Below are 144,179 nucleotides of genomic sequence, written 5' to 3'. Positions count from 1 at the left end.
CAGACAACAGCAATAGGATTGAGTTCGTTGAACTGTTGGTAAACAAACATTCACCCTAATAATCTTTATTTATGTTTATATCTTTGAATTGAGCCAGTTTATTACAAGTCTTCGTGTGAACAGTTTTGTGACTCGGGTTACTTCATTGCAAATTTCGCAAAAACCATTCAGTAATTCGTCTCAAATTTGTTATCAGGTATCATCAATTTAGTTATTTTTCTTACATATTGAAAATATTTCCTTTCCTTAATGGTTATGATCTATTCCGTTTAATTACAGTATGAAGCCATTTTCAACATTTTTGAAAGATCAAATAATAAAATCTCTACAAGAAGGACTTCCTTATCGTGAAATTTCAAAAAAAAAATTGGGGTAATAACAAAACCTAAAAGATCTTCCGGAATTTACGATAGTTGTTTTAAAAAGAAGAGGAGTGGTCATAAAACAAAATTTTCCGAGGCCAAAAGGCGTTGTATCTACGATCCGTTCGATCAGGACAGGTTGACAATGCTGTCCAAATTCAGTCCAAATGTGTGGATAATATGGATGTCAGTGCTGAAACAAACGGAGATGTTTACGTGAAGCCAGATTAAGAGCCACGGAAAAAGTGAAGAAACCCTAGCTGACCAAACAGTCGCTTGCTGATCGTGGTTTTAATATCATGGAATGGCCCTCACAGTCACCTAACCTTAATCCAATTGAGCACTTGTGGGGAAAACTAAAAAATCTTTAGCCGATGCTACAGGAGACGCTTCAAACTTCGATCAAATTTGGGGGAAAAAAAGTTGAATGGGACCTAATTGTCCAGAACAGTACAGAAATCTCGTGAGAAGTATGCCCAGACAGACTGTGTAGTTTTGAAAGCCAAAGGAGAACATACAAAATATTAAAGGACTTTCTATGACACAATCATATTATCGTTCGCACACGGTAATTTCTTTATATTATTTTAATAATCATGATAAAGGAATAATTTAATTTTTTGGGTGTTTTTTTGTGTTAAGATAAATAAAATTATTTAAAAAACTACGTTTATTTGATGTCCTACAATTGTTTTGTAAAGTAAAAATGATATAACCCAATTTGCATTCAGCTGTGAACGAATCTGTGAGTCACTGTATACTGTAATGAAAGAAGTATTAGAAAGTATTAACATTATATACAAAATATTCGGTGAATGCACCCAAAACCTCCAGATTTTAATTTCGGGGCATAAAAGAATTTTGTAAGATGAATAAGAGGCGAACTGTTTGGATGACAAGATCAGACGCCATCGCAGTATGGATCCACAACACTGGACACAGTAAAGTTATGATTAATGAACCCTCACCAAAACTGGTAAACATATTGCTATAGTTAAAGAAAACCACTGGGGACTGATAAGACGATATCCCGGACACTAGCATCTGAGAAAATATTTATAAAAAATATTATATTCAATGATGGCCCCATGTCTAGGTTAACCAATGAAGAGGAAAAAATTGCCATATTCGAATGTGATGCTCAAAGGAGACATAACATAGGGTACCAAGACAACCTACAGTTAAAGAAAACCTCAGGGCACTCTCAAGGTGCAAGGTGCGCATTGACGAGTCTGACGGCGTTGGAGAGAGCTCGTCGAGCAAACGAGTGTGAAGCCAGTTAAGCTGTGCCCCTGGCTTATATACGAAATGGTTCTAAACTGACTGGCTGCAGAGTGGACGGCGAGACCATTCCAGAATTGGTAGTGACACCTAGCGGGTACCGTGGTGCCAGCTGATACTGTATAATCCTTTTGCTAACTTTCCATCCTTGCGCTTAATACACTTACGCGTACGCTTACATTGTGATTACAAAGAGGTTTCAGCTTATGCTATAACTTCCTCACTAACGCATCCTCTTTTTAATTTGAAAATTATAATAACCTACTTCTCAGGATTCTGGTTTATTGACTTAAAATATGCTTAAACTATGCCTGCACTGATCGTTCAGTGACCCCTCCATCATCAAGTTGACCTACCCAGAAAAAATCTCACTTAAAGAACAGATATCCTAGTACAGCGTGGGAAGTTTGTAAAGAGGCGCAAGAATTTCTTCTTCATAAGCTGTAGTATCTCGACATATCCTAACTGCTGAACTCGGCTACCTGCTGCACCAGAGTCCATTCAACCGCTGCAGAGTCAACCTACTCACCTCAGCCAACGGTTCTCTCGGTCATGGACCATAACCAACGGCACACACACACACACACACACACACACACACACACACACACACACACACACACACACACACACACACGCACGCACGGTCCGGGCCTCGATTCTTCGTCTCAACACTACAAAACACCCCGGCCGTTGTCAGATCCACCAAAATTCCCAGTCACTAAAGGATGGTTCTCTGGTGGAAGGTAAGGCTGGGTTTACGACTCAGTACGGAGGAAAAATAAAACGTTTTCTCTCCCTGCAAATAGCTCCATCTTCTCTGCCGAATCTATGGCTATTCTAAAGGCATTAGGGTATGTAAAGAAAATAGATGTTAAGAAAATTGCTATCGTGTCTGATTCAAAAAGTATTGTCTCGCACATAGAGAAAATAAATACCAATTCGAAACTGGACATGTAACAGTAAATATTTTGCTAGTGTGTAGGGAACTGGTCAACAGCGGAAAAAATATAACTCTATGCTGGATTAGAGGGCATTCAGGGATCCGTAGATGTGAAGGCGAAACAGGCTATCGATACAGGGGAATTCTGCGAATATACCTAAATATACAAAAAGCGATTGAAGACGTTTACTCAATGCGAGTTGGCTATCTGAGAGGCAGGAAATTCATAATGGCTCCGCAGGCGGATCACTGTATCGGTCCAGGTTCCCCGTGGTACCCAAGGCTCCGTGGTTTCAAGGATGCAGGGCAACTCGCGACTTCAATACAGTAATCACGCGGATCAGAAGCAACCATGGCTTATGGGGAGCTCATAAGTATAAGATTGGCCTGAGAGAATCTGCCAATTGTGCTTCCTGTGATTGTACATAGGACATGAACCATATAATTATGGAATGCCCAGGATACGAGGATATGAGACAGAATCTCATCAGTGGCATCGAATCCTTGGTTGGAGTGGCCAGACCTTTTTCATTGGAAACTTTAATTACATCTGGGAGAAGAGACATATACCATCTAATTTATTGTTTCATAAGGGAAAGTTGCATTGAGGTGTAATACAAAGGTAGACATGTAACATGGGGCGCGTGCTTCGGCTCGGGTCTCTTGTCACCTGCCTCGATAAGTGGTGGTATACATGGGTAATATAATATCATAAACCCACAAAAAACTGCTGCACATAAACCCAGTAACTGCTGAACCATTTTGAAGGAGAGTTGGTACACATGTTTCTCTGTTATTACACTCAAGTTTAACACGAGGTTTTTGGAAACTTTTCGTCTGAAAAAATGTACAAGAAAACTTCCGAACGCTTTTTTTCTAATATTTAAGAATTTATTTTTCCAAATTTAATTGTTATTTTCGGAAAAACTGTCATAGAAGTGTTTAAAAACCTTTTATGTTACTGCATAAAAAATTTGAAACGCACATTTTAAACGGGTTGGCAGATTTTGTACCTTTTGTATCAAAAATCGTACTTTTCAGGGCGGCTGTTTTTCTGACGTAGTTCCCCCTAAAGTGTTATTTAATTGTTATTTCGCATTTCCTATCGATTCTTCTACGATGAATCTTTCGGAAAGACAACTTCCTAGTTGTGAAGCTGTTTGCATGATTTTGGGGTCTTTTGGGGCAATTTTCCCTAGTTTGGTATTGTGAAAATACGCCACGTAAAGAGGTTGTAGCCGTTTAATAATTTTTTAAATTATCTTCTAGTGATCCTATTTTTAAATTTTTATGGATCACATTATCCAGGAAAGGTATAGTTTTTTAAACCAATAAAGAAATTGGTTAGATTGACCCGCAACACTTTGCTTATTGAACAGTTTTCGACATTTGAAAATAAAGTAAGGAAAGTTCTGTAAAGTATGGTAATAATGTTATCAAACACTTATTTATTTTATTTTTTTTTTAGAAGAATTTAATGTAGTTTTGTGCAACACTTTATGCGGATATTCATGAAATTCAGACCTGACGCTTGTACCAAGACGATTGATTTTCTTAACGAGTGCCCGATAAATAATTAGGCCGGTTGGAAAAAATTAAAGCCGGAGTCGGGAGACATGAGGGAGCCGTTCGATTCCAGGTCCCATCAATATTTAACAGCCTCTGCCGTCCGGGCTAAAAGGGTTGCGCACGGCATTTAAATTATGACGGCCCGAGAGCTAACCGCGAGCCGGGTGGAAAGGCCATTAAAATTCCAGAATTTATTTAGGGGTGGTCGACTAATTTGACTTTTTTAAAAAGTGCATGACATGGAGAAAAACTTACGGAACATGTTCGAAGGGTGGTATGGTATGGGGGAAAGGATACTAGGAAGCGGGGTTTGTATTCCCCAGCCTTCTGGCTTATTGTACCTTCCTAGTTCCTTAGTTCAGTCAATAGACTCAATCCTTCTTCTCAGAAGTATCAGGTCATTGACTGTCGCTGCTGCAATTTGATACCCTAAGTTTTTTCCGTACGTCAGGTTAAATCTCCATTGAGCTGTTGCTTCGCCTTCGAAGATGATATGAGTGGCTGTTTCCTCCTCCTCATTACATAATCTGCAAATGGGGTCATCGCTGTATATACCCATGTTGTGTAGATGTTTTCTCAGATACCAGTGACCGGTTAACAGTCCTACCACTCCTCTGAGTTTGGCCATCCTAATTGCAGCAGTGTTTTTGCCAGTCTCGGTGAGGGAACATCATACGTTTACTATGTCTAGCACCGCTAGAGTTTATCCACTTCACCTTTTGTTTTGCTTGGATCCATTCTGCGATGGAGGATTCTAAATTTGTTTTTGTTATCCCAAGGACAGGTTCGGGGCCTATGTATGGTCTTGCAGATCCTCCTCTGGCCAGTCTGTCTGCTTTCTCGTTACCCAAAATTCCCCTGTGCCCTGGCACCCAAGATATCAGGTTGCTGTGTTTCCGCAGGTTTTTGGAGATTTTGGATGGATTCACTGACTAGTTTTGATGTGATTCTTTTACATGCTAATGCTTTAATAGCTGCTTGGCTGTCTGATCTTATAAGGATTTTTTGTCAGTGTAACCTCTTTTAAGATTTTCCAGGACACAAGTATTGATGGCATGTATTTCCGCTTGAAAGACCGAAGTGTACTTCCCTAATGAGTTTGATTGCTAATGTTTTGGGCTTGTACAGAAAACGCCTGATTGTTCCTTCGTTTGTTCTGGAGCGAAGGGTGGAGAATATAAAAGGTGTCATGGGAAGCTTTATAACGCTGCCAGGTTGGACATCGGGGAGGGTGGTAAAAAATTTTGAATTTTTTTTGTCAAAGGCACAGGGGATCAAAAAATATGCAAAAGGGGAGAAAACTACACATCGTTTTTCGCCCCGACGCAATACTTTCTCCTCATTCAAAGGGAAAAACTGAAAAAAATAACTTGATTTAAAAGTTTCAATACTTTAATTTCAAAAAGGAACATAATTTTCACATATTTCCAAAATGTTTTTCCGTCAACTACATTAAGGAATATAAAAACTTAATTACCGACTTGGGGGTTATCACATCGAGAGATCGAATAAGAAGATCAGAAGCAGAAATCAGAAAATCACCAGAAGGACATGTCTAATCACGAAAAAAATCATGGTCCGCAATGTAATTTTTTAGCCCAAAACATAAACAAACAAAAAAAACCCTCACGGCAATAAGGAGTGAGAGGTAGATTTCTTTCTTTTGCCGGATCAATCCAGCGATGCTAAAACTTTGATACTTTAAAAATTATACAATAATTTGACATGGATATATATTATTATTTGTTTTATACAAAACGTAACATCATAAACAGATTGCAATTCTATAAAAAAATTAATCAAACGTTTTTGTTTCTTATGGCGTTAAATTAAATTACATTTGGGTCATTTTTTCCTAGACCACTGAATAAAATAATGGTTTACTAGTTAACTACTATTTGAAATTTTATTTAAGCTATTTAATTAATTATTTTATCGCGTTACGTCACTATTTGTTTTTGGTAACAATAATTATTCAGAAATCGTGAGATGCGGTCTGGTGTGATGTAGGTTTCAGAAAAACGTTTTCTTTATCTTTGGTAACAATGTGAAATTTACGGAAAAAGGCCTGTGACGACCACACCATATTTTTTAATAATAAACACAATTTTAAAGACTAGCTTTTTACCGTGATTTATCAATTTAAAAGAAATCTTGGCAAATTTGGTAACCAAAAATTAAGAAACGCCTACGGTTTCATTTTATTATAAAAAAGATATTAATTTGATCTTTTAAACGAAAGAAATTAGGTTTGAAAGTGTCGTATTTGAGAAAAATTCTGATTTTTGGGATTTTTTGAAATTATGATAACTTTTAAAATACTGCTTGGATTTAAGCCAAACCGGACTTAAAAGTTACAGGAAGAATCCAGCTTAAAAACCGTACGAAAAATTTGAAAATACAATAATGAGGGGCGTAGCTAGGAGAGAGTGAATTTAAACAAACCGAGATGTGCTGGAGAAAACGCAAAAATGGCAAAAATTTTGGTTGAATGTTTTATGTTAATCTCCTATAACTCTACGACCCCCAGTCGATTTGGCTGAAAAACAATCCCAACCGTCATCTATAGGATTCTTTACCACCCTGCTAAATTTCATTGCAATGCGATCAAAAATGCGACCACAAGAGAGCGCTAAATTTTTGAAAGAAATCTACCTAAAATTAAACATCAACTTACAGGTTTCTTGATATCAAATCGAGTGATCGAAGTGTGGCTCCAGTGGGGGGGGGTAATTCCCCTTTTACACCCCCCTTGGATGTGCCATTGTACCGCTGGGTTCAACAAGAGAAAATATTGTGGCTGCTCAAAACATGCAACGATACATAAAAATGATAGTTTACAAGGGTTGTAGCCTTATTTTACGATGTATTGTGTAAGCACAATCAGGATTATATTTGCCTTGAATCTGTCCTGAGTGCGGCCTGCGGGGGAAGCAGACGCCCGACCGAGGGGCAAGGCAGCACGGGGGGACACAGGGGGCATATGGGAAGCATTCTCTTGTATTGGGGCTTGCATTGTCGCCCAGAAGTCCCCACACACACATACACACACACACACACACACCCGAGCGCCCGCCGCCAGCCACAGGTCCCATCTCTTTATTTCACCTCACAAATCAAATTTTACCAAACAATTCTGTTTCCCTTAAAAATTTAAATAATCTTGATACTGTTGTTTCTCTGTCATTTAGCAATTCGGGTAGAGAGGCGGGCAACTCACTGCCCATGCGTGCCCTTCTGTACATCTTACATTCTAACAGTATGTGCTTGACTGTGGTTAAAACTCCACATGCCACGCACATAGGTGGAGGTTCGCGTGCCATTAAATACCCGTGTGTTATTCGTGTATGCCCTATCCTGAGTCTCGCAAGTACACATTCTTCTTTTCTAGACAGTCTAGCTGAGGTGGTCCATAGTCTTATATCCGCTTTAACGACTCTAAGTTTGTTTTCCCTAGTATTGAACCATTCTAGTTGCCATTTTTCTTTGGTTTTGGCTTCACATGTGTAACGAAGTCTTCTTGCGGCACTTCACTTATTTTATGACCTTCTCTCTGGGCACTTCTTGCCGCTATGTCTGCCTCAACATTTCCGGTTATCCCGCAGTGTCCTGGTATCCACATGACAGTGACTTGTAAATTTTTGCGGTAAAAGTCCTTTATGGCAGAGTGAATTTCATGTACGAGGGGGTTCAGGCTGAAAATATCTTTTAAGGCATATACTGCTGAAAGGGAATCAGTTCAAAGGATCAGATGATTTCTTGTCAAAGCTATTATGTTTAGACATTTGTCGATCGCTAAGAGTTCTGCACTATAGTTGCTACATAGTGGTGGGAGTGCGAAAGAATGTCTCCTACCGCCTGACACGAATGCGGCACCAACCCCTTCTGTGCTCTTGGATCCGTCCGTGTAAGCGAATGTAGCATTTTTGAAATCGTTTTTGATTTTGAGGAACTCTTGCTTATAAGTGTAAGGATGGGTGTTCGCCTTTAGGGATTTCGAGAGCTTGAGATAAAAGTTTGGGTTCTGTAACGGCCAGGGAGGGAGTGGCGAGACGCATGTGTGTTGTATTTTTGGGACCTGTCCCCAAAGATTGCAGAGCTAGTGTTACTCGCACAAAATAGTGTTTTCGCTTCTGAGTATGTAGAACTTCATTTGACAATATATTATCCAAGGGACCTTTACCCTAACAACATCAATAAGGACAAAAAGCAAAACGCACCTTTCAAAACTTCAAATTTATGTTCTTCTTTTATCCAGGAAGCAAAATTGATCATTAAATTATACTTTAATAAAGGTGGGAACCAATATCTATTGATTCTAAAGAACGAGGGTGGCAATAAATGAGGAAGGCGTTGCTCCTGACACCACCACCGGTGTGCGCCTAGGTGGTAATAAAGGTGAACTGTCGGCGGTTAGCCGCAAGAATGAAAAGCCGTGTTCTAAGTATTTTTTTCGGCCAAGCTGGTGAGAGAAAAAAAGTAAGTTTTCCATTTTCAGCCCATTATTTTGACGAGGGTCTGCGCCTTAATAATTAAATCGCACTCGATAAGCACAACAATATTGATGCAATGGTGTAGTACAAACTACCAAAGATTTAATCATTCAAGTTCATATATATATATATCCATTTCTGGCTAATTAAGTCTAAACCTAAATTAGCCTACCTAAATTACACCTAACACGGCTGAGGAAAATGAAAATATATGATCAACGGGAAGTGACTTTTAAACTGTAAAACTTTGATTACTTATTGATTTTGCTGTAACGAAAGAATTGGCAATCGCACTACACAAAAACCCGGCTCAAACTTAAATGGATTTCACCAGAGCTCAGAGAATGGTCAAACGCGAGCTAAAACGCGCAGACACCAGCTGGATTGCCAAATTAGGGTGTAGCAGCGAAGGTCGATATTTAGAAAACATCGAAGGTAGGCCAATGTTTGAAGTTTTCGACATCGTTGTTACTGTGTCGAGTGTTTTGACCACCGATGGTGTCGATGTTTTATAAACTTAATTGTTTTCCAAAATAACGACGGGCGAAGAAAAACAGGGATGTATTATGAATAAAATTCACAGACATATAATTCTTTAACACTCACGGCACCAAAACCGACAATGACACGAGAGCTGGAGCCTTCCGGATGAACCCAAAGACGGAACTAACGTTAAACCTAGGTAAATATTCTACAGTTTTCCAGTCTGAAAAAATAGCAATTGAACCAGCCAGGGAAATAAAAAGGCCACATTTCCGGAAGATAGCCATCTTCTCTGACAGTCAGACGGCACTAAAGGCCCTAGTGACATGCGAGATGAAGGCGAAGAGTGTTTGGAAGTTGGAACTGCATGGAGGCCCTGACGGAAGTCAGTGACACTAATGTCCTCTGGCATGGATCTAGTCAACGAAAAAGAGTGGGCCAACATGGACGCTCTGGGCCCTGAACCGAACTGTGGCTTAGCATCCTGCCTCACACATTTTAAAATGGAACCTTAATGAATCCAAAACCTCGTGGAATAATACCACAGTTATGAGGCACGCGAAGAGATTCATAGAAGGACCATCCGCAAAACTTGCAAAAGAATTACTGGAAGGCAATCGCAACTGAAGCAGGTTTCTGGTTGAACTCCTGAGAGGACATTGCCACTTAAGAAAGCACATGCACTGGAAAGGAGTTCAGACAGAAGAAGATTTGAGCAATGAGTACTAAAATTCAGGGACGTGTAGGGTCGATGGTTGTACCACCATCGATGTGAGGTTGTGATGATTAATTGATGGTTACCATCGATGTTTTTCTAGTGATGGTCATCTATATGTCAAATCGCGTCAAATCGTAAGAGCCTATTTATAAGAGGCGCGAGGACGAACATCATGAAGTCACCTTGCATCGCAGTTCCATTCTGCACTCGAACAGTTACCACCTGTTTATTTATTTTTATGTCCGATTAGGTTATAATTTTTAATTTGATTGTTTTTTTCATTAAACGTGAAATGTTAATAATACTATAATAAAACTGAAGTTCGGACTGCTTAAAAATCTCATCACTGATTTGCTCTCGTATCCATTCTCTTTTACATCCATGTTCTTTTTTTCCTACTCTAACTCGCTGTATATAACTGATCGTAAATATTTAAAATTCTGAATATCATGAATTCCAAAATACGATCGCACAAAAAATAAAACAGAAAGTCCATCTTGGAAAAGAATGTAATGTACGACAAGTCTCAGACACGAGGCGAGAACTCTGTGCCAATGACTGTTAGCTATGCTGCGTCACGTCGCATCGCTGATCCATTCATGTCACTATGGTACAAAAGGACCGCGCATCATCGCGTCACGCCGCACTCGCTGTCGCGCCTCAATACGAGCCGTGCGATGTAGTGAATTCTTGTGATTCACGCGATCTGGACCAGATTTTTTAGACAATGGATGTACTTTCTTGACTTAAACTTTTACGTTTTAAGGCAATTGAATTCTTTTTTGTAGCCCAACGCAGGTTTACGCAGTAATATTTTAAAACATCATCATTCATGTCCCTATGCTACAAAAGGACGCGCAACATCGCGTCACGCCGCACTCGCTGTCGCGCTTCAATATGCGCCGTGCGATGTGGTGAATTCTTGTGATTCAAGCGATCTGGTCCAGGTTTTTTGATTTTCTGGACAACAATGGATGTACTTTCTTGACTTAAACTTTTAAGTTTTAAGATATTGTTCGACCAAGTCTCGAACTTGGCTCATTCGGCGATTGAACCTTTTTTGTGGCCCAACACAATTTTTCTCTGAAATTTTTTAAAACATCATCCTTTCTAATTATGAGGCACCTTTGCAAGTTGCTTTTTATCAGAGTAGATCAAAAGGTTTAACTGAAAGGATCAGACGTTTCGCCATGGAAGTTTTTGTTCGTTTAAAGGTTTTCTAATTATAACGTCCTTCCTCCAAAAGCTGTAGAAAGGCTTTTAAAGGTTTCGAAGCTGCCGCCGGCAACCCACGAGTTATCCCGTGATTATTAAACGGGAGTTTCCCCCCATAGAAAACTCACAAAGCTCGAAACTTCCCTTTTGTAACGTATATTCCAAAAGCTGTTTCCAGGAATTGTTAATTAACAAACGCGCTGGCGGGTTGTTGCAGTCGTTTATTCCGTCTCCAACCGTCGTGAAACTAAACCCAGTGTTGTATGGTTTCTCATAAAGGTATTTAATCCCTTCAACGGTGTTTTGTCCCAACGATTGCTCGTTAAACTTAACTATTATTAACAATATTCAAGCAGAGTGAATGTGTTGTAATGTATTAATGCAATTATTAATGTTATGAAGGGGGAGAGCCGTGCATTGAATTCATCAAGTTAATAACTAATTAATTCTAACTAGTATTGTTTTGTAAATAAAGGATGATTGTATTCAATAGATTCAACTATAAACTTCTCACATACGGTGAAAGTTACAAAAACCAGCAGTCAAATAAATAATAGGCCTTTATACTGACCATTGCAGAGCTTTTTTTTTTTGAACCATCGAATGAATTGATACACCCCCTCCACCATAACTATATACCTTAAAATGCGCTAAAACTGAGACAGAAACTACCCAGTCCGTCATGGAACACACAGAAACATGGAACCTGTATGTGACTGCAAAGCATTAGCTAAAAAGGAAACACGCCAAGAGTTAACAAAGATGAACCCTGGAAAGTGCTCATTTGTCCTAAAGTAGTGCACTTTTCCTCAAGGTCCTCTACATCCCAGCCAGGAAAACAAATCTTTATCAGGAGCCAAGGTTAAGGAAAATAATAGGCCTTTATACCGGTCTTAGCCATACATTTTTTTAAAATAAATTGTGTGAGTAAAACCATCGTTTTCAACTAATGAATTGTGAGGCAGAATCTTGCCGAGTTTATCATGAAAAACCCAGTGACATCGAACATGTCCTATGTGACTGCAAAGAGCATTAGCCTAAAAAAGGGCCACGCCAAGAGTTAACAAAGAGGTACCCTGGAAAGTGCTCATTTGTCCTAAAGTAGTGCACTTTTCCTCAAGATCCTCAATATCCCAGCCAGGAAAACCAATCTTTATCAGGAGACAAGGATTAAGGAAAATAATATGCCTTTGTACCGGCCTTAACTATACATTTCTTAAAAATAAATTGTGTGAATAAAAATATCGTTTTCAACTAATGAATTGTGTCGCAGAATCCTGCCGAGTTTATCATGAAAAACCCAGTAACATCTAACAAGACTGCATAACATTATTCCGTAAAGAAGACATGCCAAGAAAAATGAGCAAAGTGGAACCCCGGAAAGTGCTTTCTTTTCTTAAAATAGTGCACTTTTCGGGGTATGAAAATAAAGTAGGGTCAATTTCGCATAGGTTGCAGTGGAAGAAAAGAAGACCATAGTGACTCGGAAATTAACAGCTATTCGTCCTAATGGCACTGACTTGTGTGAACTAAAAAATCTGAAATCTTATTATAAAGTAGATTGACGTTGAACCCGTACAGGGAGGAGTTCCTCACTGAAGATGGCACAATGCCGAAACGTATTTGAATAACTAAAAAAAACCGCGAGTGGAGATAGACCCAGTAAGCGACCCTGTGTCTGTTGAAGTTCACCGATTCGCTGACCAAACCCATCATCATAAAGAAAATTGTATTCTACAACGATCATTAAAATTTTTTCTTTCGACCTAATTACTAATATTCTTCACTCCCCCCCCCACAAAAACGAAGTGAATTTCAATGGTATTATGATCGTATTACATAAACAATTTCTTTTCTCTGATGTGATTTCCAGTCGTAATGGTGTCTTGTTTCACGTCTTAACGCGAATTTCTATACTTTCCATCCTTACGAATCAATACTTAAAACGATTGAGCAACTATAAATAACTGCTAGGTTGCCATATTTCAAAACGTTGTTAGATAAATAAATCTGTACAACAGTCGAGGGCGAAATCATGCATTATAATTCGATGGAAATGCTTTTAGACAAGTGCCGGAACGATTTGACCATAGCCGAACGGAGATACGTCAGAGGCGTGAAAGCTTCCTAGAATGGGATAATGAATTAAAACCACGATAAAGTTCCGTTAAATTGGATAAGTGGGGAACTGTGTGGACACATCCTAGTTAGACCCAATTGTGAACCCCATTTTATGAATGGGTCTTCCATGAAGGTTCAACTGGATGTAATTTGCCACTTTTTCGCCTTCATTGACTATCGCGTTCATTGAAGCGAAATGCTTCCGTCTCGGGGGACGAGACCTTCCGTCCTTCCAGACGCGATTCTCGCCGAAAACGTTAGAGGAGGAAGTAAGAAAGTGCAGCGATTTCCGTTTCCACTAACCAATTGGATTGGCAAAAAGTATTGATTTAGCACTAATAGCTACATAACACCTTAATACGATGAAAAATATCTTGACCACTATGACCCTTTAAAGAGTCAGTTGAAGATTTTGTCTACAACTAGACGTTCACATACAGGTGCAGAGAAACCGAAACGCATCTGACAAACCGAAGCACTTAAACTCCTCAGACCCCCCAAGAGAAATTTTCAACAATTACATTTTGGACAAGAAACACGAGTTTTTTGTGAGTTTAAACTTCACTGAAAGTGTCTAAGTTCTCTTACACAATCCTCCATTATCTTACAATAATATTCGTTCCGTTTTAAAGGATTAGAGGTAAATAGGTGGGTTGGAGAAGAACAGGACATCCCTCGCAACATCCTCCGGAGAAGCAGGCAGAAGGTCGCATAAACCTCATCTTCATCATTGGGTTGTCTAACAGGTCCGCGATACGTTGAAGATGAACAGAAAACGTTTCTGCTGCGACGGTTTTATTTTTATGCGTGGCAATGCAAGACCCAGCATATCTAGGATAGGTGACTACTTGGAACCGGATTCAATTCAATGTTTGTAGTGGCCAGCATGTAGTCCCGACTTAAACCCTATCGAACACCTTTGGGACGAGTTGTCAATGGGGGTAAAAGTTGCCCAGATGCCAGAGAATTTGCAGGACTTAAGAATAGCGCTGTTGCAGGAGTATGAAAATATTCCACAGCACTACATTCAAAGCCTCATAAAATCGATGCCAAGTCGAATGTAAAGGTGAAGCAAGCGGAGGAAATTGAACTGAATTGAATGTTTTCTGACTGAAAATAGTCACGTAGAATATAATCGGGTGACCGAGGAGGCCGACAGACCGGGCCATGAGGTCCTACCTATCCCGGAAGTGACGATTCAAATAACGTAATTTTAATTATTTTCGTAGAAATAAGACCCAATTAATTTATTTCCGGGCAGTCCACACTAAACGTTGATACTGTGAACCACCTTGATGACAAGAGTATGAACTGTCGGATCTTCCTCTGCCCACGCAAATGCCAACGGTTTAGTATGCCTTTAAAGCCTAGAGGTAAACTTTGATTCATCAGTCCATAGGATGTATGGAAACGTTTTCTTAAGCCTTCCAAGTCGACATTTGTGCAAGGAACGTTAATCCTAGTACGCACTGGAATTCTTTGTTCGGACTGTCTTTCGCAGACTCTCGGATACATGTCGCAGACTCTTTGCCCCGCAATATTGTTGCTCCGGAAATTGTGTCCGCATCTAGTTTAAGTTTGAGCCATGTCGAACGAGGCCGCGCTCTCGGGGATTGCAGTACCACTGTACAATTTGTAGCTCTTCTGAGTAAAAAATGAACTAACAAAAAACCACCACGTTGGTGGATTCAGATATTCGAGGATCGCCTAATAAGCATGGCACGATCTTCTTGACACTGAGATAGGAAGACGGAATGAGAGATTCTAAAATTTTGTTCGGATGAGTCCAGTCGACTTCGAATGTCATTTGGAAATAGTCGGACCACACATTTCGAATGTAACTAATTCGTACTATTGCAAAATTTATTTACTTCCAGCAATTCAGACTTGCTCTCATAATGCGAGTTTGACAAACAATGACAAAATGTAAACAATAAAGTCAATTAAGGATTACTTTAGTGAATAAGAAAATTATTTGAATGAACGACGAAACCGACGAATGTATTTTTTCAAACTTTTTGCCATAACTTTGTCATTTTTTGAACAATTTAAAATCCGATTGCACCATTGTTTTCAGCGCAAACAATGTCAACAATATGTCAGGAAGTATAGGGTTGAATTTGAAATTTTAAAGTTGAACTGGGCCTGAGGTACCCTGCATAATTTTTCTCCCAAAAAGTAAAAATTTGCAACTAGAATAAAATATTAAACATGTAGTTTTTTTTCATAACGTCGATTCAAGAAATTCAAGAAAAATTCTATCAAATTCAATAAATCTAAAAAGAACGCCTGTAGTCTTGGAGTAGCAGAAAAAAGACGGTGCAGATATTGGTACGACCATGTCCCCTGTTGGTGCGAAGGCTCATGAGTTCCTTAGGTCTTAAGAGCTGACTCCTTTTAACTTTTAGCCTTTCCATTGTCGGACCAGAATTTGTATTTCCATTATTTTACTCGAATTCTCGAGCTGGCGCATTTGGAAATAAGCTAAAAACAGCCAGTGGTATCAGTTTGCTTCTGCCTATAGGCAGACGAATTTTTCTTATATTTTCAATTAATTCTTCCCTATTTACATGTTAATAGATCGATACACAAATGAAATTATTTGCAAATTGACAGGAAGATATAACGGATTGTTTTATTCCCGTGGTTGGGGGTTCTTCGTGGGTGGAATGCAGTTTCTTAATGCGGAATCGTAATTTGTCCGGTCGAACAGAATCGTGTAAAAATCGGACCTTTCCCATTTCATTATTCAATAGTCAATTACGGTCAATTTTCTGTGCAGGGGCTCGTCTCCATACAATTCCCTATGGTAATTGTCTTATTGTGATTTCAGAAGCTACACTCGATTATTTCAAGTCCAGGAAATTGGGACGTTTTCCTGCCGGTTCTTTCAAGAAATAAAGACAGAAAGGGCTTTACCAAGAGAAAACAAACATAATAGTTTGTTTCCCTTTTTATTCAAACTTAGAATATACATAGCACACCGAACCCTGGAAACCTGTGTATGTTCATTTTCTTGAATAATGTTTCAAAAAAATGGCGAGTCAAACTCAACATAACAAAATCCCAAACCATAACCTTCACCCACTGTCGCAAAAGCAGTCATAGCATCAAAATACATATTTAAAAAATATGTAACTTATTCTGATGTCACGGAGTCTGCCATAAGTACTGGAACGAGCCGGCACGCTTTTGTATTGCTCTGTTTTAAAGTCTTGTAAAAGTGGTCACAAGCACGTGGCGGAGATTGCTTTTTGCATATACATGTAAATCAGTGTCAGTGCGTTATTTTTCGGTAAAAATTTGGTGGTCAAAACAAAAGATGTTTGAATAATTAACAGTTTTACTAGTGAACATTCAGCCGTTCTCAGGCAGGATTTAAAGATAAGGAACGAACAATCGGATAGTGGGAGGCCCAGCGAGCTATCGTTATCAACTATAACAGGTGCCACGCCTAACCTGTTAACAGGTTACAAATATTACACATCCTACCCAACGATCTTTACTTCTGTCTTTTCGTGCCGAGTTCTCTTTGCGATTAATCTGCTCATTAAAAAATATAAATCCATTTAACTTGCTTTGGCGTAATATACAGAGAACAGAAATGGATCAAGGTCAATTAATGGAACTTTTAATTCAATTTAAGGAAGAATTAAAAACTGACATGGAACGAAATCGTAACTTGACAGTTATGGAAATTAAAGAGTCAATTACTGATGTCCAGAATAAATACGAGAATGTAAGCGCAAAAGTGAGATACTTGGAAAGGGAGGATAGAAAGAGAAATTTAATAATTTTTGGAGTGCAGGATGAATTCAGTGATTATTGGGAACAAGAAACCTTTGTTCATGACTTTGTAAATAAGAAGCTGGAGTTAAATCTAACACTCTCTGATTATGACTTTGTGAGAAGAATTGGTAAGAGCAAGAAGGACATAGCCAGGCCAATTTTAATTGGTCTCACACAATTCCGCACTAAATTACTTATTCTAAAAAATAGTTCCAAGTTAAAAGGAACGAATATTTCGATAGGTGAAGACTTCCCAAAAGAAGTAGCTGAAACACGCAAAACGCTACGTCCGGCATTGAATGCTGCGCGAAAAGAAGGAAAGTTTGCAATTTTAAAATATGATAAGTTGATAATTAGAGAGTCCCCCACTAAAGAAGGCAACAAAACGTTCGATCAACTTAAAAAAAGGCCATTAACTATTTCACCCCCATCTGGTAATGAATCAAACGCAAAAATCATTAAGGAACATAAAAGAACCAAATCAGATGTTACATGGAATCAAAAAATTAATCTAACGTCAAAGCCGCCTAGTACCTCGGGAGACAGTGCTGGGGATGCCAGCGAAAACACAAACACAGCAGGGAAAAATTCATCTAAAAAGAAATAGCAATCATCAGTTGACACGGATTTGGATATATTGGCGTACAACATTCATGGCTTGAAAAATAAAAAAAAACGAACAGAATTTCTTCAACTACCTCAAGAATTTCGACATTATTCTCCTCTTTGAGACCTTCATAGAGGCTAAGGATCAAGAGGAATATACATCAACTTTTCAAGATTTCCAGCTATTATGGACCCCCGCAACAAAAGAGGCTAAATTTGGGAGAGCGTCGGGAGGCTGTCTATACGGCATTAATATAAGAAGTGTGGCAGCAAGGTATATTTCTTTTTGTAAAATTAAAAACATAGATATGTTAAATGTTAAAACAAATAATTTCTGTATGTACATCTACCCAGTATACTTAAACTGTAATAAATGGAGTACGCATTTCAACAGACTGTTTAACTTAGTATCAGATGGTAATGATTTAAACGTGGTTATGATTGGAGATTTTAATGCTAGAATCGGTACCTGGCAGCAAATCCCAGAAAAATACTTTACTAGTAATGATAAATTGATTAACTCAAGCAGAAATTCCAAAGATGTAACGGTAAATGCAAATGGAAAGAAGATATTGGAAATACTTGATAATTTTGGTTATGTAATATTAAATGGCAGAATGGAGGGTGATATTGATGGCGAATTCACTTATGTAGGGGGTGCAGGTAGTTCGGTGATAGATTTAGCGTGTATTGATTTAGATTTACTACCCTATGTTAGTGACTTCAAAGTAGATGTTCAAATTCATTCTGATCATATGCCGATCATCGCTTCTTTTAAATTGCAGGATATGCCACCCCCTGACAAGTTTGTTCTTCCCCTTCTTCCAAAAATGAATTGGCACAAACAAAACGTTTACACTTATAAACAGAAATTGGAGAAAATTGTAAACTACACCTGTTATAATCCTGATGATGTAAATAGTCATGTCAATTTTATAACAAAAGCGGTCATTAGTGCATCAAATTATAATAAGAACTGTAGACCTACTTATCATACAAAAAGACAGTGGTTTGATAAAGAATGTCGTTTAGCCAGAGATAAATCCTTCGATTTGCTTAAAGTGTATAGAAAGTCTGGCGAAGCAGAGGATAAACTATTATACTTAATATGTAATGATGCCTATAAAAATACTTGTAAAAATAAAAGAAAACAGTTTTATATTAATTGTGCTAAACGTTTAAATGGAGCGAGGCGGAGTAGGGAATTTTGGGAGGCCGCGCGGACATTGAAAAAGTACAACAGTTGGATTGTAGGTGAGATCTCTGTGAGACAGTGGTACGACTATTTTTGCAATTTATATAATCCCCCGAACTTGGTAAAAAGGCTGTCCTTTGTTGAACCACTGTATGAAGATGAAAGTTTAGATAGACCTTTCACAATAGAGGAGCTTCAATCGGTATTAAACAAAGTTAAAGACAATAAGGCACCGGGTAAAGATCGAATACCATTTGAATTCTTTAAACATGCTCCACCCAATTTTCTCTGCATGCTGTTATCCACCTTTAACGAAATATTTAATGGAGGGGATATACCTTGTAGTTTTAAGGAAAGTATAGTCTTTCCACTGTATAAAAAAGGAAATAGAAACGAAGTCTCAAACTACAGAGGGATCTCCTTCATTAACACAGTTGGCAAGTTGTATTCGGGTTTGCTTTTAAACAGGATTAATGAATGGATAAATAATGATAACATAATTACAGAATCGCAAGCTGGGTTCCGTCAGAACTACTCAGCCGTGGACAATTTTTTTAATCTAGTGAATTTAGTGAAATTGAAGCTTAGAATAAAGAGGTAAAAAGTATTCGCATTTTTTGTCGATTTCACGTCTGCATTCGACAGTGTTGACCGACATTCTCTTATCTGTAAATTATACGATCTTGGTCTTACTTCTAAATTAATAAAGTCAATTAAAAATTTGTTATGCAATACATCTGCCAATGTGTGGTGTATGGATGGGATCTCTCGAAAATTTTATACCGAAATGGGAGTGAGGCAGGGCTGTTTGCTCAGCCCAACACTTTTTTCATTATATATTAATGATTTGGAGACATACTTAGATGGTGGTGTGTGTGTGGAGGGTAGTGGCAGAATCAAGCTGTTAGCGTATGCAGATGACATAGTTTTACTCGCCTCTCACCCTGCCTCTTTACAGGGAATGATCAGGTCTTTACAGCAGTACTGCCTCAGATGGAATTTAAGAATAAATCTGAATAAATCTAAGATTATGGTGTTCAGAAATGGGGGTAGACCTGCGAAAAGTGAGAGGTGGTATTTAGAAACTGAGGAGATAGAGGTGGTGAATGAATATAGGTATCTGGGAATCCGACTCACGCCGGCTCTGTCAATGAACAAACATGTTGCGGATGCTGTGGATAGAGCAAGGATGGGATTAAATTCTATCTGGAGACCTCTTATAGACAACGGCGATACTGCGTACCCGACTAAGCTAAAAATATTTAACACAGTCAGCAGGTCTATTTTATGCTACGGCGCTCAGGTTTGGGGAGGAGAGATGCTTGGACAGGTAGAAGGGTTTCTGCGGTCTTTCATCAGGAGACTGTTCAGGCTGCCTCAGTACGCCCCCACAGCTTTTCTCTATGCTGAGACGGGTCTCCTGCCAATTTTTCTCTACACTGTGAAACTACACTTCGACTATATAATAAGAATTTTATCCCTACCAGATAATAGACTCCCGAAGATCCTAGCCAAGCAGATTGTAAATAAGGAAATATATTGGTTTAAGGAAATAAAAAGGCATATCTTGCAATTTAATTTAGACCTGTCCTTAAATCGGAACAATATCGACAGAGTTGAACTGTGGAGGGATGGTTTGAGACTAGTTAGACGGTCCATTTGTGACAATATAAAGAGGCAATATTACACAACTTTGGCCAATTCGGACAGTTTCCCACTCCATAGAGAGCTTCTTTTCAAATCCCCAAATTATCTAATGGATCTCTCGCTACCCTTAGATAGCATGCGGTGGATAATTAAATGTCGAGGGGATCTGTTTAACTTAAACTACAAACACTTCAAGCAGCAGGATATTAACTGTGAACTTTGTAGTGGTACAGAGCCGGAGGATTTGTTCCATTTCTTGGCAACTTGCCCAGCACTGAACGCTGTCAGGAAACACTATTTTGATAGGGAAACCCTGCCTAGTGAGATGCTGCTAGAATATATTAATGGCAAGGATTGGGCTGTATTGGTAAATTTCTGCAAAGAAGCTTATTCTCTTAGAGCTAGAATCAGAGGCACCTGGTGAGGGTGGAGGCGGCTTCTTTTGTTGGATTCCCCTGAATAGGTGAAAAGCTCATCTTCGACCTTAATATTACATTTTAAACACTTATTATTAGTTTTGTTTTTTACTATTACCTCTTGTGGTAGATAATATACTTCATTATTATTTATTTTTACTTTTATTATTTCCATTTACTTTACTTTAGTGTATTTTATTATTGAGTTATGTATGTTATAGGTAAAAAAAAAAAAAGATGTATTTATTTGAAATCATGTTTCAGCTATTATTTTACAATTATGTTGTATTATTACATTACTGAAATTTTGAAGAAAGTTTGTATTCCTTTTGTAAATACTAATTATGATTATTGTAAATAAGAGAGATTTTAGTTATATAAGTTTATGTGCTAGACTCCCTCAGACGGTTTTAAACCATGAGGAATGTCTTTTTTGCTTTGTAATATATAATGCCGATCCGTAAACTTTGTATATATATTAAACAATAAAGACTTATAGTAGTAGTAGTAGTATTCTGATGTCACGTTGAACCGGCACAGGGTCACTTCTGGGTATGTCTCCACTCGCGTTTTTTTTTAGTTATTCAAACTTCAACAATCAACACAAAAGTGGGGAACTTCACTGATGATGGCGCAATGCCGAAACGCTTTTGAATAGCTAAAAAAAACCCTGTACCGGTTCAACATGAGTTCATCGACTCTCAGACCCATCATCAGCTTATTCTGATGTGATCAATGTGATGTATTTATTTAGAAATCGTGAGATGCGGTCTGGTGTGATGTAAGTTTCAGAAAAACATTTTCTTTATCGTGCCAACGTTTCGATCTTTATTGATATCATCTTCAGGGCTCAAAGTATTTGTCTTCTGTGTAATTGTGCCATTCTTGCGTGACGTGTCGAGAGTGCGTGATGGCATCTCACGATTTCTAAATAAATATCGATTAACGGTCACTAATCACCACACAGATGTGATGTATATCAATTGTCGACATTTTATGCCTATGATCGACGACAGTTTTTATTGGTCAATTGATTCATTTCAAGAGTTTTAAACGAATAAATGTATAATCCATGATGACAGAACGAAGAGGAAATGTCTCATTTTCGTCCCTTGAATTTAAATTATTCCCACCGAGAAAAACGTTGTGATAAAAAAATAATGATTATTTCGAGATTGTGAGATGCGGTCTGATGTGATGTATGTTTGGAAAAACAATTTATTCTTTTTATGTAAGGCTTTGGTTGAGTTGAAAAGTTAGTGTCAAGAACAGGATTCGAACCCACGACCTACGGCTAAATACACCGTTGCTCTAATCACTTGACTCGATCCACTCGGACTCTAACTCCTTACCTCAACCCATAACCCTTTTAAATTTTCCCTCTTCTTGCCATTTTTCAAAGCCGAAGGTCGTGGGTTCGAATCCCGTTTTTGACACTAACTTTTTAATCTCAACCAAGGCCTTACGTAAAAATAACAATTAATTGAAATAATTCAAATTGTCAATTAGACCATTAAACATAAATGATTTAGAAAAACATTTCCTTTATCGTGCCAACGTTTCGATCTTTATTGAGATCATCTTTAGGGCCAAGAATTTATAAACATTGTTTAAATTGTACAAACGCAATGTAAGATGTCAAAATGAATACAATGTATGTAATACAGAAAGTTTATGTTTAATCAAGGTGTTTGTACTCACTCAAAGGGTTTGTTTTCTGTTTTGACGTGTCACGGTTGTGTGTCGTGTTGTGGTTGTGAAATATGAATGTTTTCTTGTGCATATGTGTTTGATTTTGAAGGAGAGAGAGACATATACATAGGTTTTTAGGGTTCGGTGAGTTATGTAATATTCTATGTTTGAATAAAAAGGTAAACAAACAATTATGTTTATGTTTTCTCTTGGTAAAGCCCTTTCTGTCAGTCGAATTTCTTAAAGAGCCGGCAGGAAAACGTCCCAATGGTTATTTCCTGGACTTGAAATAATGATTTTAGCTTCTGAAATCATGTTGTGTAAATTCATAGACATTTTTTTACATCTATTTGTATAATATAAACAATGTTTATAAATCCCAGGCACTGAAGATGATCTGGATAAAGATCGAAACGTTAGGAGGATAAAGGAAATGTGTTTCTAAACCTACATCACACCAGACCGCATCTCACGATCTCTAAATAATCATTAATTAACGGTCACTAAATACTACACGTAAAAAAATAATGCTGATAAATTGGAACTGGCTTTAATGGGTTCCTGTAATTCGTTCCACCCCGGCGTTCGTTATTGATTTTTTTTTGCAAGAAACAACTGTATTAATTCCAGCGCAGCGAATCCCACCGGGAGAAAATTGCCCATTCCTGGAAATAAACCATTAACCCAACCATCATCGGTCCCATTAATATCCGGTCGATGAAAACGCCCTCAAATAATTTGTGGAATTAGAATTCATATCGATTTCTCATGGATGTCCTACACAGACTTTCTAGGTACCGAATGGAAATCCTTTTTGGTTACCGGAGGGCTTCATGTGTCAATCGCGTTAGTGGTATTTACCATTTCTACGGTTTAATTTCATACAAAATCCTTCAAAGTTGCCTTGTTTGTCACAAATATATCAAATACAATTTTAAATTTTAATAAAAAATAAAGCTTCTCTTATCAACTCTCGCTCTGCGCCGTGTATCGCGAGAGTGAAATTATAGGCGATTTGGCGCTCATTTGGGGTGATTCGAGATGGTGGTTGCGTCTGCCTAGTCTATACCTTCTCCCTTCAGTTTTGGTTGTGACAGGTTTTCCGTCGAGCTTGATTTTAGTCTGTCTGTCTACATGCTGCCATTTTGTGTCGCTGGGGGTAGTTTGAGTCGGCTTGTTGTCAGTTGGTGTCTGTTTTCTGCCAAATTTTAGTCTGTCGTCTGTTTTTGTGACTGTTAAGCCTGGTAAGTTTATGTGCAATTGTGCCTGGTGTTTATGCTTTTGTTGCTTACTATTACGTGTATATCGACTATGTATATGTATATGCGTGTGATATGTTTTGCTTAATTTCGAAGAAGTCTATTGCTTACTTGGTCATCAAAATGTTTACTTCTGCATGTATGGCTGAACCCATCCCTAGTCTGTTTGTTGGTGTGTATACTTGTCCGTTGAATTTAAAGTAGTTTTGTTGTGTCGTCGTTTGTCGTTGTTTGCATGTTGCGCGTATTCTTTGTCACAGTTTTCGTGTAGTGTATTTGGTGCTATGACCATCGTTTCCTTTACTAGAATTGATGGATTCTATACTGTTCAAAGTTCAATAGGGATGTTTGTAATTTATTGTTATTCAAACTTCAAAAACAAAATAGAAAACACAAACCAAAAATAAACAAATGTTAATCTTCATTTTTAATAACGGATTTACTTAAGTAGAGTAAACATGAAAAACACTGAGATTACTCATTTTGTAAACAAACACCTTTTCTAATCTTTTCTCCATTTTAATCCAATTGTATTCTCTTTAACCATGGAAAGACATCATATTTAACCAGAAGTTCGCAGTAGTACTGTGAGAATGAGTCATCGAAGTAACCGGCAAGTGGATATCGCAGAGGCAGTTGACGTTTCTCAGAGCTTGGTCTCGTGTGCTTTAGGAAGAGGCAAGAGGAGGCCTGGTAGTGAATCTCAGCTTATTTCGACGCTAAGGGAGGACAAAAATATTGTCGTTGCTGCAAGACGGAACCTTTTCCATAACGCCCGCCAGATCCTAAATGAAGTACAAGATATTTTGGCAAGGCTAGGCTGAGAAGTTTGTATCATATCGTATGGCCCTTTGAGACGACCTACAGCAACAGCCCGTCACCAGCCTCAGGAGAATATGGTGCAGCGAGCGCCTAGAACACAACACCAATTGGAATGCTGTTATGCCTACTGGTGAGTCGCGTTTGTACCAGTATAGTGTTATTAGGCGTCGAAGAGTCTACCGAGAACTGGGGTTGCGTACCCCGTTCGTGCTCCCTTCATCTTCAAGAGGCAGGGTGATGGCCTGGGCTGGGATTTACACTGGAGAACGAACTGTACTCCATATTGTTGAAGGCAACCACACCGCAGTCCGTACGCATGTCTAAGTATCGAGGAATACATCCCTCAAACCAGGGATCTCATTGGTCGGTATTTTGGATTTCTGAAGGACAATGCCAGATCTCATACAGGCAGAGTTGTTCATTGATGTTTAGAAAACCTGGGAATATACCATCTGCCCTTTCCCCCATTGCATCCAGACCTCAATCCCATAGAGAAGATGTGGGATGCGTTGCAGAGAAGGCTTTTCGATCACCGGATGGTGTCACTGAGTGCAGCTGCAGAGTTCCTTATGAAATTAGTGACTTTATTAACAGTATGCCTAACATTTGCACAGATGTGTTAGTTAACAGAGAACATTATAAACAGCGTGTGATGATTAGTGACCGTTAATCGATATTTATTTAGAAATCGTGAGATGCGGTCTGGTGTGATGTACGTTTCAGAAAAACATTTTCTTTATCGTGCCAACGTTTCGATCTTTATTGAGATCATCTTCAGGCCTGGGATTTACGAACATTGTTTACATATTACAATTACATTTTGGATGTGGAAAAGTGAATTTATACAATGCAAAATATATTTTTTATATATTCAATCAAAGTATTTCTACTCACTCAAAGTGTTTGTCTTCTGTGTAATTTTGCCATTCTTGCGTGTCGTGTCGAGAGTGCCAGTGAGATTTTGAAGGGGTGGGCAAGGATGTCGGTATAGAAAAGACATTTTTGTAAAAGGCAGCTCAAAGAAGCCGACGAAGGGAAAAAATGTGTTGGTAATGGTTCGGCCAGATTAACCTTTCAGGATTATATAGAAAGGGATAAATAGGAAAAGGAAAACTGAATTGTTGGGAAATTAGACTATGTGAAAAATATTTGATGTGTGGAATGTAATGTGATGTCTATACCGACATCCTTCTCCACCCCTTCAAAATCCAACGTATATAAACACAAAATAGCAAAATATCACTGGCACTCTCGACACGACACGCAAGAATGGCACAATTACACAGAAGAAAAACACTTTGAGTGAGTAGAAATACTTTGATTGAATATATAAAATATAAATTCACTTTTCCACATCCAAAATGTAATTGCAATATGTAAACAATGTTTGTAAATCCCAGGCCCTGAAGATGATCTCAATAAAGATCGAAACGTTGGCACGATAAAGAAAATGTTTTTCTGAAACCTACATCACACCAGACCGCATCTCACGATTTCTAAATGTTAAAAAAAATATTATAAACAGTATTAATTGTTTTAAAAAAAAATTCTGTCCAATAGGCAGTGTGATGGTTTGGGCTGGGATTTACTCTGGAGGACGAACTGGACTCCTTTTGATGAAGGCAACCTCACTGCAGGCCGTTACGTGCAAGTATCGAAGAATACATCCCTCAAACTAGGGATCTCATTAGCAGGGATTTTCGATTTCTGGATGACAATGCCAGGCATAGAGGTAGAGCCATTCAACCTTTACCTATTCTCTCCAGACCTCAATCCCATTGAGCTCATGTAGGATGCGGTGCAGAGAAAGCTTTTCGATCACCATCCGCAGCCAGGTGACCCGCAGCAGCTGAGTGCAGCGTTGCAAATCTATGGAGTGAAATTGTTTTTGAAATTAGTGACAACCTTGTCAACAGTATGCCTAACAGGTGTTCAGAGGTTTTAGCTAACACATGACATTATACACGGTGTTAATTGTTTAAAAAAATTATTGGGTCCAATAAACAAAATTATAGAATTAAAACCTTTTATTTTGTTATTTTTCAAAATCTCTTAATTAAATATTCTTTCAGTAAAAAACATAATAATTTCTAATAAATTTTAATGCAATTTATGATTAAAAAAATAAAAATGCTAGGGAAAGTAAATACTACAAAATTGGCAATATCCCTATTCATTTTTGAGCAGTTTAGATTTGTTATGTCAAATGATGTTAGTTTATTTTATAATAATAGTTGCAATTCGTACTTCTTTGATTTTATTAATTATGTCCCTTGAGTTTTCTAATTAGTATTGTATTATAGCTTGTAGTTTATTATAAGTTAGTTGAATGACAAAATCTAGGAAGAAAGGCGGACTGAGATGATAGGTAACTATCAAACTGTAGGTTCATCACCCCGAAGACCACAAGAGGAAATCTCAAAATGTTGATTTATTTTCAGCCGAGGATATAAATCGATTATAATCCACGTTGAACAGTACAAATCGTCTAAAATCTTCTCAATTTTCAAATTATACAAAGAACTGCGAATAAACCACATTTCAAATCAACAGTTGACGTTAATTGGAATGGAAAGCCGAGTGATATTAAATAAGGCGAAAAAATAAAATTCAATTTCAGAAATTCACCTCTTTCCGTGAACTTTTATTAAACCAAGATCGGGGAGGTGGGTTTCATTTTCCCAACGGGCGTTCTACCAGGAACATGTCATACAATATGGCACACTCTCAAAACGAGTTTGTCGTTCCTGTAAAGAATCACCACCCGCAAGAGGAGGAATAACTTTTTTGTGGCTTCTTCGTTTTAATAACAAGCCCCTATTGATGTCGCACGGATTGAAGCCCCAATAATATAGGCTGGATCGAATGTACACAAAACATAAGTGATTTGGATTTCCCACTTCATCATCAAGTACTCATATACAAAGCCCGTGGCTGATTTCAACGCACGATCAATCTCTGCGGTCTAAGGCCAAATCAATTGACGGACAAGTGGTTGGAATCTAGATAGAGCATTATACTATTGGGCATTAATTTTTCTAGCACTTCGCCTGCCAAAAGGTGCAAGTTTATAGGCCTAAACCGAGTGAGGTCACAGTTAAGAGATACAAATGTGCAGGCGCACTACATGCATTTCAAAGACAATGGCGAACACACAGATAATCTTGAAACTATACTGATAGTCCATTGGTTCTTAAGATTGAATATGGAGGCGGAAATGCAGACCTAAGACGACGTCTTATTCCCGGGGGATGAAATTGACAGAGCGAATTTTAAGACCCATCAGTATCTTTGAAGATACGGCTGTACCTTTGCAGATTAGCGAAAAGCAAGTTTTTAGAAAGAAAAACTAATTTCAAGTTAAATTATGTAAAGAAAGAGTCCCATGTCTCCTAGAGGTTCTAGGGATCTAACTGCGAATCTGGCTATAACGACAGGAAAAAGTCCTAACGTACTCTTCTATATAACTAATCTAACTATTCACCAAGACTTAGAAATCGCATTCAGGGAGGATCCGAACACGTTTCCACAATTTCCAGTCCGAGTTATTCCTACACCATAGAATAGATTAGATTATGTAAGAGCCGGCCTCTTTACGACCAGCGCACCGCGCCTATTACTGGTCTAATGTGCATCTCCAATCTTTTTTTTATCTGGAGCTCCCCGTTAAGCTTAAGGCTTTTTACAAGACTCCAAAGCTTTTTCAAGGGACGTGTGTATCGTACAGGCCTTGGCTTTCCCAGGATAAGACTTTCTCACAAACAGAGGACATCGCTGTTTCTTCTTCTTCTTGGCAATATCTGCAAAGACTTGTTTCTGCCACTCCGAGTCTAGACACATGCCTCCGGAGTCTACAGTTTTCAGTCAGCAGTCCAACTATTATTCTGAGTCCTAGCACGTTCTAGATTTAGTAGTTCTGCCGTTAATTTCTACGATGGTCCTTTGATAAACTTTTCGGCATGCGTCTGACCCGGGCTACATTCCCGTTAAACGGAGAACTTATTCCTAATCCATTGTCTGATGGATGCGCGTTTTTGGCAGCTTGGTAAGCCACAAAAGAGTTCAGGGCCAGTAGGTGTACTCGTCGAACTTTCTTTGCCCCCTGCCCTGTGTGCCCTGGTACACAGACAAGGGTTTGTTATTTTCCCAATGTTTGACAGGGCTTTAATGCATTCCAAAAGACTCTGGACTTACCACCGATGCGGCACTTGCTTTCCAAGTTGATTCCATGAAAGTCTCTGATCAAAGATGACTCCCAAAGATGATATTCGACCTGTTTAGAGAAAGGGATTCAACTCCATTTAGCATAAGGGGCTTATCAAGTCCTCCTAGTACCACCATAACCTACTAGCCCATCCTCTGTCCTCAACGTCTCACTCTTATAATCCTCCAATGGCCTCGTAACCTTCCTGAGTCTGTCCTAGTCAACTAAATAACTGGCTGGCTCCACTCTTCAAAGTCTCATGGTCTGACAGATCTGTCAGATTTTTATACATTATTTTATATATTGAATTGGTATGTGTCCCTGGACAAACTGAGAGCGTACGGCGAAAAATTGCAATCCGGAGTACATTTTAATTTTTTTTTAAACCTAAAACCATTGCAACATTTCGGAGAAAGGAAGGAAGTTTAGCGAACATACAGTAAACTATTCAGTTCCTAGTAGAAATTATGCTGCCGGTTTCTTTTTGCCACAACTTCGTCATTTTTGGATTGATTGTTGTCCATTGTTTTCAGCGTAAAAATCCTTTAAAACGATATGTCAGGATGTATAGGGTCAGGGGGTTGAAATTTTGAAGTTGAACTGGTCCTAATGTACCCTATATAATTTTTCTCTGATGAAAGGTAAAAATTTGAAACTAGCCTAAAAAATATTAAACCCGTTTTTTTATTGCCTCATTGGTTCACGAGAAATTGAGCAGGGACATCTGAAAAGGACATCCTGTGCATGCTCCTATCTAGGAATAGCAACGTACTTTCAAAATAATGTGTTAAATAACACTTTCTTTTCCCTCTGGGCAACGCCGAGTTATAAAGCTAGCTATAAATAAATATACCAAAAAATTACTCGGTCAGCTGGTCAAATAGATGTGATAGGAAGAGTTGTGTATATTGATAGCATGGATGTTTTCCATTGGCGTGCATCACACCGGTCTGTTATTTATGTTGTGCCAAGAATAAAGTCATTTTATTCTTGTTTAAAGGTCTCTACTGCGATTCAATGTCGGCCAGAAGCATGAAACCGGGATGCACCCGAGAATAAACGGGCAAGTTCACCCCTTAGCCACCCTCTCTATAATTGGATCGGAGAATAAATCGACGCCGACCGTTTCAGGAGTATTAAAAACCTCAGCCGGCACGCTATTTCACGTGCACCACTCCATTTACTTGCCTATTTTACCGAGAATACGGTTTTCATTCCGGGAAGACTTTTCCGGAACCGGCAGATCGTGGCATATGGCGATCCGTCTCGCGAAATCCCCCTTCGGCTCGTGCCATAGCGACGGATCACGCGACTTTCGAATACATTCAATCCCACTCCATCAACGGGTCGAACCAGACTCTAAACTGTTTCGAAGACGGAAACTAAAAATGGTTAGGTAGGTAAACAGGTTTGGGACTATATCTCGGCAGCAGACTGGCGTGGAATCGCCGCAACACTTAAAAAACAACTTAACTTGGACTACTACGAAGACTTCTCAGAGCGAAATCGATTTTGGCCATAAGACAAAGCTAACACTGTACAGGACTTTACTAAGACCAATATGGACATACGGAGTGGAACTGGGGTATTGCCAAGCCATCCAATATCCAGCGCATTCAGTCCTTCCAACCGAAGGGATAGGTATAGAAATAAAAAGGACGGCCACAAGGCCTTCTGCACTTCGGCCTGAATAGATCCATTGTGCTCCCCTATTTTTTTATGACTCACTCAAATACACCAGACTTTGAACAAGAGGTAGGAGAAAATCCCAATACTTTTTGTAGTTGAGGATCGTCAGATCTTAAGAAGATATTGATCTTTTTTTACTTTGAGTTGTGACGGAAGTGAGGTTGTTTATTGACCGTTTTTGATTCACAGCTAAAGTATAGGTTTTTATCGCATCATCATGGAACAAATAACTAGCAAATGCCATATTTACAGCGGTATATTCATGTGTGCAACAGACTAAATTCTCCTCGGGTAAAACCTTAAGCAGTTCAGCAGAGTGATACATTTGTTCAGCTTTTTCTCCAAAAATACGTCCACAATCACCAGAAAATATATCACCACAAAATAAATATGGTTTTTGATGGAAAGCGACGTGACCGTAATATACGACCTGGTACGGCAAAAGTTTGCAATGAATATCCGGCAAAATTTAGATGATCTCTTCCTTTCATGGCATATGTCGTTCCTTTTATACGGGTTTCCATGGAACCATAAATCGCTAATTCTGGGAGGTTGTTCCTCAACCTCCATAGCCTTACCAGCGTCTCCTTAGTGTAGGATCTTGCATGTAGTTTTTCCTGTCCTAGTAGAACCTGGACCTAAGTACCTTCATCTTATAGACCTTTGCAGGAATATAAAATGTGTTCTGCGGTGTCCAATCGAAAGTCCTTAGACAAATTATCAAAGCGGTTATGTCACCTCTTTATTCACAAAAACCTCAACATTCCTTATGTCAACGAACTGATCCGGTCCAGATTCCAAACCCTCTACACCTTTTGAACCATCCTAACCTCTCTGCTTGAACCCTCTCGACTCATTCCCTCCTGACAACCCGCTACACCGCCTCAACCGACGGTGGCCTCGGGACCTCCTTGAAATCTAATCATACACATTGAGTGCTAGCAAAGCCTGAGCTGGCTCCTCAAAGCATAAGTTCTACTGGTGCAGTACAGCATTAGTGCTACTGTTGTGCTGTGCAAAACGATAATGTGTAGGTAACGAATAAATTTTTAAAAAAATCTTTAATTCAAGTTTTCTAGCTCGACTCATTGACTCAGAACCCGAGGACAATAAACCAACAAATATAAACCAGACAGAAATAAAATTTCTTAAACTACAAAGGCCAAATATTTCAACAATCAGTAGCAGGTTTCAATGTCTCATATTAAATAGTGACAGGACGAATTTAAAATCGATTAGGTAATAAAAGACTAATTAAATAATTACTATTTAAAAAAGGACGAGGTAGTTATAAAAGCAGATGATACGGTCATTAAAACAGATGTCTGTGACGACAGATGAGAACAATGACAAACCGAAAGACCTCATTATTTTCCGAAGTGGGCGGTTTGATGAAACGTTTACGTTATAATCACGTCTGACCTGGTGCCAGTAAATTTAATATTTAAATACAAGGAATATTTATGTCTGTATGGATAAAAAGACCATTCGGACTATTGTATAAAAAAAACTACTACTACTAATGAAAAACTATAGTAAGGCACTTCTGAAACCGTTTTGGACATGTGGATTAGAACTGCGGGGCACTGCTCAACCTTCTAATATCTAAAGAGTATAGTCCTCCCAATCCAGGGCTTCTCAAACCTTTTAGCCAGCGGACCCCTTTCTCAGAACAAAATCCAGGGCGCACCCCTCACATTCAAGTATTTAAAATTATATACTCATAGTTTTATGTAATAAATTAAAGTTTTATAAATCAGCATTAGCCAGTCCAACTGATGGCTCCAATATCGACAAGGATACCGGAGCCGGAGTCTTCGGGATTAACTCCAAGATCGAACTGACGGTAAACCTAGGTAAATATGCTACAGTTTTCCAGTCTGAAATCATAGCGATTGAACAATGCGACAGAAAATTAAAAGGCGAATACGTTCCAGGAAGACAGCCATCTTCTCTGACAGCAAGGCGAAGGCAAAGAGTGTTTGGAACTGCATGGAAGCCCTGACGGAAGTCAGTGACACTAATGACCTGACCCTGGCATTCGGGGCATAGGTTGACATGTTGGCCAAAAAGGGGGCCAACATGGATTCTCTGGGTCCTGAACCCTTCTGTGGCTTAACAGCCTGCGACAAAAGAGGATACATCTTAAAATCGATCCTTAACGACCAAAACCTGTGGGAATAATACCACAGTTATGAGGCACACGAAGACATTCATAGAAGGACCATCCGCAAAACTTACAAAAGAATTATTGGATTGCAACCGATCCAACCAGGATTCTGGTTGGACTCCTGACAGGGCACTGCCATTTAAGAAAACCACCAGATAGAAGTAAAGTCAGAATAAACACTGTGCAGATACTGCCAGGAAGAAGAGGAGACAGCAGAAGCAGCTTCTATGTTTCTGTGAAGGTCTATGTAGGTGCAGGTTCTTGATACTAGGGCAAGAAAAACCACAAGCAAGATCCTTGCTTCGACGACATACTCGAGAAGAAAGAATATTTTCACCCTGAAGAAAGAGTACTTTCCTTTATCCCGTATTCCATTTTCTACGAGAGGACGTTATATTAAATTTCTCTCCTTTGGTATTTTGAAGGGAGCTCCATATTCGAGGAAGATTTATGAAAGAGGAAATGCTTAATCATTCCACTTTTCTGTCTTGTCTAAAAAGTAAACTCCTTTATTAACAATTAAATTACAAACTATAATGATATACCTCTTAGGAAGCAATATGGCTTGGTTGAGATGAAAAAGTTAGCATCACGAGGGATTCGAACCCACGACCTTCGGATAATACGCCGCTCCTTTAACCTATTGAGCTATCGTGACTTCGAAGGTCGTGGGTTCGAATCCCGCTCGTGACGCTAACTTTTTCATCTCAACCAAGACCTTAAATAAAAAAATAATAATTAATTAATTCGATATTGCTTCCTACGAGGTATATCATTATAGTTTGTAATTTAATTGTTCATAAAGGAGTTTACTTTTTAGCAAGATATAAAAGTGGAAAGATTACGCATTTCTCTCTCAAAATTCTCCCTCGTTTTGTAAGAACGACCTTCGAAGTCACGATAGCTCAATAGGTTAAATTAAGGCGAATTATCCGAAGGTCGTGAGTTCGAATCCCTCTCATGACGCTAACTTTTTCGTCTCACAAGACCTTAGATAAAAAGAACAATTAATTGAAATAATTAATACGGTCAATTTATGACCGCTAAACACATATGGATTTCAAATCATACTTCAAAAAACAAGACAAGCATAGAAAATTCCCTTTTATTTCTAACTTTTAGAACAATTCAAAAGTTGTTTCAGCTCACATTTTTGTAAATTAAAGTAGGTTTGTTTTCTTAGGATCCTAGATAAGAATATTTAAAGATTGCTAAGATGTTTGAAGTGTCCACTTGAGGCTTTATTTACACAAGTGCACATGTGGCCGATTATAAAATACCAAAACAAACTAATAAAATATGAAAAATGATGAGAGCTTTCCTGGTTTTTATTTGAAAGCAGATGGACCTTCGAAATTATCTGCCAAGAGATATTAGTATTGATTTATAATGTATAATAAGATTTTATAGATTTTTTCCTTATTACATTGCTAATTAAAATTCTATGCTAGGGCCTGTGGTCGAAATACATATTTTTGAGTTTATTCATCAAACCCTTATATTTTGTTGTAATGCTATGTCATAATCGCTTTGTAATAATACTTATTAAAAACAATTTATGTAGCATGTAATGATAGTGAATCGCACCACTTTTTTATCCAGAAAGCTGCGATCGTCATAAGACAAAAATGTACTTTCTCAATTGTGGCAGGTTTCAGATAGAATTGAGCCAAGAGTAGAATCATAGCGACAATGAGACAATATGATGATAATGAAAAAGTCGTCGTTCGATTACGTCGAAAATCTCGTCTCGTGCCATGCCAAATGGTCCCGACGGATGAATCACGTCCAAAACCAAATAAACCGCTGGGGGTCTTATTTATACGAGGCACCCCGTTACAGATCCAAAAATAGAAATCTCAGAAACGACTATTATCGTCACACGGATCTATTTTATACTGTTTTATTCTCTTGTTTCAATAATTCCTTGGCGTTCGTCGAAAACGCTAATGGACATTGCTGGATGATCCGGGAAATCGTCAATCATATCCTCCGTAGTAAAGAGAATCCATTAAGATAGACCAAAAAGGAAAATTCTTTTCATATGTTGACACCTGGCTTTTAAATACTTCCTTTTAGCCCCTAATAGCTGGTATCGTGAAATAAACAAATTAGGCTTGTATTTGGGTCTACACGAGTTTTCCAGCACGTATCGAATGTTTATCTTCCGTTCTAACGTGCTCAAAAATGAATAGAGATATTGCCAATTTTGTACTATTTACAATTAACATTTATTTGGAACTATTGCGTTTTTTTACTGAAAGAAAATTTAATTAAGAGATTTTGAAAAATAACAAAATAAAATGTTTTAATTCCATAATTTTATTTATTGGACACAATAATTTTTTCAATCAGTACCTTGTATAATGTCCTCTGTTAGTTAAAACTTCATTGCCCTTGTTAGACATACTGTTAAAAAAGTGGACACTAATTTCATTAGGACTCCATAAATGTTGCAAGCTGCAATCAGTTGCTGCAGGTCACCTGGCTGCGGATGGTGATCGAAAAGCTTTCTTTGCACCGCAACCCACGTAGCTCAATGGGATTGAGGTCTGGAGAGAATAGGGAAAGGTTGAACAGCTCTGCCTCTATGCCTGGCATTGTCATCCAGAAATCGAAAATCCCTGCTAATGAGATCCCTAGTTTGAGGGATGAATTCTTCGATACTTGCACGTAACGGACTGCACTGAGGTTGCCTTCATCAATAGGAGTCCAGTTCGTCCTTCAGTGTAAATCCCAGCCCAAACCATCACACTACCTATTGGACACAATTTAAAAAACAAAACAATTAATACTGTTTATAATGCTCTCTTAACTAAAACATCTGTGCACCTGTTAGGCATAGTTTTAATAAGGTTGTCACTAATTTCATAAGAAACTCTGCAGCTGCACTCAGTTGCTGCAGGTCAACTGGCTGCGGATGGTGATCGCAAAGCATTCTCTGCAACGCATCCCACATGTTCTGTATGGGATTGAGGTCTGGATGCAATGGGGGAAAGGGCAGATGGTATATTCCCAGATTTTCTAAAGATCAATGAACAACTCTGCTTGTATGAGATCTGGCATTGTCATCCAGAAATCCAAAATACCGACCAATGAGATCCCTGGTTTGAGGGATGTATTCCGCGATACTTAGACATGCGTACGGACTGCGGTGTGGTTGCCTTCAACAATATGGAGTACAGTTCGTTCTCCAGTGTAAATCCCAGCCCAGACCATCACACTGCCTCTTGATGTCTGCACTGAAGGGAGCACGGACGGGGCACGCATCTCCTACTCTCGATAGACTCTTCTGCGCCTGTTTTCACTATACTGACAGAAATACGACTCATCATTAAAAATAACAGCATTCCAATTAGTGTTCTCGCCTAGGCGCTCGCTGCACCATACTCTCCTGAGTTGCTTGTGGCAAGCTGCGGATGCAGGTCGTCTCAAAGAGGGCGTACGATATGAGACAAACTTCTCAGTTTTGCTTTGCCAAATTATCTTGTACTTCATTTATAATCTGGCGGGCATTATGGAAAAGGTTCCATCTTGCAGCAACGACAATATTTTTGTCCTCCCTTAGTTAGCGTCGAAATAAACTGAGATCCACTACCAGGTCACCACAATCTGAGAAACGCCAACTGCCTCTGCGATATCCACTTGTCGGTGACTTCGATGACTCATTCTCACAGTTCTACTGCTAACTTCTGGTTCATGATGGTGTCTTTCCTTGGTTAAAGAGAATACGACTGGATTAAAATGGAGAAAAGATTAGAAAAGGTGTTTGTTTACAAAACGAGTAATCTTCATGTTTACTATTCCTAAGTAAATCCGTTATTATAAATGAGGATTAACATTTGTCTATTTTTGGCTTGTATTTTCTATTGTTTTATCCAACTAACAAGAATATATCGGTTAATACAAATATCCCTATTCATTTTTAAGCAGTTTATTATGCTCTTAATTAATACTCTTACAAAAAAGCACATCAATTAGTATACGGGAATAGCTCTTGCCAGATTAAGAATAGGTCATACGCGGTTGGCACATGGGCACTTGCTCGTGGGCCAATTCCCCCGCAGGTGTTCGTTATGCAAAGAAAGGTTGCTCGATGTGTCCCATATAATCGAAGCGTGTCGTGCCTTGGCTCCCTGCAGGGCGCGAGTAGGCATGCCGCCAAATTTAAAAGGGCTTCTCGGACACAGCAGCGTGTTTTAGAGTCCCCTGTTCCGCTTTTTAAGGGAATTAGGAATTTTTGATTGTATATAGAAGTTAAATTATGTGTGTTGTGCTTCTGGGTATTGTATGAGTAAATGTATTTATTGGTGTGAATGGCGAGGGGCTGATGGTGAAGTAGGTTCTCCAGCGTCCCTCAGGTTTTGTGTACGAGTTGGCTCGATGGTGGAAATTTTATACAAGTACCCCATCGACCCCAATTTAGATTTGTTTATTATAGTAAGTTGAAGTAACAACCACGCCTCAGGAAGAAAATATAAAGCTAGTTTCACCTAAAGAAGTAGCACGAGAAATTAAAAATTTACCTGCTAAAAAGATTCCAGGATATGACCTTATCACTGGAGAAATACTTAAACAATTGCCAAAAAAGGGTATAGTTAAACTAACATACCTATTTAATGCTGCAATCAGACTGAAATATGCTCCCAGCATCTGGAAATTCGCAGAAGTCATTATGATAAAAAAAACAGTAAAACAGGCGAACGAGGTCAAATCATATAGACCAATATCGCTACTACCAACAGTGTCTAAACTCTTCGAAAACTTATTATTAAAACAAATAAAACACATCGTTGAAAAAAAGAAAATCATTCCTGACCACCAATTTGGATTCCGAACAAGACACTCATCAATAGACCAAATTCACCGAGTAACGGACGTAATAGAAAAATCTCTCGAAGAAAAACAAATTTGTTCTGCTATCTCTAAATTTTAGCATAACTAAAAGGTATGCTAGCAAAGCAGTTTGTCGATATTATCAGTTCCTACCTAACTGACAGAATGTTTAGAGTCAAACAAGAAGATCAATATTCAAAATTAAAAACAATAAATGCAGGAGTGCCACAAGGTAGCCTATTAGGTCCACTGCTTTACTTGTTATACACCAGTGATTTTCCGAAAATAGATGGAGTAAAAATTGCAACGTTTGCAGATGACACAGCGGTGATATCACTAGGACCGCCTATCACCCACAAATCCTCCAAAATGCATGTAATAAGATAAACGAATGGAAAAAGAAATGGAAAATCAAGCTAAATCAACATAAATCAGTTCGCGCTTAAGTAAATAAGGCCCTCCGGTTATGCTTAGGAGTGTTGCCAAGTACCCCAGTGGATGCGATGAGGGTGTTATCCAATGAACCCCCCCCCCTGAATCTACGACGCAAACTTTTGGCGGGAAGGCTTCTAACCAACCTGATGGCAAGAAAATCAGAACTGGTTGGGAAAATATCCACCTTAACTCTCCTCACTTTAACACAAAAATACTGGGGAAAAAAGTCAATGCCTTTGTTAGCAGAGGTATTTACGGATATGGCACCAATACAAGTGAAGGTGGAGAAAAACAGTGTTCTGCCGGCATTCCAAGCGGAATATGTCACAAATTTTAAAAGTCCCGACGTTAAATTTTGCAACAAATATAGCCAACACCCAGCGACCATAGCAAACCAACTATGTTGGTCCGAATTAAAGGCCAGTTTTCCAAATGGGCACTTCATATTCACAGATGGTTCAGTTACAACAAAGGGAGTAGGTTGTGCTTTTTACGACCCCAAAGCAAATCTGAAACCAACGTTTCGACTGCCAGATAATCTGTCAATGAACTTTGCAGAATTGGTCGCAATATTAAAGGCACTAGAAATGCGAAACAAAAACAAATTAGACACACGGCAGTCTGCTCAGATAGTGAGAGCGTAGTGAAAAAACTAAAAGGGAATGAGAAGGGTTTTATCACGGAGCATTTACTAATGAGAATTCTCCAGAGTATCCAAGAAATACAGTCGGATGGGCGGGAAGTTTCATTAGTGCGGATACAAGCGCAAGTGGGGATAAAAGGTAATAAAATAGCTGAAAAATTAGCCAAAAAAGCAACGGAGTCTGGACTCACATTGGCCATACAGTTCCAAAAAAAGACATAAAAAGATCCCTACATTTGACTCTTCTCGTGGACTGGCAATTGACGTATTCGTCCGCAGAAGCAGGCCAATTTTTCAAGAGAATTTTCCCCTTAGTAGGACGAGAGCCTTGGTACCGTGGAAATTACTACGACAGGGCGCAGACCACGACCATAAATAGACTGCTGACGAATCATGGGCTATGTGGCAACTATCTCAATAAGATAGGGAAAAAGGATTCACCTCAATGCCAAGTGTGCGGTTGCGTTGAAGATCTCCAGCACATCATAATGAGATGTAAAAGATACAAAGAAGAAAGAAGTAGCATCTTGGGAGAAGTTTACGAAATTCTTCTTTCCTCATTCACCAAAACGACATACAATAAACTGTATGAATTCTTGTGCAGTGCAAAAATAAAAATATAACAAGGGAAAATAAGTTTTGTACATAAAGTTAACGATGTAATACTTATTTTGTTCATAAATGGTTGTATATATTAATTATACCAAATAAAAAATCTAAAAAATCTAATCTTTACAAACAAAAAGGTGGACCATGTTCCGTCGCTCACAATCGATATACTATACCATACAGCAATACAGCTAAATATCTGGGAATGACCTTAGATGCCAAGCTGAGATGGAAAGAACACGTGAAGAAAAAAAGGACAGAAATAGATTTAAGGTATAGACAACTATACTGGTTGATATGACGTGGCTCAAATCTTGCTATACAAAATAATATATTATATAAACAAGTCATAAAGCCTATGTGGACATATGGTATTCAACTATGGGGTTGTACCAAACACAGCAATATCAAAATCATACAAACTCTCCAAAATAAAATCTCACGTAACATGGTCAATGCACCTTGGTACATAAGGAATAAGGACTTACATAGGGATCTTAAGATCCCTGAAGTCACGGCGGAAATACAAAGATTTGCCGCCAAACACCAGGCCTCAGCCAGCACGAGAATGTGGAAGCGACCAAACTTACATAACCGAAACATAGTCAGAAGGTTAAAAAGAACAAAGCCATATGAACTTGTGTAGTTAAAAGTGTATAGTGAATAGTGAAATGTAAATCTTATTGTACCAATGGGTTTTTAAGAATGTAAACATTTATTTATTCTATAATATTATTGTAAAATTAATGGTTGGTCTAATAAGACCAGTTTTAATAAATAAATTTAATTTAAAAAAAATGTATTTATTGGTGTGACTGTGTATTGAGTGTGTGTTGCAGTATTTTACTTCCGCTCGGGGCTGAAATGACCTAGCTGTCGAATACCCCTGCAAAAAAAAAAAATTGGAATGCGCAATTTATTCCTTCCCTAGAAAGAACAACCTCCAGAAGTAAAATTGGACCCCGAGACATTCTCATATTCAATGAAACATAATGAAGAGGTTTCAGTGTAAAGGAGTGACATTGACTTAATCATTGTCATAAGAAACTTTATTTCATGCAATTATTGTAATTGTGACCAACATTAAAAAAAATCAAACCTTCAGGTTATAACCATGTTTTAGTTTTGGTTTAATATAAATAAATGTTTCTCGGTAACTCGGTAAGAATGTAATTCAAGAAAATTCCAAAGGGGTGAAATTTAATAAATCACCCTATTCCAGGAAATCGACGAGAGGGAAGCACCCTCAGGGTAAAACATTCTTCAGCTTGTTCTAGTTAGTCATCGTTACCACACTTGCTGCTAATTAAACTTGCGCAATTAAAATTGTTAATATTGTTGTTCAACGCCTCTAACCAACTCATATCGCGCTAAAAAATTAAAAGATTTTACGTCAGTGCCGTTTAAAATGTTTTATCTACAAAGCCCGTCCGTGCTCGCATAGGAATAATAATAATAAAGTTTATTAATTTTATAAGCAATATATAAAGTGAACATAAATGTATTCAATAAAAAATAAACAATACGGCATGGATATTCCGTCTGCCGGAAGGTGGTGAGAACATAGTAGTAATAGTAATAATGATGATGGTGATGATGATGATAAAATATGTGATTATAAATTACTCTCTGATTATAAATTATTATAAATGGATAACAAAAGTACAAATTTTGCTGAAATAAAATAAATAACTAAATAGAAACTAATATAATGAATTAGTTAAATTCCATAAACCCAATAGAAAGAGATTAAGTAGAAAAAATAAGGATAAACAAGAGTAAAAGTAAGAAGGGAAATAAGTATACACATAAGAATAAAAAAGAACTAAAAATAATAATAACACATTTATGTTTTAGTGGTCAATTGACCAAGTTACTTCTTTCAATATTCTTTTTATGCAGGGTTTTGGTTGAGATAAAAAAGTCAGTGTCACGAGCGGGATTCGAACCCACGACTTCGGCTTAATACGCCGCTGCTCTACCATTTGAGCTATCGTGACTTCGATCCTTACATAAAAAGAATAATAATAGCGTCGAACCAATGCAGCCCAATTGTATCCATCCAATAAACATAAAAATCCTTTTCTTGTAAATACACTGTACCCGAAGAATAATCTTCTATATTAACAAAGAATAGGGCAAACCGCTAAAAAATGGAAAATGTCCTCCCTTGCTTTCAAGTTACAAAGACGGCATTCTTCTCGTTCAGAAGCTTAGTACAGGGTTAAGCATCTCGCCGCTTAACTTCCCCAACCATCTGATGGATCGAGGATCTAAATTTTGTTTGTTTTTTCCAGTCAAACTTGCAAACTTTACATTCGGATTTAGTTCCCTGTATAGTGTGTTATGCTGGGACATCAAACCTCTTGCCACAAACTCCGCTCTAACCGATATAATTAACGAATGAAGGATTTAAGTGCACGTGTGTTACAAAAATCAAAATTATGGTCAAGGATAGCGTTGGAATGCTGAAATGCGCAAAATAGCCGTTTTTTCCATATTTCAAACGCCATTATCTTTGGATGCCTGTGCGATGGTAAACTTATAACTCACGTCATGTATTTGAAGTGCAAATTTAAAATAAAAACATATATTGTGCCCAGTTCAGTGGGAGAAGTTGGCGCAGCCCTTGAGGGTTGGCCTGTGAATTCCCGTGGACACCCGTTACCCATAGGGGAGAGCCTGACAACCCCTGAACTCACCCATGTGGAGAAGGGTATCTGAGAATGAACAGCTTCAATCCGAGGTGTGCCGGGCGGTCACACAGCCTCGGATTTGTCCCTCGAGATGACTGGTCGGGATGGGCGGTCGATTCGTTCGACGCCTGAAAGGCCATCTCATCTCTTTTATCCACCCAGAGGAGCCTACCCCATTAAATGTGGGACTACGGTGACAATGGCCAAGACGGGGGGGTGCAACCTGAAAAGGTGAGCCTCGTGTCCTCGGTCAGTTCCCTTTCTCAATCCGGTCCTTCGACATATTTCCTTGAGACCTCTGCTAACCCTTGGATGCAAGGGGGTATCCAGGCCCAACATAATGGTGTAGCCTTGAGAGCGTGGCACCCCTCTAAACTACAAGCTGGATTCGTGTCGGCCTCCGGTGCTGCATCAGAGGCACACGACGGTTAGGGTACCAGATCCTGTCTACTTAGAATGTTCCAGGTCCAATCCCTGCAACATGGGAATGGACTTCTAGTGGCTTAGAGGCGAGGCTCGTGGTGAGAACTTAGTGTGAACCTGTTGATCGGGGGTACCGTTATCGGTTTCCTTCGAGTGCAGTGTTCCTGTAGGGGGTGGTTAGATATTCCACTTTAAACAAACCGCAGCAGGAGCGGATCCGGTAGTTCTTACGCTGGAGGAGCCCCAATACTCTAGGAGATCGCCTTGTCTATCTAGGGAGCTCGGCGGGACGACAGAGGCTGATGCATTTCAGCCACTTGAGGTTGCCCTTTCCGAGCGGCAACGGTCTGGTGCTTAATGCAGCTCCATCCTCTCGGAATGGACAAACGGAGAGTGAGGTCCATCTCACCTCCTCGGGGCCGAGGCGGCTTTTACAACAAAACTTGCGGCTGTAACACCCATCCAGTCGCGAGCGGAGGTGCGTCATCTCTCATCTTGAGAATAATCAAAACGTCCGGTAGGGCTGAAAGGCTAGATACGGACGTTAAAAATCCTCATGTCCTTTTAAGGGCTAACGAGTACATACGGGAACCTAATACCATCCCCTCGCACGTACTATCTAATAGAGATCTCTTATTGTCATGGTTAATTTCATTTTTTTTAATTAATCCACTTTTATAAAGACGTCCTTCTACGTGGCCGAGGCCTTTTGGATTACCGTAATCAAAACTCAATTAGAGGAAACTAATTTCGTCGTGTACACGCGCACCGTCGGCAATGAGATTCCGGGAAACGTTTGTTGACAAGCTTCTTCGCCCCGGATGGTAAACTCACAAATTGGAAGTCCGTTTCACGTAATTATCATTTTTTATGAAAATAAATGCCGATGATCGAATTTAATAACATGTGCCAGGCCTAATAAAAATCAGCGATGGAATAAGGGAAAGCACTTCTGAAGAATCAACTGAATCAACAGATCTACAAATGCTAAAACTCTTATTTTTCCCTGCTAAGATGTTACAAGCAATCATATCCTTAAACAAATACTAGAGTGATGATTGATGAAGTAACCCAGAAGTTACACTCCCATCACATCACTATTCACTTCACTCCCTAGGGAGGACATCGCGAGGACATTGGCGCATTAGGCGATTTAGAGGATTGTCGAGAACGGTTCGAGATGAATGGTATTGGACATGAGGTTTGGATGAGAATCTAAGGTTTTTATGGATGCAGCTGGAACTTCTTTTGGATTCGAGGACAAATGGGATCTGAACTTGGGCAACAGAAGGATTTTGGACTGTATTGATTGGATTCTTTGGAGATCGAAAGGCTTGGTTAAACCCCACAGTTCAATCCTGTAAATTTAATTGGTTGTAACGATGAGTAAAAGAAGTGTTTTGTACTGAAAGTTTCGATCTGTTATTAAGCAATCTTTTGAGTTTATTTCGTTTGTTCATTTCTGTTCTTTTGTGTGGAGTGTGCCGGTTCCAAGTAAGTCTTAAGTATGTAAAGACCCAAATGACAGGTTGCTAGGAGAGGAACATAATTGTAGTAAATAGGAGGAGAGGTAGCACGGCGAAGGGTGAAGTTGCTTGTTTAATTTGATGTAATGATAAAAAATGTCTTTAAAAAAACCTTGCTTGCATCTAACCAAAATTTTCTGACTCCAATCCATTTAAACTCTAACACTAGTGCTCGGCGGATTCCTTACTACCTCACGCCGACTTTCCCATCGGTTTCGAAGATCGGTGAGATTAATAAGGTACCTTAAGTCTTTTATCTTTGTAAAATCTTAAATAGCGATGAAATTGGTAGCTAGGAGATGGGCTAGGAGATGGACATATATGCAGTTTGCAGTAAGAGGAGAAATGAAACAGCGGATAGTGAAGGTTATTTGTTGATATTGAGTTTTGTCAGTCTGATCCTCCATTTCTTGAACGATTCTTCTAAACGAATAGGAGAGATGGTTCTGGATATTTCTGAATGCCTCTCGTGTGATTTTGCTGAAAAAATGGCAGTAACGCATATGTGAGAAGTACAGTATCGAGACTGATAGGAATGTGCAGTGCTAACTGAATAGAGAATGGGACCAAGGATGTTGCCTTGCGGAACGGTATATTAGATGGAGGAGAGGGGTGTACCTTTTTGTACTTGAAACTACATATCTGACTTATGAGGTAATCAGTGAATGGAAGGTACAAAAAAATCTTAATTCAATCGGCCAAAGAATTGTGCATGTCGTGGGGCAGTCATCGAACAATTGCCGATAGTTAAGACGTTGCTGGACGTTCGGGCCTGTTATTTGGGACCTGGGATGAAGGTCCGACTTTTTATGGGCTGTATCACAGGCAGTCCATAGGAATAGTCTGTGTGGATATGTTGGATACAATCATGGGCAATGGTTCGAAGGATTTTGGCCTGGAATGGATTCTTTGCAGATTGGAAGGCTTGGTTAAATTCAGATCGGCTGTGAAAGAAAGTTGAATGATTGTAAATGGATGGAAGTACCAGAAAAAAGAAATTACCACCAGAGAATGGTTACACTGTGGAATATTTCCCGAGAGCTAAAGTTCTGCAGGCCGTCACTGGACTGTCAGTTATGACAAATGTTTTGTTTGGTTTTTGTCAGTAAAACCGACAATTTTTAAATATATGAAATGTGGTTCAGAAAATGATGTCAAGGGGTGAATAAAATCTGCATAAGATCACTAGATTAGCATGTTCTTCAGGCTGAAGCTTGCCATTTTTCATTTTTTGACTCTGTTCAGGGTAAAGGATACTGTTTATGTTTTGTGTTAACCTTGTTTACCAACGAACAACATTTTTATATCACTACATTAAAGCCACTCGGCCGGTATAGCTTCCGAGAAACTCATTTAATGGGCCGAGATACAACAATGCAGACGGATTTCCGTGAAGTGATTAAAACGATGATCGGTAAATACCAGTTTTATGCCTTTGTTTCCTTTCTTTGAACCGACTCCGTCCATCAGTCCATGTCTCCCATCTTGTTTAGACCTGTTTTTTACTCACTTCCTTCCTTTATTTTCAAAATCGATTAATGGAAAGTTAACTTTACGACAAAGACTTATTCGATTCGCGGTTTTTATGTGACAAAGGGATTTGATCATAAACGTAATACAGCGAATCTTTGAAGATTTTTGAAAGATAGAAATGACAAGGCAAAATCGATAAGAAGAGAAAGCGACTTTTTGCAAACTGCTCAAAAATGAATAGGTATACATATTGTAATTTATTCTTATTATATTAATTCTAATTAAATTAACTGATATATTCTTGTTATTTGGATAAAACAAAATAGAAAGTACAAACCAAAAACAAAAAAATGCTAATCCTCAGTTTTTTCATCTTTAGGAAGTGGCAATAGGAGGCCTGGTAGTGGATCTCAGCTTATTTCGTCGATAAGGGAGGACAGAAATATTGTCATTGCTGCAAGACGGAACACTTTCCATAATGCCAGATCATAAATGAAGTACAAGATATTTTGGCAAAGCAAAGCTGAGAAGTTTGTCTCATATCGTATGCCCCTTTGAGACGACTTGCACCGTCATCAGCAACTTAGGAGAGTATGTTGCAGCGAGCGCCTAGAAGAGAACACTAATTGAAATGCTGTTATTTTTAATGATGAGTCGTATTTCTGTCAATATAGTGAAAACAGGCGCAGAAGAGTCTATCGAGAGCAGTGCAGTTCTCGTGCTCCCTTCAGTGCAGTTCGGAAGAGGCAGTGTGATGGTATGGGCTGCGATTCACACTGGAGGACGAACTGGACTCCATATTGTTGAAGGCAAACACCGCAGTTCGTTATGTCCAAGTATGGAGGAATACGTCCCTCAAACCAGGGATCGTATTAGCAGGGATTTTCGATTTCTGGATGGCAATGACCTCAAAGAGGCGGAGTTGTTCATTAATGTTTAGAAAACCTGGGAATTTCTCATCTGCCCCTTCCGTCATTGTCTCCAGACCTCAATCCCACTGAGTATATGTGGGATCCGTTGCAGAGAAGGCTTTTCGATCATCATAAGCAGCCAGTTGACCTGCAACAACTGAGGGCATCTGCAAAGTTCCTTATGAAATTATTGACAACCTTATTTACAGTATGCCTAACAGGTGCACAGATGTTTTAGCTAACAGAGGACATTATATACAGTATTAATTGTTTTTTTAAAAAATTGTGCCCAATTGGCAGTGAGATGGTCTGGGCTAGGATTTATCGAGGAACGTGTCCTCAAGCTAGGGATCCACATTGGCATGGACTTTCGATTTCTGGATGACAATGCCAGACATAGAGGCAGAGCTCTACATCATTGTTCAGTAAACCTGCGAATATCCCATCTGCTCCTTTCTCTATTCTCTCCAGACCTCAATCCCATTGAGCTCATATGGGTTGCGGTGCAAAGAAAGCTTTTCGATCACCATCCGCAGCCAGGTGACCTGCAGCAACTGATTGCAGCTTGCAATATTTACGGAGTCCTAATGAAATTAGTATTAAATTTAATAAAAAATTAACAGTATGTCTAACAAGGGCAATGAGTTTTAACTAACAGAGGACATTATACACGGTACTGTTTGAAAAAAATTATTATGTCCAATAAATAAAATTATGGAATTAAAACCTTTTATTTTGTTATTTTTCAAAATCTCTTAATTAAATTTTCCTTCAGTAAAAAAACGCAATAGTTCCAAATAAATTTTAATTGTAAATAGTACAAAATTGGCAATATCTCTATTCATTTTTGAGCACGTTAGAACGGAAGATAAACATTCGATACGTGCTGAAAAGCTCGTGTAGACCCAAATACAAGCCTAATTTGTTTATTTCACGATACCAGCTATTAGGGGCTAAAAGGAAGTAATTAAAAGCCAGGTGTCAACATATGAAAAGAATTTTTCTTTTTGATCTATCTTAATGTCCATCTAATGGATTCCCTTTTCTACGGAGGATATGATTGACGATTTCCCGGATCATCCAGCAATGTCCATTAGCGTTTTCAACTTCAGTTCATTCAAATCTCCAGGATAAAACTATTGAACAACTAAAACTCGTGTTGAACCGGCACACGAGCACTATTGGGTTTGTCTTCACTCTCGGGTTGAAACTATCAAACTAATCTTCTTTCTATAGTAAGAATATACAGAAGATGCCTGGCAGTGGGATACATCCCAAGCACAAGGACAAGCTCTCTTACAAGAGTGGTCTTTATTCCGAAACTTATACGTAAAAATTTCTCAGAGGCAAAGACATACAGACCAATTAGTGTAACATCCTTTCTAATCAAAACACTTGAGATTTTGACAAATTGAAAAGCATGTAAGGGACAGCTCCCTGAGAGAAAAATCATTTTCGTAAATATCAACACGCCTACCGAAATGGAAAATCCAGTGAATCAGCATTATGTCAAATAAGTACAAAAATAGACGAACCACTGAACAACCGTGAAATAGCATTAGGAACCTTCTTCCTGCACATAAAGGTGCATTTGACAACTTTAGAAACAATGGTTACATCACTGAAACAACGAGGAACCGATAAAACCTGCCGCAGATGGATAGAATAAATGTGAAAAAAGAAAAGTGCAGGACGTTCTACAAAAAAAGAAGCAGTGATGGCGCGAGGATGTCCGCAAGGAAGGAAATAATCTTGGCGCAGACTTCAGACTAAAATCCATTGTAAAGCAGCTTGAAAGGGGCGTAGATGTTAGCAAATCGACTGAGGTAATCACTGAAAAAGTAATTAAGTGAAATTATAAACGGAACATCGTTGATGGGTATCCTCGAACCCCAGTGGAAAGGATTAGAAAGCGAGATCAAAGAATTCCTGGGTTTTACTCTAGTGTAATCATTTATCCGTGAAAGAAGAACGAAATGAAGGTTTTATTAGTAATTTGGTCTTTATCGATCATTTTGGTCTACCTATACTCGCTGGGCTGGTCTATCAGACGCGTTTCGTCTTATCGATTGTAGGCCGTGAGACATCCATCTTTTTTCAACCACTGTTTTATCATAGATATTTTGGTATAAGCTAATAAAGTGAATAGCAGGATGCAAGTCGTCCTCGAAGGTGATCTAGTCGGTCACCTGATCTCAACCTCAGGAATTCACTGACGACAATCGTATTAGTCAGAGATGAATGCACTACAATCCGTATGATTAAACATTACGTTTAGAATGACGAAAGCGCGAGGTTAGAAAACCGGTTTATCTATGGTGTCATCGGGATATGTAAGAAGCTAGGACGTGGAACATGCAGGACCAGTTGAGGTAGTCGCACTAAGCGTCAAAATTAATTCAACAATTAAAAGATCCATCTCTAAATATACAAATACTTGCTTATAATCTTCACCAAAAAACGTGAGAGAAAGAGAGAGAGAGAGTGAGAGAGATGCCTCAAAAACATCAACTGATAACTGTACACGGTTTTTATTTTATTCGCCTAAATACTGCATATTTGAGCAACTATCGTATATTGGCAGTTTTTTAATTTGTATTTTGTGCAATGGAAATTTGTCCATAACCGAATGGAAATTCTAGCCCATAGTAATTCCAACGTTTAACAGAAAACAGGGCCTCCGTAAATTCGGAGTAATTAAAACTTTAAGGGCCGAGCGCTTTAATTAATTATGTTTTTGTCAGTGATTCAGCGGAAGAAGTGACTTTTAATTAAGCCCAAACGATGTACCAACTTGAGTAATTACCGGGGATTTGAGCCCCTCTTTTCTCCCGGTGGAAATCCGTTGTTCAGCAGAGAAGCAATTAAATTACCGAAACCTACGGGTTCTCTACTTTCGTCCAATGTGATGACTGCTAGGAATGTATTTTCAACTTTATTTATATTTATTTTCATGACTAATTGTGGTTTGATTTGGATTCATTCTGTAGTACTGTCCTGGTTTCAAATCGCTGTTTGTATTGCGCTCTTTCCGTGGTGATTATTTTTCAATTGGACAAATGTATTTTTTGATTTGTGGGCTGATGACGGGCCAGATGTAGCAGTAGTTGGTAGGATCGGTAGCAACAAAGTCCTCGAGCAGTAGGCAGCCACGACGGCTTATGACTGTGCGAGAGATGATGCTGCGAGGTCCCTGATTGCTGTAGCCATAGCTGACCGTTTTGCTTCCTTAATGAGTGATTTTCGAGATCTTGTCGACGAGACTGGCTTAAACAAGTTGATCCTTGCTTATATACAGAGCTGATGTAAACTCATTGGCCGCAGCGTTTGAATGCGAGACCCTCTTAAAAGCAGTGGTGATGACAAGTTACCCAAGTCATGTCGGTCATTATTAGATCCAAGGAGTTAATATAGTTGTTCTTCCTTTTTGTAAGGTTGTATACATCAATGAATTCCCCTAAGTCCCAAAGAAAGTCTTTTTTTTCTATTATTTGTAAATAAGTTACGTAGATCATTAAATAGAGTACAAAAGCTCTCCGGGATTATAACTAGCTGAGAGGTCACTTTTTAGAGGTCGGGGCTATTGAGAAGAGATCGGGAAGAAAGTTTTACGTAATGATTAGAGTGGAATTGGAGGTAGTACGGAATTTTGGAAGCTGGATTAAGGATGCATTTTGGTCGTATCGTCGATGGTAATTTTGAAAACATAGAACGAGGCATTGTCAAATGGATCTTAGGTTTCGTGACCTTAGGATCTTGATTATGCGGAGATTGAAAAGTTTGAACATCATAGTTCTATTACTCAATTAATTATACACAATTTTTTCGAAATGAAAAATTTCTGTCAAGGGCGGTATGCGAACCCACGACTTTCGGCTAAATACACCGCTGCTTTACCACTTGAGCTACCGCGACTTCGATGCCCACAAACTTCTCATTTCGACTCCCTGTTTATTCCAATTGTAAGCAAATCGCTTCTTTATATAGAAAACAACAATGACATCATAGTTCTATGTCATAGTTCATATTGGTCAGTATAGAGTTGTATATCATTATTTTATTGTCGAGGTAGAGTTTAGATCTGTTATCTAGAATGTTTTAAGTACTCGGTAATCGGTATCGTCGGGCTAGAGCTGTTTTTTTATGTAATGTACCAGAATTCCAGGTCAGTCGCTAGTCTTGATATAGCACAAGAAAGCGATTGACATTTTCGGTTGGAAGGGGGTGAGGTTATAGGAGATAAGAGGTAGAGTGATGCGAATCAGGGTGAAGGTTATGTTTTGGGATTTTGTGTTGTGAGTTTAATTCTCTATTTCTTGAACCATTGTTCAAAACAATATAGGTGTTTCTGGATAGTCCGTCACGGTTGAGGGATAACAGTGCCATCAGTGTATGTTAGTATAATGGCGCGAGATGGGATGTGAAGTCCTCGGTTCATGCGAAAAATTCATTAAAAGGTCGTAGAAAGTAACAGCTGAAACACTAAACCTATGGAGGTTAGGACTAGAACGATAATAAGACAGCAGGCAGGTCACTGCAGACTCCGGAGGCATATATGCTTAGAGCAGCAGAAACAACCATATTGTATATTTCATAAACATATGCAGATACACGAAGAAGAAGAAACAGTTTAATATCCTCTGTTGGTGCAAAGCCTATGCTGGCTGAGATTCCTACACCTGGTAGATGAAAATCCCCAGGCCTTAAAGATGGATACACACAGGAGAACAAAGTTTTGGGAACTTATCAAAGATTGTACAGTAGACATAATAGTCGTGGGTAGAGTGTAAAGAGATCTATTTTTAACCTTAACCTTGGATAATAGTATAGGGATGGAAAGGGATCAAGAGTCGGGATGGAGAAAGTTTTCCTTCTTCGCAAAGGAAGATGCAATGATAACAAGACGTCATTGTTGACCAGTGGAATGTATGTATGGAAGCTCTATACAGGAGTATAGTTACGGACCGAGGACACCTCGTCCATCTTGTACAATGGAGGGGTGAGAGGACCCCTGATACGCTAAAGTACCTGTGGGCCCGGTAGGTATTGAGAAGGAGTAAGAGTGTGGAATGAAGGATGCCCTGGCATTTACAGAGTAAACGTAGGAGCAGAATATCGAAAGCTTGTTTGGCATCAATGGAGAAAGCATTCCTTCTTCTCAAGGGAGAATGCAATGACATCACACGATGGCATTCTTGACTAATGGAATAGATAGTCTAAATCCAAACTGATGGTCTAAAATCATATAAGAAGACGAAAATCTGCATCGTCATTCCAACATAACACGACGTTTTGGGGTTCTTGTAATGTGCGTATATAGTGTCGCAGATTTTTCAAGCTATCCGTGTTTCCAAATTCACTTCGAAAATTATTTGCTAAACTAACACTGTTTGGCGAGAAGTCAAAATCAGTCTTGCAGAAGGGAATAGGCAAATCAAAATGGTCGGAAACGACCGAACTAGAGGATTTTCATCCAGCAGACCTCACGAGGTAATCACACAACTACTGTTACGACCATTCTTGTCTGTATGGTTGTTTATAACAAATGAGTCATATTAGTAATTTTATACTCGACCACGATCATTTTACTTTGAAGGTTTTTGAGGTTTGGTTTGGGAACTTGCATATACTTCCCAGAAAAAAAATGAAGTACAAGGAACACAACACTTTTTTATTATCTTGTTGCACCCTGTTGATCGGTGATCTTTTGAGGAGGGTAATGTCATCAAAGGTCAAAGTTAAAACATGTTTTTGGCTGGGGATGGTTCGGCGTAGATCCCATCAATGAAAGCAATTAAGACTCCCGACATCCGTTCTCGGCAAAATTCATTCCTGGAAGGTGCGCTCACCGAAACACATTCGTGGACGTAGATTATGGAGAATTGCGACTAACGACATCTCATTTGGAACAGGAATTCGATTCTACCCGTACCAGGTTATTAGAAAATTGGCCTCTTTGACAAGTCACACCGACCAATTATTTATTTACTTACAATAATTAACGACTTGAGCCTTTTACAAAAATGAAACAAAAAACCAGTCAGATTTCTAATACAAACTCGTAGGTAAAACTAAACATAAGTTAAATAAAAATAATAACTGAACAATGGTTTGATGGACAAAAGTACAAACAAAACAAATTATAAACAGAATAGGGTTAAAAGAGGCGGCCCCAAGGCTTTCTGCACCTCGACCTGATTAGATCTATTGTGCTCCTCTGTTTTTTATACCTCACTGGCCAGTTTCAAGTTGTTAATCAACCTCCATAACCTTGCCAGCGGCTCCTTAGTGTAAGATCTTGCTTGTGGTTTTTCCTGTCCTAGTTGCAAGGACCTGCACCTACATAGACCTTCACAAGAACATAAAATGTGTTCTGCGGTCTCTTCCTCTTCCTGGCAGTATCTGCAGAGTGTTTCTTCTGTCTGCACTCCTATCCGGTGCATATGCCTTCTTAAATGGCAGTGCTCAGTCACGATCTACCCACAAGGACACCTTCCTTGTGGGCCCAGCAAAGCCCGACCATCAACTCTGGTGCCTGGGGTAACCAATGATGGAGGCAATTTCCCCCCTTACCTTCCTATACACTATCCTCTTCTTATTTTCCTTTGCCTTCCTTTCCCACCCTGCTTTGGCAGAGGCTTCCTAGGTTACTGGACCCGCACCCCTCAGGAAACGGGTGCATCAGTAGGGGGTTCGTACGAACTCCCGGGTGGGCGATCAGTCCCACCTTAAAAATAACACTGAACCACAAGAGTAGAGTATCCAAGCGGCTCTACTAATTGAGGTTGGACTCGTGGTGGTCGTGGTTTGCAAACAAATTGTACCTTAGCTGGAAGGTACCGGCCAACCAGAGCAGGATATAGAGTGCTCTATCTCTCCGGGGGTGGTGAAAGGCACGGCTGAAAGGCTGTGCCAGAAACCACAAAACTGCCTTCTTCAAGGCACATGTATGGATGTGCTTTTTTAAAAGCACTTCTGAAATTGGTTAGCATTGCACTAGCCAAGGGGATGTGACAAGTATATACATGTCAAATCTTCCTGGTATTCTCCTCGAGGGTGTCTGAGAAGTCCCCTCGGGGATAAGTCCGGACGTTAAAGAACCTCACAGATCTCAACATCAATGAGAAAAGATGGGAGAATGATCTGCCCTGTCACGAGTCCAACCATAATCCTGGTTCAGTTGAGGCTGACTTCTAGTAATTCCTTCGTAAGTTTTGCTGATGGCCCTTCTAATAAAACCTAGTTGCCTAATAGTTATGTATAGCTTTTGTTTTAATAGCTGTAGTTATGTAATTGTTTCACAGCCATTCCGTGTCTTTCGCCGATGGAGGGATCCATCTACCAACTGTTTAGTCTTGTCAGTCCTACAAAGATAACAATGCAAAAACAGTAAGTTTTTAAATCTAAAAAAAACCATGCGTGGTTCGTATTATACATTTTCTAAATGACGTTATGGCCCACATTAAAAAAGCCCGTGGAAGATGAACAGGCTGATCAATAACAGAAGAAGAATTGCAGCTTGATTGAAAAGGCAGATGAAGGGAAAGTTGAGAAAATCATTCCATCAGGAAAGAGGCGGTTTTGAAATAGCAGAGCACTTAATCCTTGATTACCTCTAAAGAGAGGAATCGTAAATAACAAAATGCTGGATTTTATACGAGATTTCCTAGAACGAAAAACAGCTCTTGATACTTCACCAGTGCTTTTCTCCATGTTCCCTGTCCCGAAAAATTTTATTCTAAAAAAAAATTATTCTTCGTAATATTTACTTTGATCACAAACTTTTACAGTGGATATTGAGTTTCCAACCCCACTGATTCGTGTTTTGACCCTATAGAACAAAATGACGATGGTTACTGCCGATTAAACGCACATGTTTATTCATTTCTTGATCCTGCTTTTTCACTATTTCTAGACCAACAGAGCATTTTGTGAGAACAAACAGCATGATACACCCCAAATGATGATTTGTAATAATCGAACAGCTTAGATAAAAACTTATTTAACTGTAAAACAATTATCAACCTTGATAATTTCAGCTGCAATTGACATACAAAACACACAAACCCCAAAAATTAACTTTTGCTCAAAAACAGGTTCTATTCCTAAAGCTGGGAACACACTTACCCGATGCAACGCCATGCGACGCTACCCGACGCAAAGTATGCTCCCAGCTTTACTACTTCTCACCCTCTGACCAGCAAGACATTGGTGCTATTTATGACTCAGGAACGAGGCTGGTCACAATGTCCTACCACTTATATCCCTTTTTTTCAACTAGTTGTTAGGACTGTTTAAACAATTTTGTTTTCTTAATAAAAGGCATATAAAATCTGCACAAACCAATAAATAGACAAGTTACTGTTACTTCTTACATAAAAAAAGGCTGTTGAAAAATGCAATTAAGAAGTGTAATTAAAAATTTGAACAAAAGCAAAGAGCAAACCTAAAGTGGATGGAATTCATACCAAAACTGTACAGAGTACAAACAGTTTACTGTTAGAATTACATAAAATCATACTCTAAGCCAAAGTAGGATAATTCTGACTCAAATGGAAATCTAGATTAGTTTGTCTAGTATCGTAGGTGGTCCAAATTTTGTCTTTTTATTATACTATGTAAGGTTTATATTTTTATTATAGATAGATACTCAGGTACATAAACTCTCAAGTTAATAATAACGCCAGTGTTAAAAGAAAATAAATAAAAAATAAAAATCTAAGTAGAATTGGCTATTATTTTGATGTCATCGCCGTACATTAGAACTTTTATGACAATTCCCACATTCTTGGACAGGTCATTCAGGGGGATAAATAAAATTGGGCTCAATACACAACACTGTCATATCCCGCACTTACATATCAAAATAATTTTTATTGAATTAAGGATGTGTGTCTAATTTATGTGCATTTTCATTAGATTCTAGTAGATTGTATTTTTTTTAATTCAATATTTTGTTGCATCTGAAATTTTTGGTTACAAAAAAATTTTATGGTACATAAATATATTTTTAACTATTTACATACATAAATATATTTTCAACTATTTACATATTTACATTGATGGTAGCATATAATCAATATTATTCTCCTAATTCACTTCGCTAAATATACATCAATACCTACTCATCAGAAAGGAGGTCCCGGGGCTATTTTCTCTAGATGCCTTGAGATTACAAGGATGGTCTGAGTGAGACTGTTGGGTGAGTGATTGTAGTTGTGTTTTGTAAATTGTAAATTTGTTTTCTCATTGATAGCTTGGATTGTTATTCTGTATGTTTGTAGAGTAGACCATAACATCTGTTTAGGTCTTGTTATTTTAGTCGTGTATGCTGATACCACATTAAACATGAGTATAAGTGGAATCCGTGGTAACAAACACTGTCAGATTTGGGGATAGGATTGTGAGAGATTTGGTTTGGTGTGTAAATGTGAAATGAACACACTTGCTTTCATTATCTTCATTTGCCATTGTACAGTCTACACAAATCAGCCATACATGTAATATGTCCTTGCAGATCTTCCGAAGCAACCTCAAGATCGGGGTTAAAGGAGACTACAACTGTGTCATCGGTAAAGGATGCAAAAAAGGTGTAGGTTCAGTGGGAACATCTGCAGTATAAAGAATATATGACTGGTCTGAGTACAATGCCCTGTGATACTCTCACGGTCAGAGAGTGGTATTTGGAGCAATCTTAGTCAGACCTGAAAGAACCGCTCAGTTATATAAGAGTGGAAAATTAACTACAGGGTATTTGAAAATACACATTTTAATTTGTACAGAAAACGCTTCAGTCACACTATTCTAACACTAAAATTTAATATCGACCATATCAAGGGGTGAAGTATAAGGAAATGAAAAAGAACAGTCCATTGGTATAGGAAGAAAAATCCAAGACTAGGTAATTTGTGTTTTATTTCAATGATATAAATTGTTTTAACTCAAATTAAATATTTATCCTCTGTTCTTTGGCCCATCTCTTAATTACTCTGATTATGGATTCAACCTGTGGATTTGTAGAATTCCGCAACAGATGAATAACATTTGCAAGCAAGTCACTGTTAAAAAAATAATTTTGATAATTTCACATTTGAAAATATTGTTTTATTAAAATTGAAGTGGGACACATAAATTGCCATGGGACCTGCATACCTCACCCTCAGGCCAAAATGGGATTTTTGGTGTTTTAGCATCCTTAGGGTATAAACGAACAAAAGCATGGATCTTATCTTTTCATAAACAAAAAATGTACCAATTTAAAAAAAAAAAAAAAAAAAAAAAAAAAAAAAGCCAGGGACCACTATGGTTTGAAGGTCTTTTTTTAAATGATCCATACTCCGTACTGGTGCCAAGCAGTCCTACCTTGGCGGTCCTAACAAAAACATGTAGGGATTGTGTCACATTACTTAGGAATAGGATATAGCAATCTTATAGAAAACTGTACACACTGGGTATCATTACTAGTTGATATTAATTGCAACAAATGTCTGGATTGAGATAAATTAGCCTTAAAATTAAAAAAAAAAAATCGTCTTCAAAGAAATTTCATTGGCTAATGTGTTCGGTGTTTTAGTCCAGGACAGAGCAGTTTGAAACATGTGTTGAATGCATGGAAAAAGTGGTATTGTGACCACAACTCAATCCGTGCTGCCGTGGCACGAGGGTGAGGGTTCACTTGGGATCACTGGCATTTTACACGTTAATGAACTGATCTGTCATAATTGAGAAATTGTTTAAACACACCTAGAGCTTTTGTTAGCGATGATCATCTGAAATGCACCGATGCAAGCTCCCCTTTTACCCTCCCAGTACTCAGGGCTTGGATCCAGCCGCTCAAGGAGGTCAAACGCTTTGGCAGCGTAATAAAAATGGCCCATTCGATAACAGTCATTTGCAATGAGTAAAAGTAAATTGAATGAGTCGGGTGATGTTTCCATTTTTATATAAAGTTCCCAAGCTTGCTGAGGTTTTCCATTCATTACATCTACCAGATAAAAAAAGGTTAAATTTGAAAATAATTAAAAAAATGTAAGAAACTGACATGCCCTGGCTAAATGGCTAATATAAATATAATCGTTAACTATTTTTTCATTTTGAATCATCAAAAATGTTTCTTCAGCTTCTTTATAGTTTCCGAGTGCTGATTTTGCCTGAAAATAAACTAGGTTAACCTTTTTATGAGCAGTGTTATATCGGAAAACTTACTTGGGCATAATTATAATTGAAATTGTCATCATTAAAAAAGTAACTTTTAATCGATGTAAGATAAACATGAACATCTTCAAACTGTTTCTGCAGAAAATATAACGATGCCATGCACTGTCTTCCTGGTATTGTATCACACTCACTCTCACTGTTGCCCACCAGGAGAAAATACTGTTCAGCAATTTTTAAATGCTCCCTCTAAAAATTGCTGATAAAAGTTCCAACTGAAGATCTTTCACTCTGAACAGTTTTAATTTAACTTACTGAGTTTGTCTCTTGGCCGATTGCAACGTTCACAATACCTTTTAAAATATACTCATGGGGCACTGACGGTTCTAGATTCTTGATTAAATCGTACGCTTCAATATAATCACCCTAAAATGTGCAAATACGCAATATATATTGTATATTACTATCATGTATAAAGTAGAGAACAAATATATAAATAAAAGTAATAAATTTACTTGTTTGAAATAATAGATTACAAGGTTGAGTCTCGCTTCGGGTATCACATCAACAAGTGGCGGAAGTACTTGCAATGCTCCTATACCACTTCGAAAAACTACCAAATTGTGACGGATTAGATCGTGACCAAATGCAAAAGAAGTAGAACTCAAATCCTTAAACACAAAATATCCACCGGTTTAAAAATTTCAACACACAATTCAACACCTTCCTAACAGTTAATTGAACTTTTAAAAAAACTATTTGTTTTACCAGTAATGGTTTGATTTCATTTTCAGCGGCTTTTCCATTTTCTAATTTGAAAAAATTGCAAGCCTTTAAATTGAGGGCAATAGCCGAATCTGGGTACTTTTGTAAATATGCCCCAAGCACTTCTTGTGATACGTCATAGTAATCCAGCTTGTAATAGCACAAAGCTACATAAACATTCAAAGCCAAAAATTCCCTGTAATTATAAAATCATGATAAAATTGTATGCATCTTTGTTTCTAAAAATCTTACCTTTTATCTAGAAGGATTTTTTTATAAATGTCTATAGCTTCTTTATGATGCGAGCGAAGATAATGAAGTGCGGCCAGTGAAAGGCTGTCTTCTATTGTGTTTTCAAGTTTTTTGTGGTTTTCGATTAGCCGTACCTCATTGCCCAGTTTGTGACAGAGATGGAACAGCAGTCTTACCTTCAGTGGACAGTCTGGGACCTTTTCTAAAACCTGATCGACAAGTTTTATTTAAATTACTGTAGAAAATAAACCAATGATGGAGTACTTTGTCAGCTTGTTGATAAAGCCCAAGAAAGAAGTAGCAGCAGGCAAGGTTCACGAGCGTGTCACTTGGAGGGTTTTGTAAAGCAGCTAGCGTCTCGTAGATCTGCATTGCTCTCTTGTAGTCACCCAGGTGGAAGGCACAATACCCGAGCCATCGGTCGGTCATGCCGTTCGATTTACCATAGCTCTGCTCGAACTAAATCAAATTCTGTTTTCCTCCATTTTTCTACTAATACTTTAAAAATACCTCTAAAATTGTGATTGCACCAGTGTAGTCCCTATTTGCCAAGTATTGTTCAAGTGTGGGAATGGCCTTGTTGCTATTAGAGCTTTCTGCTGCAACAGGCCCAAATGCCGGCTTGACTCTTGAAAGGATCTAAAAAATTAAAGCATTAGACAGAGAATCAGGGAAATACCGCACTGTTGTAAGAAAAAGGTGTCTAAGGAAACGAGATTGCCTCTAGTGTTAATTTTGCAAGCCACTTTACCAATCAGACAGAAGAAACTTTGACTAAAGAAACCCATTCATCTGGTAGAGACCAGTTTTTCCATCAATTTACATATGGAAGATGTTAGAGAGATTTACCAGTAACTTGAGACCCTGAATGATGACTTATATTTTGGGAATATGGATGACTTTAGTAGCTATTGGCAAGTCTCCCTCCAAATAATAAAATATATAATAATAACAATAATTTATTTAAAATCCCTAAGACTTTATGTTGCTCTGAGGCTCACGGTTTTGATCATGCTAATACATATTTATTTTATTTTATTTATTCATTTTTACAGGCAAAAACTCATTTCTTAATAAAAATGTATACAAAAGTAAGGAGAAAAATATATACACAATACAGTGCTTATAACTAACTCATAATTGATAAAGAATGAAACACTATACTATACATCAATAAAAAAGACAATTAAATCCTTATAAATAAAACAACATAAAGATTTAATTAAACACCCTGTCTATATAATTATAACGACTAGGAATTATGCAAACAAAAATATAAAAATAATATAATAAAGCATTATAGCTCAAAAAATAAACACAAATGTAATTAAATTAATTAAAGCTTATCATTGGTTTTGTTAATGATGATTTTGATTACCGGGATGGATAATTTTTAATTCAAACAATTCTATTTTGTCGTACTCCTAATCGGCGGATTTCTTCGTACAGTAGTTGTGAAGTTATTAATACAACAGGGAACATTTTCAGCATGCCAATGACATCAAAATTAATTTCCCTTATCCAGCTCTCTTAGTTATAATTTGAGCAATTAGTTTTTGTAGGTTTCATGCTAATATTACTCTGTGTATACTCATATCAAATAATGTCTGGGTTTTTTCTTAAAAAAATAAAGCATTATAACTATATATGAACAATTTTACCAATCTATTTGAAGAGATTTATTGTTCGTAAATGTGTAAATAATCACAAAGAAACTAGTACATGTAAGGACATACCATTGCATCCACTCACACCAGCAGATTCACTGAATGTTTGTAAAGTGGTCAGCATGGCAACGGGGACAACAGACATCACCCCCAACCACCTACATAATAATTAATAAAAGTTCAGTGTCAATATGTATATTTTAATTTTGTGTTGTATTTTATGTATGATGACGTAACAATCAAGAAATTTATAGTAATTTTTTATTGATAATTATATGAAAGTATAAAACATGCAAAGAAGATAGAGATAGTCCTTTTAACATTAAAACATGCCAACTTGTTAGCAACTTTCAAAAAGATATTCAAATAAAAAAAAACTGCATTTGGAAGCTTGACAACTTAGTACGTAAAATGAAATTTGATTGTCATGTTGGGACTGAGTTGTTCTTCAAAGAAATTTGAAATGTCTATTAAAAATTTAATTATGTCAATTTGAAGACATATTTAATACTGTTTTGCCCTGATGAAAGGTTGATAGTAACAATGAATTTCTTTTTTGCAAGTCCATACTGTGATCCAAATTATTCGATAGTACTGATTGTAAAGGATGGTGCAATAAAGGCAAATCGTTTTTATCATCTCGTGATTCCATCACCTTCTACAAGCTAAAAAACTCTATGATTAAAATAATATAAATTATATAAGTAGGTGAAGTAATGAGGAGCAGTCAGGTTTGATCATCAAAAAAACACTTTTTCATTTAATTTGTCTACCTTTATACCGGTCATCTTCAAAGCCTGAGTAAATACTATGAAATAATAATAATATAAATAAATATATTATGTCATTATTATTTTATCTATTTATTTTTTGTGTCACCTCATCTAGTCACAGGGAAAATATATTATTTATTAGTAAAAGATGCAAGTAATGCATGAAAACTGTCCTCATAACAAAGGTTGGTCTGAAGATTATAGAATACAGATACAAGTTACAAAATAATACAAAACCTTTTTTTTTAAACAATGCTTGCATATTATTTTTCACCTTATATTGTTTTATTTATTGAGTTTGAAATAAGGAGGGTAAAAAAAGATTGAAAAGGCTTCTGCCAAAGCACTGTTTCACAAATAGCAGGTTATTCACCTTATCACTTATCATTCTTTTCAGAATCGCCAGTCGGCAAGATTTATCCTTTTGCTATCATCTTGAATTTGATGATTTTGATGATTTGAAAAATGGTCCAGGGTGTCAAACATATCATCCTCGTCCTGTCGGGGAAAGGAGGCGTCGGCAAATCCACTGTCAGTGTCCAGTTGTCCCTCGGTCTCAAAGAAAAAGGATTCAAGGTATAAACATACTCCTTGTTTTATTTTAATTCTATTTCAGTTTGATAGTTTTGATGTTCCACATATCTTAGTTAAAATGTAATTAATTATTATTCTTGTTGTATAAATTTTATAGTTTTTGATTGAATAATCCTCTATGGCATGAGGTTTCGACAGGGGTGACCAATTGAAATCCCCAGTTACCTTTATTTATTTATTTTTTATTACCTATTGATTACAGTATATAATATACAAATTAGCCATAAAATTCAAATACAAATATAAATATAAAAGCGACATTCAAGTCAAAATGAATTTACCAACCACTTTTTAGTCTCGGGTTAAGGATGAAAATCACCATTTATTTTATCGTTTTACCACCAAATACTTTTATACATGACAAAGAAGAAAATAGGTATAAACTGCTCAAAAATGAATAGGGATATTGGCATTTTTGTAGTATTTTCTTTACCTAACATTTTCATTTTATTTTCATTATAAAATACATTAAAATTGATTAGACATCACTATGTTTTTTAATGAAGGAAAATTTAATCAAAGGATTTTAGAAAATTACAAAATAAAATATTTTAATTCCATAATTTTGTTTATTGGACACAATATTTTTTTAAACAATTAATACCGTGTATATTGTCATCTGTTAGCTAAAACCTCTGTGAACTTGTTAGGCATACTGTTAATAAAGTTGTCACTAATTTCATAAGGAATTTCACCCCAAAGATGTTTCAATGCTGCACTCAGTTGCTGTAGGTCAGCTGGCTGCGGATGGTGATCGAAAAGCTTTCTCTGCTCCGCATCCCATATGAGCTCAATGGGATTGAGGTCTGGAAACAATGGGGGAAGGGGCAAATGGCAAATTCCCAGGTTTTCTAATGATGAACAACTCTGCCTCATGAGGTCTGGCATTGTTATCCAGAGATCGAAAATCATTGCTTATGAGATCCCTGGTTTGAGGGACATATCCCTCGATACTTGCCGACATAACAGGCTGCGGTGAGGTTGCCTTCAATAATATGGAGTCCAGTTTATCCTCCAGCCCAGACCATTACACCACTTCCTCCAAACTGTACTGAATGGACCACGACCTGGTGCATTGTACGCATCCCCTGTTCTCAGTAGATCCTTTGGCGCCTGATTACAGACAGAAATCTGACTCATCGATAAACATAACAGCATTCCAATTGGTGTTCTTTTGTACCATATTCTCCTGAGTTGATGGTGACAGGCTGTTGCTGTAGGTTATCTCAAAGGGGCATACGATGTGAGGCCAAATTCCCATAAATGATTACGAATTATTTGTGTTGATAAAGGCCTTGCCAAACAACCTTGTACTTCATTTAGGATCTGGCATGCATTACAGGGTTCCGTCTTGTAGCAGTGACAATATTTCTATCCTCCCTTGGCATCGTAATGCGCTGAGATTCACTACAGGCCTCCTATCGGCACTTCCTAAAGCCTGGAAGACCACGCTCTGAGAAACACCAACTGCCTCTGCAATATCCAGTTGCCGGTGACCTCGGTGACTCATTCTCACAATAATATTGTGAATTTCTGGATCAAGATGAAGTCTTTCCATGTTTAAAGAGAATTCAACTGGATTAAAATGTAGAGAAGACGAGAAAAGTTGATTGTTTACAAAATGCATAATCTTCATGTTTACTATTCTTAATTAAATCCGTTAATACTAAAAATAAGGATTAACAAATTTTTGGTTTTGGCTTGTATTATCTTATTTTGTTTTATTCAACTAACAAGAATATATAGGTTAATTTAATTAAAATTAATAGAATAAGAATAAATTGCAAATAAACCTATTCATTTTTGTGCAGTTTACATGAGAAAGTAAGAATGCCAGATGTCTTAAAATAATTTCTGTACCATTTCCTCCGTTTTATTCTCTTTTGCACAGAAAACGCCCTCCTCCATTGGCCTGAGGGACAAACACAGAGGATTTCATTTCAGCAATAACTTCTCATAAAATAATTTGAAATGAAATTTTAAGGCTGTGTAGAGTAAGATATTACTCTAATAAATAGTTACGCTAATAAAAGCTTAAGTTAGGTTTTTTTCTTTTGTTACATAAAAAAAGTACCAAATGGAATATTAATGTCCAACCGCAGTTATTGTTGTGAAAGAGCAAAAATTAATATGTATGACACCACAATATATCAAATTTTAATTCTACGTTCATAATTTTTGTAGAATATACTTTCACTCATTCTTTTTTATTTAAAAAGTTTCTTACCAGCTATAGTGTTTATTTTTTTCATTTTGAAGGTTGGCCTTTTGGATATTGACTTGTGTGGCCCAAGTATACCGTATTTACTCGATCTAGAGGGCTCTCCTGTCCATAAATGCCCAGATGGATGGGTCCCGGTCTATACGGACAAAGACCAGTCATTGGCCGTTATGTCTATCGGATTTCTATTAGCCAACAAGACAGACAGCGTCGTATGGAGAGGGCCCAAAAAAAACAGTGAGTTAATATTGTTAAAAAAAACCTGATTAACACAGAGGCAATATTAAAAATGTTCTTTTTATGATACAAATATTATATAAGAAAAATTACTTTGTTTAATTTGTCTTTTGCTCAGGTATGATAAAACAATTTGTTAATGATGTCTACTGGCAGGAGCTTGATTATTTAATTATTGACACACCTCCTGGCACATCAGATGAGCATATCACTATCGTCGAATGTCTCAAGTAATATTTTACATATTTTTATCTAACCATCATGTACTACAGATATTTTAAAAACAAAAAGGGACTCGTGCGATGGTGCTGTTCTGGTCACTACACCTCAGGCTGTATCATTGGAAGATGTCCATAAAGAAATCACTTTCTGCAAAAAGACAGGGGTCAACATACTCGGATTAATCGAGAACATGAGCGGCTTTGTCTGCCCCAATTGTTCGGTATAAATTTATACAATTAAAAATGAAGAAAAAATGTATAATTTATTTTTTTGTAGGAATGTACGAATATATTTTCAAGTAAAGGAGGCAAATCTCTAGCAGAGCATACCGGCATACCGTTCCTAGGTACAATACCCATCGATCCGAATATCGCTCGCCAAAATAAAAAAAGCATTTTAACGGTGCACCCAAATTCAAAAATAGGAGAGGCATATGACCACATTATAAAAACACTTACATGTGAAAAAATGGAAGAGTAAATCTTTTAATTTAATACGTGTATTTTATAAAATCTATTTTGTTATCGTTTAATAAATATAGAATATTTTTTATAACATTTTTACATGTTTCCTTGCTTGTGTGATAGTGGTAGGAAAAGCTAGGGAGATTTTTCTGAAAGACCAATACAGAGCGAATAGGCAGATCAGGATGATCAATAATGACCATATTAAAAGTTATGAAGGTAAAAAACTATTTGGAAGGAGCAACTTTTTTTATTATTATTTTTTTTTTAAACATGTTTTAAAACTATTTAACGACATTTTGGTTAAAAACCATTATGTGGAATGGAGAAATTTCTTGCTTTATGAAATTCTTACGTCAAACTTTTGCAAGTTTCACTTTTGAATGAAACAACAATTATCAAAAATTAATACTCTATTAGCAAGTATTGATTATTGTGTCCTAAATCGGCATTTCTTGAATATCTAATATAAGGGCTCTAACAATACATTTAAAAATATTCGTTGTGTACATTTAAGTTTTATAAAGCCACTTCAAAATTAAACTAATATATTTTTTCAATATTTTACAAACAATATACTTGTACATTACATACCAAATAACATGATTATATGATTAGTTTGTAATCGAACTTACAAACTTTGACAAATTAATACTGACATTCAGATCAAGTATAATAAATTTATGAACACTTGTTCCAGTTAGTAAAGCTTTACTTGAAATGCACGACAAAGCATCGAAAGTTATTTTTGTACTTTTCTGTCAAAGTAAATCTTAACTTTGTGTCGAGTGTGATATTCAGTCATTGATATGCGGTATTTTTTAAACGGCGTTTCATCTCCTTGGAGGCCTTCCATAAGGCCCCCTTCCTTTTTCTTCTTCAACCAGCTTGTAGTAGCTGAAGACTACGAACCACAAGTAGATGAAAATTGCTGGAATGGGAACAAAGTTAAAACAATTGTGTAAGTTATTCCAATAAGTATACAATACAATACAAGTATACAACAGACAAATAAGTATCAATTTTGTCTGTTATTCCTTTAATCTATATTTTAAGGAAAAACTCACCGACTGAAATCAAACCGAAAACTAGCCAGAGGCAAGCTGAAAACACCTCTTCGTGCATGATGAACACTACTGCTGTATAAATGATAGATACAGCCATGCCGATTGCAAGCATTATCGCCAACAACACCCATGGAAGCATAAGCCATCTATTTCTCTGGTAAGTAAAAAATAAAAATTAATCTTGTCTAAATATAAAATTATTATTGTTTTAAAAAAACACCAGAATAATAGTAGCAATAAGAAATTACCTTTAGTGCACCAATAATTAACAGAAGTGATATCAAAATTGTCATAACAAGATTTATAGCCAATATAATTTTTACTGAAATCAAACAAAATTTTTCATTACATATATAATTTTTTTATGCTATATAAATGTCATTACCTATTTCTGGAGGGAGAGTATCTATAATTATAGTCCTCATTTTAACTTTTGTGACTAGAATAATGACCAACGTTCCTGCTCCAAATAACTAAACAATAAAAGGAAACTTTAATGGCCTCTAAACAAAAATTAATGTTGTATTTAAAGTTATTGCACTTTAATATGTGGTTGTAGTAAACATAAAATTGCTTACAATTCCAAGTATTCCACTTATTACTGTCCCTACTTTGAGGGACAGCCCACAGCATGTATTTAAAAGCGGCATTTTCCTGGTAAAAAAAATGAACAAACAATTAATATTGAAAATTGAAAAATATATATTTTTCATCATAGCGTTAGTTTTTAAAATATAGTGGTAGAATTAGTGTATATTTTGTTGACTTGGATGATTATGTGTAAAGATTTTGTCTGTCAGAAAAATATTTATTTTTTATTTTTGTAAATCATGGTAATGGAAATAAGAACAGATTCCAGATATTATGATAAATTTATAAGCCCATCACTACATGGAATTTAAACCCTGCGTTTCTAGTGCGGTGGGGGAGTTGGCAAGGTCATGTAGGTTTCTTTTTCTTTTTTTTCAAAGTTGTTGCATCTTTTCGAGATACATTTTCCTCATCACCTATTCTCTTTTTTTGTCCAATAGAAAAAAAAATTACTAACGAAAATAATATCTTATAAAATATATTACAGGAAATTACAAACATGGTATAAAGCTGACTTCCATAGCTTGATATTTCTTTATGCAACATAATAATTTCATTTAGTTTAGTGTTACATAAAATAAACCCTGAATCGGGATTAAAACATAAAGAGGATATAAATGAACAGAAAAAAAAAAAAGCAAACAATCATATAAAATAAAATGCACTTTTCTTTTCCTCCCCTTTATTGGCGTCTTAAAATATGAAATAAAATTTAAAATATTCTAGCAGACTAAATTAATGTCCGCAAAGTTACAGAAATCCTTTTTCCTACTCGCAAATTAAATTAACAGAGTTGTGGATATGCCAAATTACTAACAATTGTTGAGAAAACTACTTTCTATGTAGAGCTGGCAAAATTTCGGCCATTGTGGGCCGTACACAAAAATTATGAAGGTGTTCTCCAGTAATCAAACTGCACAGAAAGTCTGAGTGGGTCCTTCCTCAACCAGGGCATTTAATTGAGAAATGGTAACTCCACCTCAATTGACACATGTTCTATCCAAAAACACTGAATTTCATATCTGACTCTAAAAGAGTTATGTACAGGAGAAAGTGGACTGCATCCTCACAGCCTCTTCCCGATCAACTTTTTTAAAAATCTTATGTATAAGTGTAAAACGTTGAGTCTCCCACCTGGGCATATTCTCTTTAGAATGAACAAACCCACAAGGCAGGAATTAAACTAGAGAACCCTATGCCTAAGTACATAGAGCTACAGCATTTACCGATGATCAGCAAGTCCTGATGAAGTCTTCAGAAAATATCTAAATAAGGTTATGATTTCAAAAAATTGTTAATTAAAAACATGTCAGTAGGAATAGGTAGAGCCAGTTGCCATTGACAACTCTCACACTGCACACACTAATAAATACATTCAGTCTCAATACACACAAAGAAATATAAGATGAGATATCTATAAAGTACTTTATACAGTAAAACAGACCTGTTTCCTTTAAAAATAGAGCCCAAATATTTGCCGCAGTGCTCAAGCACAATTCTTATATGGGACTTCCTACACGCTCTCTATATGTACATGCGGGACACATCGAAACCCTTCCTCGACAAATCTCAGCCTTAATGTTATAATTTATGTAAAAAATCAGGGATAAGACAAATTTGAAAGAAAGAAAACTCAGTTCGTTAATCAAGATTTCGAGTAATAAATCCACTTCATCAGGATTCTAAAACTATTTCTAACAATTTACACAATTAACAAATATTAACTTCTACTTCCAATATTAAAAATTATAGCTTTAACCACTATGAATTTAGCTTAGCCGAGTGGACAAATAGATTTTGTCTACATGTGGTTGAATCTCTGTTTTCCTTTCTTTCAAATTTGCCTTACCCATGATTTTTTATTCATAATTAAGTTTTATTTGCTGACATATCTCTGTTTTATATACGTACAAATATATAAATAATAATATATTTTTTTTTATAGAATAAAATGTTTCTTGAGGAAACATACTTATTGGTAATTTTATTTAAAAATCAGTGAGGAATTTCTTTGTATTTCATATTTCAAATTAATAATTTTGAACATTGTTAATTAACCATGAGAAAATAATATAAATAAAGTAGAAAAATCAGAACAGTACAAATATATACTATCTTTTGGAAAAATGCAACTTTCAGTTACTAAGAATATATATATTTTTTAATTTATAAAGAGCAATGTGTAATAAAGTAGCTAATATCGATTAAAACTATAAGCGTTTGTAAGCAAAACAAAAGAGATAATTTTTTTTTCATGATAAACCAGACAAACAGAGATAAAAATCTGGTTTAAGCTTGGCTTCGCGGGAAATGCTTGATCGTGGTAATTTTTATTTTATTTTATTTATTTTACCCACGATCTGTCCATCTAGATATCAATGAGGTATTTTTTAACTCAGTGAATGAGGGAATGAGTAGGACGTGGCTGGATGGTGGGATGTCCGTGTAGGATGCACTCTTGAGGTCAGCTTCCAACACGCTTCCTCTGTTTGGCATCAATTTCTAAAAATAAAACTGAGCCAATTGCCACCTGGTATTCTTCTTGTAAACGATTCTCGCGGTTCGGTGAAAATTCGGAAATTTTTTTATAAAATGGATTAAGGAAGCCGGCCGTTCTGAATATGGACCGATTGTTGACCCAGCAAGCATATCAAATTGTAAAAAAAAATAGAAATCTATATTGAAATCTGCTATAACTTAAGACGATCTGCGTTATTTGCAGTATTATTGTACGACCGAAATAAAAAGCGAGCATAAGCGGACCGGAACGATCAGAACAGATCAAATTTGACAAACCGCCCAACACAAAATGACATGTGCCTAACTGTAAATGTATAAACGAATTTTTACTATTATAAAACATGCCCAGGTAAATGTTTTCTATGCGAAAACACTATAATATTGAGTTAACTGGAAATAAAAAAAAAAAGCTTCAACTGCTAAGGATTAGATCTAACAGGTCGTTTATCCCCTGGGGTGAATACTAACGATATACATGTAGTCCGGCTATTCCAACTGTTTTGTAGGATAGAAAAAGCAACTCGACTTAGAAGTGATGCTTGGTCGGTCACGGTAGCGGTTCTAGCGGTACTTCAAGACTGGTAAATGTTTTTCTTGTCCCCTATTTGATTTGGTTGACGACGATTAAACCACTAACAGTCTTTTGGCATCTCACCTAGTCGAGTATATTAAAAGTTTAACGTTTTACAAATTTAAAAAAAATACAGAGTGTAATTCGAACGGTTGCAGACTGTTGATATATTAAAAATGGGTGTACTAAAGGAACGAATTAAATCCGAAACAGAGAGGTTCACTACTTCTCTCCATTTATTCATAAGAATATAATTAAAAATTGAATATACAGTGCTCACTCCCTAATCAGAATTTCGATTCTTCGAACTGGAAAAAATGCAAATTGAAGTATTTTAAAGGAAACATGTTTGGGGGAGAGAGAGAGGAAACGAGAGAGTGAATGAGTGAGAAAGGGGAGAGAGTGAGTAACTGAGAGAGCAAAGTAAAGAGAGTGAGTGAATGAGATGGAATGTGTAAGAGTCAAAGAAAAGAGAGAAAATTAGTGAATGAAAAAGGGGAGAGAGTGAGTATGTGTTGTGGGTGAGAAAGGGGCGAGAGTAAATGAGAGTGAGTAAATGAAAGAGCAAAGGAGAGAGAGTGAGTGAATGTGAGAGAATGTGTACGAGACAAAGAAAAGGTCCAAGAGAGCTGACTGCGTGATTAAACAAAACAAAACTATCTAAACTAATTTTTTTCTTATTTAGGATAGTGTTAGTTTGAAGGATTTCTCTCTCTCTCTTTCTTTCTCTCTCTCTTTCTTTCTCTCTCTCTTTCTTTCTCTCTCTTTCTTTCTCTCTCTTTCTTTCTCTCTCTCTTTCTTTCTCTCTCTCTCTCTCTCCCTCTCCCTCGCCCCCTCTCACGTTCTTTCTCTCTAAATCCGAAAATGAGAAACCATCTAAACTAAACGTTTTCTTATTAAGATAGTGTTAGTTTGAACGATTTCTCTTTCTCTCTCTCTCTAATTCTGAGAATGAGAAACTATCTAAACTAAATTTTTTCTTATTTAGGATAGTGTTAGTTTGAAGGATTTCTCTCTCTCTCTCTCTCTCTCTCTCTCTCTCTCTCTCTCTCTCTCTCTCTCTGTCTTTCTCTTTCTTTTTCTCTTTCTTTGCCTCCCAACATGTAAAGGAGATCTAATCCAGACATATCTATCTATTTTTTACACCTATTATCAGCTCTCTTCATCTATCTTTAATTATACATATATTAAATATACCTATCTATTTATTTATCTCTTCGACTCTATAATTATTTATATATTTCTTTCCATCTAACAACCAAGGTACTTAACTATTTATCAACGAATCTTAATCTATTTTTCTCTCTCTATACTTCTTCCAATTTGTATAAAAATATTTTTCTTCTACATGATACTTAGGTAGGTTTATTGAGAAAATATGCAAGATAACAACAACTATATTCGATTAGTTTGCCCTTGGCAACAAACAGAAAATTATAAGTTTATTATTAAGAAAAAATCGTTTTTTGAAGAAATAGAACCACTTTGGATTTGGTTCCAACAAACATTGCATTAAAAAGCTCCATAATACATGATACGCAATTTTCCTTGGAATGAAGAACAAAAAATTTAAAAAATTATAACAGTAGGCATTTGCCTCTTCCAGTGTGTTAATTGCAACCCGATGCTGAGACTTTTGACCTTCGATTTCGAAAAGGGTTCCAAACGAAGAACCGCTCATTCCGCGGGATTAAGGTTTTGTCCTCTTTGGATTTCGTGCTCAAGCAGACGCCCGGAGGGGCTCGTTAAGTGAAAGAAGGAGTGGCAAAATGTTCCGAAGGACGCCTACACATTTCTGCCTCGACCCAACGGAAAGACAATAAAGTCCAGAGTTCCAGATTTTAAACGGGTACCATCCAAAAATAAGCATTTCCCAATTGGCTAAATATAAGACGAATTTCAACACCGTTGAACCGGATCTTCGATTTTCACATTTTCTCACCGATTTTTTGTATATTTTTTATCTAGACGGTCGTTCTAAACAACATTAAGTAAAATCAGTATTTTTTTGTAGTACTAATTTGTTTTTATATTGTATTTATTGTCAACGATTTGATATTGCCTTTTTCTACTCTCGCCATGGTCAGATCTTTTGGTGGTCTTCAGTGGGCTCTCGCCTTCCAGGCCAACGACACAAAGATAATTGAATTACTTATTTTTTGCCGGCACGCTTCGTTTTTCCTTCTGCATTTTCCACTTCAAATTAGTCTATGCTTATCTTATGGCTACAATGACCTGGGACACATCTGCACCCTTAATAAGCACATACCAACAATCGATAGTCATTCACTCATCCACTACCAATAACTACTTACAACACGCTAATAAATACACTCATTCGTCTACTTACAACCCTTACTTTATACAATTAAGAATAAATAGAGGGCCACTAGGGCTAGGTATTTCCACCGATGACCAGTCCTCTCAGTCATACAAAAAAAAAAAAATCATACCCATCCATCCATTTATCTACAAATCTTAACCTATCTATTTTTCTCTCTCTATACTTCTCCAAACATGTATAAAGATATTTTTCTTCTACATGATACTTAGGTTATTGAGAAAATATAAAGCCTGCAAACAGGCTAGAACGGCCTGCTCTCATTTATAATTCCTGTACCCTTGCATTCATCTTCAATCACGCTAATAAATACACTCATTCGTCTACTTACAACCCATACTTTATACAATTGAGCGTAAATAGAGGGCTAGATATTCCACCGATGACCTCTCCTCTCAATCATACAAAAAAATCGTACCCATCCATCCATTTATCTACAAATCTTAATCTATTTATTTTTCTCCCTCTATACTTCTCCAAACATGTATAAAAATATTTTTCTTCTACATGATACTTAGGTTATTGAGAAAATATAAAGCCTGGAAACAGGCTAGAACGGCCTGCTCTCATTCACAACGATTCCTGTACTCTTGCATCCATCTTCAATCACGCTAATAAATACACTCATTCGTCTACTTACAACTTATACTTTATACAATTAAGAGTAAATAGAGGGCTAGGTATTCCACCGATGACCAGTCCTCTCAATCATACAAAAAAAAAAAAATCATACCCATCCATCCATTTATCTACAAATCTTAACCTATTTATTTTTCTCTCTCTATACTTCTCCAAACATGTATAAAAATATTTTTCTTCTACATGATAAGTAGGTTATTGAAAAAATATAAAGCCTGCAAACAGCCTAGAACGGCCTGCTCTCATTTATACTTCCTGTACGGAATTACAATATTCTTACATCCATCATAAATCACGCTAATAAATTCACTCATTCGTCTCCACACATGCTGGACTATGTACAAATAAAAAATGAATAGGGGGCGACCGGGAGACTTAGTATTCCGCCGATAACCACTCCTCACAATCATATCAAACAAATCCATATCCATTCATCCAGCATTCTCGCTAATAAATACATTCACATATGCAAAGAGGCAGATTATAGAAAATCATACACTTCACTACTCGTAAATATTCCAATAAATTCTGGTAGACACTGTTATTCATCAAGATTTCCTTTACGTCTTGGGATAGGCCACACCTTAATCTATTATTGAGTTACTATTCAAAATTTATGTTTTCTCTTTTACATTGTCTTATTGTTAGTCAACGTTTCAATAATTTAATCGATTAAGTACTTCGAAATTTTAAACAATTATATCAAAGCAAAGATGACATTAATTATCGCATAAATGATGTGTTAAGCATTCAGGGAAAGTACACTAATCAAGTTGTGCTAAGAGGTAAACTTTATAATGAAATTGGCATTATTGTAAATTGACACTTGTAAATTTGCTCAGATTTTATACAACGTTGTTAGGATATATTTTGAAAGAAATTTATTGATATTTTATTACAAAATGACCCTTCGAGTGATGTTTTGGTTCAAAGTAGAACAAGGTTGAATCTGAAGGTTAATATGGACAACATAAATAACGCAGAATTTAAGGGCAGAGTCATCTAAAAGTAAGTTTTTGGGATCCGTTCCAAACTTGGAGTTATAGAAATATAGATCAAATCTGTTCAAAAGTACGAATCAGTCCTTTACTAAGTTGGTTTGTTATAAGTAAATATTTTTTAAATTTTGTATATTTTAGGTTTTTTTATACTGTTGTAAAAGTATAAAATTTGCATTTTTTTTATATTTTGGCCAACTAGAGTCAGAAAGTTTTTCTCAGTACTTTTTCGTGTAAAATTGTCCTATCGTTAACTTTTAAGTTGGGAGTGAAATAAAAGTTTGTACAATATTCGATATGCGAATATCTCTGGAAAAAATTTCACAAAAGAAGAGGGATTTGAGATTTTTGTTCTTAATCGATTTTTTTGAACGAAACTTTTCTAAGCCCTGGCTTTTCGAGAAATTACGCATTTGAAAAATCTCCCGCCGGACCTTCCCTTTTCTATATTTAAAGCCCAGCACCTGGCCTTAATCCAAGTCCTGATAAATTAAATCATAACAATTGAGTCACACCAGTTGGGAAAAACTCACTTTAAACCGTCGTCCCCCATGGTGGAAACGTATTTGACGCAGACCCACTACCGACTGGGCGGACGATAGACGCGAGACGGTATAGCAGAACTTTTGGCAACTTGACCAACCCTCAGTTTATTCTAGAATCGACTCTCTGATGTCTAAGGCGTAAATTCGGAATCCTTTAAAAAAGCGATTATCCGTAATGTTTGTAAGATCGAAACTAGAGGCTTGGATAAAGCCGGTCATAAATCGTGTAAACTATAAATAAATATAAAACTATAAATTCCGTTCACCGTTATTGGCCAAGAGCAGCTGAATGGTAAAAAAAATTCATTCAAGGAAGTACTACCAGGTCGTATTAATACACTGGAAATAGAAAACTAGTACGGAAACGTTTATTAACGTGCCCTTTATTTGAACAATATCGATCCAAGCTAAACCCATCAAAAACTATGTTTTTAAAAAATATTTCCAATATAATTAGCGATCTATTATAATTGTATATTCATATTGTGTCTCCCACGGTTTTATAATTTATGATAGGAAAACCATGTGTTCCATAGCATAAAAATATTTTGTCTATACAGGCGTTTGGGCACATTGGGTCATCCTCAGCAGTCCTGTCCAATCACAAGCTAAACCCATCAAAAGCTATGTTTTTAGGAAATATTTACAATATAATTAGTGATCTATTATAATTGTATATTCATATTGTATTTTACGGTTTTATAATTTATGAAAGGAAAACCATGTGTTCCACAGCATACAAATTTGTTTAAACTGGATGTTTTGGGCTCATTGGGTCATCCTCAGCAGTACTGTCCAATCACAAGCTAAACCCATCAAAAGCTGTTTTTTAGAAAATATTTCCGATATAATTAGCGTTCTATTATAATTGTGTATTCATATTGTATCTCCCACGGTTTTATAATTTATGAAAGGAAAACCATGTGTTCCATAGCATAAAAATATTTTGTCTATACAGGACGTTTGGGCTCATTGGGTCATCCTCAGCAGCCCTGTCCAATCACCCCCTTAAGAAAATTACCTAAATTGCTCTATAAACGTAAATATGTGTGTGCTTGTGCATACAAATCGAAACATTATGTATAATCGAACCAGTTGTTTAAAAAATATCGGTTTTACTTAAAATATAACAATTAATGTGTGGTGGTTAGTGACCGTTAATCGATAATTAATCAGAAATCGTGAGATGCGGTCTGGTGTGATGTAGGTTTCAGAAAAACATTTTCTTTATCGTGCCAACGTTTCGACCTTTATTGAGATCATCTTCAGGGCTCAAAGTGTTTGTCTTCTGTGCGCACTCTCAACACGACACGCAAGAATGACACAACTACACAGAAGACAAACACTTTGAGCCCTGAAGATGATCTCAATAAAGATCGAAACGTTGGCACGGTAAAGAAAATGTTTTTCTGAAACCTACATCACACCAGACTGCATCTCACGATTTCTGAATAATAGCAATTAATGTAATTATCAAATGGATTATTATTTGTTGTGTCGATATGTAGAATGTCTCGGCCAGACACTGTAAGCGATAAAATTTGTAGATTTTTACAAAGCTCAATTATGCCACCGTTGACCAGCAAGACGTGTAGAACACGCCGGTCTGCAGCCCCTTCAAAACTCGAAAAAAGTCCGGCAAAGGCTTTACTTTGTCCTAAATGGTGAACATTCAGATCCTCTACGTGCGGTTATAAAAAGTACATACATTCTTTAAAAAAATTATGCCCTAAGTATGTCGGTGAAAAATCCTGATATTCCTTTTAATTTTAACGGAAAATCCATTCGCTCTGAATTTAAAGCTGGATAGATAAATGGATAGGTTGATATCGATAGATCGATAAATAGATAAATCCTAACCCAGTGCCGGTTCAACGACTCGCATACCAAACCAACGTTCAGCTTTAGGTAGATAGATAGAGGGAGTGAGAGAGAAAGAAAGAGTTTAGAAAGAATCCTATACACATACAGATACAATATATGTAAAACGGTAGTTTACTACAGTTTTTGATATTTTAGGTCTTGTAAATTGAAAGTAATCTCTCTCTCCCTCTAGCTATCTATCTATTTATCTCTAACTCCCTCTTTCACTATGAGAATAAGAAACTCAGTAAATTACAGTTTTTCATATTTTGGATAATGTTAGTGTAAAAGATTCTTTCTCTCTCTCTCTCCCTCACTCTCTCTCTCTCTCTCTCTCTCTCTCTCTCTCTCTCCTTTTAGCTATCTATCTGTTTATCTCTAACTCCCTCTTTCACTCTGAGAATAAGAAGCTCAGTAAATTACAATTTTTCATATTTTGGATAGAGTGAGTGTACAGGATTCTCTGTCTATCTGTCTCTCTTTCTCTTTCTCTCTCTTTCTTTCTTTCTCTCTCTCCCCCCTCTAGCTATCTATCTATTTATCTTTATCTCTCTCTCACTCTGAGAATAAGAAACTCAATAAATTACAGTTTTTCATATTTTGGATAATGTGAGAGTTAAGGATTCTCTGTTTGTCTGTCTCTCTTTCTCTTTCTCTTTCTCTCTCTCTCCCTCTCTCTTTCTTTCTTTCTTTCTTTCTCTTTCTCTCTCTCCTCTCTAGCTATCTATCTATTTATCTCTAACTCCCTCTTTCACTCTGAGAATAAGAAGCTCAGTAAATTACAATTTTTCATATTTTGGATAGTGTGAGTGTACAGGATTCTCTGTCTCTCTTTCTCTTTCTCTCCCTCTCTCTTTCTTTCTCTCTCTCTCTCTCTCTCACACACCCCTCTAGCTATCTATCTATTTATCTTTATCTCTCTCTCACTCTGAGAATAAGAAACTCAATATATTACAGTTTTTCATATTTTGGATAATGTGAGTGTTAAGGACTCTCTCTCTCTCTTGCCCTCTCACCCTCTCTCTTTCTTTCTTTCTCTCTCTTTCCCCTTTAGCTTTCTATCTATTTATCTCACCCTTTCACTCTCTCTCACACATCTCTCTCACTTTGAGAGAATAAGAAACTCTAAACTAAATTGTGTATTTTAAATAGTGTGAATTTAAAGGATTCTCTCTCTCTCTCTCTCTCTCTCTCTCTCTCCATTTATCAGGATTTTGAAACTTGTATTAATAATTAAAGGGTTAGCAAATACGATCATCTTTTCAAAATATTGAAATTTAAATTAGTTTTCAAATTATGAGTAGATTATATACATAAATTATATTAATATCGACCTCGACTTATATTTGCCACGCTAGCGGTTCTGTGTTCAAATCCCGGTAAAACCCACGGCTTTTTCATAGATAAAAGTATGAAAACAATGTGTTGTTGGTTCGACCTCTTATCCGCGACACCCAACGAGTATTGACGAAGAAGAAGAAGAAAAATAACTTTATTCTGTGACTGGTGTCCCCTAAGAATAATTTACATGAAATAAATAAAGGAAGTTCTTCCTATGAAGTTAAAAGTAAAAAAAAGATAGAAATCTTGGCACAATGTATACCAATAAGGCAGGACAGAAGAAAAAATTACGAGAAGATTAAACAAATAACAAATGTTAACGTGAAGTCTCTGCTTGGAGGGAGAGGAGGTGATTATTCAGGTAGAAATAGAGTAGAATAGAGAGAAATACGAATAGAAAGGGGAAGGGAGTTCCAGAGTTTAGGGGCTCGGATCAGAAAGGATCTTTCGAAGGTATGGGTTGTATGTTGCGGAAGGATAAGGTCGATTGGGGATGAGCGTGGGTAACGAGTGTGGATGGACTGGAAAAGAAAGCAACCTAGGAAATACTGTGCACGGAAGGAAGGGAAAAGCCAGGAAAGTTGGGAATACAACCCCGCCACCCGGGATCCCCGTGGGGTGACGTACACAAATCTTACGCAACAATTCATAATACGCTTCAATCGCGCGTTCTCCCCCTCCGAGAGACCACCGTATGCCAAACAGCTATAATCGAAGAAGGGAAGTATAAGGGAAGATACAAGGAGTGGGTGGAGAAAGGAAAGAGAAGCCAGGACCGACGAAACAGGCTGAGGGAGGCAATGGAATGGCGGGAAATTTGGGAAATGTGACGTATTGGGACATTAAACCCTCCTGTATGACAGGAATTACTTTACGTTTTTAAATTATATTAAAATGACTTTTTTCTTAAATGAAGCTGCAGTTTGTTTTCCCAAGAGCTTTACAATTTATCTATTGTTTCGCTAAAAATAGAATAAAATGTCGAATACTATGCGATAGACTTTTATAGCTGCGATTGAGTGTCACACGCGATAAATGTGACGATGTTCTGTCACACGTCCTTTGTCAGTTTTGATAGTTTTAAAGAACAGTGGAATCGTACATCTGTCTGAATATGGAAAAATCTACGCGTTATCTTACAAAACGCTATAAAACTCTGTTAAATTGATAAATTAGAATCGTTTAATTACGTAGAAAATAAAGAATTATACGTCGAAAGACGTCAGGAAATGTTTATCGTGGAAATGTTTTCTCAGGGGACCCTGATATTCTATTTCTAAAAAGTAATAAAATCTCTAATTAAATGATATCGCTTTAATTGCAAAATGAAGTTGATATGAATAAATAGATTTTCTCCACTTGTTAGATCTGTGTAACGGTCAAATTGTTTGTTGTAAAACTTTCTTAAAAGATGAGATTTCTGAGAAGATACGAACGAATTGAAATATATTAAACTAGTAGAGCTTCGATGAATTATAGACGAAGTCGTCGAGGTAGACTTGTCCGACGAATCAGCATAAATACGCTGATAAGAGATGGTCACTGTTGATCAAAGCACCGTCAATAGCTCATTGGTATGAATTCAAATGGTTATTTCAACTGAATATAAATAAATATATTTGGGCAACAAATAAATTACTATTTTTGAACAAAAAAACTTGGTATTTTTAAGCTGTTTAAGTCCTTGTCTCTAAGAGTTAAGGATCGCCTGCTAAAAGGACATTTTTTCACTTTCTAAAGTGATTTTTTTGAATTATGTGACAAATTTAGAGTAGCGTGAAGTTCCTTGGTGATGGTCGTGGTACGACAAGAGTAGACGAATGTTTAAATCCAGCATAAGATCGCAATTCGTGAAATTTTTCACGCAAGTACATCTGCTATGGTGAAATAGCCTGCGACCTGGAGTTAAACTCGCCCAGGTTGAAATGAAAGACTTTTCAGGATATTTTGTCCTTGTTGTCTGCATGTACTGCGGTCAAGGTGAAATGTATGCAAGTGTTGAGTCATCAGCCCACATACTTCTCAACATAAATCTATCTCGGCCAGCCTGTCGTTTTCCCTGTAAAAACAAGCTCAACTGTTTTTTAAGATCAGTCAAGAGATCAATTTATCAACACATAAAACCATAAGATAGCCTCTCATAGTCCAAGGAGGATTCCAAGTCTGAAATCACAGGTCAAAAAATAAAACTAAAAGTACAAAACAGTTCGGCGATATCACAAATTTTTTAGCGGTATCACCGTCCATAGTGGAAATACTCATCAACATTTGCAAATTTCAGCCTGATCTGGATCTTCATAGCTCAAACAAACAACAACGCAGACAGAACGCTAAGCACACGTCAGAAATTCAAAAGAATTTGGTCCCGTCTGCTAGTCAGGGATATCAGAGCCGATGAACCAGAAACCCTCTCTTTAAAATCTATTTCTATCTAGTGATTAAAAAAATAAAACAACAATAAAAAACAGTAAAATAAAACAAATAATACATAATGGTATAAAGAAGAAGAAAAAACATTAAAAGAAATTGAGCATCGGTGGGCCGGAAAGGTAGAGAAGCTATGGACTATCGCGTCATTGTCATTACGATAGGTGGCCCTCGGAGGATCTGAATCGTAGAAAAGGAATCATCCCTCATATGAAGAATAGGCCATGATGCCGCAATTTTGATCTTTAACTCGAATCCGACCTCCAACATCCAAGAACTACTTGAGGTTATAAGACTAGTGCAAAAAGTGAAGGACTGAATTAAGACATTGAAAAAAACATTCTGGCCATTATAGATCAAAAACAAACCGACTTCCCTTTAAGTATTTAGGACTATACCTAGACAGCAGACGTGGAATCCCACACAAGATTTAAGAGACGACAACTTCTAGGACTGAAATCCATCATGTCCGTCAACAAAGTAACCTTATACAAGACCACTTTGTACAGACGGAGTGTCAAGTCATCCAACATCCAATCCCCAATCCTTACGATCAAAATTTCTCAGACAAATCGTCAAATCTGTTACTACGTCGCTAACCTCATTATCTACAACGACCTTTTGTCAACAAACTGATTTCCCATTCCAAATTTTCACACTAACCTCTCGATCCATCCTAACCCTACTGTACGACTCTACTCAATTTCATATCCCGGAACTTTAACCCTTTAATCGGCGATGGCCTAGAGACCTCCTTGCCCCTTAATAAAACAGCGAGTGCTACGTTCACGTTTCCTCCGAGTTGGTATTAGTGTTAATTCCCTAATTTCGTGGTCCACTTGACCAATTAATACATTACAATTAATTAAGGTTTTTAGTTGAGATGAAAAAAAGCTAATGGCACGAGAGGGATTCGAACCCACGACCTTCGGCTATATACGCCGCTGCTCTACCTCCTGAGCTATCGTGACCTCGATCCACTCGGACATCCCCATCTCAACTGGGCATGACAAATGGCAAAAGGAGGGAAAACTCATAAGGTGGGGTTGAATCCCTCTCGTGCCATTAGCTTTTTTTCATCTCAACTAAAAACCTTAATTAATTAGTGTTAATGCTGTGGCCGTGTGATCAGATTTGTAATACGCGCTAACGGTGGAGATATTCGGACTGGTGGGATGTCGGTTTTAGAAAAACATTTGCTTTATCTTACCAACGTTTCGATCTTTATTGAGATCATCTTCAGAGCTCAAAGTGATCTCAGTGGCACTCTCAACACGACAGGCAAGAATGACACGTCTACACATAAAACGAACACTTTGAGCCCTGAAGATGATCACAATAAAGATCGAAACGTTGACACGATAAAGAAAATGTTTTTCTAAAACCTACGTCTCACCAGACCGCATCTCACGACCTCCAAATAATCATCAAGTACGGTCATTAAACACCACACAGATATGTACTAATATGTAAAGGGTACAAAAATAAAACTTAAGTGCTGGAGGCTGAAATGATCTAGCAGTCGGAAGTTGCTGTAGACCAATTTCGTAGCGATTTACGCTGCCTTTCGTTAATCTATTATAAATTATTGTATACTATTTTATATAAATCAGTAATAAAGAAGGAAATAAAACAAGAAAAAATTTGATTTACTCCCTGGTTTTTTCGAGAAATCGCAATACAATACATAATAGGTTTGTTTGCATAATATGCGTACTTTTATTAGACCTAGGTGAACAAAAAATTCAGAATATAGAACACTTATTACCTTTGTAGATAATCGCAAGATTTACAAATAGATAAGATTTTTAATACAAAGAAAAAACCGTTCAGTTGTCATTTTATGTGTACATGGTATATTGTCCGTTTCTGAAGATTTATTGCCACTATGGTTAGAAAGGACTGAAATATCATAAAATGCCTGAATTCCGGTTTTTTCCTCAGATCTCAGAACGTGCATCTGGTCAGAGTTAGCAGGGGGTTTCCTTTTTCGGAATCTGGGTGAAGGCTTATTTACGGTAGGCTCCGAGGGCCGGTGGAACCTCGACGGAAACGCCATGTGTTTTACATTGGGTTTTTATAAATAAAACCCTTTTTGATTATCGCTTTGCTTTGCAAAAGTTTATCGGCGGGCACTGTGAACTTGTTTGTTTGTTATTTTTTGGTGCTAAGTCGGCTAAAACATTCAACGAACGACGTACAGTAGCCGGTACAAAGGAGTGATCCATTTTTATTTTGTTGCGTTTCCTTTTAAAAATTAAAATATGACTAGCCCAAAGATAAATAAAACACAAATCTTTCTTTTCTTTTAGCTCGATGACATAAGAGATCACGTAACGGATAGGGTATTTAAATACAAAAGAAAGATTTTTAGCATTAACTGGAATTACAGCCTAGTTAGATATTTCTAGATTCAGGAATTCCTGTTTCTTTTTAACCTACATTCTATGATCTAACTAAAGGATGACAGTTCTCTTCATCAAATTATTCAGTTCAAATAAAAATTAATCATCGTAATCATCACAGTAATAGCGGCACTAATACGTCTCGTAAGAAATAATTTTTTTGTCACATAAACCCTCAGGGTGCCGGTGTTTTTGAAAAATAAAACATTTTAAGTGTGTCATTTGTAAAAATTAACATAACGTAGTGGTCAATTTGTTGACGAAGCATAACATCATAAGAAAGAACATTTGAAATATCAAGGTCTATTATGTAAATTATAATCCATTTATAGTTGTCTAATTGACCAAATTATTTATTTCAATTAATTATTCCTTTTATGTAAGGTCTTGGTTGAGATGAAAAACCTAGTGTTATGAGCGGGATTCGAACCCACGACCTTCGGTTCTACTCTAACCATCTCAACCTATGACCTTTCGAATTTTCCAACTTTTTGCCAAAGAAGTCACTCTAATCCAACTTTAACTTGCTTATTCCGCCCGCGAGAGAGACGAAAAAACCGCAGCTTCCGATTGTGGATTTTTCTAATCAGATGCATCGCAATCTTACAAGTTTTCATTGGTTTTGCAAACAAAAAGGCAAATACCAAAAGAGCTATTTATGATTGTTATTAGTAAAACCATCACTAAACTGTAAATTTTAAATTTGTACACTCAATTCTGCGAACGTGTACAGAATCGAGCGTACCTAAAATGTCTTTTTCCTCTTCAGTAAAAAAATATTTAAGAAAAACAAAATAAATTTTATTCTATAGCATTGAGCCCCTGCTTGAGTAACAAAAAAGTATACAATTATGCACAGTCATAATGAATATATAAATAAAAACTTAAACGTAACAGCAAAAAAATAAATGAAACGTAGTAAATTAAGTAAAAAGAGGAAAAAGTTAACAGAAAATTTTAGGACAATTTAGAATTATTTATTTTAAAAAATCAGCCTTAACACAGTAGACTTTTTAGATTACCTAAGTTTAGTTGAATTAATTTTGACAAACAGGATGGAGATACAGGTTTATGCTGGTTGGAGAGGCCAACTATTTTTTTTTTCGAACGAGGGTTCCCAACAGCAGAGGTTATATCAACCCTCAGGGTGCCGGTGTTTTTGAAAAAAAGCCCATTTGTAAGTATGTCGGGTTCGATTGCGAGGCCGCTGAATTCGAACCCGGGACCTTTACCTTACAATGATGAGCGCCGTATCAACGCCTAAACCGTTGCGGCCACCGACGCCCAATAAGCAATAATTACTTAGAAAAATGTGGAAAACAGCTGGTTTACATTGTAGAAAATTAAAGTTTTATTTTTAACAACTTGAAGCTTATAATTAGATGCACCAAGTGAACTTGCTACATGAAGCAGGGTCAAAACGACGGACTGGTAGTTGAGGGTTTTCGCATTGGAGATGGTGTTTATGCGGGGTCAGGTGTGTATTGCCGCGGTTTCGAACTCTGGGCAGTACTAACTTCGATGGAGAGATAGGGGTCATTAATTTGGCCTTAAGGAATTAAGAAACATCACCAAGGCCAGAATTGGTATTTAGCTGTACCACCGGTAAAAGGTGACCTCATCGGTATAAGCAACAAGCGAAAAGTCGTTGGGTTCCAAGCCGTGACGGCCTGCTTTGTAAGTGACCCGATGAACTAGCCAAGCAGGGTCCTCAGGCTCCTGCAATAGTTTACTAGAAGTTGAACAATTTAACCGAAGGAAAAACAGTTGGCCTGTTGTACTGCGTACCATGTACTGCGCTCGAGCAAGGGATCCAACCTGATCAACCACAAACTCTTAGGTCGAAACAAAAATTCTTCAAAAGATTACCAAAGGTTTAGACCACGTAACTGAAGGAAAACCGTGGCAAAGCCTATTGGATGGCCCTCAGCTGTGCGCACTGCACCGTACAGACGCTTGCTTCAGGACGGCAATAAAGACATTAATGAAGGCTTCTATTTAGCTGATACCAGCAATCCGATCATCCAGTCTCTGAAGAGGTAAAACCGTAAGTACCCTCATCAATAAAGGAAATCGAGTAGTGTTCCAGTGTGTTGTGCTACGGCTAACTACGTGAAATCGAGCGAACTGATGAACCAGCGAAACAGGTTGCGCAAGAGATCCGACCAGATCAACCACAACCTCTTAACTCGAAACAAAAATTAATTAAAGGGTCCTTCAAAATATAAGAAGTTTGCACCATTTAATCCAAGGAAAACAGTTTGATGGCCCTCTGCTACGTACACTGCACCGGAGAGACGCTTGCTTCAGGATGGCAAGACGGAGCATGATGACAGGACCTGATAAAGGCTGATAATGAAGGCTGCTATTTAGCTAATGAACTGACAAAGCGTGTGCAAAGGATCCAACAAGATCAACCAAAACCTCTTAGCTCGAGACAAAAATTAATTAAAGGGTAAACTTCAAACCTTCAAAAGATTACGAAAGGTTTGGACATAGTAACCAAAGCAAAACCATCGTTCAAAGCTACTTGATTCAGGATGGCCTCGGGACACGACTCCTGAAAAATATTATTGAAAACTGCTATCTAGCTTATTGATGTTGATCATGTAATCATATTCAAGCTGTGTTGCCAAATGGAAATGGACAGAAATTTAAGACGGTGTCCTCCACTAGTCAAGTTCATAGGTAATTCATAAATTATTTTTTATATAGTTAAATGCGATCTTTTGTTGAGGTTTGAGAAAAGGTTTTTCATTGCTGCTTGAATTAAGTTTAGATTTTTAAGCCTGGTCGACCATGTGATGACCTCGTCACCTAACCTCAAACAATGATGTGGTCTACCCTGGTCACCAAATCATGTTCGCTTTTCGTGCTGTTCGGTCTAATTCTCCATTTCAATTTATTATTGCCAATTTTCCTACAGAGGTGTACAATCTGCAAACAGTGCAGATAGTTTATAACGACGGAAAATAGTGTAGGATCCAGCACAGTTCCCTGGAGTACACCCGGTCCAATGCTCTCCAATGATGACTAAACCAACTAACACCTTGATATAAAATGCTCTGTTAAAAGTTTAATTTGAATGATAATAATAACTAAAAGCCTTTTCAGAAAAATACTGTCGGATTTATTTTTATTTATTTTTAATTGGTTCTAATCACTCTAAATGTCTCTTTTTTTCGCCCACCCTTGCTGGTTTATGTTAACATCGTACGACCGAGGCATTTTTACAAAATACTAAATAAAATGACTAACGACTAATTTTCTTACGTTATGATTTTTCAAAGTTCATTTTAGTCTTTCAAATTGTAATTCGTGGAAAAACCTTTCGTTTAATAATAATATTTTTGTGCCAGTCCCGGTGGCGTTTTTGTTCCAATAGTTGGAATTAATCGATTAGTTACTGCGCGCAATTTCTTGCATGAAAGGTACTAAAAACAAAGTAAGTAGTATTTTTATCGATAAAATACTTTTAAAATGAATTTTTTAGATATTTTTGTGGATAAATTCTTGGATGCGTTTGTAGTTTTGTGTCTTTGTATTTGGCTATTCCGTATGGAATGTGGTGCGTTTATAAATATTCTTAAAAATTTGTTTTGAAATAATTGAATTCTTTCGAGATTGCAAAATTTATTCATCAACTTAAATAAATCGACCATTTGACAAAAAAATCGGAAAGTTTACATTTCAGAAAAATATGGCATTAATTATTATTATTTGCTTTATGCGCAAAATCTTTTAATAAAATTTATTTGATTCAGTTTTATTTTAAGAAAAATTTACTGGAAGTACATTTATTATGTCATGTACGATTAATATAATTTATTAGCGTGAAAGGAAGGAACTGTTAACCCGGCCCCGAGGAATATCGAGTACTCCGGAGGAGTGAAAGTGACCTGACTTCTACGCTTGTATTGGGCGTTGTATTTATGTTAATTTATAGGAATAAATGTAATTTATTAGCGTGAAAGGAAGGGGTTGTTCAACCCGGCCCCAGGAATAGCGAGCATTAGGAGTCAGTGGATGTGTCCTGACTTCTATGTTTATATCGGATGTGCATTTATGTTAAATTGGTGGAATGGATGTAATTTATTAGCGTGAAAGGAAGGGGTTGTTCAACCGGCCCCGAGGAATATCGAGTACTCTAGAGGAGTGAATGTACCCAGACTTCTATATTTGTGGCGATGTATATATTTGTATTGTATGTTTTATATCTGTTCTATAGTTGGCAAACTGAGGTACAAATGAGAGGCTACTATTCTAGAACATCAACTGAAAAGGAGAGTCATATCGATAGAATAGTTCGAGACGCTCAAATGGCTGCAGGCTGAAAAATTTGCGTTAAAGACCAGAAAAAGAAGTAAAAACAAACAAAGGGTCATCGCCAGCTGTTTCAGCCCCTGAACTTTCTACATTATTATTATTATTTTTTATTATTGTCATTGGTTGTACGTGTACATTGGTCTTTGGGTCAATTATCCTGTCCTGATGTCAATATAATCTGAAAGTCGCTGAAAATAGGTTTACTGATCAAAACTGCATAAATGTTCAACGGACTGAAAAATAACGATAAAAAGTTTCCAATTGAATTTTCTTCATCGGTTCATTTTTGAAAATATATTTCAGTGAATTGAGCAAGTTTTGACTATTTTGCGTCTTTCTTTACCCCCATGTCGAGCAAAATAGTTTTAACGAAATTGAGATTTTTTCGTAATGTATGCACGTCCAAAAATAGAAACAATTGTTCTCAAGGGATTTCACGAACGACAAATATTTATTTGAAATAGAGAACTGTACAACTGAGGGCAATTTGTCGACATAAATGTTTTCGGCTTAATTTTTTTTAGTCCACTTTTACCTATGAACTGTACAGTAAATTTATTGTGCGTTGTATTTTATATGCTGTTATTTAAGAGGAAGAATTTAATTTAAAAATTTTACAGAAACGTTATAAAATAAGTAAATTTTTTTCAAGGAAAAACTTGGCCATGTATTGTTTATTATTGTCGATAAGAATTTATATCCGACTTTTTTTCTTTTGATAGACGACGTACCTATGAGGGTAATCCTTGCTCCAGGGCCGTAGGTTGTTAATCCGACGGTGTTCTAAGGCAAACTGCTAACAACTCTGACTACATGACCTCCACCAACACGGCGTCCCTCACTCTCGCGAACCCAACAGGAGATGTTTTCGCCGTATTTATGCCAAATACAACACAAGACCATTTCAGTTTGTAAGACAGTGTATAATTCAAAAATGGTATTATGAGTCAATTACTTTAATTAATTTTACGAACGTTCTCTCCTCTCCAACTTAGGCAAAATCGTTGTCATGTCATAAACATAAATTTAATATAAAAAGTATTTTGTTTACCTCATCTCTACTTAATCGTAACGACATGTGTTTGATTAGAATAAGTTTATTACCATTGATTTGCAATATTTACATAACGATGTTGGGTTGTGGCATGTGCAGTCATACTGAAAACAGCGTAGTGCTCAATTCTTTAATTTGCCAACGTTTCGAATGGTTTTCATTCTTTTTCAAGGCAACGCTGGAATAAAGGTAGAACAGCTTTTGTCCACTTTTTTCCGTTGTTAGCATTAAAATCGTAGCCGTAATTGCGAAAAAAAAAGATTTCCAACTAAAAAGCTCATCTAATTAAAGCCGTTGACACACTAGAGTAGTACCGTCATGAAAAAAAAAAAAAATAGAAAAAAATTCAAGAACTACCACTTCGAAACAAATTACAGCTACGATTTTATGCTAACACCGGAAAAAAAGTGGACAAAAGCGGCTCTACCTTTATTCCAGCGTTGCCTTGAAAAAGAATGAAAACCGTTCGAAACGTTGGCAAATTAAAGAATTGAGCACTACGCTGTTTTCTGTATGACTGCACATCCCGCAACCCAACATCGTAATATAAAAGTCATAAATAAAAACTGTTTACATAGTGATTACAAATTTCATTTATACTACTAAGAGATATACCCAGCAAAACAATAATTAAGAATTTAAACTATTTATAGTCACTAATTTCGAGGTCCGCTTGACCAATTAATACTTTACAATTAATTCAGGTTTTTAGTTGAGATGAAAAAAAGTGAATGGCACGAGAGGGATTCGAACCCACGACCTTCGGCTAGATACGCCGCTGCTCTACCACCTGAGCTATCGTGACCTCGATCCACTCGGACATCAACTNATGGGGAGTTGATGTCCGAGTGGATCGAGGTCACGATAGCTCAGGTGGTAGAGCAGCGGCGTATCTAGCCGAAGGTCGTGGGTTCGAATCCCTCCCGTACCATTAACTTTTTTTCATCTCAACTAAAAACCTTAATTAATTGTAAACTATTTATAGTTCTGGTTATGCGTTATACACTGAAACTGCATATTTACAAAATGAAAACGTGTGAAAAGAAAATGGCAGAAAATACAGAAATGTAAATAAAAAGAAACATTTTGTGCGGTTTTTCTTCTTTTTGGACACCTCTTTTTGTGATTTAGGTGAAATGATCACTAGAGAAAAATACGTCAAGTTGATAAGAACGATCTGAAATCCTCTGTTTGTTGTAAGCGTCGAAATGAGGCTATTTAATGAATAATTAGTGGTATAGATTTTTTTGTAAAAGTAATTGTGTATATAAAGAGTGAAAACCATAATAAGTCTGATCACTATATTTTGTGGCGTAGTTTGTAAATAAGCAGTAAGTCGATCTGTTGTATTCTGATAATAAGCAATGGGTGACCATCAAAGGACATCAGCAGTCTCCAACGGTACCAAACGAGACGAAAACATCTACCGCATATGGCAGGTAAGGAACCAAATTCTAAAATCGATCTCACCATGTTTTTATTATGTGTAGTCAAGATTTTTTCTCTGAAAACATTGATCCTGGCCAGTATTGCACCAGGATGAGGACATATGAGGGATTTAAGGAGGTCTCGACGCCATAGTCTAAAAGCGACGCGACAATGCGGGTTCACAGCATGGGAAAATATATTTGGCAGTATAGATCGAAAACTTACTGTAATCTTTTTGAATCGGATCAGCTCGCAGACAAAAGGATCGTTGAGGTCGTTGTGTATAGTGAGCTTAGTGAAGTAAGGAGCTTTGACAATTTGAAGGCTTTTGATTGGAAGAAGTGGATACTCTGGATATTGGATGGCATAGCGGAACCCCAAAGTTCTACTCGGTATGTCCATATTGTAGTAATGTCTTGTAGAGAATTAGTTGACTTTTGACGTTTAAAACAAGCCCTAAAAGTCTTCTTAAATCTTGTGTGGGGATTCCAAATCAGTTTGCTGTTTAGGTATGGTTCTAAGTATCAGATTTGAGTGGAATCGGTAGCTCCTTGTTGTTGATGTACATTCAGTCTTGTCCCTTTTTGTAATTTTTGATAAATTTAAAGTGTCATTGGATGTTGGAGATTGCTTTACGATTCGAGTTAGAAGTCTGAATTAGGTGTCGTGATGATGTTAAATTGATTACAATGGTTGTAATTAGGTAAAGAAAGTAAGCAGTATAAATGATAGTATGAGACCAACAATGCTCCCTTGCGTAACGCCAGCTTGTTATTGGCTGTACCTCACTCTTAAGCAGCGATTAAATAGGATTCCAGAGGTAATAAGGAATGGGTAATAAACCTTCAGTTTTTAAAGGACGTGTGGTGCCAGACCCCATCCAAAGCCTGGGCTGCCCAGGAACCCAAACAATATACTCTGTTATCTTGCGTGAAGGAAATGGAATCAAGAACTTTGAAACTTCGCTGAAACGTGGAATTATGTGGTCGGAAGTCGAATTGGTGAGAACGAACGATTCTATGTGAGTCCAGGATGTGTATTAAACGTTTTAGAAGGAGTCTTTGTAATCTAGGATTTGGGGCAGCACAGGAAGAAGACTGGGTAGGTCTGTAGGGTCTGGTGTGAAGGGTCTGGCATGTCGTTGGGAAGTTTGTGATCATTAGGAATCAGAATGACCTAAACTACTGTCTAAATTAAGTTTACATATTGATAGATATAATTATATTTAGTAGCAGAAGCACAACGAGAGTACATGACCTTTACACCTAATGACACACTAGTTAATGAATATCTTCTTATGTGACAATATTAGATTATTTTGAATCCATTGTTTAGTGGTCTAATTTTTCATCTCAACCAAGACCTTACATAATTGTTTTGAATGTTTATCGACCAGCAGCAAATTAAGTTTGGGTGGTAAGATCTTCTTTAGAGGTCATATGAAGCAAGAACAAAACTTTTTGGGCTGTGCCGAGCTTTCGGTGGTTTATCCCACCATCATCACAAACAGGTTGTTTTTGCTTCATATGACCTCTAAAGAAGATCTTATCAGCTAACTTAATATTAGATTAGATTATGTATGAGCCGGCCTTTTTACAATCTGCGTACCGCGACCAGTATTGGTCTATTGTGCATCTCCATTCTTTTTTTTACCTAGAACTCCTCGTTAAGGTTAAGGCTTTTTACCAGACCCCCAAAACTTTTTCAAGAGCTCCCGTGCATATCCTTCAGTCCGTGGCTTTCCCAGGATTAGACTTTCGCACAAACAGAGGACATCGCTGTTTCTTCTTCTTCTTGGCAATATCTGCACAGGCTTGTTTCTGCCAGTCCGAGTCTAGATACATACCTCGGAATATGCAGTTTCCAGTCTGCAGTCCAACTATTATTCTGGTCCTAGCACGTCCTCGATTTAGTAGTTCTGCCGTTAGTTTCTACTATGGTCCTTTGATAAACTTTTCGTAATGCCACTGACCCGGGCTACTTTCCCATTTACCGGAGGACTTATTTTTAATCCATTGTTTAATGGATCCTCATTTTTGGCAGTTTGATAAGCCACAAAATGGTTCAGGACCAGCAGGTGTCCTCATCGAACTTTAATTTATCGGCCTCTTCGTTGCCCCTCTGCCATGGGTCATGGTTGCCCTGGAACCTTGACAGGAGTTATTTTATTTTCCCAATGTCTGACAGGGCTCTAATGCAGTACCAAACGATTCTGGAGCCGATGCTATTTGACAATATAAATTACGATAAAAATAATTTAAAAAACCCTAGTCTAAAATCACTAGGCTTAGTCGTTTACACAATTTCACCACAGTTTTCTCGAAATATTTTTAGCTTGGTGTGTCATAGTTCTATAAAAATTAAAAACATTTACATCCTTCCGTCGTCGATTACACCTAACCTTTACAACGCATATGATTTTTGAAATGTAGGCGAAGTCGAAAATCATTTCGAATGACAGCATACCGCAATGATTCGCCCCGAGTACAGGCACTCCCGCAAATTGGTTTGCGTCATCATCCCAAGTGTTCTCTCGCGAGTCAAACATTCCGAGACCTTGGCAATGCATTCAACCGAGCCGACATTCAGATCGCGACCTACATCTAGAATGCAAAACGGTCTTTTGGAGTCGCTCCATAAAATCAACTTTAAAATTACTCCTGACTAGACGACGACTCGTTCTAAACACGTTTCGATAGATTAGAGATTATTTTTTTCATAGTTCATTTGTATTTTGACATTTAGCGGAAGTCAGGTAAAATTGACTAAAAGATTTCGACAATTTCAATTATTTGGATCAGAAAGCTATAGCAAAACGCAAAAATATCAATTCTACAAATAAAGAGAACTCTTTTATAACGGGTTTTCACAGCGAGGTCATTGTCATCTGTCATTACAAAAGATTTACTTGTGCTCATTTTTGGATTTATTGGGTGGCTGTGATGATAATTCATAGACTGATTGATGATTCATAATATAATTATTTTATATTGCATAATGTCAGTACTGAAACATTGAACGAGAACTCTAGTTCGGGGGTTCCTCAGGACTGTGCCCTGAGTCTACCTAATTAAATCTCGGGTTAATATTCAACAGTGAGCTAAAATCAAAATACACTCAATTTATTAAAAACAAAGCAAAAACTTTGATGAAACGTTTAATTTTAGCTGTGCGATTTTTTGTAGATTTTTATTTTTTTTACCTACGACCTTTCGAATTTTCCCTCCTTTTTGCCATTTTTCAATTTTTGGTGTCCGAGTGGATCGAAGTCACGATAGCTCAGGTGGTAGAGCAGCGGCGTATTTAGCCGAAGGTCGTGGGTTCGAATCCCGCTCGTGCCATTGACTTTTTCATTTCAATCAAAATCTTATATAAAAATAAAAATGAAATAATTAAAAGCAATGGGCGCATACTCGCTCATCACTTTGATGGTATCGACAATTTTACTCATCACTTTTAAAGAGCTGTACTTTATCGAAGTATAATAATAAAAAATTGTATAGAGTCGATAAAACGAAGATATATAAGATTAAAAATTATCCACATTCACAGCACTTATAAAGGAGACATCCTGTGTGAGGGCTCAAACGAATGTGTTGGATTATTTTCCGGTTCTTTCAGGAATAAGACAGGGACGTGTGCTGAGTCCAATTCTGTTTTCTCTTTACGTAGATGACGTCCCGTCGGTTCTAAACTATGCAGTTAAAATAGTGACCACAAAAATAAGCATTTTTAATGTAAGGTGATATACTGAAACTACCGTGAGCTTTCAAAAGGATGTGAAAGTCATAGAGTTAAGAGTGGTACTTAAGGGTTTATCAGATCGGTGGTTCTTTAAACGTACAGAAACTTACATTCTCTGGACACATGAGAGAATGAGATGCTGAGAGCAGCCTGTAGGTGTGGGACGACTTAAGGAACAATTACAACCAGGACTAACCAAAGGACTTTTTCCAACTGTCTACTTAAAAATGGACTATAGACTCTTTACTAACTCTTCTTGGTCGTGCAGTCAATCACCTTGTACCATCAGTTATTTGAATTCTAGAGCGACCTTCCATAACCGGTAGAACCTTTTGCATTGCGTCCATCTAGATAGGACTATTCGATTGGGTTATAGTTCAATTATTAAGCTTTAGGTTTTTTATTGGTATACCCTAGCCATGATAGTGTCTTCTGTTATATTTATAGGTTTCAGCTTTTCTTTCCAGTGAGTAGGAAAATTTTCCTTCACTTTCATAGTAGCGTACTATTGGAAACTTTGATTTTATTTTATTACTGGTTATCGACCTAAATTTTATTTATTTCCCTCGAAAGAATTTTTCTTTCAATATTTTGGAAATGTTCGGGTTCTCCTTTGGGAAAATTACCTTAGGAACCGTACCGCAGACCATCACCCCCCCCCCCATATTTAGTCGCCAATGTCGAGTTAACAGACCAGCAATGACCATACGCTTTGCTGCTGCAGTACTTTGTCTTTTGCCTGTGCGGTTGTTGCTCCACTAGGTAACATGACCCTTTACGATCGTTTTTTTATGGCAGTTTGAAATTTTATAGAAGGGTTTTGGTTCAACCGGTGCTGCTGAGCTTCCTTGGCTAGTCTATGAGTCTATGTGCATGTTCGATATCGCTGTTTCTTTATTCGTACTTCCTGAAAAGGACTTACTTAATCACGTACTGTACATGATCTCAGGTTAGGCCAATGAAATGGAGCAGCTTGGTTATCAGAAAGGCGGCCATCTCTTTGCGTTCGTAGTCTTTATATCTTTTACGGGAAGCTCCTAAAATACCGTGGCAAATTTTACGAGGGAAATTGTCTTTTCAATTAATTTCTTTTCATAAATACCGCCTCTAGTGTCCTGTTTTTAAGTCTGCACAAAATACAGTAAAATGTCGCTTTGTGTGAGGTCATACTTGGGGATCATGGAATCTGTGGGCATGCCCGGTAGTTAAAGTTCCTATGTTTTGTTTGGCATCATGAGGTTATTTATAGGACGTGTCCTTCCATTAGCCCAGGATGCAGCGGAACATCTAAAGAAACGCATACTGTTGTAAAAACAAATAAATCCGAAAGGAGTAAACAGATTTTTAGGGTAGCAGTAGAAAAGTATGGAAAACAAATACGCTTTGACGAATTTGTTTACTTTGTCGTTAACTTTCTTACGCGTAAAGAGGTACTTAACGTTCATATCGTTTTCGATCTTTTCTTCCGTTTATGTCTAAAGAAATCATAATTCAACTCGAAACAGTTCTTCACACCTGTTATTTTTTCATATGACTGGTTTTCTAGTTCGAATACGTTTAATGTAGACACAAAATTACCCGTGAACCAATCCCGGACACGACTAGAGAATCAAATGAATGTTAAAAATCCGGAGAAAATGTCTGGGACAACACTAAATATCAACACCGAGCTCATCGTGCTGTCGTCCATAGGAGTGGTATATAATGCCTTGAGTTATTTTCTTTTTCCACGCGTAACTTGGATGACTTAGGTACTTTTCTATAAGACTTTCTGACTGTCCGGCTAGATTCTAAGCAATATTCGTAAACTACGAATATTCTTTGATTACTACTACAGGTGATTGTAGTTAATTACTTAACATCTGGCTGGTTGGTCTTTATTAAACTTATAAACGACAAAATATAAATTTGGTCAATAAAGGAACAACTTTTAATATTTTCGTTTAACATAACTGAAAATATTTATAATGATGTTAGTTGTATGCAAGATGACCTAACCTTCACCGATTGGCCGCCTCTTTTAGAAGAAAAACATGAATGTTAATAGTTAATAGATTATAATTTTTAAAATTAAATTAGCAAATATATCCAAAATAGAAAATGAATCAAAAGACGCAATTTGATCCTTTCTTAATCTCCTCAGAGAAATCTTTTGCTCATCTAGCCTCGTAGCGGCCACCTTTTTCCTATACGACTGACGTATTTTTAATAATTTTTACTCTTAAAACGCCTTCAGTTACTCCTCCAATCCTATCCCAACCTTAAAAAAGCAACAAACGTCATTCTATTCTATAAGGATCATTCTGAACCAAAACAAACCAACCTTATAACCTCTTACAGAACCATCAGACTTTTGATGGTGTTGATAATCGGTAAGTTTAAAGAAAAATTACTGTTAATCCTGTGTAACGAACTTGTTGCCAAGGTTGCCACTCGACTCCTCATCGCGGTGTAGGCACCATTGCCACTATCTTCGAGCTGAAGCAGTATTGCCATGGTGTCTTCCTGAACACATCGCCGGTATTTTACTTAGTAAAGGACTCGGGGCGTCTGCAAAAGCCAGTGGACATACACCTTATACTCAAATCATATCTTAAATTCCAAAACTTGTTCATTTACCCAATGGTCGCTGGTGTCCCGCAGGGTAGCGTACTCGCACCCCTCCTTTACACAATTTACACATATCACCGGTATTTTACTTAGTAAAGGACTCGGGGCTTCTGTGAAAGCCAGTTGACATACACCTTATACTCAAATAATATCTTAAATTCCAAAACTTGTTGTTCATTTACCCAATTGTCGCTGGTGTCCCGCAGGGTAACGTACTCGCACCCCTCCTTTACACAATTTACACATATCACCGGTATTTTACTTAGTAAAGGACTCAGGGCTTCTGTGAAAACCAGTAGACATACACCTTATACTCAAATAATATCTTAAATTCCAAAACTTGTTCATTTACCCAATGGTCGCTGGTGTCCCGCAGGGTAGCGTACTCGCACCCCTCCTTTACACAATTTACACGGTTGATCTACTCACCCTGACACTTTCACTTTTAACTTTGCCGATGACAAATCACCAATTGTATACAAATAAACAAAATATTTATTTCAAAAACTGGGACTGCAAATTTCTTATTATTGCTATTATTAATGCCTCTATTTTTGCCTCCTGCCTCTCTAAATTAGTGTTGACGACTGGCGTAAAAACAGCGAATTTCCTGAAATTGTCTAACTATAATTTTAATACATAAGCTAATATTATTTACGCATCCTAGGTTTCAACTGTACTGGAGGGAGCTTATAACAGTGTCACGGACCACTTGGACGAAATTTGGAAAATTTCGATACCCGAAGATTGGTTTGGACCTTCGTTGGAAAGTGTCGCAAAAACGAGTAAAGTTTTGTCGTTATTTCATTTTAAAAACTGGCGTAAATGACCAAGAATGCAATTTAAAAAAAATGAAACGTGGATATGTAACCTAACCGTAACACTAACGCTATCTAACCTAACCCAAATTCATGTATTCAGTCCAAAAACATATTTATGCTAAAACTGATCGTTTATCAGCAAGCTCAGTAGCTCTTTAACTAGAACAATTTCTCAGTTTTAAAATAGTGCAAAACTTTTATAACAATTAAAGTAATAATACATTTTATTTTGCAGTTATGGCGATCATTGTAATTGCTCGAAGCGTAACACTCCACGTATACGTCGGTTCATATATACTTATGATGTACCCAATATTTATGGTAAGGCTTACCTGTACCGATATTACAATATAAGTTTTATTTTAATAATAATCTGCCTAGGATTGATTTTAATAAATTTGACCCACAAGTCAGTCACCTCTCATGACTGACTTTTTCATGAGACCTTCCTCCACCTCCTCTCACCATCTACCTACTTTACCTACTAAGTTGCCTACTACCTACTAACTTCTGACATATTCAGATACGGTTAAATAATGAATCATTGCGTTATCACCTAACCGACTTCAGATCACCATATATTACAGCCAATGGTAATGGTTTAATTTGTGAGATTTCCTCCTGGTGTCTGCGGATTTTTGGTCTTTTCCGATCGTTTCGATCTGCCTATCATCGCTGTTTTGATCTATCAGACGGGTATCGACTTCTAGCCATCGTCAATGTAATGTCTAAGTCAAACAAAATTCAAAATTACCTTATGTTTTAATAAAAATAGAATAAAACGCGATTAATATGCGATAGACTTTTATTGATCTGCGATTTCATGTTAATTTACTATTTCTTGTCCGTCGTTGTTGTGGGTCTGCTCAAAACAGAATGTGCCCTGCACTGATGTAGATACAGAACTTTGTATCCGGACAGCCCAAAATTGCTAAAGGAACCCACAACAGTCGCGCAACAGTAGTCTCAAAGTAGCCCTAGTTACACAACCTAACGGGTAAATATCAAACATCAACTACAATTTGGTCGATTGTCTCTACTGATCATCGCGGTGTCGATCTATCAGGCGCATTCGGCATTTCCATCTTCAGTGGTGGACTGTGATTTTTGTGAAGACAAGTCTCTCTTTTAAGGTCGTGAAGGGTGTGGTTAGTGTGTCGGTTCTATCTTTGATGTAATGTATGTTAATTTATGTGTTTATGAGTTTCTTAGTGTTAAATGTGTTTTGCACTAGTCCTTCAAAGACCCTGTCTTCTTTCTATTCATCCCTTTCCCCTGCTTCCATTCTCTATCTTTTTATTCCCACTTTCATTCATACCTTCCTCCTCCTCTAACCATCTACCTACTTTACCTACTAAAAGGAAGGCAAAAAGGAGGGAAAATTCAAAAGGTGTGGTTGTGATGGGAGGTTGGTGTCCGAGAGGATCGAGGTCACGATAGCTCAAGTGGTAGAGCAGCGGCGTATCAAGCCGAAGATCGTGGGTTCGAATCCCGCTCGTGCCATTGACTTTTTTATCTCAACTGAAAACCTTAATTAATACGGACCACGAAATTAATGAATTTACCTACTAAGTTACCTACTACCTACTAACCTCGGTCTACCTACTTTCCTCCTTACGGTCACTTTCTACAAATTTGCTCACGGTCTCTGTATATCCATTCTTTTAATAATCCAGCCAGTCGAGCCTTTTACCATTAATTTCCGTCACTAAGTCTGACGAGTACCCCTATTTGTTCTCATGTTCCCGACCTTGTTTTTCCGCTTGGACCAAATATTCTTCTCAATTATTATTCAGAAATCGTGAGATGCGGTCTTGTGTGATGTAGGTTTCAGAAAAACATTTTATTTATCGTGCCAACGTTTCGATCTTTATTGAGATCATCTTCAGGGCTCAAAGTGTTTGTCGTCTGCGTAATTGTGCCATTCTTGCGTGTCGTGTTGAGAGTGCCGTACGACACGCAAGAATGGCACAATTACGCAGAAGACAAACACTTTGAGCTCTGAAGATGATCTCAATAAAGATCGAAACGTTGGCACGATAAAGAAAATGTTTTACTGAAACCTACATCACACCAGACCGCATCTCACGATTTCTGAATAATTACCGATTAACGGTCACTAATCACCGCACATCCTTCTCAATACTTTTCCAAATTCTAGACATGTCGAAGACGCTCTGGTTATAAGTAACCATTTTTCGCTCGCGCACAAAACCAAAACATATTTTTTTAAATTCAGTTTTATAAAAATCCAGAGGTTATGACCTCGTGAAATGGACGCTTACCATAAATCGATTCAACGCTGAGACAGTTGCTAGCTGCAGCTATTCTCTCTTTTATTTCAATTTTTACCTTTAACTGCTTCATGAATCTGGTGTTCAAATACTTAAATGTGTTCACATTTTCAAACTTTTTTCCATTTATTTCAAAAATTTCCAACCGACATATTCTGTCATCAAACCTTGAAGCATATATTTAGTTTTCTCATAATTTACTCTTTACCCCACAGACTTAGCCATTCTTTTTAGTTGCTCCTCTCTTCTAATGTCTTAATAGTCCTTGCTACTAAAACCACATCATCGCATAAGCCATTTATTGTCTGGATCGATTTAAAATCGTATTCTGGTTAATTTCAATGTTCCGCATTACTCTTTCTAAGCTAAGGTTGAACAGTATAGTTGACAAAACATCACCCTGTCCGAGCCCTCTATTTATGACTTTGTTCGTACCACACTTCGTAGCAGTCTTTAATTTACTTACCAGATGCGTTTCGTTAGTGTTAAATGTGTTGTGTTTGTATATTTTCAAGTAAACTATTGGACAAAATAAACATCACCCTTAAATGTTAATGTATTTAGTTTCTGAATGAATGTTTATTCATATTTTGCATACTAAAAATAGGTTTGATTGTAAAAATAAGGAATTTTAAAAAAATATTTATTACTTAATTCTAAAAAATTCAAAAATAAATAAAAATATAAAAAACTTTTTTGACCCCTTTAATATAGAATATTTACACCTCTGGCATGAAGCACGTCGCCTTTGTATTTCAAGGAAAAGATTTCTGATAAAATCCTGACGCATTCTCTCCAGTTCATCAAGAATATCAAGAATAGCCATTTCCAACTCTTCTAGGGTGTTAGGACCTGGATTTCACTGTCGTACCCGTCGCTTAAGTTTGGTAAGAACACGTGTTCTTTTGGGTTCAAATCTGGATTTCGAGTTGGCCACACCAAGCACTCAATGCCTCATTCAAGTAATCCACAATACGCGCTATACTGGGACTGGCATTACCCGGCATTAGAAAGGATCTCGCCTATGTCGGGGTAAATGGCAGTACATGTTCAATGTCTTGCAAGTACCTCGGTGAAGTTAGAGATCTTCCTCGCATAACCAATTCGGTGCGGGCGTCCAAAGAAATGCCACCCCACAGCGTCAATGACCCACCTTGTAATGCCTCCTGAGGAACCGTACAGCATGGGGCTATATTTCTTCCGAGCGCCTCTATATCAAATTCGTCATCTTAAGACTGAAACCAGCCTCATCTATAAAAAGAACTCGTCCCCAGTCTTCCAATGACCAATCCACGTGATTCCGTGTGAATTGAATCCTGGCCATTTTTAAGCTGTGGTAAGGATTCCATGAACTCGGTTATTTTCATTGAGCCTTCTTCTTACAATCCTGGAGGAAATCGAAATATTTCGGACTTCTTATCAGATTTCTGCCTGATGACGGATGATTGTCTGTAGACCTAGGTCGACCCTGTCCCGGCCTTGTAGTTTTTCCAAGCCCTGTTTTTCTGCAACGCCGAAGAACTCTTGCTATTATTATAGTGTGATTTTCTCTCAGTCTCATAGCTTCTTCGCGCTGGCTCTAACTTCCCTTGAATGTGTAGAGATTAGTGACCGTTAATCGATAGTTATTCAGATATCGTGAGATGCGGTCGGGTGTGATATAGGTTTCAGAAAAACATTTTCTTTATCGTGTCAACGTTTCGATCTTTATTGAGATCATCTTCAGTGCTCAAAGTGTTTGTCTTCTGTGTAATTGTGCCATCCTTGCGTGTCCTGCGGGCACTTTCAACACGACACGCAAGGATGGCACAATTACACAGAAGACAAACACTTTGAGCCCTGAAGATGATCTCAATAAAGATCGAAACGTGCCACGATAAAGAAAATGTTTTTCTGAAACCTACATCACACCCGACCGCATCTCACGATATCTGAATAACTTCCCTTGAATAATGTCATGACCCTAACACTGAAGCCATTGAAAGAGGTTTAAGGATAAGATCAAAGGAAATCAACAAAGGAAAAAGATCGACTGATTAACGGAGTACATTTCTTCACAAGGACATGAGTCTTGAACATTACGGACATGTGCTGAAGATTACAGTTTTGTTTACAAGTTATTCAAAATGCTTCAGTAATAAATTAATCTCAGTTAATATTGTATTGACGAACGTCCTTTTCGTAACTTTGATATCATATACTTTTCTGCAAGATGAGCACAAATGTATTTCCAAAAGGCAAACGTGTGACTGGACGTTGTCTTTCCACGTTTGGGTTATTATCCACGCATTTTTCGCTTGTTAAGTTGTCAATAGACTTTAACCTTATCTCGTTTTAAGGGAGAATTGTCTTTTAAATTGACCTATTCCAGGGTGCATGGGGTTAAGGTTCTTGTCCCACTGACCTTCACTATTGAATGACGCCTCTGGGCGTCTCCTTTATACTTTATCCCTTGTGCTAGTAAAATCATTAACTATGACTAACGAATATAATTTTTTTTCTGCTTTTTGATATTTGAATATATCATTGTGTTTATTGAGTGTATTGATTGTAAAATAACAATTTTGTTTGACTTAAAATAATTGTTTTGATGTTGTGTCCTAGTATGACAAAATCAATAGGCCAACTAACAAAATCATATGAGTAAATAAACTATATTTTACATACAAATTTAACAAGCAATGATTATACAAGTCATTATCATCAAATTATCTGATTTATAATGCCAAAGCGAAAGATTGTTTGTAACCAGCAAAAATTCTTATCGCAGCAGTTTTGACACCTGTTCTATATTTGAGAGGAAGAGTTAAATTTGTTATCGTTCCGATGCCGCAACTCCCTGAAGTATTGTCACCCCATGCCATGATAATACCTTTTTCAATTATGACAAGAGTATGAGCAAATCCTATGGCAACCTTGTTCACAATGAATTCTTCTCTGAACTGAAACGGAAAATATTCCAACCCCGTGCCACTTACGAATTGCTTCTGGTTGTTGTCGCCCCACTGAAATATTTGGCCTTTACTGAAAAACACTGCTGAATGTCGCCAGCCGCATCGGATTTTTGTTTTCCTGTCGATTGGAACTGGAAATGTCAGTTCCACAGGCAGTGGGTTCATTATTTTATCCGGTTCGATTCCAAGCTGCCCCCAATTGTTTGATCCCCATGTAAATATTCTGTTGTTTTCTGTTATAAGAAGACCATGGAATTGCCCACAAGTGATTGATCTCACAGGCATGTCGAATTGCATCGGTTTTACTTTCCAAAATTTTTCACTACATTCTCGACCAAGTTGGCCCATTCTTCCATCACCAAATGTCAGCACCTGTAGAAAGAGTTTAGTTAATAGTTTTCTTTAATGATATGGTTTTCTAAGAAGTATTAATATTAATAAGTTATTAACGATAAAAAACCGTACAGATTTTAAAGATTATCCAACTTCTAAAAGGTACATGACGAAAAATTGCACTGTACACTGCAACTATGTAAACTTTGATTTTTTAAATTTAAAAAAATTAAAAGGAATAATTGAAATATATTCATTAAAGACTGCAAAACGAAAATATTAATTTTGAAAATACCTAACAAGATCTGGTTCTGGTTCTTTCATGAATCATTATGATGGAAATTGAAATATATTTGCATATCTAAATGTTAAATATTAAAACTATTTTTTTTAAATAAAAATATTAAGGTTGAATGCTAAGAGTAAACCATCAAATTAAACTAATAAAGAAAAATGTTTTTTAAAAAGCACCTCTCCTTCATTAGTAAGAATGATGACAAAGTTATTTCCAACAGCTATTTTCTTGACATCATCATAGATTTCAACTGGTATTCTGCATGTGAGAAACTTATTTGGGTCAAGTGAAAGCTTGCCCAGAGCATTGGAACCCCAACCTATAAGTGTTCCATTATCTGTAATCGCATAAATCACTTCATAGCCTACTGCCATATCACGGATGCAATAATCGTCTAAGTTATCTAGCAGGGTGAATTTCCTCACTATCAAAGGATTCGCTCCCAATTGGGCCACGTTGTTCAATCCTGTACCATAGACAATTCCATTTTTGAGCACCATGAATGTGTTATACGTCCCGGTGTAGATTCCCTTAATTTCATCTGCTTTGAGATCTAAACTTTTGAGATCCACCTGCTCGGGCACTGAAAAGTACGGCTCCTCAGAATCGAGTCCGAGTTGTCCAAAATTATTATTTCCCCATGCCCATAATGTCTTAGGAGCTGTCAGACGATGCATTTTTAGCAGATCGAGTATGTACGATGTGGTTTAAGACCGCTAAATGGATTAAATGATATTTATAATGTAACAAATTATCTATTGATTTTCATCATATGCTTTTTTTTTAATTTACAATTTACATTTCCTCCAACAGTTATGTTTCACACTTTTTAGACATTCAAATGTTTCACGTAAACATGGAAAAATCAAGAAATTGAAGAAAAGTTGTTCTTTAAGAAAAAAATTTCAACTTTTTCAAATCCATTTTTAGTCACATCTACTTTCAAGAGAAGAAAATTTTTTTTCAAATCAACTGTAATAAAATAACAACTAAAAATGACATGAAAAAGGTACACATTTATGCGTTGTAACACCTTTCTGACATGCCATTCTAAGAATATTTTCTACACGAATATTTGAAAATGAGTATTAAATTATTCTTTACTGGTATACTGTACTTCACATAACCTCATTTAACAGATGCTCTAAAACAGATATTGTTATTTTCTATTTAACATGTTATATTTCTCAGTTTAAAATATTTCCCCAAAAATTTGTTGAATTCCTTCTTGCCTAATCGATTTAACAATAATGTCTACTATAAACGACAGTTTGAGTAAAATGGATGAGATACTTATAAACTTTCAAAGCTGCACTGGAATTGAAGATGCGACTAAAGCCATTCAATTATTGGAACAGAACGACTGGAACCTAGAAGTGGCTTTGAAAAATTATTTTCCAGAATCTTCTCAGAACGATGAAAGAAGCGGTCATGGAAATACTAGAGAATGTGCATTTTGTGATGGAATCACCGTCGATTCCATTCCATCTGGCAGCGGTTCTAATCAGATTGATGTTCAAGTTCATTATCATGAAAATGAAGTTGCCAACTTTTGTGTTTTGGATTCCATCAAATTGAGCCAATTAAAATCGTTGATCTCTTCAGTAACTAGATACACTCCCCAGGAACAGATCCTCAGTGGCTGGTCTTCGGAACCTGAAAGTGATGATAAAACGTTAGCCGAGTTGGGCTCAACAAATAGAATACACTTATTTCTGATTACCAGACCTATTAACACACATTTATACAATGATGATGGCTTGGAAAAACAGCTTTTAACATTTGCCAATCTATCTAAAAGCCAAGACAGTGAACTGGGAATTAGAAAACTAAAAATATTGGATGAAACAAGTAACAGAGATTATATTTTAATTGTTTATGTTGAAACAACAGTTTTAACTGTGAAACATTATATAAGTTTCATAACTGGCATACCTACTGGAAATCAAGTTTGGACGGGATGGCCAATTGAATCCATCGATGACACTTCTTGGATCGGAATCGTGCTACCAAACATTTTTTACAACTGTTTAAAAGTTCGACCTCGTGAATGTTTCGATTCATTAGACACCGACAGCTCCCGAGAAAGTTATGAAGATGCTTCAGACAGTTTTAATACAGACGATGAGATCTTTTCAAGCGATATCACCCAAGAAAAAATAATACCCATTATTCCCAAAAATGTAGAAGATGAAACAGTAGGGTCTGTACATTTCATCGATGGTTTCATGCAGAGATACGGTCAAACTGCACCTAATTTTTTTCCAGGGTCGTTGGAAATGGCAATGGCAGAATCATGCATGAAACCAGCCAAAGACAGGAGAACATTGGCTGTTTATTTGCACCACGATGGCAGCCCTCTGTCAAAAACATTTTGTAAAGATATTTTGTGCTCTGAGATTGTTTTACATTCTTTTGAACATTACACTTTGTTTTGGGGTTGGGATTTAACAGATGAATCCAACAAAAATATGTTTTTGGCTTCGTCAATGAAAAGTCTCGGCCCAAGTATAACTGAAACAGTTCGTAACATGACTGTTACTGTTTTACCGGTTTTACTGATAGTTTCCAAATGTCATTCTGTAGTAAAGCTCAGTGAAGTGATTTACGGTGCAACGGATTTGAACAAATTTGTTGATGTGATGATGCAAATCGTTAGCAAAACCAGACAGATGCAGGAGAGTGAACTTAAAAACGAAGAACAAAGAGCAATAAGAGAAAGAGAGATGGCCGAACAAGATCTTGCATTTCAAGAATCACTTTTCAAAGACAAAGCGAAGGCAGAAGCAATAAAGCAGAAACTGTTGATGGAAAGTCAAGAAGAAGAAAGGAAAAGGCAAAAGATCGAAGAAGACACTGAAAAAAAGAACAAAGAACAAAGCAACGCTCTTGCAAAAATTTCACCTGAACCCACAGAAGATTGTAAAGAAATTGTAACAATGAAATTTAGAACCCCTTCAGGTGACACATTTCATAGACGGTTCTTGTTGACAGAAAATGTTGAAGTTGTCTTTAATTATCTTCTTTCAAAAGGGTATCGACTCGGAGAGTATAAAATCATGATGAGCTGGCCAAAACGTGAAATTACATTGTCGGAGGAATCAAAAACCCTAAAAGATCTCAATTTGCATTTTCAAGAAGTGATAAACATAGAAGAACGTTAAAAAAAAAAAAAGAAACAATGGGGCTATGGGTGTTTTCTATAAAACAAATAAACATTTTGTAATGATATAACACAAGGATTGTGTGAACTTCAATTTTGATATGATAAACAAATTTAGACAAAATGTTAGCTGATTATATTTATTTTAATGTAACTTGCCATATGATACATTGTACCGTTTGCTAAAAAAAAAATTATTTAAAGTTATGAAAATAAAACTAAAATAAATAAAATTTATAATTATAAAAGTAAAGTTGCAATAAAAAAAGTACAGTTTATATTCACACAACCGTACGTTCTAATATTTATGCTAGCCTTAACTTGCTACGACTTGCTAAATGGCAAATCCATTATTATTTTTCATATTACAATAACAAATGTATTTTATTACTTAATAATACATAAAAGAATTATAAATACTAATCAGCATGAACATAAAGTTTGTCTACCAATATTACGTATTGTTCATAATAAACTGACAATAATTATAACAAACAGAAATTGTATGTTTTTAAAAACATACTATAAGGAAAAAAGGTTCACAAATAAAAATATTCTATTCTGATTATTTATCCAACCTGGAGAATTTTGAAGGGTTGTTTCTTTTTAAATTAACACCACTTTCAACAAATCCAACTTTCTTATATTTTTATAGAAGAAGTCGGCTGCATTGATGGTATTTTGGATATTTCTTGCTGCCTTGAGAAGTATATTTCTCAATTTAACGTCAACATTTTTGGGTTTCCTCATTTGTGCTTTTTGCAGTAGTACAAGAGCAACATGTTTTGAATTTGCTGTGGTCAAAGGAGTAGAACTAGGTAAATTCAAAATAAAGTTAACACATTATTATAAAATAAGTGAATTTATTAATTATAAAACACATTAACCTGTGAGTGGTTGCTATTTTAACATTAATATTGTTGGTCACTCATAAAATTCACTCTCGCAGCTCTTTTCTTTATTAATGTTAAATTTTTTACCTTTTTAGGTTGTAATATTATTGTTTAGTATTTATATTGGATTTCACCTAATTTTATTTTTTTATCTTTGTGGTTAATTATTCTTTTTCAAATATAATCATAGCTTCAAAAAACCTTCAACAATTCACTCTTGAAACTTCATTCTTCCCTTTGTAATGAAAAATAGCCCAAAATAGTACTCATGATTTCCTTTCTTTCCCTATATTGTCGTAATTTATCTTTTATTTTTACTAAGTGGCCCAACCATACTTGTTCAAAGCAATTTATACCCCAATGAAATATATTTAAAAGAAAATTAAGAAAATTTTTGAACAAAGGTAATAGGAAGAAACACAAGTACCAATCCTTGAGAAAATAATTAAAATAGTACGAAATAAAGATTTTGATTGAGAAAATTTCATATAACAGACACTCCCAGGTTAACTACAAGAAATAATGATTAATAAACATTGACAAACGTCTATTATGATTTGTCCAAAATAACATCAACATTTATTTTTAATTACCTCCGGCAGGTTGTTCTGTTTATCTATGGTTGACAGTCGGTGGATATTATATTAAATTAAGGGATTATAATTCACCCAGATACCATGAAGAACAGGTACAAAGTATGGCATATAAGACTGTGCAGTAATTACAGATTTAACTTTTCAGTCTTCTGGGGACCCATCATACAGAAGTCTTGAATATCCGAATCCGCCTCCAAGGGATTTTATAGAATGGTTATCATCCCAAGGGATTAACAAGTATGAGTGTTATATTATATCTAAAAGACTTTTCTAAAACGGTGATATTTCAGATATGGACGTGACCGGGCAGAACTGATAAAAAAAATTTTGGCCATGTCAAAACTAGAACTTAAGGATTTTCATGACAGATTGAGAAATATGATGTCAAGAACTTCGATGCAGACAGTCGGAGTGGATCCACGTGAAGATCCTTATCCAAGGATGTAATTATTAATTGGCATAATGTTTTGTATAAAATAGATTTTAATTTATCTATAATCACTGGTTAGTCTGGGGAGATCCAACACTCATAAAAAAAATTCTTTAAAGGTCACATCGCCTTTTGATGAGGTTCTTTTTCAACTGAACCTGGCTATTATCAGTCGTGCACTTCTGCTTAAATAGAATGATGTTCTCGTAAGTTCACATGTAGAACATCCCAATCCCTAAGGATCAAGACAAGATACCTCACTTACCCCTTCCAAAGGGAGGGCGAGCATTAAGCACCTGACTGTGCACTGCTATTGCTAGAATTGGTCATTCTATCACCCCTGAGTGGAATGCTAACAACCCCTAGGGGAGCCTAGATGTTCAGTAAAGTGATAAACAGAGCAACCTAAACATCAGCATCAAACCATAAGTACCTTCCAGAAATCTTACAACTAAATCACTAAGAATCCAAACCAATAGCAATATATGAGCTTGAAAGTTGCTTAAGGTCGTAGTTCAGTCGGTCATGTTCTGTCCCCATCATTTCAGACAGGAACTGGTTCATCGCGCACCAGCTTTTTCGTTCAAAAGTGATTTCTTTCGCCCATATAGAAATCCAGCTTGTGCTTTAAAGAGTGTGCCATGCCCTCTGGCTGCACCATTATTTTTCAAATGGACATCTCCCTTGTACCGAAGGGTTGGGATGGGTTTCAAGAGTAAAGAAGGATAAAGAATGAAAAGAACAGTTTTTCCACCATTTAATCTCCATGTTTTGCTAAGGAAACCGGATCCCTCCTGGTGGTTAAAAGTATGCCCATGAATATGAAGCTCACCTTTTCAAGTTGCCCCCATACCCTGGATTACACCTGTTTACCCTGTTTCATCATCATCAGCATTATATATTCAGGGAAGAGGCTATCGGCATTTCTGGCTTCATGTCGTCCATGAAATCGATGGTTCTAGCTTTTCATAAGTTCACCCCTTACGGTTGTGCCCACTCCCTAGCCTTTCCAGTCCGTATTTGCTACTTATCATAGGATAAACAGGTGTGTCACCTCTTTCTGCTTGTTAAACAGTGTAAGGGCAATTCACTCATCATTCCTCACCACCATCTGTGGGATATAATAAGCGTCATCATAACACTCACGCTTGCAGAGACCCAATGCACTTGGTGTCAGTGGTTGAACTGCCAAGAAGATGGTTAAATGGCACAGACCAACCCAGTATATTCAGAGCAAGATAATCTGTAAAGATCAAATTATAGTTCCATTACTCCACAGACCATATAAAGAACTCTCATGATTTATTATATTAGTAATATATTCTGTACAGAGAAACAAATCAAAGTTATTAATAAAACTATCACCCTATTTTTTTTCTCCATTAAAATAATTGAACTGCAAGTTTTTATTCAAATTGATGTCTATAATTTTTGTTTCAAACTGGCACTTCATTAATTTCTCAGATTTATTTATAAGATTTGAGCAAAATCTATTCGTTTTATTTTCAGTCAGGAACAAGTATCTGCCAATCATAGCAGAATGCATGATGACGAAGAATGTTTTCCTATTAAAAATAAACATAAGATGCCATCTTCGGTTAATGTGCAAATCAAAAGTTTTGACGTAGATCGAACGCAGTATATCCAGGGAAAAAACGTAGAATATACCAATAGTCAAGATGCATTATCGAATCAAAAGAAAATCCACAGAACTCGCTCTGGCATGTATGATGACGATAGTCCTAAACAAGGGCGCTCGAAACCACCGAAATACGTTTGTAAAGAGAAACGTTCGGATTTAGTCCCACAGTATGTATACAAATATATAAATTAAAAATAAAAAGTTAAATTGATTGTTATATCTTACAGAAGTCCTACACATTCCATTAAAATGGCTGATGACAAACAAACTACAGAAACAATAAATCAAAGGCAAATGGATGGCAGCTTCATTTCAGTGCAAGTAACAGTGATGCCTTGTGGAGGACCCAACGAAATATGGTATGACAAATAAAATTGCATTTAAAAATAGTTTCATCTTATTTTATATTTTAACTGCAGCATTCCTCAAGAGCAACAAGGAAGTACATCAAATCCGTAAGTAATTTATATATATTTTTATTGGTCATTTAACTCTAAATAAAAAATAAATTTTCACATATAAGCCATCAATTTAATGCTGAATGGTTTCATAAAGCAATTGTATCGTTTGTTAATCTTCTCCATTACCTTTGTTTAAGTGATTTCGGTTTCAATTTTGATATCTCTATCTTTTTAAAGCTCCCCCACATCTACAGTGATGCGAGAAAATTAACCTTTAGTTCTTTGTTTGAGATGATACGAATTCGGAGCCCTTCCCTATCTCCAAGAGTTGGGTGGTCTTGGATCAATCCTTTACAGAATCCCCCTGGTGTTTTTTTGTTTTTGGTTTTTCCGTGTGGTTCCCATGAGTATGAGAGATCTAAACGTTTGCACCAGAGGAGCCCTCTCTTTGGAGTAAAATTTATCTTACTTTTTATCTGGTACCCATGAAGCTCTGTTATTTACACAATAACCCCTAATCATCCATCGACATCAGTTACATTATACCTTGTAATGAGGCTGGATTGTGGGATGTTAGGGTAGGAGGAAGGGTGAGTTGTGTAAGGTTTAGGAAGGAACATGTACAGCTCCTGACCCTCCATACTCTTCTGACCATCTGTTTGTTTAAGCTTTAAGAAGGTGAAAAGTTGGGTATTAAAGGCTATTAGAGACACACAATACCCCGCAAATACAATAGAGCAGCAAGTTTGCATGATTTTCTCGTTCTGTATTGACCTATAACAACATTTCCTGTAATTATTCTTTTTCTCTGTTTTGGTTGAGATGGAAAAGTTAGTGTCACGAGTGCAATTTGAACCCATGACCTTCGGCTAGTAGCCGCTGCTTTAACCACTTGAGCTATCATGACTTTGACCCGCTCGGACACCAACTCCACATCTCAACCCACAACCTTTCGAATTTTGCCTCTTTCTGCTATTTTTCAATTGGGGTTCGAATCCCATTCTTGATACTAAATTTTTTATCTCAATCAAAACCTTATATAAAAAGAATTTTTTAAATAATTATTATGGCCAATTATGACTACTAAACTATGGATTAATATTTCCAGTAATATTATCACTATCACATCCACTTAAGTTCAGATCACTCAAATTGCAAATTTTAAAACTTCCAATGCTAGTTCCTCATCAAGATTAATCAATCCTCCTTCATGCAAGATATGTAAAATATTATATATACACATATCACCTTACTTCTGCATGCCATAAAATACATAAAATAAAAAAATTACAGATTACAATGATAAATTCAGATGCATGGTATATTTTTCATAACAACTATCAAAGTAAAAGTTGGTTTTCTCTTGGCCTAGTTTTTATGATAGGCTCTGGTACGAGTATTGTAAGGAAATAAAAATGGATCTAACCATCCCTAATAATATAATTTTAAACAGGAATAATGCAAATGTAATTGAGATGAAAATTTGCCAAATATAATAAAATTTGGGGTGTAGATGAGAGTTGTTTCACAGATAGCCACTGCTGGCTGGAGTAAGTGATACAAATGGCATGGAGATCTTTTTCTGCCAGAGCTCAATTCATAATTTGTAAGAGAAAAGGGAGCATCCAGCTAATGAAACGGTTTATTTTTTTTATTTTTTTTATTTTTTTATTTTTGGAGATATTTCACTTTTTTTCATGTTGAACAAACAACCCTTCAGCAACTTATTTTCTCACTTTAGGACCAGGCCAGACACAAACTGATTCGTAGAGCCAGTTGTGTCTGAGATGGTCGAAAGAGAGGAAAATGAACTTTATAAAAGCATAGATACTCTGATAAAAATCCCATTAAACAGAAAATCAAGCCTATTTTCATAAAATATCAACAAAGAAACTTCTAAAACATTCTTTCTTTAGAATATACAAATATTCTTGAGACAATATTTTACTGTTCATTTGTTTTTATAGTAATGTCTGTTTTTGTTTTCATGTTTTGTACTTTATTTCATTCAGTGTGTATCATAATTTCTCCTGTTTACTATGAAAGGTTCTTTATTTTTTATGTGCTCTTTGTATGATTTTTTTCCCATAAGAATCACATTTTGAAGTTTTTTCGGAGGATCTACGGAAGTGGTCAAAAACCGAAAGGAAGTTTTTTCTGTGTTGACCTCTTCCGTAGATCCTCCGAAAAAACTTCATGTTTCCAGCAGGTCAATAACCCAGCTAATTGTTACAATCACATTTTGTTTTATTGAAGTGTTTTACTCTTTCTGTGTTAATACAATTAAGTAGTAATTTTTGATGGGGTACGAGTCTACCCAGGCATTTAACCCCTCGGGACTTGGTCGCCCGCCCTGCGTAATATATATACTACAATATTTTATCAATTTTTTGAAGTTTTTCTAACATTATTGTATAAATGGAAGGGAACATTGAGTAGTAAATTAATTACAAAAATCTGTTTTTGAAAAATAACTAATATAGAATTTTAGATACTCAGTTCCTGGTGATGTTAATCGTCCACAAATATGCCAATGTGCAATGAAACCACTGTAAGTTTTAATAGTAATGAAAATCATGATGTGAATTATAATTTTTTAAATGCAAATCTACAGAGGTAAAGAGAAATCAGCGATTCCTGCCATACAGAGTGCACAAGCGAATAAACTACCTTCTGTCACTATGAGCAGACTTAGTGAACATCCATTGCCGTCAAAGTTGATTAAACAGTTAGATGAAACCACTGAAGCTGCCACTCATGAACCTAGCAAAACAAGAGAAAGTTATGGTACACTTAATCCATTAGCTAGGCAGGGTAAACTTGAACAAATTAAATCAGAAGAATCGGTTACTTATGATGCCGAGAAAACGGCAGAAAAACGTTTTCCTTCAGATTCGTATCAACCTCCAAAACCAAATGCTTCAACACATTCGCAACACACAACAAATAAACTCAGTACTATGAAGCTAAAAGGGGAGAGTATGGAAACTAAGCATTCTGCACTCAATTTCACAGATGAGTTGGCCCATAAGGATTTAAAACAAAGGTAATTGTTTAGCCTAACTCTTGAAATTGTATTTTTAGAACTGTAATCTTTATCTGAATATTTTGTCTTTACAGTGTAGGTGGCTTCTGAACTTGACCAACCATTTTTTTTTCAAAATATTTTCTAGACTGCATCTATCATATCAATATTTTGAAAATGGTTGTTCATGAAGCTACCTATATCATATTTAATATTTTAAAAAATCAAAAACTTTAAATTGAAATAATATTTCCTGAACAACAAAAAATCATTACTTTGAGTTATTTTATTGTTAAAGGTTTTATCACAATGTTTTTAATGCCTGTGTTAGTTCAAAAACAAATCAATTTATCGCTTTTCTAAAAGAAAAAAACAGATGAGCAGAAAGATAAATATCACTTAGTTCTTCTATACTAGACTTAGTAACTATTTGAAATATATGTACATATACATCAATTACTTTTAAGGGATGAAACTGACCAAACGGCGGAAGAAGAGAAACGTCAACAGGAAAAATTGTTTGCGTTTAATTATTTCCAGTAATTTAAGTGTTCAACCGGTAATTAATATTTTATCCTAGAAAACGGTCGCAAAGTGAACCAGGCATGTCACATAGTGCTCGGAGCAGTCGTAGACTTCAATATGAAGACATCATTGATACGAGGTATATTTTTTAAATATTACATTTTATATGATTTTGCATAAATCTGTGGTATTTTTAAGAGGCTCACGTTCTCAGAAACCCAACATTGTTTCGCTAGAGGAGTGGGAACAAGTATGGTAATTTTTTTTTTCTAAACATGCCGAATTTTTACGTACAAAATAAAACACACTCAAACTGTCGAACTAACAAATCTATATAAATTCCAGTGAAGATTTCAAAAAACGTATCTCTGAGCAAAAAGAGGAAGGAGAGAACATACTGAAAGGAAGTTCACCCCAGTCCATAGATAGAAACAAAAGAATGTAATTTTCATTTTAGTTATGATCATTTTAAAACATTAAGACATATTTATGCCATGTTAAAAAGCATTTTTTCAAATATGTTATCATTATCTAATTTTATACTTTAGTTAATTTTTTTATATATTTAAAAACAGGCATAAAAGAAGGCAGAATCGTGCAGATCCAGACATCAGAGAAAATGATAAATCTAAAGAAATGTACAATAAGTAGAAAATCGTGATATCGTTATTATTACAAAGATATTTTCATAGCATATAATGCATTTTAGAAATAACATTCAACCGAATAAAAGTAGTTATCAATCAGCAATGTCAATGCAGAAAAATCATTCAGATGATTTGGATACAATTTTTAAGTCAGAGTAAGTTATTAGTTTAATAAGCGATCGTAAAATGTATTTTTATTAACATACACATTGTTCTTTTGTGTTTATTTTATATCAACACCTTAAATATTAACATGAAAGTTCAAATCAAAATGATTATTAGTTATTTCTTTCATTAGAAGAAACGTCAGCTTATCGAGTCCTCCAAGACTGCCAGTTATCCCCACTAAAATCACACAAAAAAAAGGCACTATGACAGATGAAGAATGGTTAAGAGTATAGTAAGTAAATAATAATTTATCTAAGTAATACACTAGCAATGATATTTTTTATATTTTTAGTTTTTTTAAATAATTTTATCGATAAGATTAAGTTTTGAATTATTTTTAGTCAGGAATTTCTCCATGGAAGCTATGAAAGGCCAGCGGATCAATTAGCAAATGCATCAGACTTGTATTTTGAAGATTTATACCCAGTTGAAAGTTATGAAAAACAGTTATTAGAAGATATGAAGTGATTAGATATTTACTGAAAATTAAATCCACAACTTATAGACCTAGAATGAGTAATTTCTCATTTCAGTAAAAGAAATGATAAGAATGATAAAGACAAGAGTTCCGGTGGAAAAAGCAAATCCTACACTGCAGCCCATGCATTAACCAAATTTGAGTAAGTTATAATATGTCATAAAGTATAAACGGTGTGGTTATGTAATTACTTTGTGTTATAAGATACTGGGCTTAAAATATAAAATATAACATCAAATGCCTTGGAAGTTGCCGGGGAGCTTGTCTGGAATTATATTTATACTCATACTGACATCAATATGATGAGTGATTTTAATTCAAAGTTAGTATGTGTTCTTGAAACTGTAGCTGCCATTAAACATTTATAATTAAAAACAGAATTCTCCATTTTGGTTCTCTCCTGCTATTTTAAATCAAGCAAACTTAGGGTTCTTGATTACAGTAAGTGGAGATGTTTGTGTGATGCTGATTTTGCATTGCGCCAATTCTTGTGCGTATCCTGATTGTAATCTACTTTTCTTGTTCTTTTAATTCTTTAAATTTACCCTTATTCCAATCTAATCTGTTCTGGGAGGGCAATTTTTCTTTCAAAAATGTTATAGCAGGTGATATTATTAAAGTATTCAATTCTGTCTCTTCTTGGGCCATTATGAAATTCCACATACAATAATAAAAAGTCTCTCTCTATTGATTCTTCATCACTTGTTTCACTTTTTTGCCAAAACCTTTTACAGTTTCCCTGATTGTTGGAATGCATTAGAAGTTCCTTTGCCAAAGACTAACAACCACTCTAAGTGACTTTAGACCAACTAGTATCCTGCCTGGTCTGAGAAAGGTTTTGAGATTTTTTTTTAATTGACAAATTTTGGAGTACTTTGATTCAAAGAACCTTCTGTGTGATTTTTAATTGAGATTGGAGTTTACTTTTATTATTTATTATTATTTGTTTATTTTATTTTATTTTTTTACATGCTACGCAAATGTAAACATATAATTAAGATACATATATTTAACTTTTTATTTAATTTTTAAAACAAGATTAAGTACATTACATATTGTTAACATCCTAAAGGAGTTCCACAGGGCTCTGTACTTGGCCTCCTCTTATTTTCATTATTCATTAATGTTCTGCCTCAAATACTCCAGTACTCCAAGTAACACCTTTTTGCAGATGACTTGCAAATTTTTCAGCTAGTGAGTTCTATTAATGTTAAGAATGGTGTTAGTCATATGAATGATGACATTTAAAATATTTTACACCTTATGAAATTTCCCTTGGCTTATATGCTAGCACTTTTTCTCATTTTCACACATTTCCTCGATTAAGATTCCCTTTCAGCCAGTCGCTTGATGCTGTAGCAAGTCACCAGCTTAACGACGCTTTTAACTCAGTTATGTATTGCCCACTTTGATCATATATCTTGAGAATCTGTCGAATTTGTTATTTGGGATTCATATAACAAATTATTACATATTGTTTTGCTTATTTTCAAAATTCTCACCAATTCTTCTGCCCATTATTTGCGGTCATTATTCTCACAAAGCTATTTAAAAGGGCTTTGCCAACTGAGTTTCATTTCTCATCAATCACGACCCTTTAATCTTTCCTTCAAAGTGGCTGGGGTGACAGTCTGGAATTCATTTCTGTCATGTAAAAATGGGTGGGTTATCAATGGTTCATGAGTGCTCCAAAGAATCACTTTGCACTCAATATATTTTACTATATATATTTTATTATTATAATGTCTATATTTATTTTTACTCAAGTATTACATTTTATAATATAGTTTGCTCTATTTTCATTTCACTTGTTCATTATTTTTATTGTAATATAAAAACGTCTACCAAGTGGGTGGGCAGTACAGCTTCCTCATATTTTGGGCATATATGTTAATCTGTATGGAATAAAATTCATAGGGGATCATTTAGAAAGCAATTTGCACAATCCCTGAAAATTGTTTAAGAAAATGACAACTGGTTTTCGAGAAACTGGGTACACGATTTTACTTGTGCATGTTAGGCAATAACATTGATCCTATTGGGATGAAATTCGTAGGGGAACCATCTAGAAACCAACCCATAATCTCTGAAAATATAAAAATTGGCCTCATGGTTTCGGAGTTTTCCCGGTTACAAGGAATTGACCGCAGGCAGGCATGGAACCAAATTTGTTCAGAAAGGTCTGAAATAGAAAATGCAAGTGGAAATTTGAATTTTGGAGAACAAAAATTTTTTCAACTTCCTACATGAATTATTATTATTCACCTTCGATAGTTCGGAAGCAAAAATATGTACAGATTTTTTATGTTAATTGCAATATTTTTTTTTATACTCTGCAAGTCTTTTTGTATTCTTCTTAAATAAATAAAAATATATTGTTATTCTTAGTAAACGGTTGAAAACCACAACTTCACAATCATCGTACTGTGATCTTCAATTTCTAACTGATTTGTTGTTGTCTGAAAAAGATGATGATGATGGAAAAGCATTTGCCCAGTGGGCTCCTATCTATCTGGATTTATTAAGGTATACAATTTAAACATTTAATATATCATAATTTAAAAAAACATTAAAAATATTTTTTTCTCTGTAGACAATTACAAAGATATTCTGTAATCATCTACTTTCATTATTTTTTCTTTATTGGAATCCCATACTTTTTTTTAACACTTATTTTTACAAAATGAAAATAACATAATTTCATCTTGTTTTTTTAGCAACAAGCCAGATACATATTCAGATGATACTTCCAGTTTATCTACAACAAAAAGTTCTACAAAATTATGTTTACCTGAATCCTCTTCTCAGATGGCGAAAGATAAATGGCTTTCAAGATAGTAAACACTCTTCTACGAGTACATCGTTACAATTAGTACAAACTAAATTATTTTTCAGTTCTCAATTGTTAAAAGAAAACGATATAAATTCTGACATCCAAAAAGAAATGGAAGAAGAAACAGGTTTGAGGATGAGCACAGAATCGTTAGCAACCACTTTAGACATGGTCACGAGTGTAGGTTCATCATCAGCAACATCCTATCAAGAATTGGATAATGCCAGGTTGTTGTTTTTTAAGAATTGAACAATAATAATATAATAAGGTTAAGGTTAAAATAGTTGGCTACTTTAGGATTTTAGTTGATCTATTATCTATTGAGCAATAATATATTCAATGATGTGTGTATCTTACATATATCAGTAGTGAATGCATTTTTGCTCATATATGGGAATGTATGGCTTTTCAGAATTTTACTGTTCCATTTGGAGTTTTAGAGATTTTCCTCTTTTGCCCTTAAACGTTGTTCTAATAAGTTCCAAGAATCTACTGCTGGTTTACCTAAGAAATATTGGCTCTTTTTTTTAAAATAATTCTTCTCCAGGGTCTGGTATCAAGCTCTACATGCTCAACAATGGCTGCCCTAGGTATCACAGCCTTTTTCTAACTACAGGGCAGTTGCATATGATAAACTCTGTGGTTCATGTCTACTCTAGAAATAGTCAAAATCGGTCATTTGTTAATAGTCTCATTTTTTTAAGATTCCCTTATGACCTTAGACCCACCGTATTAGGCTAGTTCCAGTTTTTTTAGGTTATTCAGGCAGTTACAGACTTGTGAGTTCATTTCATCAGTTTGAGAGTCATCAGAGCTCATTACAGATTACTGATTTATATAAACTCAAATTTGCACACGGTTGCAATAATTTTCCCATTCAAACTCTCACTCACTCTTAAATACATTCATTCACTGAGTTGCCCTTCTCTGGCATAGGAAAGCACACTAAATGAGCATTTCAATCAGAAGGATAAAAAGAAAATGAGAGAACAATGGAACTCACTCCAGACCCCCAACTTCCTTTTTTTCTTTTTTAGAAGTCTTGTTTTTAGATGTTTCATCGGTTCCAGAAATCCTTACCCATAAATCGTTTTGCAGAAAATTGTCATTCTTCTAAATAGGTAACTCAAGTTTTCTGGAGTGGTGTTTATCGCAATCGGGTGACGTGAAAATGTCATGTAAAATTCTCATTTCGCTAACTTTAATAAAAATTAAAATCTTTCAATAAATTAGTCTATATGTAAGGTATTCGTAGAGATAAAAAAGTCAGTGTCACGAGCGGGATTCGAACCCACGACCTTCCACTAAATACGCCACTGCTCTACCACTTGAGCTATCATGACTTCGATCCACTCGGACACTAACTTCCCATCTCAACCCACCCTTTTGAATTTGCTCTCCTTTTAGCCATTTTTCATGGGGGGAAAAATTAAAATATTAAACCCATACTAATGCAAAAAATTCTTAAAAATGCAGTCTGGTGTGATGTAGGTTTCAGAAAAACATTTTCTTTATCGTGCCAACGTTTCGATCTTTATTGAGATCATCTTCAGGGCTCAAAGTGTTTGTTTTCTGCGTAATTGCTAATGCTCACCACACACAAAAAAAGATTTACAAAGGGTATTTTTTATGTCAAAAAATGAACGAAAAGTTATTTCTGGAATCGATGAAACATAAAAAATCTAGACTTCATAATGAAAATGTTTTGAAAAAAGATTATTCAGAAATCGTGAGATGCGGTCTGGTGTGATGTAGGTTTCAGAAAAACATTTTCTTTATCGTGCCAATGTTTTGATCTTTATTGAGATCATCTTCAGGGCTCAAAGTTTTTGTTTTCTGCGTAATGTAAACTTCATAATGAAAATGTTTAAAAAAAAAAGATTTATCAAAATTGGACCAAAAATAGGGAAGCTGTGGGACACCCTGTATACAGTAAATCCAAGAACTGGAACAGGGGATCCAGATAATCGCTGTGGTTCAAAAGCACGATTCTCGTATCAGGTGGCATTCCTACACACTCTCTATATGGAGCCAAGGAATCACACCCTTTAATTAGGTGGAAACATCAAGCACACATTCTCTGCATGTCAGACATATACACAGGCTTTGAATAGTAAGCGTTCATGTGTGAACCTCATATGGCCTATACTTATTCAGGTAAGGATGACCCTTCTTATACAAGTTAGGTTCTTTGAGGGGTCACCAATCGTCTCTTGATAAGTGAGAGTTTCTCTGCTGATTGTGCCCACCAATGCTGCCCTTCCTTTTAATCGTGTTTTTTATTGTATTTTTACTGTCAGGAGGCCGGAACGAAGTGGTTAAGTTCAGAGGTTGGGATGTCCTCGCCTTAGCCGCTTTTTCTGTTTTTTCGTTACTCCATACCTAAGTGGTTGAGTGGTTGGGTGTCCAACTCATACATGCCATGCTAGCTGACGAATCCCGGCATATCGCATGGATTTTTAATTGTGACAAATATAGAGAAACTATTGTAAAGTGGTTTGACCCCTCATATATGACTTTCAATTAAGCTATGACTTCCGATTAAGCTCTCCTGTGAAAGGCCTGAGAACAGTTATGAGGCTCTTTTTTTGGCTAGAACCCGCCTTAGCATTAGGCTAGTTGTACATCCCAATTTTTTCAGTTTATTCAGGCACTTTCAAACAAGTTTTATTCATCAGTATTATTAATTTTGCATCCTTGAGATGTTTGTTATTTATTTCATCTGTAAATGTTTCCATGGTTAGCAATTTGGTTTGAAAAATGGTTGTGGTTTAGCTGAGGTGGAACTATTTGAGGTTAATTTAAAAGGTATACTTTTGCTAATATAGAATATAAAGAATAAATTGTATTTAGCTTATATTATGATCAATTTAAAGTTTTTAATTTAAAAAGTATAATTTGACTTTATTGTGTGTACAGATCACTGTCTGTATTAGAATCTTCTAGTTCTTCACATGTGTAAGTTGTAAATTGTATTATGTATGTGGTATATTATTTAATCACAAGGTATTATTTCTAGACTTGATCAAAAGGAGCTTGAGAAAAAAATATACTCTGATTCGATGAATGAACTGCTGACTATAGCATCTTTAGAATCTCTTTTAGATAATGAAACCGACAGTGTAAGCGTTGATGACTGTGAATCCCGCTAACGCAATTTTAATAAACAAGTTGTTCTGTTGTATATTTTTGACAATCTTTATTCTATAATTAACAGTTTAAATTGAATTAATCTTTATTTCCATTCCTTTATTGTAACTGTTACAAGTGGTCGATTTCAAGAAATAAATACATTCGACCCATGCTCCATATCAACTCGGAGTGGTTGACAATGGATAACTTCTTCTATAATAAATTGAATTTTAAAAAAAAAGTAAAATCGTTTTGTTCCTGATTGAAGCTAATCCCCAGCACTGAACATGGCAACAAACTGAAAACGTGTCTGACAGATCAAAATGACCTTAAATGATCAAACTGCAAGGTTCACATAACACAATTGTCTCGAACTATCATGGGCCACCTTTTTATCCCTCTGTCTTTCAGACCATCAGTGTAATAAAATATTTCATCTTTATGTTTTGCTTTAATTATTACAAATTACTGCATAAATTATTTATTATTTTTAATTTTACCTATATAGATTTTTGTACCTTCATGTATGCAATATGTGTTATTTATTAGAATGAATGTATTTATTTGCATGAATGGTGTGGCTTAGCTCCAATTACCCTGAGGACGATTGAGTACTCTGAAATAGTGTGAATGTAATTTATTAGCGTGAATGGCCTCACCCTGAGAAAAATCATACCCTGGGATAGAGTGAATGCTAACCAGGCTATTATATTTTATTTATTATGTTCTCTATGTATGTTTGTTATTTGTTATGCTATCTACAATTGAGAAGGCCTTTATTGCTAGTTACTCAGCAATAACATAAAGAAAAGAGAGAGTTGGTTGCCATTATATCATACATTATAAATTAGAAAAGAATTGAGGGCTGGCGATGATCAATGTAGTTTGCCGGCTCTAAAAATAAAAACTTCGGGTAAATTTATTTAGAAGGTGAAGTAATGTCAGCTTTGCCAAACTTAAACAAGCTCCTTAGCCAAAATTCAATTAATATATTTAAAAACTGTCTTAATTTTTGCATAGAATCTTAAACCAAATGCAAAAACGATTGTATTTAAATCCAATATTTGCCAAAGGCAAAAGGAAATTAAATGCCCTGAACCTTAAAATATTAATTAAAAACTTAATCTCTTATGTAAATTTTGTTTTCTTTCATAATTGTTAATGCTATACATTTAGGCGACTGAATTGACCTCTAGGAGGTCTGAAATCATTGAACATTACATACTATATGCTGCAAGTGCCTTTAATCAGTTTTCTAGGGATAAAAATAACAATAGTTTGTATAAATCATGTTTTCTTTCACCAAAAAAAAAATTGTTATGTAAATCTTTTAGACAGAAAATATCATATGCTCTAAAATCAGGTAGACCAAGATTTTTCCTCCACTATTGAGGAATTTTGGAGTAAAATTTCAACATTTAAAAAAGCAAGTAATCCACTGTTGTATCAAAGTATAACTTAATTTGTTTCCAGAATAATGACTCTACCATATAGCAATGCATGTGTATAAAACATATTCGGCATCATAAATTTAAACAAAACAAAATAAAGTAATAAGTTGTCACATAATTACGCCTGCTGCCATCCTTCATGCAAAACAGCTTATAGAATCAGCAGGAACTCATAATGCCTATTATAATGATTAAACAAATGATGATGTCTTAAAAACATTTATTAATTAATATGTATGAAATGTATGTATATATGTTTTGCTGAGGTCTGGGTATCCGGACGCATAGGCTGGGAGGGTAACCATATGCGTCGACCAAATGGAATCCGCACTACTACACTGACATAAAACTTTTTCAAACTGTTCAAAATAAATTCCTTCGTACATTATATTTCAAATTAAACTGTCACAGTGATAAATCCTCACCGGCAAATCTTACTTCAATATTTCTGATCTTAGCTAGAGAAGAAAGATTTTGAGATTATTGAAAATGGCAAAAAGAGGGAAAATTTGAACGGTTGTAGGTTGAGATGGAGAGTCGGTGTCCGAGTGGATCGAAGTCACGATAGCTCAAGTGGTAGAGCAGCGGCGTATTTAGCCGAAGGTCGTGGGTTCGAATCCCGCTTGTGACACTGACTTTTTTATCTCAACCAAGACCTTAGAAAGAATAATTAATTGATTGAATTATTTTTATTTTTAAAATAATCAATAATTGTACAGATTCTCCAGAAATCCTTGGTAAACTCCAATTTTATGTACCTCCTTGCCACCTTAGAAATCATAAAATATTTTTTATTGAATATAAAGGAACAAATTTTTCACTACACTCCTCGATGCATCGCATGATGATAGAATGTAACAACTTATGCAATATGATTTATTTAATACTTCTGTTTCTTCATTAAAATATGTTACTTAAAGCTTAATCATTTTATTTAATTAAAAAAGCTAAAAATGTACTATGTATGTAGTTATAATGCTTTACTGTATTATTTTTATATATTTTTGTTTATAATTCCTAGTTGTTATAATTATATAAATAGAGGTTTTAATTAAATCTTTATGTTGTTTTATTATAAGGATTTTATTGTCTTTTTCATTGATGTACAGTAAAGAGTTTTATTCTTTATTAATGTTGAGTTAGTTATTGTATTTTTTCTCCTTACTTTTGTATAATTTTTTTTAAGAAATGGGTTTTTGACCTGTAAAAAGTGCAAAATGTGGTAGCATGTGGTTCAGGGTGGATAATGGAAGAGAAAATATTTTTTTAATAAAATAGCTTTGGCATTTTTCCACTTTTTTTTACTATAATTAATAAGGTATTATGTATATGGACCACTTAGTTGAGGAGAGAATTTTTTTAACAAAATATTCAAATACTTAATAAACTTTATACAAAACACTACATGCTAGGTAATAGGTTTAAATGTAATATTTTTAGGATTTTAGGTAGTGAGGAATTTTTTTAAAAAATTTGGAATTGGGAAAAATGCACAACTCGGTTGGGGAAATTATTTTTTCAGAACTGGCAACACTGGTAGTCGAAGTAGGGATGATAGAATATATGTGCCTGAAAATACACGTTTCCCGTATCCGTGCCATGTGGTCAGTGAGCCTGTCAGTGAAATACGGATTACTTTAAATAAATTATACATTAAATAAATGCGGTTTTATCGTCAGTTTAATTTAATTGTGTCTTGAATGTTTTTTCGTTTATGTTGATATATAATGCCACCGAAGAAGGCGAAAGGTAAAAAGGGAGATGGGGAGGAAGAAAGTCTCCCCGACAGTTTCCAAGGCAAGGAAGGGAAAAGTGTCCAAATAAAAAAAAAAGGTGGAAAAGGTAAGAACAGACACGATTCCGACAGCGAGGCCGAAAATTCCAAGGGTAAACAAAATAAAATCAAGGGGAAAAAAGTCGAAAGTGAGGACGAAACCGAACAAAATGCCCTTGCCGATAAAACAGAAGTCAAGCCTAAACAGAAAGCCCCAACGAAGAAAAAACAGAAGAGCAAGGGAAAGAATCAAGACTGGAGCGATGATGAACAGGAAGTAAACGTCCTCGATAATGTCGATCAGTCAGAGGAAGAGATGAAACCCGTTAAAAAGCAAAAGAAGAAAGGAAAAAGCAAGACAAATGTGAGTGAAGACGAAGGTATCAAGTCTGAACAAGAAGAAGAAGAATTAAAATCAGTTAAAAAGCAAAAAAATACAAAGAAGCTAAAAGGAAAGAAGCAAGACATGAGTGACGATGAACCTCTTGTCGACATGATGGCCGATGCAGATTCCGAAGAGGAAGTAAAACCTGTTAAAAAACAGAAATATATAAAGAAGCCTAAAGGAAAGAAACAAGACTTGAGTGATGAAGAAACTGTTGTTGACATGATGGCCGATGCAGATTCCGATGAGGAAGTAAAACCTGTTAAAAAACAGAAAAATATAAAGAAGCCTAAAGGAAAGAAACAAGACTTGAGTGATGAAGAACCTGTTGTTGACATGATGGCCGATGCAGATTCCGAAGAGGAAGTAAAACCTGTTAAAAAACAGAAAAATACAAAGAAACCTAAAGGAAAGAAACAAGACTTGAGTGATGAAGAACCTGTTGTTGACATGATGGTCGATGCAGGCTCCGAGGAAGAATTAAAACCAGTGAAAAAACAAAAGAAAAAAACTAAAAAGAAGCAAGAGTCAGAAGAATCAGAAGTCGGTGACGAACCTCCTGCTGAACCTGCCCAGGGAAAACAAGCATATGTGGCAGAAAACACATCGAAGCCCAATTTGATGAATGAGACTTATATAATACCATCACACAAGTATGAAACCAGGAGCAAATTCCCTGAAATGGAAAGCTTAACCGAAGAATTGAAAGACCTTAAAATTGAACCGGAACAGAAAAAAATGGAAAAGAACATCAACCCGGTCAAAAAGGTCGATCCAGATTTCTCACCTGAACAAGAATCAGTCGAGCCCACGGCTGCAGTTGACGGTAATTTGATCATCATTAATTTCATATAGTTTACCCTTATAAAAACCAAATTTAAAATTTTATATTAAGCTGGTAAATTTGCTATTATAATAATAGATTTCGCTGTTAATTTTGCATTTCAGAAACTGCCAAGAAACTTACCCACAAGGAGAAAAAGAAATTGAAAAAAGAGGTATAAAAGAAATTTTCTAAATTTATATATATTTTTTCCAACGATTGTTATTTAATTTCAGATGGATTATCTAAAACAAGTTGAAACCTTGACAAAAAAGGGAGGGCAGGGCCACAGTGCCTTGGATGAGAACTTTACAGTTTCCCAACCAGAGAAATCTGTTAGCCAGCTACAAGCTCTGGAAAATGCAGTTGATATTAAAGTAATTACATATAATCATTAAGCCATTTTGTGTTGGGAATTCTGAATGTTTTTTTACTGCCTTTGTAGATTGAAAACTTCAGTATTGCAGCTAAAGGCAAAGATTTATTTGTCAATGCTAACTTGTTAATTGCAAATGGAAGGAGATATGGCCTTGTCGGACCAAATGGGTAATTTATTTTTGTAGTAAATTTTAATTCTCAATGTTGGGATCATTGGTGGTCAAAGTCTCTCTTTCACTTCAGGGGGCTATTGAAGCCAACTGGGCGCGGGCATGACTAAGTAAGGTGGAAACTTGGCTGTCTGGGAATATGTACCTTATCTTTGTACCTGTTCCATCCTTTTATTATATCTTGTGTACAGAATTATTTCAGATGGGAAAATTGATATTTGGGAGGGGAGCTAGAGGTTTTACTAGGTCAAAATTTTGACCTTTGGGACTTGCCCCGCCCGTTGTTCCACTTTAGGCCCCCACTGTACATCATAATAAGGCCTCTTTATTAATTTCAGGTTTTTATACTTCCAAACATCCTTTGTTGAATTTTTTTTCTTATTTTTGTATGTGTGTTTTATGATGGCTTTCTCTTTGGCCAGGCTTTATTTATTTAATTTTGTGTGTCCTAGTACCAGTTCAACGTGTATTCACCGAAAAATAATACAAAAAAATGGTTGCTTGTTAAAAATATGTTTTTCCAACACACGTCCAAACCGTCATCAAACTAATGGGTTGAAAATTGAGTTCACGCATTCCAACATGCCACAAATGCATTCTCAAACTGTCAGATGGGTTTTCCAGCCCGTTTCAGGCGAGGTTTTTGAACAGCAGAACTGTCCGAGGATTTGGTTATGGACTAGCAATCAAACAAGTGCTGACATTTCCCTTTGCTTTCGGTCTAGTCAAATCAGAAAGTTCTTATAACATGCCACATAATGTACGGTAAAAAACCCTCAAATATGCAATTAATTTGCTCTAAAAATATTAAAATATGCAGGATGAATGTCAGACACATCATCTGGCTAATAATTGAATAATTTCTTTTTAATAGACTTTTTTTTTCATTCAGGTGCATTTTTAAAAAAGAAGAAAAATGTTGCACAAAAAATTGTGAAATTGAACTGACTGTATTTGTTTGTCATATGATGTTCTTATTTCCTTACATTACGCGACTGCTTCAGGAAAATTAATTTTTAAGGAAAGGGAAAATTCATCCAGAAGTTTTTGGATATGGGGGCCTTAAAAATACTGATTATTTTAAGAATTTTGTTGTGTTGGTTTGTTTATGTTAATAAACTATTGTAATACAGTAAAATAACAATAAAAACCTAAAAGTTAAAAAAAAATTGCAATTAACTTCAAATATGAAAATTTATGTAGAATAAAATTTGAACCATTGTACCACGGACGTAGGATTTGGATAAATTTCTGATCTAAACCACTCAGTTCTTCCAAATCTGTAAAGGGTGTCAAATTTTTGTATTAGTTATATATTACTTCACTTATTTTTTAATTGAAATCTGAATATTTTCTATTTTTCAGCCATGGTAAAACGACACTACTACGTCATTTAGCGAATAGGATTTTTCCAATACCTCCTAGCATAGATGTTCTCTATTGTGAACAAGAAGTCGTCGCTGACGATACAACGGCTGTTGATTCTGTTTTGAAAGCAGATACTAAAAGAACGGCCCTGTTGGAAGAATGTAAAACATTGGAAGCTCAACAGGAAAAAGGCAGCATGTTAGGTCAAGATAGACTGAAAGAAGTGGGTGGTTTATGTTCGCTCTGTTTGACACGTTTTACAATAAGTAATGTTTGGCTCTCGTTTTAGGTTTATGAAGAGTTAAAAGCAATCGGAGCAGATTCAGCTGAACCTCGAGCTAGAAGGATTCTTGCTGGTTTGGGTTTTTCTAAAGAAATGCAGAACCGAGCCACCAAAAATTTTTCAGGTGGATGGAGAATGAGAGTTTCTTTAGCCAGAGCTCTTTTTGTTGAGCCTACGTTATTGTTACTTGATGAACCTACAAACCATCTCGATTTAAACGCTGTAATTTGGCTAGATAAGTATGTTCACAGGATGTTTAAAAATATATTCAAAATCTGAAGGCATTCATTTAACTTTTTATCACTTTAGTTATTTGCAGGGTTGGAAGAAAACTTTATTGGTAGTTTCTCATGACCAAAGTTTCTTAGACAACGTCTGTAATGAAATTATACATTTAGATCAACTTAAACTTCATTATTACAAAGGAAACTATTCCATGTTTAAAAAAATGCATGTTCAGAAAAAAAAGGAGTTAATCAAGGAGTATGAAAAACAAGAGAAGAGGATAAAAGAAATGAAATCTAGTGGACAATCAAAAAAACAAGCTGTAATAAACTTAATTCAATTTAATAAATTTTCATAAGTTTTGCACATTACATTTATATTTTATTTAGGAAAAGAAACAAAAAGAAGCGCTGACAAGAAAACAGGAGAAAAATAGAAGTAAACAACAGAAAAACGAAGAGGACAATGGGCCGATAAGGCTATTACAAAAGCCTAGAGATTATATAGTAAAATTCTCTTTCCCAGATCCTCCTCCACTTCAACCTCCCATTCTCGGACTCCACCGTACATATTATAACAATTAGTAATAGTTAATTTAAATATTTATTAATTTTTCATTTTCTAGGTGTCACATTCTCTTATGAAGGTCAAAAACCGTTATTTATTGATGTAGATTTTGGTATCGATTTGAGTTCAAGAATAGCTATTGTCGGCCCCAATGGTGTGGGAAAATCAACGTTTTTAAAACTATTAGTTGGCGAACTTACACCGAACAGAGGAGACATGAGAAGGAACCACAGACTGGTAAACCTCAAGACCATGATTCAATAATTTGGCTTAATATGACTAAATAAGATTTTTTTATAATATGTTAAATTTTAGAGAATAGGCCGATACGATCAGCACTCAGGAGAACATTTAACAGCAGAAGAAACACCCGCGGAATATTTAATGCGATTGTTCGATCTTCCTTACGAAAAGGCAAGGAAACAGTTAGGTACATTTGGCCTTTCAAGTCATGCTCATACAATAAAAATGAAAGATCTTTCTGGCGGGCAAAAAGCTCGAGTGGCACTAGCCGAATTGTGCCTTGCTGCTCCCGACGTCGTCATTTTGGTAATTATTACAATCAGTTGTACCAAATATTGATGGTATCGTAAAGTCTCGAAATTTATTATTACTCATTTAATCATTTCAGGATGAACCCACGAATAATTTAGATATTGAATCAATCGATGCCCTAGCAGAAGCGATCAATGAATATAAAGGCGGTGTAATTATAGTCACTCACGACGAGAGACTTATTAGGGAAACGGATTGTACACTTTGGGTCATAGAAGATCAAACCATAAATGAGGTTCTTGGTGATTTCGACGATTATAGGAAAGAATTACTCAATTCCCTTGGAGAAGTAATAAACAGCCCAAGTATTGCAGCCAATGCTGCTGTTTTACAATAATGGCACATACGAAAATTGAGATAGAAGAATTATTTATTGAGGACATGTTAATTTTTTAAATATATTTGTATAGTTTGTATATGTCTTCTTTAAATCAAATACTTGCAAATTGTACTATTTACACGCATTATCAACAGATTTTTTTTATTGACAGAGAAAGTAATGTAAAAGAGAGCAATTTTATTTTAGCATATGGGTTAGAGTGAATATTTTATGCTAGAGAGATAAAATTATGCAGGTAAAAGGAAGGAAATTCACATAGCTAATACTGGTATAAGGTAAGTTAATTCAATTATCCAGTTTTCTATCTGAAATGTTAGTCAGGATTAGTTATGTGGTCCAGTGAATGAGGCATTGAAACTATGCCAAGCTTTCTGTTTTATTTCACCTTCGTCAGGGCTCTACAACAGATATACAAGCATATAATTTTTTCATTACTCATTTATGTAAGTGAAAATTGAGAATTAAATTACAAAATATAACACATTGACAACTTACAGATTACAATTAACTTACAACTTACAGATTCTTGTCAATTGTCTATTTTCACTTACATTATAAAAATTATGTATTTTTATATTTATTGTAGAGCGCTGAGGAAGGTGAAATAAAAAAGAAAGTTTGGCATAGTTTTCAGTACCATAACATTCGTAGGACCAGATCCCCAATCCCACCCAAATATAATTTCATTAATGAATGAAAATATTCTGACATTGACCCTCACATTGGATGCTGAAACGACTCCATTGTAGGTAGTCTCCATTTTATAAAAATATGCACTGGCTTGATCTGGATTATCTTTTCCTCTGAAATTTGTGTAATGGCTGTCACAGTTGTCAACAATACTTGTATGTTGCAACAAATAAGTACAGGTTTTGCAGAGAAGGATACCCTATGTTCAGGGTAGAAGCAGAAAATTGAAACTGATTTGAAAAAGTCAACATCTAATTAATAAGATGTATGATAAGTTGTGCATAAAACTGTTAAAGGTAAATTAAGCTGTAATATTTATTAAATTATTTGTCCGTGAGTTCCACAATAACGGATGGTTGTTTATCCATTTGAACTGTTTGTACTACATGAATTTTGTAATGGAGGCTTGGAGTTAAAAAAATTATGTTGGATTTTTTTTTGTTTTTAATTTTGACCCACGAGATTTTTAACTTTAAGCCAAAAGTTATTAGAGGAGCTGTTGATATGGAGCCATTATTAATTGATGATTGATTGAGAGACTGAAGATCTTGATTGAGCAGAGAGATAGCTTCAGAGATTGAAAGCAAAACAGTATCATCAGCATATAGGCAAAATTGGGAGAAATTAAGAACTAATGGAAGGTCTTGTTTATTTGTTCAGCCACTTCCAACTCTTCGTGACTTCATGGGCCAGAGCTTCCTGTCAGCTGTTACCATCCAAGTTCCCCCATAGATGAGAACGACACCCCTTAAAATATCGATCTTGCCCTTGATGCCCTCTTCCTTTTGTGATGCACTTTCCCTATCTGCCTCTTCTCGAGGGTACCCTGTCTTCTCATTATGTGGCAAAGTGCTTCAGTTTTGCCTTTATTATTTCCCGGAGTGTGGATTGGTTTGATCTTGTCCAAGGCACTCTCAGAATCTTCCTCCAATACTTCAAAAGCATCTATCTCCTTTGCTCAGCCTTCCTTATGTCCCAACTCTCACAGCTATGGATTACATTGCTTTAATTATGTGGACTTTTGTTGTTTGATTGGCTCTACTATTTTATCAAGAATTTACATTACTCTACTCCCAAGAAGCACATGTCTTCTGATATTCTGGCTGCACTTAAAAATACATAGTCTGTCGCTGCTTCCACTTTTTCCCCCTCTATTTGCCAATTATCAGTCAAGCTGATGCCATAAGCTTAATTTTTTAGGTTTGACTGTAACCCAGCTTTTGCACTTTGTCTTTCACCTTCGTCGTATGGCTCCTCAACTCCCTTTCAGCCATCAAAGTAATATCATCTGTATATCTGAGATTGCTAATGTTTCTTCCAGCAATGTTAGCACCAGCCTTGAATTCCTTGAGCCCAGCACATTGCATGATGTATTCTACATACAAGTTGAATAAGTAGGGAGAGAGTATACAACCCTGCTATACTCCTTTCCGAATTTTAAACCCATCTGTTGCTACATGGTTGTTATACAGTTACTCAGACAAGATGATATGGTATCCCCATACCACCAAAAACTTGCCACAATTTATTATGATCCATAGAATCAAAGGTTTTACAATAACCAATAAAACAGAAATAGTTTTTTCCCAGAAACTCCCTGGATTTCTCCATTATCCAGGGAGGATGTTGTCCATTTGGTCTATAGAACTGCTACCTTTTCTAAACCTAGTTTGAACGAATGGCAAGCTCACTCCATGAATTGCTGGAGTTTACCTTGCAAGATCTTGAGCATTACCTTACTGGCAAATAGAATAACTGCCACTGTTCAATAGATTTCAATATTCTTTAGATATTCCCTTTCTTTGGTATGGGGATATAAGTTTATTTTGTCCAATCTGATGGCCATCCTTGAGTTTTCCAAATTTGCTGGCATATGGCATGCATCACCTTGACAGCATCATCTTGCAAGACGGGAAGACCATTTACAAACCTAGTAAAGAGTAAAGGTCAAAGGATAGAACCTTGGGATACACCAGCTTAAATTGAGAGAGAAGAGAAGATAGAATTTGATCCTTTAGAAGCTGAGTTCTATCAGACAGATAGGAAGAACTAAAAAGATGAATCAGATTCCAAATAAGCAAATTATTATTTACAGATCCTAATTCAATGGAAAAATAATGTAGATCAATAATAGTAAAATTATTATCATAAATGCCTAGTCGGACGTCATCTGAGATTTTAAGAAGTCTTACTACTATGAAATTTGTGGAAGCCAGATTGAAAAGGGGACATAAGTGCAGGGAGTTGATTTCATAAATTTAGATGAAATACTACATTCAGTATGTTTTCTTTCTTTAATAGGAAAATTTTTCCCTCTAAATTGGAATTATTGTGTAAAATAGCATGTCATTAAAAAGTTTAATTTTTAAATATTATACTTCAACAGTAGGTCGAATATTGGACAGCATGGTATTAAAACCTACCCGAGGTTTTATTGATGAAGTATAAACTTAGGCACGCTTGGGATGTATATCATGGATAACTGAAAACATTTATTTTCACTTATATTTTTCTTTTAGATCAAACTAAAAAACGGTAATTAACCCTACAACCATTTAATAGCATAATTATTCAAACTTAATTCACCAAAGTCACAGAAAATGTTCATGTTTTAAATCAACTTTGATCTGTACATACTACACCTTATCAATAGAATTCTAAAGCTGTACGTTTCAGTTTGATATTATTTAAAGCTCATTTTATAGCTTCGCGAAGGTCCATACATATCTTATTATTCGGCTCAGGCTAAACATTAAAAATATAGATATTGCTACGCTTCTCATAATTTATTGCAAATGTACTAGCACAGCTCGCAAATATAATTAGCTCTTTTACTTTATTAAGAAATAGAAAAATTTACATTAATTTACGCTAAAACTAGCCTTGTATGTCTTCCTATATGCCTTTCTGTTTTTATCAATGGGTATAAAGTATAAATTCAACATGATTTAGTCTGGTCGTTTCCGATCATTTTGCTTTGCTTGACCACCATGACCCGGTGCTGAAGAGGAAATGTATCTGACAGCCAAAACAGCGAGGATAGGACATACCAGGATGATTGGAAACAGCAAAGTACAGATTCCTCGGAGTCTGTAAAGATACACACCCCCAAGAGGAAATTTATCTTTTAATGATTCTGATGAAAGTTATATTCAAAGTAACAGTCAAATGTGTGGTGTTTAGTGACCATTAGTCAATTTGGAGATCGTGAGATGCGGTCTGGTGTGACTTAGGTTTTAGAAAAAACATTTTCTTTGTCGTGCCAACATTTCGACGATTTTTATTGAGCCCTGAAGATGATCTCAATAAAGATCGAAACATTGGCATGATTAAGAAAATGTTTTTCTAAAACCTATGTCATACCAGACCGCATCTCACGTTCTCCAAAAGATAATGGTAAAGTTTTTTTGATTGTCATTATTTTGGCTAGTTTCAAGGACCTTTGCATTGGTACAATTTTTTTTCAATTTCACCATGTTAATGTTATTGTTATGTCATCTTTTATTTGCTATAGTGATTTTTTTTTTCCTGTCAAGATGTTCTTTCCCGCATTACGCCTCGGAGGGGCAAATATCCTACCTTCGCTGCATAAATCGATTTTAAATAAAGCCCCCCTGGGCTGCCTTTCTGTCTTATCGAGGAATGTGACTCACAAGACAACTCAAGCTATGCCTGAGCTTCCAGAGCACGAGAAGGAACCTGAAAAACCTAAAAAGTGGCTATCGTACAACAACCTTATTTTCCCTCCACAAAAGCCTGATGAAGAGCCTAGGCCAGCCGTAAGTAATAATCTTATTTTTTCTTTAATTATTATATATTTGTTCCTTTTCAGTATGTCTGCCATGCCAAGTATAACATTAAGTACAGCCCAAAGAAAATGTGGTACGTTGCTTGTTTTGTAAGAGGCATGTCAGTGGATGAAGCTGTGAGGCAGCTCAGTTTTGTCAATAAGAAGGGTGCTGTATACGTCAAGGAGGCGATACTCGAAGCTCAAGAGCTGGCTGTGGAGAAACACAATGTTGAATTCAAAAGCAACCTCTGGGTTGGTCAGTATGGGCAAAAATGCTTAAAATAATTTAAAAAAAAATTTTTTTACCTGTTCTTTCAGCTGAGTCGTTTACTGGAAAAGGCTATGTAATTAAAGGATACAGGAAGCACGCAAGGGGTAAAATAGGTATGGTGAAATACAAGTATTGTCATTATTTTGTACGTCTTGAAGAAGGAAAGCCACCTGTAAATTATTACAACAAACCTTCTATGGACAAGGAGTCCCTCCTTTCAAAATGGCTCGATGAAATGAGAGCCCGGCGGCCAGTCAGCTCTTTGTAAAATGCATTTATTCTAATTGTAAATAGTAAATTTTATTATTATTAATAAACTTTGAATTCTTCTTGTTTATATTTTTAAGCTCTAAATTTCTCGCCAACCCTGTGTGCTTGTTGAATTGGATTTACAATTTGCTTTCTACTGAGGTCATTATATTTAAAAAGTACCTTTAGAGCTAACAATCAATCACATCCCAACAGAATGTTTCAATTTGAGATGGAGTGAATATCCGTTGAAATATTTTTCTTTATTGTTTATCCTTTTTTTCCCTTGTTGGTTGTGTTGTTTATTAACACATTCGTTACAGCCATCGTTATGGAGTGTCGCACTAAACCCTCCCCATAAACGTCATTCCAAAAAATTAATGGGAATACTTGAAGAAATAGCTTGGTCTCCACGTTCATCAGACATAAATCTGTGATTTTTTTTTCTTCTGTAGGGACACAAAACCATCAATTTACAGGAACGAGCCATTTTCAAGTATTGAAGAGCTGCAAACGACATTGACTGACTGTTGCGATAATGTTTTGCACAGCCAACTACATAATGAGCAGATCGTTTCGATTGGGCAAAGTAAATTAGCAGAATTATTTGAACATTTATTATGAGTACTTTTTTTAATTTAATTTATTTATTAAAGCTAGTATTATTAGAACAACCATTAATTTTACAATGATATATATAGAAAAATGTTTATATTCTTATAAACCCATTGGTACTATAAGATTAGTATTTACAATTTTTTAAAGTTACACTAGTTAATATAGTTTTGTTCTTTTTAAACTTCTGACCATGTTTCGATTATGTAGGACTTTGATCGCTTCCACATTCTCGACTTGACTGAGGCAAGACTAGTGTTTGGTGGCAAATTTTTGTATTTCTGCTGTAACCTCAAGGATCTTAAGACCTCTATGTAAGTCCTTATTCCTTAAGGACCTCAAGGTGCATTGATTATGTAAGATTTTCTTTTGGAGTGTTTGTATAATTTTGATATTTCTGTGTTTGGTATAACCCCCATAGTTGGCTACCATGTATTCACAAGTCTTTAGGACTTGTTTGTATATTTTAATTTGTACAATAAGGTTGGAGCCGCATCCTTTTTTTCTCTTTGTGTTCTTTCCATCTCAGATTGGCTTCTAACGTCATTCCCATTTATTTGGCTATATCGCTGTATGGTAAAATAATTCCATCGATTGTGAGAGACAGAACATGGTCCACTTTTTTATTTGTAAAACTGAGCCTGATTCTCCATTTTTGTCCATTCGTTTACATTGTTACAAGCCTTTGAAGGATTTTTAATGGTGGATGGTCGGTCTTACTATGTTACTGCAAAAGTTGCAAATTTTACTCAATCTATTTTCGATAAATCACTGGTGTATAACAAGTAAAGCAGTGGACCTAATATGCCACCTGCATTTATGTTTTTATTCTGAATATTGATCTTGTTTGACGCTAAAATGTCTGTCTGATAATCCGTACATACTTCGTTGGTAGCATCCCTTTTAGTTTATTGATGAGTCGTTCATGCCAGACCTTGTAAAAAGCTTGTAAGACATCGAGGAATAAGGCAGAATAATTTATTTTATTTTATTTTAACGCAACAAGATTATATCAATCCAAAGGGTGCCGATGTGCCCATTTGTATGTCGGGTTCGAATGCTGAGCCAGTGCCTAAACCATTGCAACCACCGACGCCCCTGAATTTGGTCTATTGATGAATGTCTTGTTCATAATTCAAATTGGGATCTTTTTTTCTATAATGGATTTTATTCTTTTTAACTTTTCGAAAAGCATAGAGGCTGTTGGTAGTCACAATATTGGTCAATATGATTTGACCTCGTTTTCTAGGGTTTTTTTCATAATGACTTCTGAAAATTTACAGATGCTGAGAATATAATCCATTCTGATTGCAGCATTACATTTAAATAAATAATTAATTTTATTTAAATAATTAAATTTTTAAATAAAAAGACAGTTTTTTTTCAGCTATTTAAATTTCATTTTATATTTTGTCATTATTTTTTCTGATGGAAAATACTTCCAAAATGCAGTGCTTTTTTAATAACAGAATGTTTTATAATAATAAAGGCACTTTATTTATTATAATCCAATAATGTACAATTAAATTATGGTTACTAAATAAGTACCATTACGACATGGAAACTTCCGTCTGCCAGAGGTGAATGAAATCATAAATAAAGGATGTTTGAAGCTTCCTTATGTATCACCTTAATGGATAAATCACTGGCATACAAAGAATATATACTTCTATTGACTATAATCAAGATAATGATTTAACTAATAAAATATTCTTTTCTGAAATCCTAGTTTTGACTCTCTCCTTATTTTTCAAATGTCGTGTAATCGGTTTGGATTCTCGACGAAAAATTGAAAAATGGCAAAAGGAGGGAAAACTCAAAAGGTGGGGTTGAGATGGGGAGTTGATGTCCGCGTGGATCGAGGTCTCGATAGCTCAGGTGGTAGAGCAGCGGCGTATCTAGCCGAAGGTCGTGGGTTCGAATCCCTCTCGTGCCATTAACTTTTTTTCATCTCAACTAAAAACCTTAATTAATTGTCATTTATTATTATTATTATTTTTTTTTTCCGGGGCTTCTGACATCTAGGTCATTTCAGCCCCCACTAAGTCTATATTCTATACACGTTCATACAAATAAATACATTTATACACTTAAATACATCCATACAGTACACTCATTCCGTTTGGTCGGTGGAGTACTTGATATTCCTCCACCGACCTACACTTAAACTAAACTAGATTGGGGTCGATGGGGTACTTTTATAAATATTCCGCCATCGACCCCGAACACACACTCACCCGCTTTCATCGTTCGAGGGGCGATGATGACGTTATATTCACCCTCACCCCTCGCCATTCATGCTAATAAATACATGCACACAGACAGTCATTTATTATTATTAATTTTTAAGGGAGTTTTAACAGCTAAGGTCATTTTATGCCCTAACTGATTCGTTTAAAATTTCTATCTTGAGTTAGCTATATCCCTTTTTTTATTTATATATATAATTTTTTATTTATTTGTTTTTGAGGGAGCTATCATTCCTTATTTAAATTGTGATTTTGGGCATTGTAGTCTATTACCTCTTTTATTTCATTTTTCCACTCTGTTAGCCTCAAAAGTTCCTGAAAAAAGAAATCTTGCACGCAGAACTCTCAGTCAAACACTGTCAGACAATACATACATTCAAAGGTATAAGAATTTGGGAAAAGACTTAAATCTCATTATAAATTTAATATTATGATATCGTTTGTAGTGAACAATTCATTACACGTTTATAGCGAAGCAGTCTTCATTACATAATTAGTAATTATATAATTTATCCAGGTTTATGAGGAAGTACAAAATACATACTGACCTGCTTAAGTAATTTATTTACATAAATGTTTTTAAAACTTTAACACATATATGTACATGTGCATGTACAAATGTGATTGGAGTTATTTGACTACAGTATCATTGAAGTATGTAATCTGTTATCTTTTTTTGGTCTGTATTTATTGTTACTTTATGGCACTTATTAAATTATTTGAATATTTTCTCTATTTTTAACAATTCCCGATATCACAGCTGTGCATTACTTAAATAAATTCGGTATCAGTGCAGACCCCTTCTCCTTGTCCCTTCAGAAAAAAAAAATTGAACGAGCTTTAAAATGTAATTGAGGGTTTATTTATTACTTTTGTTGTGCTATTTATTAATCTATTAATAATATTGATTTTTTGTTAAAAGTGTTGGCGCTTCTTTGCTGTTATTTTTATTTTTATATCCTTTTTTAATAGTTTATATTTTAATGATTGTTTTGTTGTGTTGCTTGACTTCCCTATGCTTGTGTACCTGACCTGTTTTGACTGTAAATAAATAAAATAAAATTAAAATTAAAATATCTTGGAACAAGATGAACCCACTTCACTTGCAAAACTGTATGCACTTTTTGCAGATTCGTTCTGAGAAATTATGAATTTTTTCTTAACAGAAGAAACTAATATTGTGATTTTTTATTTAAAATTTTTTTAAAGACATTTATAGTTTTAAAAAAGGGGAGGGGAAAAATCTTTACTAGAAGCATTAGGCTGGAGCTACTTTGTGTGCTGTCCGCTGTAACCGATAGTTCATTATAAACAGTTCCTTATGTTTTTTCCTTATGACATTTGAGATTATAAGATTTCATATTTATAACCAATATCATTATACACAATTTCTACTTTATTTGTTTTGCCGAAGGGGTATGATGGTAGTGGTGCAACAAAAAATGATGCATACTACAGGAATAGGTGATTCATATTTCGATGAACCAACACTGATTTCCCTAAGGTGTTTCGAATAAATGAATCCCCCTGTATATACAAATAATTACAAACCACCCGGCGAAAATATGGACAGTGGGACCTTGTGGTTGCTTGGTATAGAGTGGCATTGAAATTCGAATAACCCGCCAAAGTTTACGCGTTGAATTATGGGTAAGACAAATAGTGAGCGGTGAGCCGTGAAAAAGAGCTGTCAGCTGATCTATATCTCTTAAGTCAACGGTTTTTGATTATGGTTTTGAATTACCTCGTACGCCTTTGGGGAAATTATCTTACATTAGGATGATCCCTAAAAAAATCGTAATTAAATATCAAGTGTGTCAAAATCTACCAATTTCTAAGATTTCTTTTTTTATGCCATACAGTATAATACAAGTTTCTTGGTTAGGTAGTGTTTTTAATTAATTTTTGTCAAGCCGATTAATTATAAATTGCAGATATGTTTAATTGTTTATACGCGTATGAAAGCCTGTTCAAAAACCGTTCAGCCGTCAAAAACAATTAGTGTCTGTAACCTTAAATTTATTTATGTTGTTTATACCGAATTGAACTGATCTGTGCACTTTTTTTATAATGCCCCCCGTGACCGAATGTCCTTTTTTAAAAGATGAAAACCAACAAGTCAACCATGGTGAAAGTGCATTGGCCAACTCTTCTCTTGGAGAAATTTCCGATTTCCTGGACTCAAAAATACCAGGTTTTGCAAATTTGAGCAATAGAGCTTTGTGCCATATACCTGAGCAACTAAGGCACGTCGAGAACCTGAGAGTGCTCAATCTCTCTAACAACCGTATCTCGGATACATCGGGGATCTTAGAGACTGAACTGCACACGTTGGAGAAGCTAGTAATGAATCACAATTCACTGAGCCGCATAAGAAAGCCAGCTTGCATCGCAAACCTAAAGGAGCTACACGTTTCGTTTAATCAACTTAGAACATTTCCTTCTTGGCTTATAGACGACACATTTTATTCTTTAGAAAAAGTAATTTTGTCGAACAATCCGCTGTTCATAAATACACCGGATATACCTGCACCCTCGTGTTCTCTCATCGGCAGGAGGATTTCTTTTCTTGACTTGAGCAATACCGGCATGAATTCAAGTCATATCAATATTTTCGCCTATCTTCCTTCTCTGAAGAGACTCGACATTAGCAATTACAATAAATCTTCAAAAACCAATTCTTTTCCTGAAATCCCGAAGGGTGCTTTGCCACTGTATCTTGAAGAGTTGATTATGAAAGATGTTGGACTTTACACAGTGCCCTGTGTCTCTGACCTTAAACATCTCCGTGTTCTAAACTTGTCGCATAACTTACTTTCTTACATTTCAGATACATTTCCAAGTATTTCCAAACTAGAAAAACTAGTCTTATCTAGGTGTTCTTTGTACTTCCTACCAAAAAATTTTGGTTCTCTAAAGTCTCTCGTGTACCTTGATCTTAGCCATAACGATGTAAGTGTAAACTTCTGTTAATCTTATACATTTATTTATTTATTTTATGGTTTTTTAAAATAAGATTAAGTACAACATTAAATATTATTAAGATGGCGCAAATTTATTTTGTAGTAAATTAAAAAAAAAAAAAAAAAAAGTTTTCTCAAGACCCATACCCTTCAGGATGAGATGCTGAATGACCCTCTTGCAGCCTCGAGCTCTGGGCAGTGGATCAAGAGATAATCCACAGCTGAACAGGACTACTGCATATGCAAGTCAGTGTTATTGCAAGTCTGAATCTGTGCATGTATTTCATGTTAGGTCTGTGTATGGTGAGTGTTTCAGTTAGCTGTGTGGTAATCTTCGTAAAGGTCAATCTGGCCCTGTCCTTGAAAGCTGGGAAAAGATGTTCTTGTTTTTCCCTTTTTCATTGAATTCCATTTGTAACGGTCTCCTCAAAAAAGTGTTTTCTAATTAGGGGTGTGTGATATCTGTTGTGTAGCCCACCAGTTGCTGGATGTCTTGCACAGCCTCCTTAGCAAGTAGATCTTTTCATTGCGTTAGATCCTAAGGGCTTATAGGAAAACCAATATTTTACCCTCATCGCTGAGTCGCTTTGCTTCAACTCTAATCTCTTCTCATAATTTTCTATGATCTTGTGGATTTTTTCCCAACATGATAGTGACCATGCTGTCCATATAAATAACTTCTTTTGGATCCTCATCAAATTGCGCCTGAATCCACCAAGACCTAAAAATGATCGGCTCAGCTTGGTTATTCGAGCAAAAATTTTCCAACCTAGGCTTCTCCTAGTGAATTTTTTTAAAATAATCATTATATCAATATAAACCCAAGGGGTGCTGGTGTTTTTGAAAGAATGGCGGGTCACTGGATTTGAACCCGGACAGTAATGAGCACCTTGTCAACGCCTAAACCATTGTGGCCTCCAAGCTTTTGTTCATATCAATGAAAATGAACAACTGATGTCTCACCCTTCTTATTTCTTACATCCTTCTCCAAAACATGAATCAATACACTTAGGTTTTTATTTCAACTACTTCAGTAGGCTGCAGCCCTAAGTTGTAATGCACTGGCTGATGATATTCATTCTCCATGCCCTCCAGAATCTGCTGTATTATTGCATAATTTTGGGTGAGCTGTTTGACCTTAAGGTCAATGGGAATGATGTTTGCCATCAGGCATTCTGCTTCATATGAGATTATTTTGAAGCCCTTAATCATTTTTATGGACAAAGCCTTAATCTTATATAATTTGTTGGCTTGTTCATTTTTTATTATTATTATTTTTTTTAGGTTTTCTGTATTTTGGATATGTTCTGGCTAAAACTTTTAAAAAAATTAAAACAAATTTAATATAAAATAATGGGTTACTTCCAACTAAATAAGATTTTTATTATTATTGGAAGATGAGAATCAAAGATTGACAATATTGTTGTTGACAATATTGTTACATCCAACTTTATACGTTTATTTACTTGTCCAATTTTCATTTCATTTGTTATTAAAAACAAAATAATAAAACAACAATAATAATAAATATTTACTGAAATCTGTAAGTGATTTTACACTTTTGAAGTGCAGTTTGCATTAAAAATATTTTCAGTCATTTCTCAATGTAGAATAATCTAAATTCCACGACTTAATGGTAACATCAAAAGAATAATTATTTTTCCAGATTTCTTCTTTGCCAGAGAGTATAGATGAATGTGTTAATCTCGAACATTTGGATCTTTACAACAATTCATTCTACTCACATCCAAAGCAGTTAAACAAATTGATATCATTAAAAAGGCTTGATTTGTCACAAAACGAATTTGACATTCCTGACATTGTGGTAAATAAAATTTATCATTTAATTAATTTGGTATATGCTGAACTTTTTATAAAATTAAACTTTTAAATAATATATGATGTTAAAAATTAGAAAAGTTGGTCTAAAAAAATATATTTACATATAAGCATTGTTTAGTCAAATTTTTGGTGATTATCTCACCATCAGTACAAACTATATTAATTTTAAAAGATTTAGCATATACTTAAACCTGTTAAATACTTTTTATTCAATGTAAGACTAGTCAGTCGTATAGTCAATAAGATTTAGAGATTTTTATAGATTTTTAGTTTGATGTACTTTTATTTTAGTGTGGGAATAAAAGCTATCAAGAAATGGAAAAAGCATTAAGAATTGAAATTGATCAAGAGCGAGAATCGGGCAGGAAGACATCCATTTCTTCTATTATGGATGAAGGTTCAAAAACAAAATAGTCTTATTTAAACGATGGTTTTCATGGATTTTAATTTTAATTTACAGACTACGATGACAATAGCTCTACCTCAACTTACAGTTCCGAGTAAGTATACATTCAGTACTAAATACTACTGAGTACTATTAATTGTAAAATAAATCAGATCTTGCAGAAACTTCGCCATGCCAATTCAAAATGGAGAAATGGAAGAAGAAGACTGGGACGACGAAGTGGCCAATTGTTTTGATCCAAATAGTATTATTTATTTTATTTATTTAATTTTTTATTATTATTATTATTTTTTTTTTTATAAAGAAAAGATTGTACTATTTTCCAGATATGCTGATGATAAAAACAACAAGACCTGAACTGAGTGATGACCTAGAGCACTGCTTGAGAGGCTGCCCCCAGCATATACTTTCAAGTAGTTATTTTTTTCTTCCTGCTCAAAATAGATTGAAAGAAGTGTTTTATAAACCTTTGCCCCAAAGGCAAGAGTATCCATCCATTTTAAATCATTTTCCTGTTGTTGATGGTCAGTTTGATGATGATTGATATTTTTATAGCGTTTAGAAATGTATTTCTAAATTTTTAAAATATCTTTTTATTTATCATTTTGCAATTGATTGAATTATTACAATAAATTGATTTGTTTAAATTAATATTGCATTTATGTAAATAGTAATATATCTTTATTTTATCTATCGTCTAGTCTAATTTTTTTCAGTATGGAAGATACATATAACCCAAAATTAACCCCAAATTTTTTTTTTTCAAAATTCAATTTTGATTTATATTATAAATTTCATTATTTTCAACAACTGGAAGTTTATATATTCAGTGCATGTAACAATACGCTGCTGCAAACAGTGTCAATTAATATATTTTGTATAATAAATTATTTTTCTGTACTTAACTCTTTTTCTTAACACGTGTTTTGTTTTTGTTAACAATCTGATTACTGGTTGATGATTTATGTAAATCTGCACACTGTATGTACATGCACTGAACATGTTGAGCCTATCATTTCTTCATCAGCTTTAGTAATTGACTCGGCCTGAAGAATCACCCACCCTGGGGGGGTCAGACCTCGGTCTTATCCGTCCAGCCGACAAGATTTGGCTCCAAGGGCTACCAACAGCAGGCCATTTCAGACCCCAATGCAATCAGTCCTAAAACCATTCATACTCTTATTCACTCTTAAATACACCGTTTTTAATTTACAACCATTCACCCAGGATAGTTGAGTGTTCGATATTCCTCAATCATCCTTTCCACCATTGGCCCTCTCACACTGCACATTCTTGCCAATAAATACATTCACTCTCAACAATAAACGACCCTGTTTCCTCCAAGAAACAGAACAGAGGACCCGCCATGCTCAAGCATAATTCTCATATTGGTAGCATTCTTTATATGTAGCCAAGTAATTGTCTGCATGCCAGGCACATAAACGAGCTTTTGTTTTACATTTAGCACCAAAACTTGTATAGAACTAAAGTTTTAGTCCTCTGAATTATCAATCTACTAATAAAAATGAGGGAAGATGATTTCGATCGGTTGCAGGCATTGAATGGTTGAATTGGCTAATTGAATCAATACAAAACCCTCAAAATATAATTTTTTTATTCCATTTTTAATTGAAGACAGATATGATTCAATCACATATCCCGATACAACCTCTCGAACAATCTTTCTTTTTTTTAATTATTGAAACATTGGTACTTTCTTTAAATACCACTACATTGCTTCTAAAATCTACAGTTAATACATTAATTAAAATTTCATTCTTTTCAACAACTGGAAGTTTATATGTTCAGTGCTTTGCATTATAACAATACGCTGCTGTAACCAGTGTCGTTTAATTGACACAAAAGCAGATAAGTTCTTCAAGCTAACACATACAGTGTATTATATATTAATAATATCATTAATTATTAAACATTCCACTTTTTTCAAAATTCATTTTTAATATTCTCATGGTTTTTGTTGCCCCTATTGTTGCTAAATGTTCAAAATACACTATTGTTTACATATTTACTTTAATCATTCAATGTGTGAATTGACAACATAGTGGTAATTTTTTTTTTATGAGAAAATTATAAAGCAAGTATATTTTTATATTTTATTGTTACTATTTTTTGTAATGTGGGCATCCTACAAATAGATATAATAAAATAGGATGTCCAACATTATTAGTCTATAAAATCAGTCAGTTTAGGAAGAGAGTTATTTTTACAAATTCGGAATATTAATTTTTTCTCTTATTTTCCCCCCATTTGAAGGTGTCAGAATACAATTTGCAATTTATCTCTCTATTGAAATTTGCAATAACACTGAAATTAATACACATAAAATCAAATTAAAATATCACAGCCAGAATTTACAAATTAATTGGTAACATTAGTTTTGTTTATTTATTTTTTTCCAGTAAATTGATAGGATTGGGATGTTAAAACAAATTTTAATACAAAATACAATAGAATAAAACAATCAATATGTCACATAGCATTAAGGAACACTGGCTGTTTTCCTTAAAATTGTACTTCAATAGTTCAATCAAATAAAAAAAAAAAAAGGTAATAAAACCTTTTATAATAAAAATACAATGGACGGTAAAGAGTGAATAAATGTAGTTATAAAATTACATATAACTACATAAAAAGATAATAATTTTACAATAATATTGTCGAAAATTTCGTTGTAGTATTTAAATAAAAAATAAATAAAAAGGTTGCTTTTATCAATAGCTTCGCCCAATTGTGCTCAATTTTCCACATATCATTGGTTAAAAAGGCACATTTTTTTATAATTTAACTATTCTAAAACCATGTGACATTTGTAAGCTTTTTTTCTGTTAATAATTAAGGTTGTTTTAATTCTAAACGTTTCGTTATTCACAGACTGGCAAAGATGTTAAACTCTATTAATAATGCAGATTGTCAGGTTTGAATAAATAGGTTTCTCTTTACTGTTAGAAGATATTGTACTAAAGATTATTTTTTACTATTGTTTTTCTCGTTTTAAACAAACCTACAAATTGCCATAAGCAGTCAAAATATATTTTAAAAACAGAATTGTATGAACCTAAAGCTTAATATAACTGAAAAAAGACTTATAA

The 144,179-nt window shown here is 35.9% G+C and overlaps 10 protein-coding genes across 15 annotated transcripts; 7 read left to right on the top strand and 3 right to left on the bottom strand.

Moving 5' to 3' along the window:
• Window positions 1-19,562: 19,562 nt before the first annotated feature.
• On the top strand, window positions 19,563-20,846 carry LOC112126449. Its single transcript, XM_024225521.1, has one exon. The coding sequence runs from the start codon at window positions 19,563-19,565 to the stop codon at window positions 20,844-20,846; it is 1,284 nt and encodes a 427-aa protein (XP_024081289.1).
• A 35,278-nt stretch (window positions 20,847-56,124) lies between these two features.
• On the bottom strand, window positions 56,125-60,394 carry LOC106673776 (intraflagellar transport protein 56). Its single transcript, XM_014406030.2, has 11 exons — window positions 60,134-60,394; window positions 58,908-59,036; window positions 58,662-58,856; window positions 58,398-58,606; window positions 58,149-58,341; window positions 57,896-58,051; window positions 57,696-57,806; window positions 57,432-57,629; window positions 57,268-57,376; window positions 56,970-57,210; window positions 56,125-56,284 (listed from the first exon to the last, which is right to left on the bottom strand). The coding sequence occupies exons 1-11, from the start codon at window positions 60,134-60,136 to the stop codon at window positions 56,173-56,175; spliced, it is 1,656 nt and encodes a 551-aa protein (XP_014261516.1). The 5' UTR covers window positions 60,137-60,394; the 3' UTR covers window positions 56,125-56,172.
• An 802-nt stretch (window positions 60,395-61,196) lies between these two features.
• On the top strand, window positions 61,197-64,666 carry LOC106673778 (cytosolic Fe-S cluster assembly factor NUBP2 homolog). The gene is made up of 5 exons (XM_014406035.2): window positions 61,197-61,413; window positions 63,691-63,889; window positions 64,008-64,119; window positions 64,181-64,331; window positions 64,388-64,666. The coding sequence occupies exons 1-5, from the start codon at window positions 61,303-61,305 to the stop codon at window positions 64,589-64,591; spliced, it is 777 nt and encodes a 258-aa protein (XP_014261521.1). The 5' UTR covers window positions 61,197-61,302; the 3' UTR covers window positions 64,592-64,666.
• Window positions 64,667-65,105: 439 nt separating this feature from the next.
• LOC106673779 lies at window positions 65,106-87,381 on the bottom strand. 3 transcript variants are annotated; one of them, XM_024225503.1, is made up of 6 exons: window positions 87,314-87,381; window positions 66,221-66,296; window positions 66,028-66,115; window positions 65,891-65,964; window positions 65,643-65,796; window positions 65,106-65,506 (listed from the first exon to the last, which is right to left on the bottom strand). In XM_024225503.1, the coding sequence occupies exons 1-6, from the start codon at window positions 87,364-87,366 to the stop codon at window positions 65,409-65,411; spliced, it is 543 nt and encodes a 180-aa protein (XP_024081271.1). In that variant the 5' UTR covers window positions 87,367-87,381; the 3' UTR covers window positions 65,106-65,408. The 3 variants fall into 3 exon arrangements, with proteins under 3 accessions (XP_024081271.1, XP_014261523.1, XP_014261522.1); XM_014406037.2 differs by lacking the exon at window positions 87,314-87,381 and adding an exon at window positions 86,941-87,044 and having other exon boundaries at window positions 65,107-65,506; XM_014406036.2 differs by lacking the exon at window positions 87,314-87,381 and adding an exon at window positions 73,836-73,921 and having other exon boundaries at window positions 65,107-65,506.
• A 5,716-nt stretch (window positions 87,382-93,097) lies between these two features.
• Window positions 93,098-119,725, top strand: LOC106673864. Of its 3 annotated transcripts, XM_014406223.2 has the most exons (27): window positions 93,098-94,132; window positions 95,713-95,830; window positions 96,102-96,187; window positions 105,561-105,723; window positions 106,401-106,486; window positions 106,540-106,631; window positions 106,685-106,837; window positions 108,334-108,633; window positions 108,694-108,825; window positions 108,886-108,921; window positions 111,359-111,418; window positions 111,482-111,681; window positions 111,742-111,913; window positions 112,360-112,410; window positions 112,473-112,556; window positions 112,616-112,672; window positions 112,763-112,858; window positions 112,993-113,055; window positions 113,127-113,219; window positions 113,363-113,464; window positions 113,574-113,696; window positions 113,766-113,852; window positions 116,099-116,236; window positions 116,428-116,547; window positions 116,606-116,770; window positions 119,463-119,501; window positions 119,563-119,725. In XM_014406223.2, exons 1-27 carry the CDS (start codon window positions 94,049-94,051, stop codon window positions 119,693-119,695), a joined length of 3,033 nt encoding a protein of 1,010 aa, XP_014261709.1. In that variant the 5' UTR covers window positions 93,098-94,048; the 3' UTR covers window positions 119,696-119,725. The 3 variants fall into 3 exon arrangements, with proteins under 3 accessions (XP_014261709.1, XP_024081273.1, XP_014261707.1); XM_014406221.2 differs by having other exon boundaries at window positions 93,779-94,132; window positions 111,482-111,913; XM_024225505.1 differs by lacking the exon at window positions 112,360-112,410 and having other exon boundaries at window positions 111,482-111,913.
• Window positions 100,863-102,511, bottom strand: LOC106673866 (RCC1 and BTB domain-containing protein 1-like). The gene is made up of 2 exons (XM_014406226.1): window positions 101,919-102,511; window positions 100,863-101,486 (listed from the first exon to the last, which is right to left on the bottom strand). Exons 1-2 carry the CDS (start codon window positions 102,417-102,419, stop codon window positions 100,878-100,880), a joined length of 1,110 nt encoding a protein of 369 aa, XP_014261712.1. The 5' UTR covers window positions 102,420-102,511; the 3' UTR covers window positions 100,863-100,877.
• Window positions 102,907-104,999, top strand: LOC106673865 (FAS-associated factor 1-like). The gene has a single exon (XM_014406225.2). The coding sequence runs from the start codon at window positions 102,993-102,995 to the stop codon at window positions 104,904-104,906; it is 1,914 nt and encodes a 637-aa protein (XP_014261711.1). The 5' UTR covers window positions 102,907-102,992; the 3' UTR covers window positions 104,907-104,999.
• Window positions 119,726-122,688: 2,963 nt separating the features above from the next.
• On the top strand, window positions 122,689-128,070 carry LOC106673881 (ATP-binding cassette sub-family F member 1). The gene is made up of 11 exons (XM_014406254.2): window positions 122,689-124,111; window positions 124,234-124,283; window positions 124,345-124,485; window positions 124,554-124,654; window positions 126,022-126,247; window positions 126,314-126,546; window positions 126,617-126,854; window positions 126,922-127,096; window positions 127,158-127,336; window positions 127,415-127,648; window positions 127,731-128,070. Exons 1-11 carry the CDS (start codon window positions 122,854-122,856, stop codon window positions 127,989-127,991), a joined length of 3,096 nt encoding a protein of 1,031 aa, XP_014261740.1. The 5' UTR covers window positions 122,689-122,853; the 3' UTR covers window positions 127,992-128,070.
• A 3,035-nt stretch (window positions 128,071-131,105) lies between these two features.
• On the top strand, window positions 131,106-133,082 carry LOC106673604 (39S ribosomal protein L22, mitochondrial). Its single transcript, XM_014405771.2, has 4 exons — window positions 131,106-131,219; window positions 132,221-132,463; window positions 132,517-132,730; window positions 132,793-133,082. The coding sequence occupies exons 2-4, from the start codon at window positions 132,221-132,223 to the stop codon at window positions 133,011-133,013; spliced, it is 678 nt and encodes a 225-aa protein (XP_014261257.1). The 5' UTR covers window positions 131,106-131,219; the 3' UTR covers window positions 133,014-133,082.
• A 4,440-nt stretch (window positions 133,083-137,522) lies between these two features.
• LOC106673931 (leucine-rich repeat and death domain-containing protein 1-like) lies at window positions 137,523-141,969 on the top strand. Of its 2 annotated transcripts, none has more exons than XM_014406322.2 (6): window positions 137,523-138,810; window positions 140,488-140,646; window positions 140,955-141,060; window positions 141,124-141,163; window positions 141,231-141,313; window positions 141,396-141,969. In XM_014406322.2, exons 1-6 carry the CDS (start codon window positions 137,929-137,931, stop codon window positions 141,611-141,613), a joined length of 1,488 nt encoding a protein of 495 aa, XP_014261808.1. In that variant the 5' UTR covers window positions 137,523-137,928; the 3' UTR covers window positions 141,614-141,969. The 2 variants fall into 2 exon arrangements, with proteins under 2 accessions (XP_014261808.1, XP_014261807.1); XM_014406321.2 differs by having other exon boundaries at window positions 137,524-138,810; window positions 141,222-141,313.
• Window positions 141,970-144,179: the final 2,210 nt, after the last annotated feature.

The sequence above is a fragment of the Cimex lectularius genome, unplaced genomic scaffold (genome assembly GCF_000648675.2).
Source record: "Cimex lectularius strain Harlan isolate CLEC.00 unplaced genomic scaffold, Clec_2.1 scaffold6, whole genome shotgun sequence".
Taxonomy (NCBI): Eukaryota; Metazoa; Arthropoda; class Insecta; order Hemiptera; family Cimicidae; genus Cimex; species Cimex lectularius.
The sequence above is the reverse complement of the archived record's forward strand: the minus strand, read 5'-3'. Positions and strand labels throughout refer to the sequence as shown.

Excerpts from the sequence above, each read along its gene's own strand:
- LOC106673778 (XM_014406035.2), top strand. The coding sequence starts at position 61,303 with ATGGTCCAGGGTGTCAAACATATCATCCTCGTCCTGTCGGGGAAAGGA. Across the intron at positions 61,414-63,690 it reads TCAAAGAAAAAGGATTCAAG|GTTGGCCTTTTGGATATTGA; the intron begins GTATAAACATAC and ends TTCATTTTGAAG. Across the intron at positions 64,120-64,180 it reads ACTATCGTCGAATGTCTCAA|GGACTCGTGCGATGGTGCTG; the intron begins GTAATATTTTAC and ends AAAAACAAAAAG.
- LOC106673865 (XM_014406225.2), top strand. The coding sequence starts at position 102,993 with ATGTCTACTATAAACGACAGTTTGAGTAAAATGGATGAGATACTTATA.
- LOC106673864 (XM_014406221.2), top strand. The coding sequence starts at position 94,049 with ATGAATGTTAAAAATCCGGAGAAAATGTCTGGGACAACACTAAATATC. Across the intron at positions 94,133-95,712 it reads TGCTGTCGTCCATAGGAGTG|GTTTCAACTGTACTGGAGGG; the intron begins GTATATAATGCC and ends TACGCATCCTAG. Across the intron at positions 116,548-116,605 it reads GATAAATGGCTTTCAAGATA|TTCTCAATTGTTAAAAGAAA; the intron begins GTAAACACTCTT and ends ATTATTTTTCAG.
- LOC106673604 (XM_014405771.2), top strand. The coding sequence starts at position 132,221 with ATGTTCTTTCCCGCATTACGCCTCGGAGGGGCAAATATCCTACCTTCG. Across the intron at positions 132,464-132,516 it reads ATGAAGAGCCTAGGCCAGCC|TATGTCTGCCATGCCAAGTA; the intron begins GTAAGTAATAAT and ends GTTCCTTTTCAG. Across the intron at positions 132,731-132,792 it reads CAAAAGCAACCTCTGGGTTG|CTGAGTCGTTTACTGGAAAA; the intron begins GTCAGTATGGGC and ends CTGTTCTTTCAG.
- LOC106673776 (XM_014406030.2), bottom strand. Across the intron at positions 57,807-57,895 it reads TAATCTATTATTTCAAACAA|GGTGATTATATTGAAGCGTA; the intron begins GTAAATTTATTA and ends TGCACATTTTAG. Across the intron at positions 57,630-57,695 it reads TCGGCCAAGAGACAAACTCA|AGGGAGCATTTAAAAATTGC; the intron begins GTAAGTTAAATT and ends AGCAATTTTTAG.
- LOC112126449 (XM_024225521.1), top strand. The coding sequence starts at position 19,563 with ATGGGAGTGAGGCAGGGCTGTTTGCTCAGCCCAACACTTTTTTCATTA.
- LOC106673881 (XM_014406254.2), top strand. The coding sequence starts at position 122,854 with ATGCCACCGAAGAAGGCGAAAGGTAAAAAGGGAGATGGGGAGGAAGAA. Across the intron at positions 124,284-124,344 it reads AAAAGAAATTGAAAAAAGAG|ATGGATTATCTAAAACAAGT; the intron begins GTATAAAAGAAA and ends ATTTAATTTCAG. Across the intron at positions 126,855-126,921 it reads GACAATCAAAAAAACAAGCT|GAAAAGAAACAAAAAGAAGC; the intron begins GTAATAAACTTA and ends TATTTTATTTAG.
- LOC106673866 (XM_014406226.1), bottom strand. The coding sequence starts at position 102,419 with ATGCATCGTCTGACAGCTCCTAAGACATTATGGGCATGGGGAAATAAT. Across the intron at positions 101,487-101,918 it reads TTCTTACTAATGAAGGAGAG|GTGCTGACATTTGGTGATGG; the intron begins GTGCTTTTTAAA and ends CTCTTTCTACAG.
- LOC106673779 (XM_024225503.1), bottom strand. The coding sequence starts at position 87,366 with ATGACTGCACATGCCACAACCCAACATCGTTATGTAAATATTGCAAAT. Across the intron at positions 65,797-65,890 it reads TAATTATTGGTGCACTAAAG|AGAAATAGATGGCTTATGCT; the intron begins GTAATTTCTTAT and ends TTTACTTACCAG. Across the intron at positions 65,507-65,642 it reads TTTCGGTTTGATTTCAGTCG|CAATTTTCATCTACTTGTGG; the intron begins GTGAGTTTTTCC and ends TTCCCATTCCAG.
- LOC106673931 (XM_014406321.2), top strand. The coding sequence starts at position 137,929 with ATGCCCCCCGTGACCGAATGTCCTTTTTTAAAAGATGAAAACCAACAA. Across the intron at positions 141,061-141,123 it reads TTCTTCTATTATGGATGAAG|ACTACGATGACAATAGCTCT; the intron begins GTTCAAAAACAA and ends TTTAATTTACAG. Across the intron at positions 141,164-141,221 it reads ACCTCAACTTACAGTTCCGA|ATCTTGCAGAAACTTCGCCA; the intron begins GTAAGTATACAT and ends AAAATAAATCAG.